The 142,920-nt window shown below is 43.4% G+C and overlaps 1 protein-coding gene and 1 pseudogene across 4 annotated transcripts; both read left to right on the forward strand.

Moving 5' to 3' along the window:
* Nucleotides 1-12,738: 12,738 nt before the first annotated feature.
* Nucleotides 12,739-13,190, forward strand: LOC743543 (coiled-coil-helix-coiled-coil-helix domain-containing protein 2-like; annotated as a pseudogene).
* Nucleotides 13,191-56,095: 42,905 nt separating this feature from the next.
* On the forward strand, nt 56,096-115,881 carry LSM14A (LSM14A mRNA processing body assembly factor). 4 transcript variants are annotated; one of them, XM_003316259.7, is made up of 11 exons: nt 56,096-56,734; nt 82,284-82,447; nt 84,435-84,564; nt 96,759-96,881; nt 102,944-103,120; nt 103,416-103,481; nt 107,187-107,369; nt 107,506-107,677; nt 109,289-109,520; nt 114,183-114,239; nt 115,141-115,881. In XM_003316259.7, exons 1-10 carry the CDS (start codon nt 56,614-56,616, stop codon nt 114,204-114,206), a joined length of 1,392 nt encoding a protein of 463 aa, XP_003316307.1. In that variant the 5' UTR covers nt 56,096-56,613; the 3' UTR covers nt 114,207-114,239; nt 115,141-115,881. The 4 variants fall into 4 exon arrangements, with proteins under 4 accessions (XP_003316307.1, XP_001154782.1, XP_054529251.1 ...); XM_001154782.7 differs by lacking the exon at nt 114,183-114,239; XM_054673276.2 differs by lacking the exon at nt 107,187-107,369.
* The last annotated feature ends 27,039 nt before the right edge of the window (nt 115,882-142,920 follow it).

A 142,920-nucleotide genomic window follows, 5' to 3' on the forward strand; every position in this document is an offset into this window, starting at 1 on the left:
TTTAAAGTCTCTGGAAATTGTCCTCATGGCATGAAGCAAATAAAGAAGCATTTATTCAAGAAAATCTATTAAATCTCAATAAGAACACTCAGAGTCTGTAGCATGTGAGTCACAACTCACTCCTTCCCTAACCCCCAACTCAGCATGATGAAAGTCCTACCCCTGGCCAGGTGCAGTGGCTCACACCTGTAATTCCAGCACTTTGGGAGGCCGAGGCAGATGGATCATCTGAGGTCAGGAGTTCGAGACCAGCCTAGCCAACATGGTGAAACCCCATCTCTGCCAAAAATACAAAAATTAGCCGGGCTTGGTGGCAGGCAACTGTAATCCCAGCTACACAGGAGGCTGAGGCATGAGAATTGCTTGAACCTGGGAGGCAGAGATTGCAGTGAGCCAAGATCATGCCACAGCACTCCAGCCTGGGCAACAGAGTGAGACCCTGTCTCACAAAAAAAAAAAAAAAAAAACTGACTGTGGCAATGGTTGCACATATTTGTCAATATACTAAAAACCACTGAACTGTATACTTTAAATGACTGAATCGTATGATATGTGAACTATATCTCAATAAAGATGGGTTGCTTTTTTTTAATCTAACGAACTTGATATTAAAAGGTTAAATAAGGCCAGGCACGGTGGCTCACACCTGTAATCCCAACACTTTGGGAGGCGAAGGTGAAAGGATCAGCTGAAGCCAGAAGTTTGAGACCAGCTTGGGCAACATAGTGAGGCCCCCATCTCTACAAAATAAAAAATAATAATAAATAGTAATAATAAATAAAAGATTAAATAAGAAAACAGTATCTTAACCTTTTTTTTTTTAAGTACAAAGGTAATTACTAGAACAAAAACATCTACCTTCAGGCTGGCTGCAGTGACTCACACTTGTAATTCTAGCACTTCAAGAGGCAAGGGCAGTTGGATTGTTTGAGGAATGGAGTTTGAGACCAGCCTGGGCAACATAGCAAGACCCCATCTCTACAAAAAATTTCAAAATTAACTAGGAGTGGTGGTGCATGCCTGTAGTCCCAACTACTCAGGAGGCTGAGGTGGGAGGATCACTTAAGCCCAGGAGTTTGAGGCTACCATGAGGTATGATCATACCACTGCACCCCAGCCTGGGTGACACAGTGAGAGCCTGTCTCCAAAAAAACAAACAAACAAACAAAAAATCCATCTTTTAAATATCTTAAATGTCCAAATACATTTAGAAAATAAAAGAACAAAGAAAATATCAAATAGAGAAGGAAATACAGAAACACATATAACATACATATAACACACATAACAATTATATTATAAAATAATATGACACAATTGAGACTGTTAATACATATCAGTGGGCTTAAGTCCACTGAGAGGATTGACTAGTTTATTAAAAGACAAAGATTTGGCCAGGCATAGTGGCTCATGCCTGTAAAGCACTTTTGGAGGTCAAAGTGGGCAGATCACTTGAGGTCAGAAGTTTGAGACTAGCCTGGCCAAAATGGCAAAGCCCCATCTCTACAAGAAATACAAAAATTAGCCAGGCATGGTGGTGTGTGCCTGTAGTCCCAGCTATTTGGGAGGCTGAGACAAGAAAATCACTTGAACTCGGGAGGCAGAGGTTGCAGTGAGCCGAGATTACGCCACTGCACTCCAGCCTGGGCGACAGAGCAAGACTCCATCTCAAAAAAGAAAAGAAGAAAAAAAAAGACAAAGATCAAAGATTTCCAGCTTCACTCACAAAGCAAAACTCAGCTATATGCTGTATACATGACTCGCACATGAATGGAAGTGATTGCGAAAGGCTAAAAATAAAAAGGTGGGCAAAGGCATTTAACAGTCAAATGGAGACCGTAAGAGAACAGCGGAGTGACAACACTCAACTTGCACTTTAAGGAGATGGCTCAGGTTTCTGCGTGGAGGATGGATTGAGGGGGGGTGTTGTTATATAAAATGGTCGAAGATGGTCTCTGTAGATTGGCCATCTTTGTTTATTTCTTCATCGCAGACTGAGACCTATTCGTTCAAAGGCCGACTCAAATTTTTACACATCCAGTTGTTCTAAAAATAGCCCACACAACCGGGCGCGGTGGCTCACGCCTGTAATCCCAGCACTTCAGGAGACCAAGGCGGGTGGATCACCTGAGGTCAGGAGTTCGAGACCAGCCTGACCAACATGGTGAAACTCTGTCTCTACTAAAAATACAAAAATTAGCCAGGCGTGGTGGCGGGCGCCTATAATCCCAGCTACTCGGGAGGCTGAAGCAGGAGAATCACTTGAACCCGGGAGGGGGAGGCTGCAGTGCGCCAAGATGGCACCATTGCACTCCAGCCTGGGCAACAAGAGCAAAACTCCATCTCAATAAATAAATAAAAAAAGCCCACACAAGCAGATTTTCAGCCATTGCTTGTGAAACTCCACCCAGCATCTGCTGGCACGGATCAGATGGAGTCTGTGGTTCTGAGACTTCAAGCTGCTCTCTGACCTAGAGACTCCCCTCAGTGCTGCTGGAGGGCATCACCTAGACATGTCAACCCCCCTCATCAGTCCCCCTCTCTCCTGGGAGTGCCCTTGCTCTTCTCCCCTTCTAAGTAGAGACCCCCAAGCTCTAGCCTCCAGAGAGTTTCTTGCTGAGACGCGCTTCCTCCCCATGGCAATGTCCAAGCATCACACATTAAGCTTGTTGTGCTACTTCTGCTTTATGGTTCTCTCTTTTCCCTTGCTCAAGTCTCATTTCCCCCAAATCCTCTACAGTGGGCAATCACCCCAATGAAAGATGAAAGCAGCCAGACAGGAGAGGACTGGACCAGGCATGGTGGTTCGTGCTTGTAATCCCAGCACTTTGGGAAGCCAAGGCCGGAGGATCACTTGAGCCCAGGAGTTCAAGACCAGCCTGGGCAACATAGGGAGACCTCGTCTACACAAAAAAAAATACAAAAATTAGTCTAGCATGGTGGTGCATGCCTGTAGTCCCAGCTACTCAGGGGGCTGAGTGGGAGGATCACTTGAGCCCTGGAGGTTGAGGCTGCAGTGAGCCAAGATCACACCACTGTTCTCCAGCCTGCAGTCTGGGTGACAGAGCAAGATCCTGTCTCAAAAAAAAAGAAAAAGAAAGAGAGATACACTTTGTATCATGTCCCAATGTATGTATGCATGTATGTGTCACACACATACATATACATCCATGAAACCATACTTGCCTTCACTTTGCCATGTATTTTTATTTGCATTTTCTATGTGTTTCTTTTTTATTTTTAAGAGATGGGGGTCTCACTATGTTGCCCAGGCTAGAGTGCAGTGGCTATTCACAGGTGTTGTCATTGTGCACTACAGCCTGGAATTCCTGGGCTCAGGCAGTCCTCCTGCTTCATCCTCCTAACCTGGAGCTACCGGCGCACCACCATCCTCTTTTTAAATTTTATTTTCATATAGTTGCTAGTCATGAGCCTTTAAATTAACTTCATGATCCACTAACAGGTGACATCCTGCAGTTTGGAAAACCCTGCATTTCACCATGATTGCTTATGTTTCTGCTCCTTAAATATGTCCTTGGATTTATGATGAAAATGGGGGGGAAAAAGTGATTTTTTTTTTCATGAGTTACCTCTCTTTTCTCCATGTTGCCTCTGGTTTTTCTAGGAAGCCCACACTTTGCATTGCTGGTTTTCAATAATAGTGAACTAAAGGAATCCGAGAACTTCTAGCCACAATAGGCCTAAGCCAAAGGAAAAAGAGAGTCCCTGAAGCAAGTGTTTTCTCCTGGCCATAAGAAGTACTCACAGCCAGGCATGGTGGCTCACACCTATAATCCCAGCACTTTGGAAGGCCAGGGCAGGAGGATTGCTTGAGCCCAGGAGTTCGAGAACAGCTGGGCAATATAGGGAAACCACATCTCTATAAAAAAAATACAACAATGAGGTGTGATGGCACATGCCTGCAGTCCCAGTACTTGGAAGACTGAGGCAGGACAATCAATTGAGCCCAGGAGGTCGAGGCTGCAGTGAGCTATGATTGCACCACTGCACTCTGGCCTGGGCAATGAAGTGAGACCCTGTCTCAAAAAAAAGAAGAAGAAGGGGGAGGGGGAGGGGAGAGGAGGAGGAAGAGGAGAAGGACAAGGGGGAGGAGGAGGAAGAGGAGGAGGAAGAGGAGGAGGAGGAATAGGAGGAGAAAGAGGAGAAGGAGGAGGAGGAGAAGGATAAGCAGAAGGAGAAAGAGAAGGAGGAGAAGGAGAAGGAGAAGAAAGAAGACAGAAGAAGCTCACAGCCCTCTGGATACCTGCAGTTAAAGGAGGCAGCCTGTGTACAACTGAGCCCCCAGCCACTTACTTATTACCGTCTGTGTGACTCCTTGCCGAATACATGCACACTCTCTGGGGTGTCTTTGTAAGTGGAATTTAGGAACAAGAGAATTTGCTAAAATGGGAAATTTGAGATACCTTCCTATATTCTTTTGGTGTATAAAGTAGCACAGAAAAGGAAATATACATAAGAACTTCATCAAAGTTCTTTAGTGAATAAAGATGAGAATCTCATTATTTAATTAATTAACATTATTACCAAGAACAGAATAAACAAGAATCCAGATGCTGGAAATGTTCCCTTTCCTTTTATTTAGAATAAAAATATTACATAGAAAAAGAATATTCTGTATATAAATACAATAGAACAAGTGACCTACAGTTTGACTTCTCCACAGCCTAGAGTACCCACAGAGTCATTTTTTTGAACACAATGTATCTTATGAATAAGCCTCTACACTTTTAAAATTGAGTTTTTCTCTTTTTGAAGTACAGCTTCAAGCAACTACAAGTTTCCATCCTGCTAACCCCAGGCAGCAGTTGCTTTTAACTTCTATCTTTTATTTAAAAAACTTAATTGGAAGTTTTTGTAGCCAGAAGGAGCACTTCAAAGAATGAAGAAAAAATTACCAAAAATTAATACTTTATGTCAGAGGTTAGTAGGGAAAGAAACAAAGATTACAGAAAAAGAAGGGTTAATGGTATCTAACAAAGCAGTGAAAGAAGAAAAGAGGCAGAAAACGAACTGAAGGAAGAAGTGAAAAGGGAAACTTGTAACATTAAAAACAGAAAATGTGGAGTAACATTTTCCTTACTCCAAACAGGATGAGACAACACAAGCGTTACAGCAGCATTTATAATTTCCTGCACAGCCAAAAAGCTCTGTGTACAAATCCTCCCGCCCCTGCTCAAGTCTTTTACTCCTGTCTACAATTACACATCAAGGGACCACAGCACTTCCTACACTTTAATTTCCAGACACTCCTGTCACTGTCAATTCTAAATCAACTCTGACAAAACAGTATTAAAACTTCAGGCATGATTTAGTATTCTGCCTTTGAGGCAAGTGCAGAGGAAGAAGGCCCTGGATTGGGAGGGTCAAGAGATGAGGGTCTTTGTCCCAGCTCTGCCATCAGTTTACGTGACACTTTAAGCAGGTCCCTTTCCCTCTCTAGAGTTCAGTGATGTCATTGTACAGGAAGAGGGTTGGAGATTCCTGGGGTTCCTTCCAGCTCTGATAAACTGTGGCACTATGATCCCAGCGTATTAGTGATCTCAGTGAATCTCCCATAACACTCGCCAAAGATACTGCCAACAGGGAAATTAGATGACTATCCAAGACTCGCTCCGGAAGTTCGTAGAGTCAGAGTCAATAATAGATCCTACTATTTCAAATGGGAAAAATTTCCTATGCTTGGCTGATGACAATCAAATTGAAAACAAGTCCCCAATATCGGAATAGCTATGAAATAAGACTAAAGACTTCACTGGTCTCAGACAGGCAAGACTTTTCTTACATAAAAAATCATAACATAGTGTTGATAGATCAGAAGAATGATTATAGTTTACAGTAATCTATTGCATATTTATTTCAAAATAGCTAGACGAGAATAATTTCAATGTTTCTAGTGTAAAGAAAAGGCAAATATTTAAGGTGGTAGATATATCAATTGCACTGATTTGATCTGAGCTATGATTGCACCACTGCACTCCAGCCTGAGTGACAGAGCAAGACCTTGTCTCAAAAATAGATGGGTACATAAATAAATAATCACCTCTACCCCAAAAGTATGTATACATATTACACACCAATAAAAATAAAATATTAAAAAATCATAAGAGCCTGTCTCTACAAAACATTTAAAAATTATCCAGGCTTGGTGGTACGCACCTATAGTCCCAGCTACTCAGGAGGCTGAGGTGGGAGGATTGCTTGAGCCCACGAGGTCAAGACTGCAGTGAGCTATTATTGTGCTACTGAGCTCCAACCTGGGTGACAGAGCGAGACCCTGTCTCATAAAACAAAACAAGGCTGGGCACGGCGGTTCACGTTTGTAATTCCAGCACTTTGGGAGGCCCAGGTGAGCGGATCACTTGAGGCCACAAGTTTGAGACCAGCCTGGCCAACATGCTGAAACACTGTCTCTACTAAAAACACAAAATTAGCCCAGCGTGGTGGCGGGAAGCCTGTAATACCAGCTACTAGGGAGGCTGAGGCAGGAGAATCGCTGAACCCAGGAGGCGGAGGTTGCAGTGAGCCAATATTGCACCACTGCACTCCAGCCTGAGCAACAGAGCAAGATTTTGTCGAAATAAGAAAGAAAGCAAGAAAGAAAGAAAGAAAATTTGAACAATAAACTTGATTTAATGAACCAATAACTAAAAAACAGACTATATACTCTTTTCAGTCACATGGAGCATTTACAAAAACTGGCCATTCAAAAGGTTAAGGCAAATGTTTTTTAAAAAGTTAAAAACAAATGTTAAACATTCCAAAGCATACAGGCCTTAATCTCTATCAACATGTAATTAAGTTAGGATTCAATCATAAAAATACATTTTTTTCAAATCTGTATGTTTGGAAATTTAAAAACATTTCAGAAATACACCGAGGTCAGAGAAAAAAATATCAGGGAAATTAAAAAGTGCTTATAAAGGAAAACATTAAACATAGCATACCAAAACTAGCAGGATAATTCTACTCCCATTTAGAATGTAGGAGGTTGCAAGACAATGTTTCCCCACTCTAACAACAAGAAAAAGATGGTTAACCGCTGATCACGGTCTTTCCAAGTACATCAGAGAGCTGAGAATGCATAAAACCTAATGAAAAAAACCCAAAAACTGACAAGCATGGTTGCCTTCCCTTGGTCGAGCAGCAGAGGGCAGAGGATCTCGCTGCAGATGGGTAAGAAGGGTGAACTTTTAATGAATTTCTAGAGATGAAATGAAGGTTTGAGTGACGGTTTAGAATCCCTAACAGCCCCATACACACAGACTCTGTGCTCATAGCCAACTCTACTCCATGGATCTTTACCAAATGTATGTAAAAAAACTAGAGACAGAACAGGAGAACTGTTGAGAGACCCTCTCTGAGCACATGTGTGGAGCCTCTGGGCCTGCGGAACAATAAAAGAAATGACTAGCGTCTGTGTGACTGGGGTACCAGAGGAAAGAAGAAAGAGAAGGAGTCAAAATAAGTATTAGAAGAAATAATGGCTAAAACTTTTCCAATTTGGCTAATTTTTAGAATTTTTTGTAGAGACAAGGTCTCACTGTATTGCCCAGGCTGGTCTCAAACTCTTGGCCTCAAGAAATCCTTCCAGAGATAAACTCACAGATTCAAGAAACTCAGTGAAGCACAGTAGAATAAACACAAAGAAAAATACCCCTATGTATATCATGGCACTAGTGAAACCAAGAATAATGAGAAAATCTTGAAAATAGAGAAAACGTAGAGCAATAATTAAAATTACCAGTCACTTCTCATCAGAAAGTATGAAGGCAGAAGACAGGGAAATAACATCTTTGAAATGCTAAAAGAAAAAAGAAACGACCAACCAAGAGTTCAGTATACAGAGTAAATATCCTTAAAAAATGAACTCAAAATAAGGGCATTTTCAAATAATATAGGTTGATGATAGAACAAAAGGAAAAGCTATAACTATCAAGTTTCTAGAAGAAACACAGAATGTCTTGGAAAACTTGGGATAGGCAAAGATTATTTTAAAGGAAATTGAAAACACTAAATTTTAAAAGCTTATGACAAACCGGGTATCATTAAAATTAATAACTTGGGCTCTTAAAAAGATACCATTAAAAGAAAGAAAAAGCAAGCCATAGACCAGAAGAAAATATTCAACACACATGTCTTGTATTTAGAACAAAGAACTTATATCAGGAAGTGAAAATAAAAGAACTCTTACAAATCAATAATAATAAACAATCCAACTGAAAAAAAAATGAGCAAAAGACACTGTAAGAAGCTGTATGGATAGCCAACAAGCACATTAAAAGTTGCTCAACTTTAAGGAAACGCAACACAAAACCACTGTGAAATACCACTACTCCCCCATTCGAATGGCTAAAGTAAAAAGCATTGACAAGCCAGGCGCTATGGCTCACGCCTGTAATCCCAGCACTTTGGGAGACCGAGGAGGGCGGATCACCTGAGGCCAGGAGTTCAAGACCAGCCTGGGCAACATGGTGAAACCCCATCTCTACTAAAAATACAAAAGCTAGCTGGGCATGGTGGCGCATGCCTGTAGTCCCAGCTACTCAGGAGGCCAAGGCAGGAGAATCACTTGAACCTGGGGAGTTCAGGTTGCAGTGAGTCGAGATCGTGCCACTGCACTCCCGCCTGGGTGACACAGTGAGACCCTGTCTCAAAAAAATAAATAAGTAAAGTCTGGAAGAGAGAGATGTGATTACCTGGTAAAGAGTTTTCCACTTGACATTTCTCAGCATATAAATGGGTTATGGGTGAGTCAAGATGTGACAGCTGAAGGCTGCGAGAGCCTCTAGACTGGTCACCTCAAGCCCTGGGTGGCCTTACTGACCCCAGTGTGCCAAAACAAGTGGTCATTTTCTGCATGGGCCATGATATGAAAAAGTTTAGGAAGTATTAACATAAGGAACGGGAATATAGAGAAAAGGCTCAAATACAGAGGCCTGGGGTAGCTAGCACGTAGAGGCCAGGAAGATGAGGAATAACCAGCAAAGGAGACTAAGAAAGCATGAGCAGTGATGAAGGTGGTGAGCCATGACAGTGTGTTATCCCAAAGCCAAGGGTTTGCAAAGAGTTTGAAGAAAGGAGTGACCATGTCAAATGCTGTAGACGGGTCAAGAAAGAGAAGGTTTAGGCTGAGCATGGTGGCTCATGGCTGTAATCCCAGCACTTTGGGAGGCCAAGGCGGGCAGATGGCTTGTGCCCAGGAGTTCGATACCAGCCTGGGTAACATGATGAAACCCTGTCTCTACAAAAAATTTAAAAATTAGCCAAGTGTGGTGGCACTCACCTGTAGTCTCAGCTGCTCGGCAGGGCTGTGGTGGGAGTATCACTTGAGCCTGGGAGGTTGTGGCTGCAGTGAGCCAAGATCACACCACTGCACTTTAGTCTGCACAAGAGAGTGAGACCCTGTCTCGAAAAAGAAAAGAAAGAAAGGAAGAAAGAGAGAGAGAGAGAAAAGGAAGGAAGGAAGGGAGGGAGTGAGGGAAGGAGAGAGAGAGAGATGAAAGAAAGAAAGAAAGAAGGAAGGAAGGAAAGAAAGAAAGAGAGAGAAAAGAAAAGAAAAGAAAGAGCGAGAAAGAGAGATGGGGTGCAGTGGCTCACCCTGTAATCCGAGCACTTTGGGAGGCCAAGGCAGGTGGATTACCTGAGGTCGGGAGTTGGAAACCAGCCTGACCAACATGGAGAAACCCTGTCTCTACTAAAAATACAAAATTAGCTGGGCGTGGTGGGGCATGCCTGCAATCTCAGCTACTCAGGAGGCTGAAGCAGGAGAATCGCTTGAACCCAGGAGGTGGAGATTGCAGTGAGCCGAGATCGTGCCATTGCACTCCAGCCTGGGCAACAAGAATGAAACTCCATCTCAAAAAAAAAAAAAAAAGAGAAAAAGAGAGAGAGAGAAAGAAAGAAAAGGTCTGAGAAATGACCACCGAATTTAGCAAATCAGAGTCATTGGTGACCTTGACATAAGTTACTTCAGTAGAGGACAAGGCAGGGTTGAAAACCTGACCACATGCATTCAAGAAAGAATATGATCACTTTTTCAAGGAGTTTTGCTATAAAGTGGAGGAGAGAAATAAAGTCATCCCTAGAGAAGGTTATAGAATAATGAAGTTTTTTGAATCTTAAGATGGGTGACATAGCAAACGTACATCCGACGGGAATGTTCCAGTGGGTGGGGAAAATGTGATGAGACAGAAAAGGGAAAATCTGCTGGAGAGTGTTCTTAAGAAGGCACAAGAAGATAGGATGTAATGCACAAAACAAAAGGTTTGCCTTAGAAGTATACCCGGAATAACAGAAGAGAAGGCAAAGTATATATGGAGAGACACATAGAACATCGTGCAGATGTGATGGAACATATGCAAGTTCTCTTTCATTGTTGAAAGTGAGAGTAAGAGAGAAGATATTTGAAGTTTCAGGAAAAATAAGTTTTTAAGGAGTCATCTAAAATAATCTATTGCTTTTGTTACTAAGTAATCAATGGGCTGGCTGCCCAATGCACATAGAGGCTAATAGCATGGCACTGACTTTTGAAAAAAGAAATTTTTTTGTGTGAATTGACTGGCAAGGAGACAGGAGGAAACACTCAAATCTGTCTCCCTGAGCTGGGATTTGGATCAGGTTTTATAAGCATAGGATAATGAAGTATGATCTGATTGGATCTTGCAATGAGGTGATTGCCAGGAGGCATGATCTAACTGGATCCTGCCAAGAGGTAACATCAGAGCTTGATCTGATTGGATCCTGGATGCCACCACGTGGTGTCTGCTTTTTAATTCAGTCCCCTCTCCTCAGTCCAAGCACTTAGGATCCCCCTACCCTGACTGTTCATCTGGGCATGCTCAAGTTACATGACCTTTGACCTGGGGGTCCATGGCAACTGAAAAACAACTCACAACTTTGTTACATAAAAGTTGAGCCAGATTGATCTGGTGCAATTACACTTTCTTCCCTCAACAATCAATCCAGGGAAACAGCCATTTTAAGAACCTGCTACTCAGTACATATACATCTAATGAAAAGGGTTCTTATGAGCATATGTATTATATTTAAGCTATATATTTAATCTTCACCATGAGAAAACACAAATGATAAACATACCTTATCTCAAGTAATTACACCATATTCCCCACTGCCTCTGCTCTCGAATGCACAGTTTAGTAGTTACTTGCGCTAAAATTATCCTTCTACACATCAAATCCACTAAAGGAGCTAGTCTCTTTTAAAGAAATGAACCTAATAATCTGTATGAATAAAACCATGTCCCAAATTCTCTATAAAGTATATTAAGAGCAGAACTACGATTTAATGCCAAGTAAATTTTAAATATTACACCTTAAAATGCATCATGTTCACATAAACAATTATATAACAGACTGGAAATTCAGGAGCTAATAATGCAGTTTTCAGCAACAAAATCAAAGTTCATTTCCTCCACAGCACCCCTGTCTCTACAGCCCACTCATATACTATGTATGAACAGCTTCCATATATATGATGTTTCTCAGTGGGTTTTCTCCAACCTGGGCAGCAGAGCAAAACCCTGTCTCAAAAAAAAAAAAAAAAAAAAAAAGGAAAGAAAGAAAAATGGCCAGGCACAGTGGCTCACACCTGTAATCCCAGCACTTTGGGAGGCTAAGGCTGGTGGATCACCTGAGGTCAGAGTTCAAGACCAGCCTGGCCAATATGGCGAAATGCTGTCTCTACTAAAAATACAAAAATTAGCCAGGTGTGGTGGTGTGCTCCTGTAATCCCAGCTACTCAGGAGGCTGAGGCATGAAAATCACTTGAACCCAGGAAGCAGAGGTTGCAGTGAGCCAAGATTGCACCAGTGCACTCCAGCCTAAGCAACAAAAGTGAAACTCCATCTCAAGAAAAGAAAAAGAAAAAGAAATGTCATTTTCATTGAGCATTGGATCAATTTAGAAGTTGATATTCATAGAATAATAACCACATCACACTATCCTTCTAAAATTCCAACACAGAATAATAAGACCAATTACTGGGTATGCTCAGCCTGTGGGGGCCAAGAGGGCAGATATTCTCTGCATCTATCCCACTTGGAGAGTCCAGAGAAGCAGAGGATGTTTTCCAGGGAGGCTGCTGAGATGTAGGGCCCACCCAGGAAAGTCTGAGGGCTATCCTGGGAAAAGGATAAGGATAAGGATAACTCATTTTTTCAAAAAAGCAAGTGGGAGAGGCATTAGATTTAAAGTATTTGCCAAATACAAAGCAATTTCAAAGCCTTAAAAAATTCTACAAGATATTCATTCAACAAATATTGATAGGCCAGGTGTGGTGGCTCATGCCTGTAATCCCAGCACTTTGGGAGGCCGAGGCGGGCAGATCACCTGAGGTCAGGAGTTTGAGACCAGCCTGACCAACATGGTGAAACTCATCTCTACTAAAAACACAAAAAAATTATCTGGGCATGGTGGTGCACACCTGTAATCCCAGCTACTTGGGAGGCTGAGACAGAATAATCACTTGAATCCGGGAGGCAGAGGTTGCAGTGAGCTGAGATCGAGCCATTGCACTCCAGCCTGGGCAATAAAAATAAAAATACAGCTAATGGTGGTTCTTTCTCGGTGGCGGAATTCGGGGAGGATTATATATTTTCTAAATTTTATCACTGCAGTTTTCTGCATTGTTTGAGCTCTTTAAAATGAACAAAACGGCTTGTTTTCACACATCCAAATGCCGAGCCGCCACACACCTAGGATGCCCCATGGAAGCTGAAGCCGCATCTCCCACATGGCCCCTCTGGCCAGCCGGGCATCTCAGATGAGAGCTGCATCCAGGTCAGCACCTGCAGCTCAGCCGCCAACAGTGGCATCCACCTCTGCAGTTGGCTCTCCTGCTGCTGCTCCCCAGCAGCCAGGTCTGAGGGCCCAGATGGCAACCACTGCAGCTGACGTGGCTGTGGGCTCTGCTGTGGGGCACACACTGGGCCACGCCGTCACCGGGGGCTTCAGTGGAGGAAGTAATGCTGAGCCTGTAAGGCCTGACATCACTTACCAGTAGCCTCAGGGAATCCAGTCGGCACAGCAGCAGCGGCCTTGCTTCTATGAGACCAGTTTTTGGAGGATGCACAGAACCAGGGTGACAGAAAGCTCTGTGAGGGTTTCAGTGAGGTGCTGAAACAGTGCAGACCTGCAAACAGATTGGCCTAATCAAGAAGGTCAAATTGGAGTAATGAAAAATCAGCTCTCATAACCAAGTTAATTTAGTATAAAAATATAATTGATAGTGAAGGTATAAAGTGTAACCATCAGTTAAACCTCTCCTTGTCATTCATAGCTTCCTTGCTTCAGAATTGAAATGAAAGAAGGTGCTCTTACTGTGCAGAATTTCATTAAGGTCGTGTAGAATTTGGGGCTGAGCAAATGTTTGTGTAGCCTCCTTAAACTAGCTGTGATTTTATTCTCTGTGAGTTAATTAAAATAAAGTGATTTTCTTCCAAAAATAAAAATGAAAATGAAATGAATGAAATGAAAAATGTAATATCATTGTCATCAAACCAACACTGATTTTTCTTTAAAAAAAAAAGATTTAAATTAAATATGCAAAAATGTTCACTGCTGGCTGGGTGAGGTGACTCATGCCAGTAATCCCAGCACTTTGGGTGGCCAAAGGGGTGGATCACCTGAGGTCAGGAGTTCGAGACCAGCCTGGTCAAAACGGAAAAAGCCTGTCTCTACTAAAAATACAAAAAATTAGCCAGGAGTGGTGGCGGGTGCCTGTAATCCCAGCTACTTGAGAGCCTGAGAAAGGAGAATTGCTTAAACCCGGGAGGCGGAGGTTGCAGTTAGGAGAGATCATGCCATTGCACTCCAACCTGAGTGACAGAGAGAGACTCTGTCTCAAAAAAAAAAAAGTTAGCAGTGATTGATTCTCAGTGATAGGAATGTGGATGATTGTTGTATTCTTTTCTTTTCTTTTCTTTTTGAGACAGAGTCTCACTCTGTCACCAGACTAGAGTGCATTGGTGGGATCTCAGCTCACTGCATCCTCCGCCTCCCGGGTTCAAGCAATTTTCCTGCCTCAGCCTCCCAAGTAGCTAGGACTATAGGCAGGTGCCACCAAGCCCGGCTAATTTTTGTATTTTTAGTAAAGACAGGGTTCCACTATGTTGGCCAGGCTGGTCTCAAACTCCTGACCTCACTATCGTCCTGCCTCACCCTCCCAAAGCGCTGGGATTATAGGTGTGAGCCACCACACCCGGCCAAAAAAAATTTTTTTTAACCACAAAAAGGAAAACACTTGAAGTTGGGCTATAAAGGAAAGACTTCAGGGAAGACGGAAGATGAATTTGAATAAGGCCGTGAAAAATGAATAGGATTCATAAAAGCACAAAGAATGAGAAAGTTCGCGAAAGCTCAAGTAAACTAGTTTTGCTGACGAGACTATGGTTTAGTGAATAATTAGAAGGAAGCCTCAATACAGAATGAGGTCAACTCAGGGAGGACCATTAATGCCAGGATGAGAAGTCTGAGATTTATTCTATGGGCAATGAGAGCCACTTAAAGGTTTAATGCAGGTCTTTCACATGATCAGTGTGGTATTTTAGGAAGACCACACTGGCATAGCATAAGCCCAGATGTGGGGAGGCTGTCACTAAACCCCTCAGTCTCCCTCTAGGATGCCTTTTTTAAAAATAAAAAATAATAACATGAGCTTTGGGAACAGAGTTACCCTCCAACAATAGTTGCTGGATGAACATCTCCATGACATTCACTGCTGCACATTCCTTGTTTAATTGGAAGAGACCACAGATGACCAAATCATAGGCTGACACATTCAAGCCCTGCCTTGTGATAAAACTAAACAAGACAGGGCTTACCCAGGGTAACCACAGGACAAGGGGGAGGAACCTTCCACTCTGCTCCCCAAGGGTAACCACTGAACAAGCAGGAGGAAACTTCCACTCTGCTCCCCGTTTCCTACATCCAGACAAAATGTCAGCATCTCTAGTCCACTTCATTTTGTTCTAGTCAAGTCCATTTTCTTTTTTTGAGACGAAGTCTCGTTCTGTTGCCCAGGCTGGAGTGCAGTGGCACGATCTCGGCTCACTGCAAGCTCTGCCTCCCGAGTTCACGCCATTCTCCTGCCTCAGCCTCCCGAGTAGCTGGGACTACAGGCGCCCGCCACCACCCCCGGCTAATTTTTTGTATTTTTAGTAGAGATGGGGTTTCGCTGTGTTAGCCAGGATGGTCTCTATCTCCTGACCTCGTGATCCACCTGCCTCGGCCTCCCAAAGTGCTGGGATTACAGGCTTGAGCCACCGCGCCTGGCCCTTTTTTTTTTTTTTTAAGAGAGAGAGAGACAAGGTCTGACTCTGTTGCCCAGACTGGAGTGCAGTGGTGAGATCTTAGCTCACTGCCAGCCTCTACCTCCTGGGCGCAAGCAGTCCTCCAGCCTCATCCTCCTGAGTAGCTGTCTCCCTAGTAGTGTACCACCATGCCCTGCTAATTTTTTAATTTTCTTATAGAGATATTGCCCAGGCTGGTCTCAAACTCCTGGGTTTAAGCAATCCTCCCACCTCAGTCTCTGTAATCCCAGAGTTCTGGGATTACAGGCATGAGCCACAGCATCCAGCCTAATTTGTTAAATTTTTTATGAGCTCTTCAAGCATAATGTAAAGATCCCAATGCTGGTCCTCATCCTCTCCATGTACCTGCCATTGGTGTTCATGCTATTAGGTCTTAGGAGTTTTGGGCTTCCTACCCTTTTGCTTTGCCTCTCTTTGGCTGTGATAGCAATGGTCATCTCTGCAGATTGGACAAAACCAATTGTATTAGTCCGTTCTCACGCTGCTATGAAGAAATACCCGAGACTAGGTAATTTATAAAGAAACGAGGTTTAATTGTTCTGCATGGCTGAGGAAGCCTCAGGAAACTTACAATCATGGAGGAAGGTGCCTCTTCATAGGGCTGCAGGAGAGAGAATGAGAGCAAGCAGGGGAAATGCCAGTTGCTTATAAAACCATCAGATCGGCTGGGCATGGTGGCTCATGCCTGTAATCCCAGCACTTTGGGAGGCCGAGGTGGGCAGATCATGAGGTCAAGAGATCAAGACCATCCTGGCCAACATGGTGAAACCCCCTCTCTACTAAAAATACAAAAATTAGTTGGGCATGGTGGCACGCGCCTGTAGGTCCAGCTACTTGGGAGGCTGAGGCAGGAGAATTGCTTGGACCCGGGAGGCGGAGGTTGCAGTGAGCCAAGATTGTGCCACTGCACTCCAGCCTGGCGACAGAGCAAGACTCCGTCTCCAAAAAAAAAAAAAAAAAAAAATCAGACCCCGTGAGATTCACTCATTATCACAAGAACAGTATGGGGGAAACCATCCCCATGATCCAATTACCTCCACCTGGTCCCGCCTTTGACATGTGGGTGGGACCTTTACAATTCAGTGTGAGATTTGGGTGGGGACACAGGGCCAAACCATATCACCAGTTATTGGCATCTTGGCCTGTACTCTTTACCTTTTAGGGCTTTTTGTCCTGGAGCAGATGCCACAGAAAGACTACTGAAATGCTTAATTCTACCCCTCAAAACACTATAAACACAGGGGTGAGGCTGTGCAGGCTCTTCTGTTCTCCACGAAAGTGTTCTACACATCATCATCTTGGGAAAGAAGCTTAATTCACACAGGCTCTCATTCTGTGCTTGGCATAAAGTATACCCAGCAGCAGAAAACCAGGAGGTTAACACTCAGTCTCAGACTTCTCTTCGTTTTGTTAAACACTCTAAAAAATGTAACAGGGCATGCTATATCTTCCTGATCAAATATTATCAATATCTCCTAATATCCCAAATAAAATATTTTGGAAGGAAAGAAACTAATATTTGTAAGGGGTATCTTGTGTGCCAGACTTTCTTCTAAGCAGTTTCCATACATTGTTTATTTAATCTCCAAAACAACCCTTTTAGTTGGGTATTTTTGTTTGTTGGTTGGTTTTTGTTTGAGACAGGTTCTCACTCTGTCACCCAGGCTGGAATGTAATGATGCCATCATAGCTCACTGTAGCCTCAACCTCCCAACCTCCCCAGCCCAAGTCATCCTTCCAGCTCAGCCTCCCAAGCAGCTGGAATGACAGGCACCAACCACCACATCAGGCTAATTTTTTAATTTTATGTAGAGATATTGCCCAGAGTGGTCTCAGACTCCTGGGCTCAAGTGATCCTCCCACCTCAGCCTCCCAGAGTGCTAGGATTACAGGCATGGCACTGGCCTCCAATCTGATTATTTCAATAAAAGTAATACTGTGGAAAGCCGACTAGCAGTAGCTGCTAAAATTAAACATATACATACCTTACGACCCAGAAATTTTACTTCTGCCAGGGCCTAGTGGTGCATTCCTGTAATTCTAGCACTTTGGGAGGCTGGGGTGGGAGGATCTCTTGAGCCCAGGAGCCGGAGGCTACATTTTGAGCTATGATCACACCACTGCACTCTAGCCTGGGCAGCAGAGCAAGACTCTGTCTCAAAAAAAAGTTTTTTTAATGTAAAAAGACTGTGAAATCTTTGGGATTTCCTCATGCACTCATGTATTACATTTTATGGGGTTCACACAAACTAAACTGAGTAGTAGTACAATGATTTGATAAGAATATATTTTATTGGCCGGGCACGGTGGCTCGCACCTGTAATCTCAGCACTTTGGGAGGCTGAAGCGGGCAGATCACCTGAGGTCAGGAGTTCGAGACCAGCCTGGCCAACATGATGAAACCCCATCTCTGCTAAAAATACAAAATTATCTGGGAGTGGTGGCGTGCGCCTGTAATCCCAGCTACTTGGGAGGCTGAGGCAGGAGAATCGCTTGAACACGGGAGACGGAGGTTGAGCCGAGATCGCGCCACTGCACTCCAGCCTAGGCAACAAGAGTGAAACTCTGTCTAAAAATATATATTTTTCAAATTTGTTTTGTATCAAGAAAAAAATACGAAAACATAACTTTATTGTAGCAATCTAATGCAGGTGTCTTTTAAAACTATCTTTTATTTCCAGATGGGACTTGGGAATTTCTTTGTTTTATTTTTTAAATACATTATCTTTCACAAACTCGGGGAGGAACAACTGTTTTTTAACCAAAAACTCCTCACCCAGGAACAAGCAAACTGCCTGAGAGCTGCATCTATTTTGCAATAGTGCCCCTGAAGCGCGCACGACGCCGCAGGGTAGGCGTCCCGCTCCCGACTGGACTCGTGGCACGGTCCTAAATTTGCAGAGGGACCCAGGGAGGATCAACCCACTCGACACTGGCAATGTCCCCACCTTCCCTAGCTGCAAACTGAAACCAGCAGCCGAGCCTCCCGCTCTAGAGGCGCGGCGAGGGGCGTGGCCGCGGCTGGGGTGGGGCTAGGGGCCGGGTCGTGCCCCCCGAAACTGGGCCGTGCCCCCCCACCCACCTCACTGCGCCTGCGCCCGAGGGCGCGGGGCAGGCTGGGAAGTCGCGTTAAGGTGGTGGTTGGGTGCTTTGCGGGTCACTTGTTGCGCTGCCCGCACGTTTGTCGCGGCTCCTGGATGCCTCTTTGGCCGCCTCGCCTGTTCCGGCTCTCTTATCTGCCTAGTCTTCCCGGCCCCTGCCCCGGACCCTCCTGCGCGCCCCTCCGGCTGCCTGTGTGCGACCCCAGCAACCGGCCCGGGGTCTCGCCGGCGCCGTCAGGTCATCGTCCAACCGGCTTGTTCTCAGCTTACCGAGAACGCCCCAGCGCCTGCGCTCCTCCTGTCTTACTTGTGTTGAGTCATTTAATCCGCTTTGCAACTGAGACATTGAAACGGAGACGCTCAGGAACGTGCTTCAGGTCACAGATCCAAGATGAGTTAGGGCCTGGAATTGAGTCGGGCTGCCTGCCACCATTCCACCTTGCATGTCACACCTGGACGAAAACCCTGTGCTTCACCTAAATTCGCCTAAATGTTCACTATTTCTTTTTATTTTCTTTTCTTTTTTTTTTTTTTTTTCTTGATACAAGGTCTTGGTAGCCCAGGCTGGAGTATAGTGGCGTGACCAGAGCTAGCTCACTGGAGCTTTGAACTCCTGGGGCTCAAGTGATTCTCCCGCCTCAGACTCCCAAATAGCTGAGGCTACAGGCGCAGGCCATTACACCCGGCTAATTATGACATTTTTGTAGAGGGGGCGGTCTCACTATGTTGCACAGGCTGGTCTCCCACTCCTGGGCTCAAAAGATCTCCCACCTCGGCCTCCAAAAGTGCTGGGATTACCGGCGTGAGCCACCGCATCAGGCCAGTTCACTATTTCTTTTTTCTTGACTTTCTTCTTCTTTTTTTTTTTTTTTTTTTTTGGAGGCAGAGTCTCACTCTTGTCGCCCAAGCTGGAATGCAGCGGCGCAATCTCGGCACACTGCAACCTCTGCCTCCCGGATTCGAGTGATCGCCTCAGCTGGGATTACAGGTGCCTGCCACCACGCCTGGCTAATTTTTGTACTTTTAATAGAAACAGAGTTTTGCCATAATGGCCAGACTGGGCTTGAACTCCCGACCTGAAGTGATTCACCCTCCTCGGCCTCCGTAAGTGCTGGGATTACAGGTGTGAGCCACTGCACCTGGCCTGTTCACTATTTCTTAATCCCTGCCAGGGCGGTATTCTCTTTGCAGCTGAGAGTTCTAAGTGACTTGACAAAGGACACTGGCGCAACTTTAATAGCAAAGCCTGGGCCATTTCCACCACCACATGTGTGGCCTGTGTTCTTTCCCACACCTTTTAAAATTGTAAACAGCCTTATTGAAGTGCTGGTGTAAAGCCTGTACATATTTAAAGCTTACAGTTTGCCTTTTACATATGTGTGTATACATCCCTGAAACCACCACCACAATCAAGAGAATGAACATAAAAGTTTCCTTCTGCTCATTTATAATCCTTCCTCCCAGTCACAGCCTACCGTATCAGTTCCTCAGATAACCGTGAATCTGCTTTTGGTCACCGTGGATTAGTTTGCGTCCTGTAGAATTATATGTTAAGGAATCATATACTATCTGCTTTTTCTCAGGGTAGAGAACAGTTACTGAGGCCAAGGGGTCACTTCATGATGAGCATAGAGGCCAATACTATGGCATGAGGTTTTGAGAAAAGGAAAGCTTTATTGCCAGTTGACCAGCAAGGAGACAGGAGGCCAGATCAAGTCTATCTCCCCATGCTGGCCTTAAGGCAGTACATTTATTAGGAAGGTTTAGGGGATGAGTTAGGGATCAACAGGTAGAAAGAAAGGGGAGGTCTGGAAAGTCCTTGGGCATGCACAGTTGTCTCTTGATGGGTTGCATGTGCAAATCCAGGATGCGAGAGTGAGTATGGAACATGCTGTGGAAGTTCAGACTGTGATGTCAGCAGCCTCTTTCTGCACAGACTCCAGTTGGCCATGTTGATTCCAACTGATTTCAGCCAGCTTCGTTCTCTTATAATTAAAGGGGGTTTCTGCGAAATGTTTCTTGTCTTATATGCCATCATGTAAGCTCAAGAATTCCTGGCCGGGTGTGGTGGCTCACGCCTGTAATCCCAGCACTTTGGGAGGCCGAGGTGGCTGGATCACCTGAGGTCAGGAGTTCGAGACCAGCTGACCAACATGGTGAAATCCCGTCTCTACTAACACCACAAAAATTAGCTGGGCATAGTGGCAGACGCCTATAATCCCAGCTGCTCCGGAGGCTGAGGCAGGAGAATCGCTTGAACCCGGGACAAGGTTGCAGTGAGCTGAGATCACACCACCGCACTCCAGCCTGGGGGACAGAGCAAAATTTTATCTCAAAAAAAAAGAATTCCTGTTAGTCACCTGTTTAACCCTTTGGGGTACGATTTCACTTCTTAGCTCTGTGCTTGCAAAATAATTAGACATCCTGTTATCAAGAAAGTATGGCCAGATAAAACTGGTCTGGAAGTTACACAGTCAAGCTTAACTATTTTGAAATTCATCCATGTTGCTGAATAGATCAGTAGTTCATTTCTTGTCATTGCTGAGTAGAATTCCATTGTATTGATATACTGCAATTTTTAAAATCCATTCCTCCGTTGTTCACTTTTCAGTTTCTGGCTATAACAAACAAAACTTCTATCAACATGGGTGTGCAAGTCTTTGTATGAATGTACGCTTTTATTTGGATTAATAGCAGTGAAATGGTTGTGTCAAACAGTGGGTGTATGTTCAACTTTTTAAGAAACTGCCAAACTGTTTTTCAGATGAGATCAGGTGTGTTTAGGGTGATATGGCCATAGACCCAAACTATTTTTCAAAGTGGTTGTTCCAGACCAGGCATGGTGGCTCATGCCTGTAATCCCAGCACCTTGGGAGGCTGAGGTGGGCGGATCGGATCACCTGAGGTCAGGAGTTCAAGACCAGCCGGGCAAACAGGGCAAAACCCCGTCTCTACTAAAAGTACAAAAATTAGCCAGGAATGATGACGGGTGCCTGTAATCCCAGCTACTCGGGAGACTGAGGCAGGAGAACCAGGAGGAGGAGGTTGCAGTGAGCTGAGAGTACACCACTACACTCCAGCCTGGGTGACAGAGTGAGACTCATCTCAAAAAAAAAAAGAAAAACACAAAGTGGTTATTCCATTTCACATTCCCACCAGAAGTGAATGAGAGTTCTAGATCCATATGTCCAACACTTGTTAGACATTCTAAAAGTATGTAGTGGTATCTTGCTGTAGGTTTAATTTTTATTTATCTAATGACATTAAGCATCCTTGGCTGGGTATGGTGGCACACGCTTGTAATCCCAGTACTTTGGGAGGCCAAGGCGGGAGGATTGCTTGAGTTCAGAAGTTCAAGACCAGCCTGGGCAACATGGCAAAGCCCCTTCTCTATTTTTTTTATTTTTAATATAAAAAAATTTATACCCAGCACTTTGGGATGCCAAAGTGGGCAGACGGTTTGAGCTCAGGAGTTCAAGACCAGCCTGGGCAACATGGCAAAACCCCATCTCTACAAAAAAATACAAAACTTAGCTGGGCATGGTGGCCTGAGCCCATAGTCCCAGCCACTGGGGAGGCTGAAATGGAAGGATTACTTGAGCCCAGGAGGTGGAGGTTGCGGTAAGCCAAGATCGCGCAACTGCACTCCAGTCTGGGCGACAGAGTGAGACGCTGTCTCAAAAAATATATATATATAAAATTTTAAAAAGACATTAAGCATCCTTTCATGAGCTTATTTGCCATTCATATATATATTTTTGGTGACGTGTGAATTCAAATATTTTGCCCATTTTTAAAATTAGTTTATTACTATTCATAAAAATCTGGGTTTCAGATTTTTATGTTTAATTATCTTTTTTTCAGATATGTGTTTAATTATCTTTTTTTCTCGAGGCAGGGTTTTGCTCTGTCACCCAGGCTGGAGTGCAGTGGTGCAATCACAGCCGGCTGCAGTCTCAACCTCCCAGGCTCAATCAGTCCTCCCACTTCAGCCTCCTGAGTAACTGGGAATACAGGTGCAAGCCACCACACCCGGCTAATTTTTGTATTTTTTGTAGAGACAGGGTTTCGTCACATTACCCAAGCTGGTCTCAAACTCCTGGGCTCAAGCAATCTGCCTGCCTCAGCCTCCCAAAATGCTGAGATTACAGGTGTGAACCACTGTGCCCAGCCCTCATAAATATTTCCTTCCCTCATAAATATTTTCTTCCTCATAAATATGGCCTTCATAAATAATGTCCTTTTATTCTCTTAAAAGCATATTTCAAAAGCATTCTTAATTTCAATAAAGTTTAATTTGCCAATTTTTTTTTTTTTGAGATGGAGTCTTGCTCTGTCTCCCAGGCTGGAGTGCAGTGGTGTGATCTGGGCTCACTGCAGCCTTCACCACCTGGGTTCAAGCAATTCTCCTGCCTTAGCCTCCCAAGTAGCAGGGATTACAGGCACACACTGCTGCGCCTAGCTAATTTTTGTATTTTTAGTAGAGACGGGGTGGCCAGGCTAGTCTCGAACTCCCGACCTCAGGTGATGCACCTACCAAGGCTTCCCAAAGTGATCTGTCAATATTTTGATTTGTAGCTTTTGTCTTTAGTGTCCTATCTAACAAATATTTGCGTAACCCAAAGATTTTCTCCTGTATTATATTTCTCTCTTGAACTTTTTGTTTGTTTGTTTTTTAAGGCGGAATCTTGCTCTGTCGCCCAGGCTGGAGTGCAGTGGCACGATCTTGGCTCACTGCAAGCTCCGCTTCCCAGGTTCACGCCATTCTCCTGCCTCAGCCTCCTGAGTAGCTGGGACTACAGGCACCCGCCACCACGCCCAGCTAATTTTGTGTGTGTGTGTGTGTATTTTTAGTGGAGACGGGGTTTCACCATGTTAGCCAGGATAGTCTCGATCTCCTGACCTCGTGATCCACCCGCCTCAGCCTCCCAAAGTGCTGAGATTACAGGCGTGAGCCACCACTCCCGGCCTTCTCTTGAACTTTTCTAGTTCTAAGTTTTAGAATTACATCCATGATCTACTATGTTAATTTTTATATGTAGTGTGAGATAAGGGTCAAAGTTAACTTTTTGCATATAGATATCCAATTATTTCAGCCGTTTGTTGAAAAGATTTTTTTTTTCTGAATTGCCTTTGCCACTTTGTTGAAAATTAATTGATCACATAAATGTGAGTTTTTTATGGAATCTCCATTCTGCTCATTGACCTATTTATATGTCTTGACACTGATAGCACATAGTCTTGATTATCATAGCTTTATAGTAAGTCTTGAAATCAGATAAGTTTTGTTTGTTTGTTTGTTTGTTTGTTTTTGAGATGGAGTTTTGCTCTTGTTGCCCAGGCTGGAGTGCAATGGCGCGACCTCGGCTCACTGCAACCTCCGCCTCCCGGGTTCAAGTGATTCTCCTGCCTCAGCCTTCCAAGTAGCTGGGATTACAGGCACCCACCACCACGCCCAGCTAATTTTTTTGTATTTTTAGTAGAGGCGGGGTTTCACCATGTTGGCCAGGCTGGTCTTGAACTCCTGACCTCAGGTGATCTGCCCGCCTCGGCCTCCCAAAGTGCTGGCATTACAGGCATGAGCCACTGCGCCCAGCCGAGATCAGATAGTTTTAATCTTCCAACTATTTTTTTCTCAAAGTTGTTTTGTCTACTCCATGTCCTTTGCATTTCTAAATGAATCTTAGAATCAGCTTATCCAGATCAACAAAAAAAGCCTAGTGGGATTTGACTGAAATTCCAGGGAATCTGAAGATCAATATAGGGCAAATTAACACCTTAAAAATATGGTCTTTCAAACTCTATGGATATGGTGTATATTTCCATCTACTTAGATATTCTGTAATTTCTCTCAGAAATGTTTTGTGCTTTTCATGAGCAGGCCTTGCACATCTTTGGTCAGATTCATTCCTAAGTGTATCATACTTTTGTGCTCTTTTAAATTGTTTTTGTTTGTGTTTTAGAAACAGGGTCTCACTCTGTCACCTGGCTGGAGTGCAGTGGCAGGATCATAGCTCACTGAAACCTCAAACTCCTGGCCACAAGCAATCCTCCTGCCTCAGCCTCCCAGAGTGATGGGATTACAGGCATGAGCCACTGTGTCCAGACTATTTTTAATTTTTTAATTTAAAACTTATTTAAAAATTTTAATTTAATTAAAATGTATTTTAAATTTTTAGTTTTTTGCTAATATATAGAAACATAATTGATTTTTGTCTATTGATCTTGTATCCTGAAAATTTGCTAAGCTCACTTATTAGAATAGCTTTTTATACATTTGATAGGATTTTCCATGTAGACAATCATGTCAACTGTGAATAAAGACCATTCTCTTCTTCCTTTCCAGTCTGGATGCCTTTTATTTCTTTTTCTTGCCTATTGCACTGGTTTGAACCTACAGTACAATTCAGTGGGGGAATGGGTGGTCTTTTCACTAAATGAGTCTGGGTCAATTAGATACTAATATAAAAAAATGAATCTTATAAACCAAATAGTATCTGAGATAGGTCTCAATCAATTTAGAAGTTTATTTTTCCAAGGTTAAGGACTTGAGAAAGGTCTGTGCATTTCTCCAAAGATGACTTTAAAGGCTTCAATATTTAAAGGGAAAAAGCAGACTGGAGGGAAAACAGGGAGGGAATGGTCACATTACTAAATCCACGTGTTGCAAGAGAAAAAGAGCACATAAGGGTGTGAATAGTCAATTATGTTATTAGTCTCCTGCTCAGTAAATCAGCACTTTACATAAGATAAGGTGAACAAAGCGTAGCTACCTGTGGAGATCTTTAACCTTTTATCCACAGTTCTCTGCTTAGGAACAAAAGGAAAGTTAGTTTCTTGCCTGATTCAGCTTTCAGCTTAATTTTTTCTCCTTTTGGCATTGTGAATTATTTTTTTCTGTGTACTCTCACAGAATGGAATGGCATAGTGAATTGGGGTCCCAAGTTTCTATTTTTCTTTCACAACCTTTACCCCTACCTAACACCAGACACAAAATTTAATTCGAGAAGCATCATTGACCTCAATGTGAAAGGCAAACCAAGAACACTGTTAAAGAAAATATAACAGATCAGGTTAATGTGTAAGCATAGGCAAAGATTCCTTAAACAGGATGCAAATACCAATAACCATGAAAGAGTAATAATTTATAGAATAAGTTTCAGTTGTAAATTAATTAGCAAAATGTGTGTACCTCAAAAAACACCATTAAGAAGGTGAAAAGGTAAGTGACGGGCCAGGAGAACACATTGCAAAACATGTGTCAAAGAGCCCTAGAAATTGATAAGAAAAAGACTGACAACCAATTTTTCTTTTTCTTTTTTTTTTTTTTTTTCTTTTTTGAGACAGCGTCATGCTCTGTCACCCAGGAGTGCGGTGGTGCGATCTTGGCTCACTGCAACCTCTGTCTCCTGGATTCAAGCAATTCTCCTGCCTCAGCCTCCCCAGTAGCTGGGACTACAGGCTCGTGCCACCACGCCCAGCTAATTTTTTGTATTTTTTGTAGAGATAGGGTTTCACCATGTTAGCCAGGATGGTCTCAACCTCCTGAACCTCCTGACCTTGGGATCCACCCACCTCAGCCTCCCAAAGTGTTGGGATTACAGGCGTTAGCCATGCCCAATTGTTTTAGAGGAGGGGAGGGGCAGAGGCGTCCCCTGACCTTCACCAAAGAGGATAGCCACAGGCCAATAAGCAGAAGAAAAGGTGTTTAGCATCATTAGTCCATTTGCAAATTAAAACCAGGACAGAGATACTGTTGCAGGGCATGTGGACCCCAAAATTGGGGCTTAACCCAGGAGGGTTCTTGGCTTTGCCCAGAAGAGAATTCAAGGGCAAGCCGGTGGTGTTAGCAACTTTTCTTGAAGCAGCCGTGAATAACAGCAGCAGAGAGGCTGCTCTTGCAGAGCAGGGCCACCCACAGGCAGTGTGCCCAGAGGAGCAGCTCAGAGGCAGTGCTGCAGTCATGCTTATACACACTTTTAATTATATGCAAATTAAGGGACAGATTATGCAGAGATTTTTAGAAAAAGCATGGTAACTTCTGGGTCATCAGGTCATCGCCATGGAAAGGGATGGTAACTTCTGGGTGGTGCCATGGCAATGGTAAAGTGACAGGCCACACCACTGGGTGTGTCTTATGGAAAGCTGCTTCTGCTCAGACACTGTTTTAGCTAGTCCTCAATTTGGTCCAGTGTCCAAGCTCCACCTGCAGGGTTGAGTCCTGCTCCCTGTCACAATACCACTACAAACCAACCTGCTCAACCCCACCATGGTGCAACCACTTAGGAAAACACACGGCATCTACTAAAGCTGAACATATTCACTCTATGACCTAGCAGCTCCATTCTTAGTATATATCCAACGTGAGTGCTATGTCCACCAAAACACATGTATGATAATGTTCATAGAAGTTTTATTCATAATAGCCAAAAACTGGAAACAACTCAAACGTCCATCAACAATAGAATGAATAAATAGATTGTATCCATACAATGGAATACAGTCGTGTGCCACTTAACGATGGATATACGTTCTGAGGAATGTGTCATTAGGTGATTTCATCGTTGTGCAAACCTCATAGTGCACTTACACAAACCTAAATGGCCTGGCCTTTACCTACCTATGCTATATGGTATCGTCTATTACTCCTAGGCCCCTAAATTAATTGCACAGGATGTTACTGTACTGAACACTGTGGGCAACTGTTACACAGTAGTAAGTATTGGCCAGGTGCAGTGGCTCATGCCTGTAATCCCAGCACTTTGGGGGGACGAGGCAGGTGGATTGCTTGATGTCAGGAGTTCAAGACCAGCCTGACCAACATGGTGAAACGCTGTCTCTACTAAAAATACAAAAATTAGCTGGGCGTGGTGGTGGGCGCCTGTAATCCCAGCTACTCAGGAGGGTGAGGCAGGAAAATCTGAAGCCAGGAGGCAGAGATTGCAGTGAGCCGAGATCTGTGCCACTGCACTCCAGCCTGGGCAACAGAGCAAGACTCCATCTAAAAAAATAAAAAATAAAAAAAATTAAGTGTTTGTGTATCTAAACATATCTAAACATAGAAAATGTATAGTAAAAATACAATATAAAAGATTTTTCAAAAGGTACATCTGTGCATGACACTTACAATGATGGAGCTTGCAGGACTGAAAGTTACTCCGGGTGTGTGAGTGAATGAGAGGTGAGTGAACGTGAAGGCCTAAGACATTACTGTACACTACTCTCAACTTTATAAGCACTGTACACTTAGGCCACACTAAATTTATTTTTTAATGTTTTTATTTGTTCCATAATAAATTAATTTTAGCTTACTGTAACTTTATAAGCTTTTTTAATGTTTGACTTTTGTAGTCTTGTAACACAGCTTAACACATTGTACAGCTGCAAAAAAATGTCTTTCTTTATATCCTTATTCCATGAATCTTTTCTATTTTTATTTTATTTTATTTTATTTTATTTTTAGTTTTTAACATAAACACACACATAAGCCTGGGTCTACACAGGATCAGGATCATCAATATCATTGTCTTCCACCTCAACATCTCGGCCCACTAGAAGGTGTTCAGGGACAATAACACTCATGGAGCTGTCACCTCCTGTGATCATAATAATGCCTTCTGGATACTTCCTGAAGGACCTGCCTCAGGCTGCTTTCCAGTTAACCTTTTTTATATAAGTAGAAACAGTACATTCAAAAATAACAATTAAAACTATTGTTTTAATTGGCACAGTGGCTCACGCCTGTAATCCCAGCACTTGGGGAGGCCGAGGTTGGGCAGATCACCTGAAGTCATGAGTTCAAGACTAGCCTGGCCTACATGGTGAAACCCCGTTTCCACTGAAAATACAAAAATTAGCTGGGCATGGTGGCAGGCACCTGTAATCCCAGCTACTTGGGAAGTTGAGGCAGGAGAACCGCTTGAACCAGGGAGGCAGAGGTTGCAGTGAGCCAAGATTTTGCCATTGCACTCCAGCCTGGGCGACAAAAGCAAAATTCCATCTCAAAAAATAAAATGAGTATGGTATAGCACATACACATACAAAATGCTTATGAAAGAAATCCAAGACTTGAATAAATGAAGAGACATGCCATGTTCATGGACTATAAGACTCAACACAGTAAAGACGACAATCAGCCCGAAAATGATACACAGGTTTAATGCAATTCCAATTGCATTGTTACTGAAGATACCGTTTGCTAGAGGGCATGAAGCTTTTAAGTCGGCGCAGCTCATGCACCTGCTCAATGCAGATCTTGTCTTCTTGTACCTGAGCCCTCTGCTGAGTTAACTGCTACAAAGCTTCCTGCTGGTGGAATGCCTGATTCTGCCTTGCTGGTGTGTGTGGTTCCTGCCGTGAGTCCTTCTGAACAGGCCAGTTGAATTAATGTTTTTTGTTTGTTTTTGTTTTTGAGATAGAGTCTCGCTCCGTCACCCAGGCTGGAGTGCAGTGGCAAGATCTTGGCTAACTGCAACCTCCGCCTCCTGGATTCAAGCGATTCTCCTGCCTCACCCTCCCAAGTAGCTGGGACTACAGGTGCATGCCACCACACCTGGCTAATTTTTGTTTTTTTGGTTTTTTGGTTTTTTTGGTAGAGATGGGATTTCACCATGTTGGCCAGGCTGGTTTCAAACTCCTGACCTCAAGTGATCCACCCACCTCAGCCTCCCACAGTTCTGGAATTACAGGAATAAGCCACCGCACCCAGCCCGTGAATCAATGTTTAGTTGAATATAAGAAGACCCCGGTGAGCATTGCAGAGTGGTGGCGACAGTAAACTAAACTTTCAGTCCCTACACTCCATTTGGCCAGTGAACTATGAGATGACAGGGATAAGGAAGGAAATGTAGACGAGGCTTTGAATGCCTCGGTAGGAGGGTCCATTTGCCCAGCCCCTGGTATGGGAAGCTCTGCAGCCCACGATGGGGAGCAGATGTGGGTTGAAATGAAATCAAATTCATGCTAAGAGGAGAAACTGCTCAGTGTTCATGAAGGCGACGCGGGTAGAAACCCACCTGCGGCCGGGCTGTGGGGACGGATTCATATCTGGCTGGGATGGGTATTGGGGGTGGAAGTCGAAGACAACGGAATGACCCTGCAGACCCCATGCTTGGGATGGGACTGCCACTTGACAAAGCAGGGGAACGGCCAGACTCACTCCAACTCCTCCAAACTCCAATTTATGGGGGAGAAACGTTTGGGAACCCCCAAGACCCTGTAGAGCCAAAGCAGACAGGCAAGGCTACAATGGCAACAGTTTAGTAGGATTTGGTGAAATCCCATTAAAACGTTAAAGAAAGCTCTCCGCGTGTGGGAAGGGGTGACCTAAACAGCATCCCTGAGTCTGAAAAGCTATGGGCTAAGGGTGCACAAGTCAATTGAACCCTGCGTTGGAGTCGGACCAGTGTCCTCTGCCGCCATCTAGTGGAAATACACAGGAATGCGGACATTTTCTAGAGTGACAGGAGATTTTTTAAGCAGTCATAAATAATTGTTTATTTTAAAGGTTTAAGCCATACCTTAAGACTGGATAAAACCCTTCATTTACATATGGCAGATGGAGGGAAAATACACTTTTTATAAAATGCTTAAGCAACTTTCACTGTAGTAAGTTGGTTTGGTTAAAAACTATCATGTGATATCATTTGATGTAAAATATCTAGGCCGGAAAAAATGTATATATATCTAGGCCGGGCACAGTGGCTCATGCCTGTAATCCCAGCACTTTGGGAGGCTGAGACAGGTGGATCACTTGAGGCCAGGAGTCTGAGACCAGCCTGGCCAATATAGAGAAACCCTGTCTCTACTTTAAAAAAAAAAAAAATAGCGGGGTATGGTGGTACACGCTTGTAATCCCAGCTACTCGGGAGGCTGAGACATGAGAATCACTTGAACCCAGGAGGGGGAGGTTGCAGTGAGCTGAGATCGCGCCTCTGCACTCCAGCCTGGGTGACAGAGTGAGACTCCATCAGAAAGGAAGAGAGAAGGAGAGAAAAGAAGAGAGAAGGAGAGAGGAAAGAAAGAAAAAGAGAAAGAAAGAAACAAAAGAAAAGAAAAGAAAGAAAAGAAAAGAAAAAATGTTTAGAATTCACGGAATAAAAGGAGTATTGCATGCATTATAAAAACTAATGGCAAAAACTATTTCAGTTGCCCAGCATATGGGGGGACATCCCACTGGGGAATAGAAATAGAAATACAAATCCTGATGATCACCAAATGTACTAACTTGTTTTTTTGTTTGTTTGGTTTTTGTTTTTCTGAGACAGTCTCACTATGTCACCCAGGCTGAAGTGCAGTGGTGTGATCATAGCTCATTGCAGCCTCAAACTCCTGGGCTCAAGCAGTTCTCCTGCCTCAGCCTCCCCAGTACCTGGGACTACAGGCACACGCCACCATACCTGGCTAATTTTTTTGTAGAGACAGGGTCTCATCATGTTGCCCAGGCTGGTTTTGAACTCTTGGGCTCAGGCAATCCTCCTGCCTCAGCCTCCCAAAGTGCTGGAATTACAGGCATGAACCACCGCACCCAGCCTGAACTTGTCCTTTTTTGTTAAAGGTGTTAACCAAAGTCTTGGAGGTACACCACTGGCAAAAGTTTAACAAAATGCTTCTGCATGAGAATCTAACCTTAGGGTTAGTTCCCTGAAAGCATGTGTCAACTACGTTGCTAGGCAACATTGCTTAGAGTAAAAATGATCATTGGTACCTTGTACCTGGAATCACCAGGTAGTCGTATGTGGTATTTATACCTGTTTTTGCTTTCTGAGTGTGGAATTTTTGTAACTGGGCATGTCCCTTGCAGAGACCCTGGAAGCTATGTTTATGGAATTGTTATGGGATTGTCTCCTGTGAGGCATCGGGCTTTTAAATCAGGAATGCTGGAAGCAGTGGCTCATGCCTATAATCCCAGCACTTTGGGAGGTTGAGGTAGGAGGCTTGTCTGAGCCCAGGAGTTCGAGACTAACATGGGGAACATAGTGAGACTCCATCTGTACAAAAAAAAAAAAAAAATTTAATCAGCCAGGTATGGAGGCATGCACTTGTGGTCCCAGCTACTGGGGAGGCTGAGGCAGGAGGAGCGCTTGAGCCCAGGAGTTAGAAGCTGTGATGAGCCACAGTTGTGTCACTGCACTCCAGCCTGGGCGACAGAGTGAGACCCTGTCTCAAAAAAATTGATGAATCCATCATTTAGGGCAGCTCTCCTAAAGGCCCAGTGTAGATCTCGCCTGTCTCCTTGTATCTACTGAGTGAAATGCATCAAGGACACTAGATTAGAGGAATGACTACCTGAAGGAAGCCGCTTTGATAACAGCTAGGGCCCCTGCACTTCATCCTTCTAAATACTCTGAATGTGACTCCTGGTCATCTCGTGAGTTTGAATAAGCCCAAGAAGACCACTAGTGGGGATTGCATAAGTTACATCAGCCAAAATGATTTTTCTTTTCTTTTCTTTTCTTTTGAGACGGAGTCTCACTCTGTCTTACAGGCTGGAGTGCAGTGGCCCGATCTCTGCTCACTGCAACCTCCACCTCCCGGGTTGAAGTGATTCTCATGCCTCAGCCTCCCAAGTAGCTGGCATTATAGGTGCCTGTCACCACACTCAGCTATTTTTTGTATTTTTAGTAGAGATGGGGTTTAGCAATGTTGGCCAGGCTGGTCTCGAACTCCTGACCTCAAGTGATCTGCTGGCCTCAGCCTCCCAAAGTATTGGGATTACAGGCATGAGCCACCGCGCCGGGCCCTCTTTTGTCTTCTTTAATTTGGAATGCTTCTTTAACTTTTTTTGTTTTTCCTTTCATGACATGGACATTTTGAAGAGTACAAGCCTATTGTTTTAGCAGAATGTCCTTCAATTTCACTTTGTCTGATGTTTCCTCATAGTCAGATTCTGGGCTGGGGCTTCCCCCACTTTAGGGAAGTCCACTCTGATACCCTCCCCAAGCCTTGCTCTCAAGTTCACAGCCAAGGGGTCAAACCCATTGGAGCCTGCCCACTGCCACCTTCTGGAGCACAGGTTGGCAAATTTTTTCTCTGAAGGACCAGAGAGTAAATATTTTAGGATTTGCAGGCCAAATGGTCTGTGTCACAATTTGACTTTGCCATCGTAGCCTGAAAGCAGCTACAGATAACACATAAATGAATTAGCATGGCTATATTCCAATAAAATTTTATTTACAAAAAACAAGTGAAGGGCCAGATTTGGCCCCTGACTCTAACCCATGTCCCAGCCCCCAAAACCTCCAGAGTTCCATGCCCAAACAGCCTCCAGTCTGTTTCCAGGGTAGGCCTCTCTTTCCTGCATGCTGTATCCTGAGGGGCATCATATTGCCATGTGGGTGTATGTTTTCCCTAGACTAAGAGGTGGCTGGGTTTTGTTTTGCTTTGTTTGAGATTGAGTCTGGCGCTGTCGCTCAGGCTGGAGTGCAGTGGCACGATTTCAGCTCACTGCAACCGCCGCCTCCGAGGTTCAAGTGATTCTCATGGCCTTGTCAGCCACTGCACCCGGCCAAGGTGGCTGTTTTGAGGGCAGATGTGGATACGCAAGCTGAGGTGTCTGCAAGAGTGCAGGTGAAGACTCAAGGAATCCTCCCACCGCAGGCTCCCAAGTAGCTAAGACCAAAGGCATGGGTCACCATGCCTAGCTAATTTTTTTAAAAAATTTTAGAGGCTGGGTGCGATGCCTCACGCCTGTAATCTCAGCTCTTTGGGAGGCCAAGGCAGGCAGATCGCTTGAAGTCAGGCGTTCAAGACCAGCCTGGCCAAAATGGTGAAACCCCATCTCTAATAAAAATACAAAAAAAAAAAAAATAGCCTAGCGTGGTGGTGGACACCTGTAGTCCTAGATACTCAGCAGACTGAAGCAGGAAAATCACTTGAACCCAGGAGGCAGAGGTTGTAGGGAGCCAAGATCACGCCACTGCACTCCAGCCTAGGCAACAGAGTGAAACTCCATCTCAAAATAAATAAATAAATAAAATAAAAAATAAAAATAAAAATAAATTGTTTTGGCCAGGCGCAGTGGCACACACCTATAATCTCATCGCTTTGGGAGACTGAGGCAGGCAGATTGCTTGAGCCCAGGAGTTCAAGACCAGCCTGGGCAACATGGTAAAATTTTGTCCCTAAAAAAAAATTTGCTTTACCTAGCTGGCACGGGCCAGGTGTGGTGGCTCACGGCCGTTATCTCAGCACTTTGGGAGGCCGAGATGGGCAGATCACTTGAGGTCAGGAGTTCAAGACCAGCCTGGCCAACATAGTGAAACACTGCCTCTACTAAAAATACAAAAATTAGCTAGGCATGGTGGCCCACACCTGTAATCCCAGCTACTTGGGAGTCTGAGGCAGTAGAATTGCTTGAGCCCAGAAGGCAGAGGTTGCAGTGAGAAAAGATTGTGCCACTGGACTACAGCCTGGGTGACAGAGCGAGACTCCATCTTGAAAAAATTAAAAAAAATTAGCCAACGTGGTGATGCATGCTTTTAGTCCCAGCTATTCGGGAGGCTGAGGTAAGAGGATTGCTTGAGCCTAGGAGTTCAAGGCTGCAGTGAGCCGTGATTGCATCACTGCACTCCACTCTGGGTGACAGAGCAAGACCCTGTCTTGACAAAAAAAATATGTTTTTTAAGTTTTTGTAGAGACAGAGTCTGGCCATGCTGCCCAGGCTGGTCTGGAACTCTTGGGCTTAAGTGGTCCTCCCACCTCAGCCTCCCAAATTGCTGGGATTATATGCGTCAGCCACCAGCCCAGCTACAATTCTAATTTTTCTTTTCTTTTCTTTTCTTTTTTTTTTTTTGAGATGAAGTCTCACTCTGTCACCCAGGCTAGAGTGCAATGGTGTGATCCTGGCTCACTGTAACCTCCACCTCCCGGGTTCAAGTGACTCTCCCACCTCAGTTTCCCAAGTAGCTGGGACTACAGGTGTGCACCACCAGGCCCGGCTAATTTTTATATTTTTAGTAGAGACAGGGTTTCACCATGTTGGCCAGGCCGGTCACAAACTCCTAACCTAAGGTGATCCACCCACCTTGCCCTCCCAAAATACTGGGATTACAGGCATGAACCACCGCACCTGGCCTAGAATTCTAATTTTTAGACATTTAGACACATGGTATGTCATCTCCATTTGCACTTTGCCCCTGCCCATAATGCAAGGGGCAGCCTGTGTGAAAGCACAAACGCTTCTCAGAACAGCCTTAGCCAGGCTGGCCTGGTCCCCACAGATGTTCACCAGGGAAGGGAGTCTGCAGGCTGGCTTCTATCTCCACATCTCCCCTGGGAGAGTCCGGAGCAATTCCTGGGCCATGCCTCCCAGCCTCCCCTTGCCTGCAGCCACTCAGCTCAGCACCAGACCCCAGCCTTGGTGCTCAGCTTCTCAACAACAGAGCAGAGAAGACCCCAAACTGGCCAGTTCCTCAGTCTTCCCACCCTCTACTTCTGGAATCTCTTTTCTCTTTCCTTCTTCCTTTTTTTAATATACATTTAGGGGGTATAAGTGCAGATTCCTTAAATACATATATTTCGTCATAGTGAAGTCTGGGAGTGTAGCGTACCCATCACCCGAATAATGAACAATGTACCCAACAGGTAATTCTTCAACCCTCATCCCCCTCCCACTCTCCCACCTTCTGGAGTCTCCAATGTCTATTATTCCACTCTGTATGTCCATATGCACCCATTGTTTAGCTCCCACTTATAAGAATACACAGTATTTCACTTTCTGCTTCTGAGTTATTTCTGTTAGAACGATGGCCTCCAGGCCAGGCATGGTGGCTCATGCCTGAAATCCTGCACTTTGGGAGGCCGAGGCGGGTGGATCACCTGAGGTCAAGAATTCAAGACCAGCCTGGCCAACATGGTGAAACCCTATCTCTACTAAAAATACAAAAATTAGCCAGGCATGGTGGCCCACACCTGTAATCCCAGCTACTTGGGAGACTGAGGCAGGAGAACCGCGTGAATCTGGGAGACGGAGGTTGCAATGAGCCAAGATCGTGCCACTGCACTCCAGCCTGGGTGACAGAGCAAGACTCCATCTCAAAAAAAAAACCCAAAAAAACAAAAAAAATAACAATGACCTCCAGCTCCATCCCATGTGGCTGCAAAATACATGATTTCATCCTTTTCTAGGGCTGAGTAGCATGTCATGGTGTACATATACCACGTTTTCTTTATCCAGTCCTCCGTTGATGGACACTTAGATTGATCCATGACTTTGCTATTGTGAACAGTGCTGTAAGGAACATACGAGTGCAGGTGTCTTTTTGATATGATTTATTTCCCTTTGGGTATTTACCCACAATTGGTTTGCCGGATGGAATGGTAGTTCTATTGTTAGTTCTTTGAGAAATCTCTATACTGTTTTCCATAAAGGTTGTACTAATTTACATTCCCACTAACAGAGTACAAACATTCCCTTTTCTCTGCATCTTTGCCAACATCTGTTGTTTTTTGTGGAATGTCTTTTCTTTATAGTCGATCTAATTTCCTTTAACCTCTTGATATATGAACAACAAATTCATCCCTTGCGGCAGCATTAAGACTTTTGGAGGTTTCTTGCTCTCCTTCTCTCATTCATTGAACACACACACCACCACCACCACCCCACTACCATGACTACCCCATCTCTGCCATCTGATCAGCACAGGGCCTGAAGGCACATTCCCTGTACCCAGAGCACTATGAAGCAAGAGGATGTTGTAGGAGTTACCATCCTACCAACACTACTGCATGCTCACGTCCAAGATGCTTTGGAATTCCAGCTAACAAAGTAACACCAATACGGTACCCAGGTCGCATAAGCACTCAAGTGTATCCAGAAAGATGAGCAATTCTTTTTTTTATATATATACTTTAAGTTTTAGGGTACATGTGCACAACGCACAGGTTAGTTACACATGTATACATGTGCCATGTTGGTGTGCTGCACCCATTGAGCAATTCTTTAAAATGTGATCCCATGAAATATTTCTAACTTTTCACAGTCTCAAAAAGTAAGTGACAGCTATTGCTCTAAATATCACTTTCAATAATATAGTACTTGTAGCAAGGCATCCTATAATTTTAAGAGCTACATAATGTAAATTATGTAATTTACATAATTATTATAATATAGTAACTGTTCTTTTCATTATTTTGCTCAGTGTTTTTACTTTTATCCTAAAATTGCTTTCCATAAACTCCAAAAGTTGTTTCTTTTAATACTTTCAGTCTCTAGAGAAAAAGCAATTTTATGAAAGTGTTTTGCAATAATATATTGATTAATTACTCTATCATTTTATTTGCCAATAGTTATGCCCATTCCTTAGCATAATTTACTTATTTATCTCTTCATTGACTCGAGCCACCATCAGAACACATAATTATTCACGATAAGAAGTTGGGCAAAGCAGGAATTTTGCACACAAAGAGGTAGAGCCGAATCAGATATTGAGTACATTAATTTCTTTTGTAACTGGGTGCTGTAATAAGAGAGCTGAGGCTTGGACTGTAAAACTTGTGGTACAAATCTTGACCCAGCCGTCAACCACCTCAAGTCAAGACTATCACCTTCCCCAGCCCTTAGTGCCCCCACTATCAAGAGAGGAACTTGGTGATACTGGTTCCTGTACAGTACAGGTAGTATGACGATCAAGTGATAAAATGCTTATAAGAGAGCATTAATACCGGTGACATCAATGTGCTAGTTGTTATCTCATGACATGCAAAGTCTTCTCATTGGATCATGATTCCCAATACTGTCATGGCATTGCTTTCCTTTGACAGACTGTGATGGTTAATTTTTCATGACAACTTGGCTAGGCTAAGGGATGCGCAGATCACTGGTACAACATTATTTCTTGGTGTGTCTGTGCAGATGCTTCTGGAATAGATTAGCATTTGAAATGGGTGACTGAGTAAAGATTACTCTCACCCATGTGGGTGGGCATCATCCAATCTATTGAGACCCTGAATAGAACAAAAAGACAAGAGGCCAGGCATAGTGGTTCACACCTGTAATCCCAGCATTTTGGGAGGCCAAGGCAGGAGGATTGCTTGAGGCCAGGTGTTCAAGACCAGTCTGGGCAACAGAGTGAGATCTTGTCTCTACAAAAAATTTAAAAATTAGTGTGGCGTGGTGGTGAGATGGGATTTGTTCCCTTGACCTTGACCCCCTTCATGGGCGAGAACTGGAGTGGCTCATTTCGCTCAGCCTGCCGCTGGCCACTCCTTGCAAGAGGGAGCGTGTGAGCAAGCGAGTGTGGGAACCAGAGGGAACAAACGCTAGAAGGAAGTTCTGGTGGGAGCAGGCTCTGTATGGGCCTCACAGCAGCATCCAAGCCCCTGCCCTTTACGCACCCAGGTTCTTGTCCGGCATCCAGGAAGGATCAGGTTGCATGAACGGATTGAAGGGTAGCATATGTGGGGTATCTTACTGGGTGATGGAAGTGGCTCTCAGAGGGATGGGAATTGGAAAGGGGATGATGGTGCGGGAAGAAGATGATCTTGCCCTGAAGCCACACCATCTGAAGTTAGCTGTGTCTTGCAGAGATCCGGCCACTGCACTCCAGCCTGGGCAACAGAGCGAGTCTCCGTCTCAAAAAAAAATAAAATAAAATAAATAATTTCAACAGAATTATTAAAGATGTTAAATAGCCAGGTGCAGTGATTCATGCCAGTAATCCCAGCACTTTGGAAGGCTGAGACAGCAGGATTATTTGAGGTCAGGAGTTCAAGACCAACACAGAAAGACCCTGTCTCTACCAAAAAAAAAAAAAAAATTTAGCCAGGCTCGTGTTGGTGTGTACTTGTAGCCCCAGCTACTCTGAAGGCTGAGGCAGGAGGATCACTTGAGATCAGAATTTGAGGCCACAGTGAGTTATGATTGCACTACTGTACTCCAGCTCAGGTGATAGACAGCAAGACCCTGTCATTAAAAAAAAAAAAAAAAAAAAGATGTAAAGTAGAGGGTGGACCCAAAGGACAAATACTGTAGGACCAATACCACTTATATGAGGTTCCCAGAGGGGTCAGATTCACAGCCACAGTAGGCAAGATGGTGGTTGCCAGGGGCTGGGGGAAAGGGGAATGAAGAGTTATTGTTTAAATTGGTACAGAATTTTATTTGTGTGTTTGTGGCTTTGTTTTTTGTTTTTGCTTTGTTTTTGTTTTGTTTTGTTTTGTTTTGAGATAGAGTCTTTGTCACCCAGGCTGGAGTGCGGTGGCATCATCTTGGCTCACTGCAACCTCTGCCTCCCAGATTCAAGTGATTCTTGTGCCTTGGCTGCCCCAGTAGCTGGGATTACAGGTGTGCACCACCGTGCCAGGCTAATTTTTGTATTTTTAGTAGAGACAGCATTTCACCATGTTGCCCAGACTGATCTCGAACTCCTGAGCTCAAGCGATCCACCCGCCTCAGCCTCCCAAAGTGCTGGCCGTGCCTGACTGGGGATAGAATTTTAGTTTGGGGAGATAGAAAAGTTCTGGAGACAGATGGTAGTCATGGTTGCACAATAATGTGAATGTATTTAATGCCACTGAACTGTACACAGAGAAGTGGTTAAAATGGTGATGTTTATGTTATGTGTATTTTATCATACACACACAAAAATAAAGGGTAACAGTAATGGACGAAGTGAAGCAGAGGCTGACAGGGACTGGAATGGCCATGGAGGGGAGGTGGAGAGGGGAATAGCAGCCAAGCAGGGAGGAACCCATACTTTGGGACCACCAAGTGGCTCATGCCCCATAAATTCCCAGTAGAGCAAAGGGTAGAAGTAAGACATGGAGTGGAATCTTCCTACACCCTGACCCTCACCCATCTCACACAGCAGCCATGTAGTAGCTTGACATGCACCCACCCCAGAAAAGTTGCAGGGGTTCTTCTGTTAAAAAAAAAAGAGGCTGGGTGTGGTGGCTCACACCTGTAATCCCAGCACTTTGGGAGGCCGAGGTGGGCAGATCACTTGAGGTCAGGAGTTTGAGACCAGCCTGGCCAACATGGTGAAACGCCGTCTCTACTAAAAATACAAAAATTAGCCAGGCGTGGTGGTGCACACCTGTAATCCCAGCTACTCAGGAGGCTGAGGCAGGAGAACTGCTTGAACCAGAGAGGTGGATGTTGCAGTGAGCCATAATCGCACCACTACACTGCAGCCTGGGCAACACAGCAACACTCTGTCTGAAAAAAAAAAAAGCAAATGTCTTAAAACACCCACAATCTGTCATTTGGAGGTTCACCAATGTCTAGAGAATGGCTTCCTTCCTGATCACCCTAAGTGAAGTCCTCCAGTGAATGAGTCCACTAAAAATACAGAGGCCCTCAACAAATGATTTATGACATCGTTCTCACATACATTCCAATATGGTGACTTTGATGAAAGTCTCCAACATGCAAGACTCACACTAAGATATGCAAGCAAAAAGCAGGACGAGGAGGCAGGGACATCTTCATGCTATGTAACTGTCAGCACAGCCAAACCCACGCATAGTCAGAACCAGTAGCACATGTGCATAACGGGCCCACCCTACCATGCACACAGCCTGGACAGCAGGCCTGCGTGGAGCAAACAAAGATAACTCAGGAATAGAAAAGAACTTTAAAATATCTCTACGTACTTGGCCTGTGAGCTAAATCTGCATTTATCATAGCTGGAAATCAATAGACAATCTCCAAAATGGATGAATCAAGAACTGGTGATAATGGGATACTACTCAGCCATTTAAAAAAAAAGAAATTGTGTCACTTCACATGCAACCCCAGCACTTTGGGAGGCCAAGATGGGAGGATTGCTTGAGGCCAGGAGTTTGAGACCAGCCTGGACAGGAGAGGGAGACCTCTGTCTCTAAAAAAAGAAAAAGACATCATGTCTTTTGCAGCAACATGGATGGAACTGGAGGCCATTATCTTAAATGAAACAACTCAGAAACAGAAAGAAAAATGCTGCATGTTCTCACTTGTAAGTGGGAGCCAAATAATGTGTACACATGGACATAAGTGTGGACTGATAGACACTGGAGACTAGGAAAGGTGGGAGGCTGGGAGGAGAGTGGATGATGAGAAATGAACAGGTACAGGTTGGGGGCAGTGGCTCATGCCTATAATCCCAGCACTTTGAGAGGCCTAGTTGGGTGGCTCTCTTGAGCCCAGGAGTTCAAGACTAGCCTGGGCAATAGGGCAAAACCCTGTTTCCACAAAAAATACAAAAATTAGCTGGGTATGGTGGTGCATGCCTGTAGTCCCAGCTACTTAGGAGGCTGAGGTGGGAGGATTCCTTGAGTCCAGGAATTCCAGGCTACAGTGAGCAGAGATCATGCCACTGCACTCTAGCCTGGGCCACAGAGTGACAGCCTGTCTCAAAAATAATAATAAAAACAAAAAATAACAGGCAAAATGTACTTTATTCAGATGATGGGTACACTAAAAGCCCTGATTTCACCATTATTCAATAGATCCATGTAACAACACTGCACTTGTACCCCTAAAATTAACACAAATTTAAAATAGGACCAGGTGCAGTGGTTCAGGCCTGTTATCCCAGCACTATAGGAGACAGAGGTGGGTGGATCACTTAAGGTCAGGAGTTCAAGACCAGCCTAAGCAACATGGTGAAATCCTATCTCTACTAAAAATACAAAAATTAGCCAGGCAAGGTGGTGCATGCCTGTAATCCCAGCTACTCGGGAGGCTGAGGCACAAGAATTACTTGAACCCAGGAGGTAGAGGTTGCAGTGAGCCTAGATGGGTGACAGCGAGATCCATCTCAAAAAAATAAAATAAAATAACTAGTGATGTAACCCTATTATTTCCATGCAACAATAACCACCAGGAGAAACAGCTGAAGGAACTAAATATGGTTGCCTCCATAGGACCACGGCTGGGGAGAGAGAGGCCGGAATGATCTCCATGCATCATAAATCCTCCTGCATAATTTGATTGTTTAACCTTATGCATGTATTAGTGATACTTTGATTTTTTAAAAAATTGTTCCAAAGAAAATGACTAGAAGGTTTTTTCTCCTACAGCACTGTTTCATTCTGGAATCTTCCAATTAAGCTTTTGGCTAAACACATAAATATGATAATGATAATTATTCAGGAATCAGGAGGTTTGTAAAAACATTGTACCATTAGAGTAATCAAGCTCTGCTCTAACACATCTTGGCTTTTTGGGATAATTAGACCACACTGGAGGCCCAGATGGGGTGAATGAGAAGGCCATGGGTATCTGCCACAGAGTAACAAGAAAACATTACACAAACCTACTCAGCTGGTAGTTTGAAATCTGCATGTTAACTTAGTACACAAGGAGAAAGGAATAAAAATACTTGGATTTAGGGCAAAACATTTCACTTTAAAAACTAAGCGTAGAACATGAGTGCAGTAATTAATGTCCTACATAACTTATTTTAAGCCCTTGTGTTAAAATTGACTCTTTTGGGTGAGGGGAGGGGACAGGTCTCACTCTGTCCCCCAGGTAGGAGAGCAGTGGTGCAATCACAGCTCACTGCAGCCTCGACCTCCCAAGCTCAAATGATCCTCCTGCTTCAGCCCCCCAAGTAGCTGGGACTACATACATGCACCACCATGCCTGGCTAATTTTTGTAGAGACGGGGTTTTGCCATGTTGCCCAGGCTGATCTCCAACTCCCGGGCTCAAGAGATCTGTCCGCCTTAGCCTCCCAAAGTGCTGGGATTACAGGCATGAACCACCAGGCCTGACCTAAAACAAAATCTTTAAAGCTAGAAGTGATTTCTTCTATACATTCCATTTTTTAAAAAATTCACCTCCTACTGTGAGCATAATACAAAAAAAAAAAATTTAACCTATTAATTCATCTAACCAAGATTTATTGTGTTCCTACTCTGAGCCAGGTCAAGTTGGCACTAAGAATGCAACGGTGAGACCAGGCACGGCAGCTCATGTCTGTAATACCAGGACTTTGGGAGGCTGAGGTGGGTGGATCACCTGACGTCAGGAGTTCAAGATCAGCAACTATCTCAGACAGCAGATCTCAGCAGTGAGAAGTCTCCCAAACTGAAAAATATCTAGGCTGAGCTGCAGTGAGAAGGCTTGACAGGGAGAATCTGGGAGAAGTTTCATGTGGTTTCTGGAATACAGGACAAAGGCTTGGAGGGGCGAGGCACAGTGGCTCACGCCTGTAATCCTAGCACTTGGGAAAGCGGAGGCAGGCAGATTGCCTGAGGCCAGAAGTTCAAGACCAACCTGGCCAACATAGTGAGACTCACCTCTCTATTTATATTTAATCATATTATATGATAATGAAATGGTTTGGACCTGTATTCCCACCCAAATCTCATGTCGAGTTGAAATCCCCAATGTTGTAAGGGGGGCCTGGTAGGAGGTGATCAGATCATGGGGGTGGTTTCTAATGGGTTAGCACCATCCCCCTAGTGCTGACCTCATGATAGAGTTCTCAAGAGATCTCCATGGCTGTTTAAAAGTGTGTGAGCGGTGGTTCCTGCCTGTAATCCCAGCACTTTGGTGGGTGGATCACTTGCAGTCAGGAGTTTGAGACTAGCCTTGGTAACAAGATGAAACCCCATCTCTACTAAAAATACCAAAATTAGCTGGGCGTGGTGGTGGGCACCTGTAATCCCAGCTACTTGGCAGGCTGAGGCAGGAGAATCGCTTGAGCCCAGGAGGCAAAGGTTGCAGTGAACCGAGATTGCGCCACTGCACTCCAGCCTGGGCCACAGAGCGAAACTCCATCTCAAAACAAAACAAAAATTGTGTGACACCTCCCCCCACCATTATTTCTGCTCCATCCACATAAGACACGCCTGCTTCCCCTTCCCCTTCCACCACAGCTGTAAGTTCCCTGAGGCCTCCCCAGCTATGCTTCCTGTATAGCCTGCAGAACCATGAGCCAATTAAACCTCTTTTCCTTATAAATTACCCAGCCTCAGGCATTTGTTTCTAGCACTGTGAGAATGGACTAATACCGACAATATAAAAAATATTTTTAGGCCGGGAGTGGTGGCTCAAGCCTGTAATCCCAGCACTTTGAGAGGGTGAGGCAAGCCAATCGCCTGAGGTCGGGAGTTCAAGACCAGCCTGGCCAACATGGTGAAACCCTGTGTCTACTAAAAATACAAAAATTAGCCGGGTGTGGTGGTGCACATCTGTAATCCCAGCTACTTGAGAGGCTGGGGCAGGAGAATCGCTTGAACCTGGGAGGCAGAGGTTGCAGTGAGCCGAGATTGCACCACTGCATTCCAGCCTGGGTGACAAAGCAAGAATCCGTCTCAAAATAAATAAACAAATATTATTAAGTTAAGGCTTGGAGGGAGTAGAGAGACAGAAGTGGGGAAGGTAAACGGGAGAGACAAAAGGCGAGATCAGAGATTTAAGCAAGTGCCAACTCACACAGGATTTTGTAAACAACATAACCCAGGATATTCCAAGAGAAAAGAGCAAGGAGAAGCTATTAAAGCCATTGAAGGCTTTGGGGATGGGGGGAAGTACAACAGACTGAATGTTTATGTTTCCCTAAAATTCATAAATTGAAATCTTAGCCCTCAAGGGGATGGTATTGGGAAGTGGGGCCTTTAGAAGGTGATTAGGTCATGAGGGTCAAGCCCTCATGGATAAAATTAGTGCCTTTAGGGTCGGGCGCTGTGGCTCATGACTGTAATCCCAGCACTTTGGGAGGCCTAGGCAGGCGGATCACCTGAGATCGGGCATTCGAGACCAGCCTGACCAACATGGACAAACCCCATCTCTACTAAAAATACAAAATTAGCCAGGTGTGATGGCGCATGCCTGTAATCCCAGCTATTGAAGAGGCTGAGGCAGGAGACTCGCTTGAACCCGGGAGGCGGAGGTTGCGGTGAGCCAAGATCGTACCATTGCACTCCAGCCTGGGCAACAAGAGTAAAACTCCGTTTCAAAAAAAAAAAAATTTAATGCCTTTATAAAAGAGATTCTGGCCAAGCATGGAGGCTCACAAATGTAATCCCTGCACTTTGGGAGGCCAGACTGGGAGAATCACTTGAGCTAAGGAGTTTGAGACCAACCTGGGCAATATGGTGAAACACTGTCTCTATTACATTTTTTTTTTTTTTTAAATAGCAGGGTGTTGTGGTGAATGCCTGTAGTCCCAGTGACTATGCACGAGGCTAAGACAAGAGGATTGTTTGAGCCCAGAAGTTTGAGGCTGTCGTGAGCCATGATCACACCACTGTACTTCAGCCTGGGTGACACAGCAAGACCCTATCTCAAAAGAGAGAGAGACGGCCAGGCGCGGTGGCTCACACTTGTAATCCCAGCACTTTGGGAGGCTGAGGTGGGAGGATCACTTGAGGTCAGGAGTTCAAGACCAGCCTGGCCAACATGGTAAAACCCTGTCTCTACTAAAAATACAAAAATTAGCTGGGCCTGGTGGTGCACGCCTATAGTCCCAGCTACTCAGGAGGCTGAGACAGGAGAATTGCTTGAACCCAACAGGTAGAGGTTGCAGTGAGCTGAGATGGAGCCACTGCACTCCAGCCTGGGTGACAGAACGAAACTCTGTCTCAAAAAAAAGAGAGAGAGACCCAGAGAGATCCCTTGCCCCTTTTTCCATGGGAGGTTTTAGCAAAAAGACAGCCATCTATGAACCAGGAGACAGTCCTCACCAGAAACTGAATCTGTCAGCCTTAATCTTGGACATCCCAGCCTCCAGAACTATGAGAAATAAATTTCTTTTGCTGATAAGCCACCAGTGTGTGATATTTTGTTACAGCAGCCCAAATGGACTAAGATGTGGGGTGGGCAGGGAGTCTTGAGGGACAGGTCTGGCATCATCAAATTTGCTTTAGAAATATTATTTTCAGGCTGGGCGTAGTGGCTCATGCCTGTAATCCCAGCACTTTAGTAGGCCAAGGCCAGCGGATCACTTGAGGTCAGGAGTTCAAGACCAGCCTGGCCAACATGGCAAAGCCCCATCTCTACTAAAAAATACAAAAATTAGCCGAGTGTGGTGGCACACACCTGTAGTCCCAGCTACTCCGGAGGCTGAGGCAAGAGAATTGCTTGAACCCAGAAGGCAGAGGTTGCAGTGAGCCGAGATCGCAACACTGCACTCCAGCCTGAGCAACAGAGAGAGACTCTGTCTCAAAAAAAAAGGAATTTTTCTTTACTCAGAAAAATTAATTATAGATTAGTTTCCATTATTTTGATTACTTTCCAATCATACATATCTTATCAATTTCTATTGTTCGTTGTTAGGGTAGTTGGACAAATATTTGAGAAACGGTAAGGATAATAAAACTAATTGTAGAATGCTATTAAGTTTACAAAGCACTTAGTCATGCTTTTACTGCATTTACTTAGGAGGCAGATGGTATAGACAGATTTGCACCTGGTGCCACCATTCTTCTGCCCTGTGTCCATGGAAGGCACTGGTAATTGATCACGGTACGAGCTCCCGATGTCTCAGACACAATCTCAGAATCCTTCTCAACACAAATTTCCAGGCAAGCAGTGTCATCTGCTTAAGTTGTCACTTGATGAAAAATTATATTTGCCATCCTAAAATGGTTTAAAGCACCCACATTGTGGAATTATAACAACTTGATTGAAATCCACGACTTCCACCTTAATACTAGATCTAAGTTACTTGACTCCTGCTTTTGAGTTGGGAGGGTGTGTGTGTGTGTGTGTATGTGTATGGTTTTTGTTTCATTTTTTTTTTTTGAGACAGAATCTCACTCTGTTGCCCAGGCTGAAGTGCAATGGCGTGATCTCAGCTCACTGCAACCTCTGCCTCCTGGGTTCAAGCAATTCTCCTGCCTCAGCCTCCTGAGTAGCTGAGATTACAGACATGCATCGCCACGCCCAGCTAATTTTTGTATTTTAGTAGAGACAGGGTTTAACCATGTTGGCCAGGCTGGTCTCGAACTCCTGACTTCAAGTGATCCACCCGCCTCTGCCTCCCAAAGTGCTGGGATTACAGGCATGAGCCACCTTGCCTGGCTGGTTTTCGTTTTTTGTTTTTGGGGGGTTTTTTTGAGACATTCTCACCCTGTTGCCAAGGCTGGAGTGCAGCACCACGATCACAGCTCACTGCAGCCTTGACCTCTTGGTCAAGTGATCTTCCCAGCTCAGCCTCCTGAGTAGCTGGGACTACAGGAATGTGCTACCACGTACAACTAATTTTGTTTTATTTTTGTAGAGCCAGGTTCTCACTATGTTGCCCAGGCTGGTCTCGAACTCCTGGACTCAGGCAATCCTCCTGCTTCAGCCTCCCAAAGTGCTGGGATTACAGTCATGAGCCACCATGCCCAGCTAGTTTTCTCATTTTAAAATTAGACATAAAGACATGTAACAGAGGGCTGCTCTAACTCAATTAAGAAGCAGCAAACTATGAAATTTTACCATCTATGTATTTAACTATACCAATTCAACGATCCTGCCTTGGCAAGAGAGAGTAAGAGAAAGATAGGAATTAGTAACAATTCCATTCAATGTGCATGCACCCCAGAGCACGTATGGGATGGGCGACACCTTCCCTGGCAATGGTTATTAGTCTCAGTTTCAGAGTGTCTCTCACAGAATAAGAGGTTCACCCAATGAGAGTGGGTCTGTTGTTCAAAGGGACATATTTTCCAAAACACATGGCCCCCAAATGCAAGCCAAGAGCATTATATATTGCTTAAATGAAGGACCAGCAGTCTATCTCTAGAGAAAAAAAACTAGCTAGGAGGTCCTCCCTAAGGATATAACAGATATGTTCCTAATGGATTTAAATATGGCCAAAGGCTGGGTGTGGTGGCTCACACCTGTAATCCCAGCACTTTGGGAGGCCAAGGCCGGTGGATCACCTGAGGTCAGAAGTTCAAGACCAGCCTGGCCAACATGGCGAAACCCTGTCTCTACTGAAAATGCAAAAATGAGCCAGGCATGGTGGTGCATGCCTGTAATCCCAGCTACTCGGGAGGCTGAGGCAGGAGAATTGCTTGAACCTGGGAGGCAGAGGTTGCAGTGAGCAGAGATTGTGCCACTGCACTCCAGCCTGGGCAAAAGAGTGAGACTCCATCTCAAAAAAATAAATAAATAAAATAAAAATTAAAAATGAATATGGCCAAAAAAATCTTTCAAATTCCTCTTCCAATTAGGCTGTAAATATCTAAATAAGCCACCGGTTTTGCTGTAAAGATGGGGGAAAACAGATAAAGTAAAATATCATACTGATTTTTCAGATATCTATAAAATAGTCTAAAGGAACTAAATTCTAGAGAAAGAGGACAAGGCTTCATAGGTAGGAAAAATTAGGGATCATTGGGGGCATTTGCCAAGTCTGGGCATGGGCAGGCAGAGGATGGGCCCTGCCACAGAGGATGGGGCTCTCCTTGGCTAAGAAGAAACCACTGATTCTTTAAACATCTCTACGGGCTGGAGCAACAGATGGAAATATCTAAGAACTCAAAACACAGTGCTAGTCTTCCATTTTTGCTAAGTGGGTTACAGTGCAGGAGGCTGGGTCTTCTGTCTTCCTCACTGAAAGACAGACAGAAAACTCCACTAATTCTTCATGCTCAGGTCCAAAATTCCACTAGAAGAAGGGGCCCGCAAGACACGCAGATCACATCTTGCCCTTAAGACATTTAAAATCCAGGTGAACAAAAACTAACTAAATCTGCAATTCATCCAACCCCAATTCAGCTCCACTCTTGATTGGATCTGACTGATCAGCTCCTCATCCTAATTGACTGGCAAGAAGAAAGGGCTTGCCCTCTCCAGGGAAAAAAATATTTACTTCAGTCACTTTGGTTCTTTACAATGTCTAGAATACAGTATCTAGCTAGACACAATATCTGGCATAAAATTTAAAATTATGAGATGCAAAGAAGCAGGAAAATGTGATGCATAATCAAGAGAAAAAACAATCAATACATGCAGATTCTTATATGATTGAGATGCTGGAACTCACAGATAAGGACTTTATGATAATTACTATAAATATGTTAATGAAATTAGAGCATAAAATAGACAAAATGATAAGAAGATGAAGTTTTTTTTTTTTTTTTTTTGGAGACAGAATTTCACTCTTGTCGCCCAGACAGGAGTGCAATGGCATGATCTCGGCTCACTGCAACCTCCACCTCCCGGGTTCAAGCAATTCTCCTGCCTCAGTCTCCCCAGTAGCTAGGATTACAGGTTCCTGCCACCACACCCAGCTAATTTTGGTATTTTTAGTAGAGATGGGGTTTCACTGCGTTGGCCAGGCTGGTCCTGAACTCCTGACTTCAGGTGATCCACCTGTCTTGGCCTCCCAAAGTGCTGGGATTACAAGCACGAGCCACTGTGCCAAGTCAACAAGATGCAGATTTTCAACAGAAAAATACACTCTCTTTAAAAAGATAGCTGGACGTGGTGGGGTGCACCTGTGGTCCCAGCTACTTGGGGGCGCTGAGGTGGGAGGATCCCCTGAGCCCAGGAGGTTGAGGCTACAGTGGGCTGCGCTCGCACCCTATACTCCACCCTGGGTGACAGAGCAAAAGCCTGTCTCAAAAAATTTAAAAAGAGAGAAATCCATTAATCTGGGGATCAAGTGTACTAACACTAAGGTGAGATGCAATCTCAGGATAAGACTTTGGAGTATTGTTTACCATATATACATTTTGTTTGTTTGTTTGTTTGTTTGTTTGAAACGGAGTCTGGCTCTGTCACCCAGGCTGGAGTGCAGTGGCGCCATCTCGGCTCCCTGCAGTTCCCTGCTTCCCAGGTTCAAGTGATTCTCGGGCCTCAGCCTCCTGAGTAACTGGGATAACAGGTGTGTGCCACCATGCCCTGCTAATTTTTTGTATTTTTACAGTATCTCATTGTGTTGGCCAGGCTGGTCTTGAACTCCTGACCTCAAGTGATCTGCCTGCCTCGGCCTCCCAAAGTGCTGGGATTGCAGGCATAGGCCACCACGCCCAGTCACTATATCTAATTTTTACTGGTTTCCAGAAAGAACTAATCGTGCTGTTCCAAGAAGTGAAGTTAGCCAACAGGATCTACTTCCTCTTTCAATCCAAGGCCACGCTCCTCCCAGACAACCCCAGCCAACGACAGAACACAGCAGGGGTACTAGGGCCTAACCATTTCTGTTCCAAAGAGCCATCTTCGCTCCAGGGCTTCCTGTTGGGTTGGCCAAGACGTTGTCAGATCTGCAGTACGGTCTGGGGCTCTCCCTGCTCAATCCTGCTTCTTCTCCGTTTTACCTTTCCCAGGCATTACCTCCAATAAACCTCTTAACTCTGGCTCAGCATCTAATTCTGAGAAGAACCAACAGACACACATGGCTTTAGAACTCAACCTGTGGACTGGCCTCCCAAAGTGCCTGTAATCCCAGCACTTTGGGAGGCCGAGGCATGTGGATCACTTGAGGTCAGGAGCTCCAGACCAGCCTGGCCAACATGGTGAAAACCCGTCTCTACACAAAATACAAAAATTAGGTGGGTGTGGTGGTGCATGCCTGTAATCCCAGCTACTTGGGAGGCTGAGGCACGAGAATCGCTTGAACCCAGGAGGTGTAGGTTGCAATGAGCCGAGATCATGCCACTGCACCCCAGCCTGGGCCATAGAGCGAGACCCTGTCTCAAAAAGAAAAAAATTCAACCTGTGTAAGATGTGTCTCCTCCAATGTGTGTAAGATGACTGACCCAATACCAAGCACAAAGTAGACTTTGTGTACTTTACAAAGTATACAATACCAGTAGATGTTAGGTATCTTTGCCTTTTGCATCATTTAGGATATGTGTTTGCTGGTCAGGAGAGACTCAAAATAACACTGCCACAAATAGTGTCACAAAATTCCTGGACTTCTAGCTGATCCTGTGAAATAGTCAGATAAGTGAGTAAAGCCATCTTGGACCCTCTAGACCAGGCAAGCTGCCCTCAATGATTCCAGTTGAGGCTACACGGAACTGAATTGCTTAGTCAAGCCTGATCCATGAAATTGAGAGGTATAATAAAGTGATAATTGTTTTAAGTCACTGAATTTGGGGGTGGTTCCTATAAACAGAACACATCTCCTAACTAATACAGAGACAAAAACTTACCTTAAAAGTTTATATCTAGGCCGGGCACGGTGGCTCACGCCTGTAATCCCAGCACTTTGGGAGGCCGAGACGGGCGGATCATGACGTCAGGAGATTGAGACCATCCTCGTTAACACGGTGAAATCCCGTCTCTACTAAAAATACAAAAAATTAGCTGGGCATGGTGGCGAGCACCTGTAGTCCCAGCTACTTGGGAGGCTGAGGCAGGAGAATGGCGTGAACCCAGGAGGTGGAGCTTGCAGTGAGCCGAGATCGCGCCACTGCACTCCATCCAGCCTGGGCGACACAGCGAGACTCCATCTCAAAAAACAAACAAACAAACAAAAAATTTTATCTAATACCATGGTACCATAGCATTTGGAAATTACTGCTTTCCTCCTTTATTTTCATATGTTGTTTGTTTTTTTCCTTTTAAGAAAGTCTTTATACTCACACAATTCTGTATTCAGCTTTTTTACTTAGATATTATTTCAAAAGCAAGTGCCTGTTTTTGCTACATAAACTTAGTTTTTAATAGGGCCATTTTACATGGAAAGTTTGCCTTTTTGAGATAGAATTCACATATCATAAAATTCACTTTTTTTTTTTTTTTTTTTTTTTTGCGGTGGAGTCTTGCTCTGTCGCCCAGACTGGAGTGCAGTGGCGCGATCTCAGCTCACTGCAACCTCTGCCTCCCAAGTTCAAGCAATTCTCCTGCCTCAGCCTCCTGAGGAGCTGGGATTACAGACGCCCGCCACCATGCCCAGCTAATTTTTTTTTGTATTTTTAGTACTACGTTGGTCACGTTGGTCTCGAACTCCTGACCTCGTGATCTGCCCACCTCAGCCTCCCAAAGTGCTGGGATCACAGGCTTGAGCCACCGCGCCCGGCCCTAAGTTCACTTTTTAAAGTATACAATTTAGTGGGTTTTCGTATATCCACAAAGCCATGCAACCATTATCATTATATACTTCCAGACATTTTCTTTTTTCTTTCCCTTTTTGAGATGGAGTTTCACTCTTGTTGTCCAGACTGGAGTGTAATGGCACTATCTTGGCTCACAGCAGCCTCCGCCTCCCGGATTCAAGCTATTCTCCTGCCTCAGCCTCCCAAGTAACTGGGATTACAGGCGTGCGCCACCACGCCTGACTAATTTTTTTGTGTTTTTAGTAGAGACGGGGTTTCACCATGTTGGCCAGGCTAGTCTTGACCTCCTGACCTAAGGCGATCCACCAGCCTCGGTCTCCGAAAGTGCTGGGATTACAGGCACAAGCCCCTGTGCCCATCCTACTTCCAGACATTTTTGTCACCCCAGAAAGAAACCCTGCGCCCCTTGGTAGTGACTTCCCATTCCTACTCCTCACCCCCATGTCCCAGCCCCTTGCAGCCACTAATCTACTAATATTTTCTGCCTCTGTGGATTTGCCTGTTCTTGGTGTTTCTTTTTTTTTTTTTTTTTTTGAGACAGAGTCTCGCTCTGTCGCCCAGGCTGCAGTGCCTCTCGAGTAGCTGGAATTACAGGCATGAGCCACTGACAGTGAGCTTATCCTTTTTCCATCTGTAACAATTTCCAAATGTACATCTCCATTTCAGATCTCCTGACTTTTAGGGTCATACCAATTATGAAATAGACGCAATTGCTTGGTGTCCCAACAGGCACTTCCAGCTCAACAAGTGCAAAATTATTTGCATCTATTAGTATTTCCATCCTCCCCCCAAATAAACTTCCTTTTATCCATTCTCCTTATGCTCATCACTAGCCCTAGGACTGACCTAGGTGTTCAGTCCTGGAACTAGGAGTCCTTATCTGGCTACACCCGATCAGTCACCAATCTGTTAGATTCTACTTTATGTTTTGCAACTCATGGTTTCCTGCACCCTAGGGCGGCAGGAACTATGTATAATGCAGCTGATCAGTTGGTAGCCCCTAGTGTAATATGCACATTAATCTCCGTTTCATGTACTAGAAACAAGGTTGAGAACCGTGACACATTTTGTGACCATCGCAGGCTTCCTAAAGATCCAAAATTCATTGTTGCTTCCCTGCTTAAGAGCTCCCGGCAGCCTGCAGAAAAACTAAATTCTTCCCCATTCATGTTTTCAGCAGTAGAAGCTCTAGAATTTCTACACTTGAGGAGCTATGGGGTAAGAAAGAAGATCTGGAGGATTTGCGAGGCTTGTCCAAAGCAATTCCCAGCTAGTACACTGTTTTTTCCTTATATTTGTCTTTACTTTATGAGGCTAGGGGATGGCTGTTGGACAATATGGGAGAAACAAAGCCCTCAACCCTCACCACCTTTGGTGTGGCCACTGCTATCCACTATAACTCCTAATACACTCTGCATTCTTTAGGCTGTGGCCACACTGAATTGCTTACTTTCCAGAATGCATCTCACTCTTCCTCCTGTAATCACTCCATCTCCTGTTTGATCTGAAAGCTTCTTAATCCCACCTCTATTTCAGGCAAGATTTGAAGTCCCCCTCATACCATAGACAAAAATTGGCTCAAAATAAATCAAAGACCTAAATGTAAGAGCTAACACATAAAACTTAGAAGCAAACATTATGGGTAAATATTTGTATCCTGGATTAGGCAATGCTTTATTGCATATGACACCAAAAGAGCAAACAACAACAACAACAAAAATGAATAAACTGGACTTTATAAAAATTAAAAACTTTTGTGCTTCAAAGGACACTATCAAGAAAGTGAAAAGACAACCAATCCACTGAATAAGAGAGACTATTTACAAATTATAGATCTGATTAGGGACTTGTATCTAGAATATATAAAAGAACTCTTGCCACTCAACAATAAAAAGAAAAATTGCCCAATTTAAAAGTGTTTAGCTGGGTGTGGGGCTCAACGCCTGTAATTCCAGCACTCTGGGAAGCCAAGGCGAGAGGATCACTTGAGTCCAGGCATTTGAGACCAACCTGGGCAACATGGCAAGGCCCTGTCTCTACAAAAAAAATACAAAAATTACCTGGGCATGGTGGTGTGCACCTGTGGTCCCAGCTACCTGGGAGGCTGAGGTGGAGGATTGCTTGAGCCCAGGAAGGTTGCAGTGAGCCATGATAGGGCCACTGCATTCCGGCCTGGGTGACAGAGTGGCACCCTGTCTCAAAAAGATACACAAATGGCGGGGTGCGGTGGCTCACGCCTGTAATCCCACCACTTTGGGAGGCCAAGGAGGGCGGATCACCTGAGGTCGGGAGTTTGAGACCAGCCTGACCAACATGGAGAAACCCCCACTCTACTAAAAATACAAAATTAGCCGGGCTTGGTGGTGCATGCCTGTAATCCCAGCTACTAGGGAGGCTGAGGCTGGAGAATCTCTTGAACCCGGGAGGTGGAGGTTGCGGTGAGCCAAGATCGCGCCATTGCACTCCAGCCTGAGCAACAAGAGCGAAACACCGTCTCAAACAAACAAACAAAAAAAGATAGACAATAATAGGTGTTGGTGAGGCTGTGGAGAAAATTGGAGCCCTCATACAATTGCCAGTGGAAATGTAAAATAGTGTAGCTGCTCTGGAAAACAGTTTGACAGTTCCTCAAAAAGTTAAACTCTGAGTTACCATATGGCTGAACTACTTCATTCTTAGGAGGATTGAAAACACATGTTCCCACAAAAACTTGTTCATAGAGGTACTCATGGATATTTATAATAGCAGAAGTGAAAACAACCCAAATGTTCATCAACTGATAAATGGATAAACAAAATACAGTATGTTCATACAAAGGGATATTATTTAGCCTTGAAAGAATTGCCGGGCACGGTGGCTCACGCCTGTAATCCCAGCACTTTGGGAGGCCAAGGCAGGTGATCACTTGAGGCCAGGAGTTCGAGACCAGCCTGGCCAACATGGTGAAACCCATCTCTACTAAAATTACAAAAAATCAGTCAGGCGTGGTGGCATGCGCCTGTAATCCCAGCTACTCGGGAGGCTGAGGCAGGAGAATCGCTTGAACAGAGGAGACGGAGGTTGCAGTGAGCCGAGATGGCACCATTGCACTCCATCCCGAGTGACAGAGTGAGACTGTCTCAAAAAAACGAAAACAAATAATTCAACTTCCTCGCAAGGACCTTGTACTGAAACAGGGATTTCCAAACCTTTCTTTGTAGCCACTGTGCACCAGCCCCATCAGAGCTCTGTCTCTCTCCTGTGTCCCTCTCTTATGATGCCAGGCTTCTCGCCATTTGCTCACTCAGCTCACCGTCCTGCCTGTGCTCTGCCTTCATCCTGCTGTTCATTCATGCAGCAAATATTAACTGAGCAGCTGCCCTGTGCCAGGTGCTGTTACTAAGCCCCTGATGATACGGCAGCGACCAAAACAACATCACTATCTCAAAATGTTTACATTCTAGTGAAGGAGACAGATACATACAAATAATTAAACAGACATACTTGAGAGAGATACATGCTATAAAGAAAATACAAGCTGAGTTAAGGAGATGTAGAGTGATGTGAGTGGTATTATTTTAAACAAGGCTGTCAGGGACGTCATCTCTGGAGGTGATGCTTCAGCAGAGACTGGAATAAAGTACTCAAGTACTGGTCGAATTAGACGCGACTGGAACAGAACGAGAAGCTAAATCCTGTATATCCTTAGACACCAAAGTCTGGTTTTCTCTCTGTGTAACATGGGATCAGTAGAGTGAGTAGAGGAAGGACATGATCTGAGTTAGATTTTTTTTTTTTTTTTTTTTTTTTTTTTGAGACGGAGTCTCGCTCTGTCGCCCAGGCTGGAGTGCAGTGGCATAATCTCGGCTCACCACAACCTCCGCCTCCTGGGTTCAAGCAATTCTCCTGCCTCAGCCTCCCAAGTAGCTGAGACTATAGGCGCGCGCCACCACGCCTGGCTAATTTTTTTGTATTTTTAGTAGAGACGGGGTTTCACCATGTTGGCCAGGCTGGTCTCGAACTCCTGACCGGTGATGCGCCCGCCTCGGGCCCCCAAAGTACTGGGAGTACAGGCGTGAGCCACTGCGCCCAGCCCTGAGTTAGATTTTAAGAAGATCTCTCTGGCTGCTGTATTGAGAATAAAGTACTGGGAGCAAGAGTTGACACAGAGGCAACTTTCAGAAGGCTACTGCAATAATTCAGCCCGAGTAATCGTGGCTTGTGGGAGAAGTGTAGGAATGGAGATGAGGAGAAGTCAGATTTAGGATATATTGTGTATACATAACGGAGAGGTGTAGTCAGAACAGATGTGGAAGCAAGACAGGGCAAGGCTGACTCACGGCTTTTAGTCTGAGCAGCTGAGTAAAAATGGTACCGTTTACATCAATCGGGAACGGTGGTGAAGGAGCAGGTTAGAGGGGAAACAGGGAGCATGGCTTTGGACCCTTAACGTTTGAGATTCGACAGAAACCCTGGTTCACGGAATTGATCCAAGCTACATACTGATAATTGGGATTAGTGAGTTACAATGGCGTTGCAAGCCATGAAACTGGTTCAGACCGGCTGAATGAGCGGGACAGGAAGGGGCTGAAACACTTGAGTCCTTGTGAGAGCCCCAGCTCCAGGGGCAGCCTCGGGGGAAGCTCCCTGGGCGATGACTGCGGTAATGGAGCCGCAGGAGCTCCACGAGGTGCAGGTTCAGCGTCTTAAAAGGATGAGCAGCGGCTCGCCACAGCTCGGAGGCGGGTGGGCAGCGCTCCAGGCCAGGGGCCCCGCGTCGGCAAAGACACAGGACCCACGACAAGGCGGCCACGGCCTGAGTCAAAAGGAGGGCCGCCCGCCTCCTCTCCAGCCCGCAGCAAGCGGGTGCCAGGAGGCACTCAGCCGGTCCCCGAAGTTCCTCTCACGCGGCCCCAAGACCACCACCGTAGTCCAGGCCAAGAAGCGCTGCCGGGACTCCCGAGGCCACGAATGAGCCGGGAGCCACCAGTAGCCGGCCAAGTCTCGCGAGAGCGCGGCCTCGCCCTCCCAGCATGCCCCGCGCCGCCGCCGCTGCCGCCGCCGCCGCCGCCGCGCCGCGGCTTGAGGGCGGGAGGCTGGGGGAGGGTAGCGGAGCCGGCGCCGCCGCCATGTTGGGTCTGAAGCGGCTGCTGTAGGCGCCGACGGAGCGAGCGAGCGGGCGTGCGGAGCGGGCGACAGTGGCGTGGGATCTGCCTCTCTGCGAGCAGCTAGGAGCGGCGGCGGCGGCGCCATGAGCGGGGGCACCCCTTACATCGGCAGCAAGATCAGCCTCATCTCCAAGGCGGAGATCCGCTACGAGGGCATCCTCTACACCATCGACACCGAAAACTCCACCGTAGCCCTTGCCAAAGGTACGCGGGACCGGGCCTCAGGGTGGGGGCCGGGCCGGGCGCCGCTCGGGGCTGCTCCCCGCTCCGGCCCGCAGCCTCCTCGTTCCCTCCCCTCCCTCCGTCGAGCTCCGGGAGGCCTCTCGCTTCCCTTCTCCGGGCCCCGGCGTCGCGGGCCGGACCGCGGCCTCCCCGCGGCTCCCTGGCTTCCGCCCCCCGGAATGTCCGCGCCTGAAGCCCGGGGAACTACGGGACTGAGTGCGCGGCGGGCGGCCCTGAAGTACGCGTCTTCCAACTCCGAAATTCGGGGCTTCTGCCGTCTTAGCACAAAACAAAGCCGGAGTATTCAAAGAATTTTTCCGCCCAGCTTGAGTTCATCGCGGATGCGTTGACTACACAGCACCCATTTTCTCACTTTGTTCATTTCAATTCGTGGCGATCTTCCTCTGGTGAACTCTTGAGTAATGTGCTAAAACTTTGGGTTTGCTCTGCGACGCAGACATTCTCGAAATGCCATCGATGCCGTGGAGCAGATCCCATCTCCCTCGGCTCATCCTCTGTTGGTATTTACCTGTTAAACCGGAATCCTCAAAGCCTGTTGTGCAACCCTCTCATTAGGGCGCGTGGTAAAAATGCTTGCTGCTGCCCTGGCGCCCCTGTTTCTGGAAACGGGTTCAAGCTTGATCCAGGATCCTTCTTGACCAGGCAAGCTTGACCTTTGATCCAGGCTCAGTGGGCGTTGACTGATCCCTCTGGAGGCTCTCTGGGAAAGGGAATTCGGCCGAGAAGGAAGGTGCCCCTACCCACAGTGTTAATATTTGGCATCCCTAGAGTCTGTGTGGGTTTTGTTTCCGTTCACACGTGCAGAGCCTTTGCTCCGCCAGGAAACCAGAAAGAAAATAAACTTTAGCTCCTGAATCTTAAAGGAAATCTCACAACAGTGTAAAATACTTTGAGGGAAGCTAGATAACCTAGGTGATTTTCCCAGCACTTCTGGTAGAGGTGGGAACTGCATAGCATGGTTAGGGACCCTCTGGATAGGTTAGGTCCAAGGATAAAGAAGAAGATTTTCGAAATCTGTAAAATTTTAAAAATCGTTAACTGATAGGGGAGTGGTTTCACGGGATCAAGTATTTAATAATATTTCTTGGATGCTCTGGTAAATCCTTTATTTATTTATTTATTTATTTATTTTTCTAAGATGGAGTTTAGCTCTTTTTGCCCAGGCTGGAGTGCAAAGGCAATGATTTCGGCTCACTGGAACGTCCGCCTCCCGGGTTCAAGTGATTCTCCTGCCTCAGCCTCCCAAGTAGCTGGGATTATAGGCGCCTGCCACCACCCCTGGCTAATTTGGTATTTTTAGTAGAGACGGGGTTTCACCATGTTGGCCAGGCTGGTCTCGAACTCCTGACCTCAGGTGATCCACCCGCCTCGGCCACCCAAAGTGCTGGGATTACAGGCATGAGCCACCACGCCCAGCCTCTGGTAAATCTTTTTAATAGCCCTGGTGTTGGGACAAATCTTATACCTGGGTAGGGAACCTTTTGATGTTATAGAACTGTACACCATAAAGGAGTAGTACGAGATGGTGATAGTTGCACAACTCTGCAAATTTGCTGAAGATCATTGAATTATACACTTTTTAAAATCACCAAGTCTAATTTTAAAAGTAGTATGAAAAACCAGGGAGTACCCCCACATTTCCCTCTTCACCTTGTGAAACATTATGCAGTGACACATTACCTCATTAAAACACCTGTAGACTTAGCGCTTAGAAATCGGCTATAGGATGTATGATGGATGGTATTTGGTGTTTATTAAAGACTTTCCCAGTGATGCTTCTTAAGTAACTTAGTTTTTGCTTGGCCTTATTTTGAATTTATTTTTATATTTTTTATACAATAGTTACTTAGCTGTATAGTGTTTTTCTGGCTTTTTGAAATTATGAAAAAGCCTCTCTTTATGAAATTATGAAAAGTGCTGGGTGAGAGCCAGATATGGGTTGAAAATAATTTCTCATTAAAGTGGTTTAATAAATTTGTTTTAAAGTATTGCTTTACCTAATCTGAATTTAAAAGTGTCTTGCCAGCTTAGTGACTCAATAAGTTGGCTGTGTTACCTTTATTCCTCACAAAGAAAAAAAATACATTTGAAAATTTTAAAGTATTTTTGTTCTTTTTTAAAAACTATGAACATATCCTTTTATGCAGGAACCCCAAAAGTCTACATTTTAACAACCCACATTTTAAAAACTTTTCAGCAGCTTTTAGAGTCAGTATTTCATTAGTCTGTAATGGTTAAATTCATATGACATAATGACATAAAATATAAATTTGTTCTTTGTGTCATGACTTGATAAATATATGAATATAGCAGTGAAAAATTTTTTTAATCATTGAATTTATGTTTGTACTCATGGCTTTGATATTTCATCCCACATCATTATATGCTTTTTCTTTTTCTTTTTGAGATGGCGTCTCACTCTGTTGCCCAGGCCGGAGCGCAGTGGCACAATCCTGGCTCCCTGTAACCTCTGCCTTCCAAGTTCAAGCAATTCTCCTGCCTCAGCCTCCTGAGTAGCTGGGATTACTGGCATGTGCCACCACGCTTGGCTAATTTTTGTATTTTTTAGTTGAGACAGGCTTTCACCATATTGGCCAGGCTGGTCTTGAACTCCTGACCTCAAGTGATCCACCTGCCTCGGCCTCCCAAAATGCCGGGATTACAGGCATGAGCCACCGCACCCGGCTGCTTTTTCTTAAGCAACGTGAGTTAAATGTGTAACCAGTTTGGGGAATTTGATTATGTTCGCAAAAACTGACATTATCAAACCTTTATATATTAGTCTACATGATATTATCTAATCGAAAACTACATTATAACTGTCTAGTCAATACTGGACACATTTCAGATTTCAAGATTAGAAGCAAGGAGTTCAATCTTAAAATTTTAAAATTTACATGACTTGTTGAGTAATTCGATATCAGAAAATTTCACCTTCCATTTCAAAATTTGAACGAAGAATGGTAGTCTAAAAGATTAAAGCCAAAAGTGTTTGTTTTGTTTTGTTTGCGTTTTTTTTGTTGTTGTTGTTTTGAGACAGAGTCTTGCTCTTGCCCAGGCTGGAGTGCAGTGGTGCGATCTTGGCTCGCTGCAGCCTCCACCTCCCGGGTTCAAGCAGTTCTGCCACAGCCTTCCGAGTAGCTGGGGCTACAGGCGCCCACCACAGCTGGCTAATTTTTGTATTTTGAGTAGAGATGGGGTTTCACCGTGTTGGCCAGGCTGGTCTCAAACTCCTGACCTCAGATGATCCACCCACCTTGGCCTCCCAAAGTGCTGGGATTACAGGTGTGAGGCACTGCACCCGGCCTGAAGCCAAAAGTTTATTCATGGAATTTATAATACAGTGTGTATTTGGATGTAGAGATCCCTGTTACTGTTTTTAAACTATGGATTAAGAGTTAATCTCTTTGAGTAACAGTCTTAGCATTCTCTTTTGAACTTTTTTTTTTTTAATTTCTCAGGGAGAGTGTTATTGGGAAACCTAACTACACAGGCTGAAAAGATACATAAGATAAAAATGAAATATTTTTAAACAAACATCTTTGTAACCACCACCCAGGGCAAGACAGACATTGCCAGCATCCCAGAAGCCTCGCACCACCTATATTTTCCCATCACAACTATCACCATCTTAATTTAAGCTAGATATAAATGTTCTTCTGACATTTATAGTTTTACCATGTAAGTTTACATCTCTAAATAATAGAGTTTAATTTTGCCCATTTTTAACTTTATGTAAATAGGATTGTGTTGTATATATTTTATTTTTAGCTTTTATTGTTTCATAATATTCCATCATGAATATAACACAAGTTTATTCCTTCTGCCATTGTTTTGGATATTGCATTTAGATTGTTTGCAGTTTGGGGCTATTATAAACAATGCTTTTATGAACATTTCTGTTTAAGTGCACTGGTGCATGTTTATGTAGTTTTCTTGAGATTATATACTTAGAATTTGAATTGCAAGAACATGGGGAATGTTGGTCTTTATCAGGTAATGCCAGGTAGTTTTTCAAAGTAGTTGTTTAGTGGTTTTTACTTCATTTATTAGTATGTAAGAGTTCTTGTTTCATATCCCTTACCAACAACCATACGTGGTATCATATATTTCAATTCTAGCCAATCCTGGTGGGTATGTAGTTGTATTTAGTTTTAATCATTTCCCTCATTACTAAATGGGGCTGACCAGTTTTTCATATCTGGGTGTTTGGATTTCATTTTTCATAAAATGCCTTTGAAATCTTTTCCTTTTTTAAATTGAAACGCGTCTTTTTCTAGAGTTGTATTCTGAATATATCTCCATTGTTGGATATATATATTGCAAACATTTTTTCCATTTAGTAGTTTCTTTAAATTAACAGAAGTTCTTCATTTTAATGTAAACATGTTCATCAGTTTTTTATGGCTAGTGTTTCTTTTTTTAAAACATCATAGAGATACTTTGATTATCTTTAAACCTTTTTGTGCTTTGCTTTTTCACATTGACGTTTATAATGCATCTGAAATTGATTTTGTGTACAATGTGAGATATTCAGAGCTTTACATTTAGTAAGGGATTCACTTGGTTTATATTGTCCATATTATAATTTAGGGCTTGGATATTATAATTTAAATATATCTGGAACTATAAACTACTCTTGAAATTTTTGACTATTTACATTTGATGTGGTATATAATTAGGGTGACCATATGGCCTAGTTTGCCCTGGTGGAAAGTCCTTGTTTGTGCCTGCTCTGGCATAATTATTAAAAACATCCCGGCTGGGCAGGGTGACTCAGGCCTGTAATCCCAACATTTCCAAAAGGTCAAGGCCGGGGTATTGCTTGAGCCCAGGAGTTCAAAACCAGCCTCGGCAATATAGGGAGACTCCATTTCTACAAAAAATTTTAAAAAGTGCATTAGCCAAGCATGGTGGCATGCATGTCTGTCGTCCCAGCCACTTGGGAGGCTGAGGCAGGGGGATTGCTTGAGCCCAAGAGGAGCTGTGATCATGCCACTGCACTCCAGCCTGAAACATAGAACAAGACCTTGTCTTTAAAAATAACAATGATAGCCTGTAATCCCAGCACTTCAGGAAGCTGAGGCAGGCCGCGAATCACCTGAAGTCAGAAGCTCGAGACCAGTCTGGCCAACATGGCGAAACCCCGTCTCTACTAAAAATACAAAAATTAGCTGGGCGTGCTGGTGCATGTCTGTAATCCCAGCTACTTGAGAGGCTGAGGCAGGAGAATTGCTTGAACCTGAAAGGCGAAGGTTAGAGTGAGCCAAGATCACACCACTGTACTCTAGCCTGGGCAACAGAGCGAGACTCTGTCTCAAAAAAAAAAAACCACAAAATAATAATAATAATAATAATCTGTTTTCTCTTTTGAAAATGTTGCAGTGTGGATAAGTTATCACACCATATAATCAAAAGCCTAATTGCAGAGGTGCTGTGAAATGGTTGATGTGCCTTATTTTCTGCTAGAGATGTCACAGACTAGCTTTAGTTCTAAAAAGTGAAACAGGTAAGTTTGAGGGGCTTTGATCCTCGGAACCTAAGCATGTGTCAAGAAGTCATAAAGGCAACCCAGAAAGGCTTTGATGTCAATCTGCTATGTATGTTTATAGATGATCTGTGTTGCAGTTTGTTTCTGCAGTTTGTTGCAGTTTGTAGTCTGTGTCACAGCTCTTAATTTATTTTCTTCTCAGCACTCATCATGACTTACACGTAATCTTCTTTGCTTATTTGCATATGTGTTTATTGTCTGTCTTCACCTTCCCCCTCACCTCCAGACTCTGAGCTCCTGGTATGAAAGGTTGTTTAGTTAGTGAGTAAATGGAAATGATTTAGCATTTTAGCTTATTGTTCTTGTAGAAGTATCTTGGGTATACCTCCAAATAATGCTTTTCCATGTTCACAATTGCATTTCCCTATAAAATTAAATTATCCTGCCTCACATTAAGAAATCTTGAAGAATTTCAGTGAGTAGGGATGCAAGAGGATGAAATCTAGTGACATAATTAACATTATTGGGGAGGTAAACTCTTTGTGACTCAAGCTCAATTATAATTTTCATTTAAAGTTTAAAGGAAGCCTCCATTCAGGGTGTAGGAAGAAATTACACAGTGGTGACATGTATGAATATTTTATGGAATAGTTCCAGTTGTGTTTGCACCTACGTCTATAAGTGAGTAGGATGCCTAAATAGGCTAAAATGAATGAAATTCTTATAAAAAATAAATTCTTACATTTAGTTAGCTTACCTGGATAATCATTCAAATGGAAACCAGGTTGCTACTGCACTGGGAAAAGAGACTTTGTGAAGAACGATTATATAAGCCACTTGCCTTTAAAATAAGTTGTTCTTAAAATCAAGAGATTGGTGGAAGAATAGAAGAACAAGTAAATTGTTAACAGATTTCTTTAATTATCTGCTAAGTCTGGCTCATTGGCATAATTTATCTATTTCTTGATGTTAGTCACATAGTCATAAACTATTACCTTATTGGAGAGAGTGGAAGAGCTTTGTGTGATGGATAAAATACTTGTGGGGTGCTTTATTTGATTTCTTGCATTACTTGGGGATCTAAATCTAGCAATTCACAAAATTACTATCTAAAATGACAAAGATCTAGTGAAACTTCAAGCCACAGTTTCTTTTTGTTGCCCTATTTAGTGATGTTGCCAGTACTTGGAGCCTTGGAAACAGTTTATTATTGTTACATAGTCCACAGAAATACTTGGTAATTCTGGGAGTCTGAAGTCAGGTGCCAGAAACTGTTCATTTTCTAGTAGGGGTAAGTAAGGTAAGCCATGATTTTCTAAGTCGGAAGTAAAGAAAACAGCATAAAACTGAAGAAAAAAAATAGTAGAAGGAAGGAAGTAGGAAGAAAAAAGAAATCTTATCTGTGCATGATACATAGTAGGAGTTTTGTATTTAACTCAGTGCCACAGTAATAATAGCAGTAACTACAGATAGTTTAACTTGAATTTAATTACTCCGTGCTAGAAGATGCTTGCAAAAAGAAACAGTTTGTCTTTCTCTCATGATGCTATAAAATAATATATTAATTAGCTGTTTTAAAAACTAGGTACCATTGAAGTAAATTTTGTTGTTGTTGTTTTGAGACAAGAGTCTCACTCTGTTGCCCAGGCTGGAGTGCAGTGGCACGATCACAGCCTGGACCTCTCTGGGCTCAGGTAATCCTCCTGCCTCAGCCTCCCAAGTAGCTGGGACCACAGGCACACACCACCACACCCAGCTAATTTTCTGTTTTTTGTAGATACAGGGTTTTGCCATGCTGCCCAGGTCGGTCTCTAACTCCTGGGCTCAAGTGATCTGCCTGCCTTGGCCTCCCAAAGTGCTGGGATTACAGGTGTGAGCCACAGTGTCCGGCTTGAAGTAAGTTTTTTAGTGGACAAAGTGTGAGTTGGTCTGTAAAATAATTTATTCCCAAGGGCCTTATTCTAGTTTTGTAGGGTTTTTTGTTTGTTTGTTTTTTTCTGGAAGAAAATGCGACCCAAAATGCCAGTTGGAATACTTAGCAGCTTTTTGGTCTTGGACAAGTTATTTAACCTTAGCTTTAACTTCTTCATCTTTTCAATAGGGATGGATAATCCCATCTTTCAGAGTCATTCTCATAATTAAATGAGGTGATATAAAAGAAGTAACTAGTTTAATGTTGGTGCTTAATAGAGAATAGCTGTCCCATGTTATTTCCCACCACGATCTCCCTCTCTGTCTAGGTGCTCAGTCTCTCTAGTAGCCCAACTCTGTCAGTCATTCACACCTACTGTAATCTACCGTCATCTTACTGCCTTTCACTGTCCTCTCATTCCCCTCATAACTTTACTTCCTTATCCTGCTTCAACTCCATGAGCAACCACGACAGCCAGTACACATTCCCTCAGCCCCTACCCCATTCCCCTCTTGCTGTCTTATACAAGAAATCACAACCCTGATTATATTAACACAGATGTGCTGACCAGCCTCACTCTAAATTTATGTTGGCTAGCCTCCGCAGTCATGGTCACTTCCTAGCAGTCACACTATACTTCCATAATCCATTTCACTTTTCTACATGGCTATTCCATTCATTTTCCTCAAGCCTCCAACACCTCCCCCATATTCACTTTCAGCCCCTTAACCGTGCCTTCTATAGCAGTTAACTGAGAAAAGAACAGCAAACGAAAGATAATTTTGATAAACTTACCCCTCACATACCCAGTTACCTGCATCTGTTCCCCAGACTTCTATGTTTTTTTCTGATCAATATGGATAAACTGTTCTTATTTCTGTCTAAGACCACCCTTCCACTTGTGCAGCATTTGTCCCCTCTTGGTGATTCAAGAACATTGCTCCAGCAGTTCTCTACTCTCCTCAGTTTTTCCTTCCCTAACGTATCTTTCTGTCTGCTTACAGATAGGCAGTTATTTCTTCTATCTTAAGAACAACCAAAAAACCCCACTGTACTTGAACTGAATTTCCTCTTTTCTAATGATTACCCCATTTCTATCCTTCCCTTTATAGCGAAACCCCTTGAAGAAGTTGTCTACACCACTTGTGTTCATTCATTTTTGAGCCCTGTTTACTAAGGTTTTTATTCCTACATATGAAGTTTTCTTATCAAAATTACCAAAGATTTCCATGTTACCAAATCCAGTAGTTAGTTCTTAGTCTCATTCTACTTCACCAGTCAGCATTACGTGGTACAGTTAGTCTGTTCTCTGTGAAGCATTTTCTTAACTTGATCGTATGCCATTTTTTTCCTCATATCTCACTGGTTACCTCTCAATCTCCTTGGCTGATTGAACTTGTAAGCCGCCAAATGTTGGGAGAGCTCCAGGGCTCAGTTATCTCCCCTTTTCTCTCTGTCTGTTAGCATTTATTTAATCATCTGCATTCTTTTGATGATCTCATCCATCTAGTTCCTGGTTTCAAATACTACCTGTATATCACTGACTCCTATCTCTAGCCTGAATTTCTCCTCTGAACTCCTGACTTGTATATCCATTGCCTCTTTAACATCTCTACTTGTAGGGAAGTCTGCTAGAATCTCAATTCAGCATGCTCCAAACCTGTTCCTCCATCAGCCTTCCCCATCTAATCAAATGACAGTTCTATTCTAGTTGGTAAGACCAAACACCTTGGAGCCATCCTTAATTCCTCTCTCTCTGTCTCACCTCATGTGATCCGAACCTATCAGCTCTGCTTTCAAACTAGATGCAGAATTTGACCTCTGACCACCCCTACTACCCTGGTCCATTATCTCTCACTAGTCCATTCAGAGATACTCAGATTCCTGTTTCTTGTTTCCAATATTGACCTCTCAGTTGATTCTTTCTCCTCCTCCCAATTTTACTTGAGTGAATCTTTGTAATTAAAAAATAAAATACATGGAAAATGTAGGTGACAAATTTTCTTAGTGAACCTATGTTTTCTTGTGCTTGACTGGTTGGTTGGCTATGTATTTCCAAATTAAGAGTCTTTTTTCTGTGGAACTTTGAAGTTACTGCTTTTTGTTCTTCTAATATTCTGGGGTTGCTGATGCCAGTCTGACTCTCAGTCACTTTTCTCTCTGGAAGCTTTTATTTAGAATTCTCTATTCCTGGAATTCACAAATGTGATCACACTGGTTTGTTGTTGTTGTTGTTGTTGTTGTTTGTTTGTTTTTTGGTTTGGTTTGATTTTTCCTCTGAGTGTTTCTCTGTGGACCTTGTGAATCTGAAGAGTCAACTCTCGGCCGGGCGCGGTGGCTTATGCCTGTAATCCTAACACTTTGGGAGGCCAAGGCGGGCAGATCACAAGGTCAGGAGATTGAGACCATCCTGGCTAACATGGTGAAACCCCGTCTCTACTAAAAATACCAAAAAAAAAAAAAAAGCCAAGTGTGGTGGCAGGCACCTGTAGTCCCAGCTCTTAGGGAGGCTGAGGCAGGAGAATGGTGTGAACCCGCTAGGCGGAGCTTGCAGTGAGCCGAGATTATACCAGTGCACTCCAGTCTAAGCGACAGTGAGACTCCATCTCAAAAAAAAAAAAAAAGAGTCAACTCTCTTTAAATCTAAGAAATCCATTCATTCTCTCTACCTCTGACACGCCCTCCCTCCCCTCTCCCCCTCCTCTTTCTAGCTCCATCTCAGATAATTTCTGTCTTGCCTCCTGCTCCCCAGCCTTGTTGTTGTCGTTTTTAATTCCTCATGGATGCGTTTATCCTCCACCCTGCTTTTTCACTCTTATATCATATTTTCATATCTGTCTCTTGGTTTTATCATTTGGAGATTAAAATATAAAAACAGCCATAAGGAAGAATGCTCAACTGAAAGCAGCTTAGAGAGTCAACATTAAATTTAAACCATTGGGTAAAGATAGCAAACTGGACATGCTTTTACTTTTCCTTCCTGTTGATAAATCCTATCAAAACTACGTGAGAGGGACTTTTAAAAAATACATAAACCCGGCCGGGCGCAGTGGCTCACGCCTGTAATCCCAGCACTTTGGGAGGCCGAGGCAGGAGGATTACGAGGTCAGGAGTTCAAGATCAGCCTGACCAACATGGTGAAACCCCGTCTCTACTAAAAATACAAAAATTAGCCAGTTGTGGTGGTGTGCACCTGTAATCCCAGCTACTTGGGAGGCTGGGGCAGGAGAATCGCTTGAACCCAGGAGGCAGAGGTTACAGTGAGCTGAGATCGTGCTATTGCACTCCAGTCTGGGTGACAGAGCGAGTTCGTCTCAAAAAAAAAAAAAAAAAAAACATAAACCCATAAAGGACAAAACAGATTTGGAAATGAGACAACATCAACACAGTTTGGAAGGTTGAAAAGCAAATAGATGAGTTTAAATGACTTAGCAAAGTTGAGAGCCACAACCTAAGTAGTCAGTGGGAAAAGCCAAGATGTACCTTGACTTTCACCCCAAACTCCTAAAAGGCTCAGGAGTTGACATCAACAGGCACAATGGAAACTAGAAGATTGAAGTAATTGGGATGAAGGGTATAAGTTTTGGGGTATAAGTTTAACTTATTAACTTTTAACTTTATTGGGTATAAGTTACATACTATAAAATTCACCCACTGTAAGTGTGCAGTCCAGTGAAAGTTGTGTATCCATCACCACAGTCCAGTTTTCTAACAATTCCATCAACTCAAGAAGCTTCTTTGTCGATGTTTAGTCAGTAGCTGCCTACGACCCCCAGTCCTAGGCAACCTCTGATCTACTTTCTTTTCTAGACTTTCCTTTGCTTTTTTTTTTTTTTTTTTTTTTTGAGACGGAGTTTTACAGTTGTCACCCAGGCTGGAGTGCAATGGCGCAATCTTGGCTCACTGCAGCTTCTGCCTCCCGGGTTCAAGTGATTCTCCTACCTCAGCCTCCTGAGTAGCTGGGATGACAGGCATGCACCACCATGCCAGCTAATTTTTGTATTTTTAAGAGACGGGGTTTCACCATGTTGTCCAGGCTGGTCTCGAACTCCTGACCTCAGGTGATCCACCTGCCTCGGCCTTCCAAAGTGCTGGAATTATAGGCATGAGCCACTGTGCCCAGCCTTTCCTTTGCTTTTAATATGTAAATTATTAAATTGATTTCCTAATATTAAAACATTCTTGCATTTTTAGAAACCTTAAATTTCAAACAACTGTATTTCTCTATATCAATTATCAATTGGAGTAATTAGCCATTATCTATAATAGATTCATTACATGGAGTTCATGGTAGATTTCAGGGAGTCTTGATCCCCTGAAGTTATAAGCAATTTTTATTTACATACAGAAACATTTGGGGAGAGGGTTCATAGATGTCTTTAATTTTCCAAGACCCAGATAAATACAAGCTACCTTTGCTTATGCCTAAGTTAAAAGTTTTAACATCTCTTTTCACTTTTCTCCCTTTGTCCCATTTTCCAGGTTTTATCTAATTTGGGGTTTAGGTTACAGATTGTTATTATTACATTGCTTCTATTTTTAGAATCCCTTAAGAGCAGTTTTATTAGCAATGTTGACTTAGATAAAACTGAGGGGGCTTTTTTGTTTTTTGTTTTTGTTTTTCGTTTTTTGTTTTTTTTGAGACAGAGTCTTGCTCTGTCACCCAGTCTGGAGTGCAGTAGCGTGATCTCAGCTCACTTCAACCTCCGCCTCCCAGGTTCAAGTGATTCTTCTGCCTCAGCCTCCCAAGTAGCTGGGATTACAGGTGTGTGCCACCACACCCAGCTAATTTTTGTGTTTTTTAGTAGAGATGGGGTTTCACTATGTTGGCCAGGCTGGTCTCAAACTGACCTCAAGTGATCCTCCCGCTTCGACTTCCCAAAGTGCTGGGATTACAGGCGTGAGTCACCATGCCTGGCCCTGAGTTCTTATTTTACAGCTCAACACTATTAATTTTGTCTGAAATTTTTTTTTACAACAGAGAAAATTTCTGTGGATTGTTATTCTGAGCTGCATGTCTGCTGATACCTCTTTTGTTCTCTCTGTGTTAATATTTTGCATTACCTGGTATCTTCCACATTGTTCCATTGTCTGCTAGCATTTACTGCTGCATGTGAGACATTAGATACCAGTCCGATTCTGTTTTGTATGTAAAGAATGTAGTTATTGGTGGGCTTTCCCACACAGTTCCCACTGGAACTCTTGTAGGGCTTTTTTCTTCCAACATTCCTGTCTTGTAAGGAATGCATGTTGATCCCAAGAATCAAGCCTTTCTTTAGCTCAGGAAAACTTGTTATTCTTTGATATTGCTTCTCATTGTGGAACTCCTATTGACAGTCCATTTTAAACATTTATGCTCCATGTTGTTTATTTTGTTTTCCAGCTTTTAACGCTTTCTGCTGTAGATTCTGAGAGAGTTCCTCAAACCAGTCTTCTGATTCACCGATTTGGCATTCACTAGTGTCCCTTCTGTTTGATGCTTCTATTGAGTTTTTGTGGGTATGTGTGGTGGAGATGTGTGTTTCTTTAAAATATTTGTGTTTAAGTAGAGAATCATTGCACGTGATAAAAACATTTGAAAAACATACTCAGTGAAAAGTGCAGTTTCTTTCCATACTGTTGTAGAGATACGCAGTGCATATATAAGCATACGTATAAAAACACCAAAGTTGGCTTTTTGTTTTCTATTTACTTCTCTTTTCTTTTACAGCCTGCTCTTGTTAGATTTTAATAAAATTTTCTCTTCTTTCCTGTATTGAATTGATTTGCATGGGCACTGTGAGCTCTGATTGTCAGTCTTGATCTCCTTTCAGTCTGGCTAGTCCTCATGTGGCCCTTTTATTTTTACTGAAATTTGTAAACACAAGTCTAGAATGATTGCTTTCTTTAGCTGGCATATGCTCTTTTTTTGTTTGTTTGTTTTGTTTTGTTATTGAGATGGAGTTTTGCTCTTGTTGCCCAGGCTGGAGCGCAATGGTACAGTCTCAGCTCACTGCAACCTCTGCCTCCCAGGTTCAAACGATTCTCCTGCCTCAGCCTCCCAAGTAGCTGGGATTACAGGCACCCACCACCACGCCCGGGTAATATTTGTGTTTTTAGTAGAGATGGGGTTTCATCATGTTGGCCAGGCTGGTCTTGAACTCCTGACCTCATGAGATCTGCCCACCTCGGCCTCCCAAAGTGCTGGGATTACAGGCATGAGCCGCTGCGCCTGGCCGGGGTGTATGCTCTTTTAACAGTGACGTGGGTCGCTGTCCAATTTCCCGATACATAGTTCCCCAGTGAGAGTGACTAGTATGTGAGGAGTCCTCACTGAACAATTACTTATTGAGTGCACATGGGGGAGATACCCTCTTTTAAAGAGTGAGGAGTTCATTCCTTTAGCTAATTGGTTAGTCAAAATAGAGCACAGTTTAGTCTCCTAATTGACATTATTTGTTAACTTCTGTGTGGTGTGATGCCTTTTAAATTATTTACTTATTAACTCTATGCTAGTTCCATAGAAGGTACTATTTAGAGTCTAGACTCTTGGTAGCTATAGCCACCCTTTGCCATCTTCCTATCCAGCAGATACGTAAATGAATGCCCATGGTTAGGGAAAGTGCATTCAAGCTATGAACTTGGTAGGATTTCTAAGGAGAGTTCGCGTCACACGTTGGAGTGAACAGTGAATGCCCAAACCAGACACCTGAAATTTGTCCCTTTCACTCATACTCTGTATTCATTCATTTCTTTGGATTTTACCTCCCAAATGCTTTTGACTCTATCTGCTACTTGTCTGTATCTTCCCCAGCCCAGGTTTTCGTCACCTCTTAGATGGTCCACCATGGTCCCTCTTTCTACAGTATGGGCCACACTATAGCACAAGTAATCTTTTCAAAACACAAAATCAAGTTGCTTTTTTTTTTTTTTTTTTTTTTTTGAGACGAAGTTTCACTTTTGTTGTCCAGGCTTGAGTGCCATGGTGCTATCTTGGCTCACTGCAACCTCTGCCTCCTGGGTTCAAGTGATTCTCCTGCCTCAGCCTCCTGAGTAGCTGGGATTACAGGCGCCTGCCACCATGCCTAGCTAATTTTTCTATTTTTAGTAGAGACAGGGTTTTACTGTGTTGGCCAGGCTGGTCCCGAACTCCTGAGCTCAGGTGATCCCCCATCTCCACCTCCCAAAGTGCTGGGATTACAGGTGCGAGCCACCGCACCCGGCCTCCAGTTGCTTTCTTAAAACCTTTTAGTGGCTTTCTATTCTTAGAAAAACTGGAATCCTTACCCCACTCTTTGGTGCTTATTCAGCTTTATTTCATAGCACACATCCCCTCTGCCCTTTACTTCTCTTTCCCTTTTTGTTCCTTGAACATACAGGTCATCCTTCTGACTTCACCCTGCTCCTGTCCCATATTCATCGCTAAATCTCAATTCAAATGTTTATGTTGCCAAAGAAGCTTTCTTTGATCTTCACTCTATTGTTATATCTTTTTTTATTCTTTATGAGAATAATAACCACTTGTACTATACAGAATTCCTGTGAGAGTTAACTAAATTAATACATATTATAGTATTTAGCATATAGTAAGTACTCACCAAATGTTAAGTCAGTGTAAAATCTTGTATCCTTTGTGTTTTTTCTTCTTATGTATTCTCAAGTTCTTGTTTCTGACTTGTCCTCATACCCATCCCCTTTCTCAATCTTTATTGTCACCCTCCATGATTTAGGAAATCGTTGCTTCTTGCTTTGAATCTAGCCTCCTCCAATAATTTCTCAATCGTAAAAACTATTTACAGTATTTACATGGCCACTGCTGGTGGTGGTTTTGTTTTTTTTTTTTTCCTGAAACACAGATCTAGCTGATGTCCTTCCTAAAATTTTTTTTTTTTTTTTTTTTTTTTTTTTTTTTAGACAGAGTTTCGCTCTTGTTGCCCAGGCTGGAGTACAATGGCACAATCTTGGCTCACCACAACCTCCGCCTCCCAGGTTCAAGCGATTCTCCTGCCTCAGCCCCCCAAGCAGCTGGGACTACAGGCGTGCACCACCTCACCCAGCTAATTTCTGTATTTTTAGTAGAGACGGGGTTTCACTATCTTGGCAAGGCTCGTCTCGAACTCCTGACCTCGTGATCCACCCGCCTCGGCCTCCCAAAGTGCTGGGATTACAGGCGTGAGCCACTGCGCCCGACCCTAAAAAATTTTTAATGACTACGTTTCTTTCTGGATAAAAATCTAAGTTTAGCAGAGATCTTCCCTCCCTGTCGCCCTGCTTGTCCTAATGCTTTGCAGGGGGCAGGGGGGCACATGTTGTACCTCTTTCTAGAGTGCCCCTCACTGGATTCTTCTTTAATACTCACCCTAAGCACCAAGCACGTAAAAGCTTCTTTTCTGTCCTCTTAAATTTTCTGTACTTACTGTTTAATAAGCTCTTCATTCAAGAGAAATACTCAGCTCCTGCCATGACTATAGGTTAGACACTATGCTGTGTGCTAAGAAACAAAAGAAAACAACAGAGACAAGGTTCTTGAGGACACAACATTTAAGCTGGGGCCTGACAGATGAGTTAGAATTAGCCACATGTAGAGGCTATCTAGGAAGATGTTAAGGCTATCTGTTATGTTCAGTTACATAAGAGAGATCCTTTGTAAATGTGTTTTGCTTTGTAATAAACCTTCTAAGGAGCCAGTATTGTTTTGTTATTACATCACTCTCTAAAATTTCAAATTGCCTTTTTGGTTTTATAAGGACAAGATGGGCTCTTAACAAGATGGCTTTGGGGTTTTTTCAGTCGAAGATGATGTAATCTCTAGAGTTAAGTGCGAAGAAGTTGATTTTGAGAATATATTGCAGAAGGTGCAAGGAACGTCATCTGGGTTATGACCTCTGGAAGTGGAGGTAGTTTTTTGTCATTGGGTCGCCAGTGCTTGGCATGTGATCTGTGAGGTGATCGAGAATATTGCAGACACAAGGGCAGGAGTAATGCCTCTGTTAGGGGTGTTAAGTTCGTAGTGGGTTCAGGAAGAGATGGTGGAGGCTGAGGGACAGATGTTTTCATTCAGTGCAGTAATATTTGCTAACAGGAAGAAAGTAGTGTGGGTAAGGGTGAAGAAGGGGCCAGAGAAGAGAGTGCAGATGTGCAAAAAGTGAGAGTTTGTGGAAGCAGGCCGTGATGTGGTTCCAAGAGCTGGACTGTCGAATCTTATTTTTGTAAAGCTCTGCTCTTAAGTAAAAAACCCAGAGTCACCTTTCTACCATGCTACCTTCGGGGCCTGAGCAAGAGTACTGCGTTATAGAAGAGGTGGTGCTTTTTAGTATTTAAGTAATTAAACCTTCCTTGTTGTATTAAATCCATATATAATACCTTGTTCCAACATATCTCAGATAGTTTCTGTATCTCAGATAGTTTCAGCAAGAGTTTGTGTATGGCACCGAATGGACAAGAGCTGTACATATATATAAATGTCAGAAAGAGAAGAAAAATACTAACTGTAACTTTTTGGTTTCCTGGTTTGCTGCTTTTGCATGTAGACTGTTCTTAAATATGCTGAGGTTGGGTTTGTTTTTCCCACTTTCCCATTCTATCAACATCAGTTGTTATTTACTCTAAACAATCATTCTTTCATTTTATCCTAAGTGAGTTTCTTTTATAATTTAATTCAGTTCCCTTGGTATTAAACACTGTTCAGTACTTTGGAAGTAGCTTACTTAATAGCTTTTTCTGCTGTGTGATTTATTCAAGAAATATTCAAATGTCAGCTATATGTAGAGCACTGTGTTAGATTCTGTGGGAGTTGCAAAGATGATCTAGATACAGATCTTTCTCCAGATCTTTGAATTCTAGAAGGGTAGTATAGACAGAATGATAGAATGCTGTGTGGTTTTCAAAGGAAGAACAGATTACTTCAGCCCAGGTGGAGTTGGGTGATTGCTAATTTTATGTGCCAACTTGACTGGGCCACAGTGCCTAGATATTTGATCAAATATTCTCGATGTTTCTGTTTAAGTATTTTTTGTATGAGATTAACATTTAAGTTGGTAGATTGTGAGTAGCCTCCATCTGTGGGTGGGCCTCATCCAATCAGTGGAAGGCCTTTAATAGAACAAAGACTGACCCCTGAGCAAGGAGTTCTGCCAGCCTGCTCTGCAGATTTTGGATTTACCAGGCCTCCTTAATCCCTTGGGCCAATTCCTTAAGTCTCTTTCTGTGTTTGTATATGCACATCTGATTTATTCTGTTTCTCTATAAAACCTGACCGATACCTGGAATCTTCAAGTTGAAATTTAGGATAGGGGGAGAGATAAAAATAGAGGACAGAAAACCTGATCTGTGAACTGAGAATAATGAGCTTTGTTAGAATTTAAGTTTGAGTATGCTGGGACCAGGTCTTGCAGCTGATACTGGACTGAAGAGTTTTAACTTTACATCATAAATCTTATTCTAAGTTTTCATTTGAACCTGGTTTTAGTTTCTTAACTTTGTAAGCGTCTTTTGGATATTTCAGTGTTTCGTTTGTTGCTCTCAAATTTTGGTATTCAACAGACTCGTTTCTTTTTCTTTTCAGTTAACATTAGAGCCTAATTTACAATTTTTAGTTCATGTCAAAAAAAAGTTCAGGCCGGGTGTGGTGGCTCACACCTGTCATCCCAACTCTTTGGGAGTCCAAGGCGGGCAGATCATAAGGTCAGGAGATCGAGACCATCCTGGCCAACATGGTGAAACCCAATCTCTAATTTAAAAAAAAAAAAATACAAACATTAGCCTGGGCGTAGTGGTGCACACCTGTAGTTCCAGTTACTCAGGAGGCTGAGGCAAGAGAATTACTTGAACCCAGGAAGCGGAGGTTGCGGTGAGACGAGATCGCGCCACTGCACTCCAGCCTAGGCGACAGACCAAGACTCGGTCTCAAAAAAAAAAAAAAAGTTCAGGCTTTGGGAAATTTTTTTTTTTTCTTTTGAGACAGTCTTACTCTGTTGCTGAGGCTGTAGTGTAGTGGTGTGATCATAACTCACTGCAACCTCCGCTTCTGGGGTTCAGGCAATTCTCATGTCTCAGCCTCCCAAGTAGCTGGGATTACAGCCGTGTGCCACCACAACCGGCTAATTTTTGTTTTTGTTTTTTCTTAAATTAGAGACAGAGGTTTCACCATGTTGGCTAGGCTGGGCTCAAACTCCCAACCTCAGGTGATCTGCCCACCTTGCCCTCCCAAAGCGCTGAGACTACAAGTGTGAGCCACCATGCCCAGCCTGGAAAATGTTAATAGTGTCGTTTGGAGGGTACTAGCTTCACTTAACTATGTATTTTAAGTATATAATGTTTATCATGCTTAAATTTAGAACATTTTTGGTATTTTATAATGGAGGTATTGTATTGGGAAGTTTGTCACTACCACTCATTTCTCTGGCCTTGTACTATGATTTTATATACAAGTATTATATACACTAACAACCAGTTTGGCATTAGGATGATGTTTGAGCTTAACTAAATCTGGAGACTGGATTAGATGAGTGATTTTGCCAAATAATTTGACCCTGTTTTGTTGTTGTTGTTGTTGTTTGTTTTTTTAATGCATGGGATGCATTTCTATTAATAAATCTTTGGTGTTATTTCAAGCTAGAAATATAAAATTGATTCTATTTTAAGACTAATAAAACTATTAGCTGGGCATCATGGCTCACACCTGTATGTAATTCCAGCACTTTGGGAGGCTGTGGTGGATGGATCGCTTGAGCCCAGGAGTTGGAGACCAACCTGGGCAACATGGTGAAATCCTATCTCTACAAAAAATACAAAAATTAGCCAGGTGTAGTGTGTGTGCCTGTAGTTCTAGCTACTCAAGAGACTGAGGTGGGAGGATAGCTTGAGCTTGGGAGGTGAAAGTTGCAGTGAGCCGAGATGGCACCACTGCCCTCCAACCTGGACTGGATGACAGAGAAGGGACGCTGTCTCAAAAAAAGAAAGAAAAAATTATTAGGGCAATGTAGCAGCATGATGAAGTTTAAAATGTAGAGGACAACCACCCCTAGTTTCCCCATTTTCCCCAACTACTTTTGTCATTCTCTGTATTCTCTTGTAGGCTGTATTTGTAGGTGTGTGTGCACATGTGTGTTTGAAGTTGAAAATTCACATAACATGCAATTAACCATTATATTGTGTACAATTCAGTGGCACTTAGTGTAGTCACAGTGTTGTGCAACTACCACCTCTCCTTAGTTTCAAAACTTTCCATCATCCTACTAAAATACCCCTAGGCATTAAGTAATCCCTCTTCATTTCCCCCATACCCTGTTGACCACTAACCTGCTTTTTGTCTCCATGGTTTTTCCTATTTCGGATATATTATGTAAAAGGAATCATACACTGTGTGACGTTTTGTGTCTAGCTTCTTTTACTCAGCATAATGCTTTCACGCTTCACTCTTGATGTAACATGTATCAGCATTGTGGTTTTTTTATGGCTGAATAATATTTCATTACATGTATTTTTAAATATATATATCATATATATAAGATATATAGAGATCATAATTTGTCTTTTGTTGATGGGCATTTGGGTTGTTCCTACCATTTGGCTGTTTTGAATAATGCTGATATAAACATTTGTATACAAGTTTCTGTGTGAACATAATATAATCTCTGGTACTTTGTTTTGGCAGCCCTAGCAAACTATATTGTGTGCTTTCTTTCCAGTGTAGTGCTTAGCACACTTGCCGGACTATAACTTCCCTGAGGGTGGGGACATAAATATAATGCCTGCCTAATATTACTTAAATATTCTAAGCCTGCTGAATTACTACATTTTCGTTAATTCATGATAATCCCCAAAATATCCCAGAATCAGATCAGTATCTATTCAGCTACATAATACTACTTAATAGTAGTAGTATGTCTTACTTTGAAGCCTAATGCTGTGTCAGCTTCAGAGATTAAGATGTCAGGAAACCAATAGTAGTACTTATTAGAGGCATTGCAAGTGGTATTGAGTGTTTAGTGGACCTTCAAATCCAATTCAGTGACATCAAATCCAAGTAAGCAAATAGACTGAGCTCCTTGAGAATAGGAACTGGTTTCCCTAGCATCTAGCATAGTACCTGGGACAGGTGGTGCCCAGCAAGTATTTGAAAGAAATGGGATGAAATGCAATGACATACGGCACCTATGTTCAGCTTAAAACTCCAGTCACATTACCTATGGGTATTTACATTGGAATGTGTAGTTGCTGTAGAATCCCAAAATGAATACTAGAATAACAATGTTCTTTCTCAAAGTACTACGTGTTATGAATGAAAAAAAAAAAATGATTAGAACATAGTTCAGATTTTGCCAGCCAGACAAAGGCATTTGTGCTGTAATCTGAGGTATGCCTTCCTGCACTAAGAGGAACAGGGTTTATGGGAAAACTAGGATTAGGAGCAGACCATTTGAAATCTGTGCATCTTTGTAATTTAAGCACTAATGTAAACCTAATAAAAAGATAGTAGTGTGCTTAAAGATAAGTTAAAATTTTTAAACAAATAATTTGGTAAATTTAGAACTTTCCCTTTAAAAACAGTAAAGGTGACCAGAAGTGGTGGCACTACTCAGGGCTAGCTGTATTTAACTGTTGTTACCTGCAAATGCAAAAACTAAATAACATTTTAGGAAAAATTGGAAATGAACCAATGTGATTTCTGAATGTACTGACATAATTCCCTTATTTACTGATTGCATATGAGCTAATGTATGTGTTGTAGTAGAATAGTTCCAGTAGTTCTTTACCTTTTCTGTGCTTATCATGCCTCCTTCCTTTCTACTGTTAATGTTCAAGTTTTAATCTTCCAGACTTCTCATTTGTTCTGTAACAGTATCTTCTAGCCACGTGTGCCCTTTTAATCTCTCTTGTGGAATTTGTTCTTCACAATACTACAAGAATTCTATTGCATTGAAAACCCCAAATCTTATTAAGCCAGCCTCCATCATTAGAGCATGTTTCTCAAACTCTTGGTGTGTGCAAATCATTCTTATTCTGTGATTTCTATTTTCATGCTTTTTCAGTTTGCTTCATTTGCCATATGATAGAGGTTTTCTTCAGACCATATTTTGGAAAGTATGCTCTTAGTTTTAAATTCTACTATGGGTTATTTCCAAGACCCATAGTAGAATTTAACAAATTCTTTCAAATAAAAAATTTTAAAGCCTTCGCTTATTATCAACTAGCCAAAAAAAAAAAAAAAGTGTATCAAGTGACTCCTACTTGACATGATGAGAGATGAAAGTGTAAGTTTAGATACTACTACTGTCTGTTGAGTTTCCTCTCTCTCCATTCATTTTAATCTCCCAATTTTTGTTAAAATGTTGTGATATACTGTTCTTAGTTTGTTATACTTTGTAACTTTGTAGTCTTTTCCAGAACTATTTCTATTCTAGAACCAAAGTAAATTGTCATGTAGACTTCTGTGTTGAAATGAATTTATTGTCCATTTCTTATCTTTAGATAACACTTTTTTTGAGTTATTTTGATATACCAAAGCATAAGTCTCTGTGGCTTGTAGTGGTCTGTTTTTTGTTTGTTTGTTTTGTTTTTTTCTGGAAATACAGTGAAAGCTTTTGATGAAATTTAGGCCTTCATGTTAAGACATTTCTGTTCTGTTATATCTTTAATTATATTTTTCTTATTCTTTTGTCTATCTCAGGGGCAGCAGTTAACTGTTGGATCTTCATAACTATCATCTTCTCTCTAACCTTTTTAATGCTGTAGTACTTTTTCATGACATCTTGTTTACCTTTTCTCAAAATTATTCTCTTCTAGTGATTTGGTTTTGCTGCATTGACTGTTGATGCATTTATTAGTTATGCTGTTTTATTTATCTTGTGTAATTTTCTTTCCTTAATTCTGCATGCTACCCTTTCAATGTTGTTTTGATCATAAAAGTCTATGCTATCTGTTTTTCCTGTGAATGTCGAAGCAGTTGTTTCAGAAAATTTATTCTATTTTCTGTGATAAATACTAATACTGAATGTATTTCATCTACCTTTTGAAGACTGTGTCCTCTCAGGGCAAACTGCTGGTAATGGGAAAATAAATAAATAAATAAATGAAGACCGTGTCCTCTTTGATTCTTCTCTTCTTCTTTACTGCCTTTTTTCTTTATTTTGATACACCTTTTTCTTTCCTTCCATCATTGCCTCCCTCCTTTCCCTCTTTTCTTCCCTTCTTTCCATCTTTCCTGTAAAATTTTTCTTGATTCCCTGATTTTTCTACTCTTTTTTTCTTTAGTAGGTCCTTTCAGTACCTGCTGCTTGCCAAAACGTGAAATGCAGATTCTCTTTTTACTTCACTCTGAATTCACCTGGCTAAGCTCTGTTAGGCCTTAGGAAGCTTAATAGAGCTTCTCTAATTTTGTAGAAGAAGGGCCTTTGACTTTTTCCCTCTCTGCTTCAGGATGATCTCATCTGCTACTTTGGAAGCATGAGACTTTATTTGTTTTGATGGTACTGAGGTTAGGGGTGAGATTGATTTATTTGTAATTAGTCCTTTCTCCTCCTTATCCTTCCTTTTGGATAAAGGTAAAAATATAAAATCCTCCTGCCTGCTAAAGTACTGTTTGGCCATCAGAGAAAGGGAGCTTCAGGTAGGGCATTCCGCAGTCCCTGTTCCCATCTTAGCAAGTTGAAGATGCTAGTCAAAATTTCTCTGGGGGCAGGAGAGGGCAGAGGATACTTACGTATGGATTCTGGGGTTGGTCTTTCAGTTTCAACTAACTCATTCTGTACCTGAATGATACTATTTAATAAAATTTCGTGGTATGAGTTTGAGAACTTGTCATGATTTTAGGGATATTTTAACTTCCTTTTTGTTTCTTTCCTTTAGTTTTAGGGAAGGATCTTCTGCCAAACTACCTGTGCCACTGTCTTTCCTGGAAGTCTCATAAGTACTAGAAAGAACTTTTAGAATAAGAGTATAGGACATTATTTACACTGAAATAACATTCTTTTTGTTGTGTTTTTTTGTTGTTGTTTTTTTTTTTTTTGGAGTCAGATTGTCATTCTGTCACCCAGGCTGGAGTGCAGGAGCGCCATCTTGGCTCACTGCAACTTCTGCCTCTTGAGTTCAGCCAATCCTCCCGCCTCAGCCACCTGAGCAGCTAGGACTACAGGCGCATACCAACATGCCCAGCTAATGATTTTTTGTATTTTTAGTAGAGATGGGGTTTCACCATTTTGTTGAAGCTGGTGTCAAACTCCTGACCTCAAGTGATCTGCCCACCTTGGCCTCCCAAAGTGCTGGGATTGCAGGCATGAGCGCTGCATCAGTTCTGCAAAAAAAAAAAAAAAAAAAGCGTATGCATTAAAAATACTAAGGGGGCCAGGCGCGGTAGCTCACGCCTGTGATGCCAGCACTTTGGGAAGCCGAAGCGGATGGATCACTTGAGGTCAGGAGTTCTAGACCAGTCTGGCCAACATAGTGAAACCCCATCTCCGCTAAAAAAATACAAAAATTAGCTGGGTATGGTGGCACATGCCTGTAATCCCAGCTGCTCAGGAGGCTGAGGCAGGAGAGTCGCTTGAACCCAAGAGGCAGAGGTTACAGTGAGCCAAGATTACGTCACTGCACTCCAGCTGGGGCAACAGAATGAAACTCCATCTCAAAAAAAAGAAAAAAAAATAGAAATGTTAAGGGGTTTACTTCCTTTAGGGTACTCTTTAAATGAAATATGATGTTTCATATTCTCTATTTGGAACTTCTGTATGGATGCAGACATTTTCAGAAATCTCCCAGGACAATGAACCTGAAACTTTTGTATTTATAAGAAACTTGGGGATTTGGTTATTTTATTTACTTATTTTGAAATAGGATCTTGCTGTGTCACCCAGGCTGCAGTGCAGCCACGGTTCAGTACAGCCTCAATCTCCCAGGCTCAAGCGATCCTCATACCTCAGCCTCCTTATAGCTGGGACTACAGGCATGCACTACCACACCTGGCTAATTTTAAAAAATTTTTATTTTTTTTTTGTAGAGACAGAACATCACTGTGTTGCTAGGGCTGGTCTCGAACTCCTGGGCTCAAGCAGTCCTCCCACCTTGGCCTCCCATAGTGCTGGGATTACAGGCATGAGCCACTGTGCCTAGCCAGAAATTGGCTTAAAATGCAGATTTTTGGACCCTGTCCCCAGCAAAAAGATTCGGTAGAAATCTTTATTTGTAGCCAGCTTACTGTGTTGCAGGTGGTCCCCAGTTTAACTTTGAGTAATGCTGTCTTCATTGTTAAAATAATCAGATTTAATTATATGGTAGATATTTTAGGTAACTAGGGTATTTCAAGCTGTCCCATGGGGCTGAGTAGCTGGCAGCTGCTTGACTTGGCTTCTAGAGGACTTACTGCTCAGCAAGGTAAATGTTATTAATACCTTCATTGCTCTCTGTGTCCCAAAGGTCAATACCCAAACTTTGAGATTTTGTAGACTGGAGGAATCTTTGTCTCCCACTCCTTCCCCAAGAAAGACATAGGTTGCTAATTTTTATTTTGTTGAATGAGGACATTAAAAATAAGTTAACCGTGAGCCAGGCACAGTGGCTTAGGCCTTTCATCCCAGCACATTGAGAGGCTAAAGCAGGAAGATCACTTGAGGCCAGGAGTTCAAGACCAGCCTGTGCAAAATAGTAAGACCTCATCTCTACTAAAAAATAAAAAAAGTTAGCTGGGCTTAGTGGCACATGCCTGTGGTCCCAGCTACATGGGAGGTTGAGATAGAAGGATCGCCTGAGCCCGGGAAGCTGAGGCTGCAGGAAGCCATGACCACACCACTGCACTCCAGCCTAGGGGACAGAGACCCAGTCTCATCAATAAATAAATAATGAAAGGACATTTTAACACCCCACTACAACCACTAAAGATACAAATAAATAAAAATATAAGAGGAACACAACCTCATAATACAGATAGTCTTTTATATTGCATATATTTAACTTCGGGCAAAAGCCACTCTATTTTCCTCTTTAAAAAAACTTTTTTAGCTATAGATTAATGAATACTTTCTCAGACATTTCAGAACTACTGCTTAGTACTTGAAATACAACATTTAGAATCTGGGGTGCTACCTGAATGTGATGAGTAGTCACACATCTCATATCCTTTGTTTTCTTGCCAGTTCGATCCTTTGGTACAGAAGACAGACCGACAGATCGTCCAATACCACCTCGAGATGAAGTCTTTGAATACATTATATTCCGTGGGAGTGACATTAAAGACCTTACTGTTTGTGAGCCACCAAAACCACAGTGTTCTTTGCCTCAAGACCCAGCTATTGTTCAGGTAACTGATGGTAAATTTGTCTTGGAGTACAGGTAAACTCCGCACAGGGTTAGCCTTGGCTTTTTTCTCTCTAGTTGAATGTTCATGTAGCTTATCATTTCCAAGTTACTGGGATACCTGAAATTACTGGATAATGTTCTCATCTAGGTTTTTCTCTTTGTATCATAAATTAGAACTAAGGTAAGAAACAGCTGAGGAATTTATTATGAAATATTTTCTAATTTCAACAACAATTACCATAGCTAACATTGAAGGCTACTCTGTAGAAGTGCTGTGCATATAAGACACCCTCTGAGGTTGGTACTATAATTATTCTCACTTTTAACAAGTGAGGAAGTTCAGATGGAGCCACAATTTGAACAGATCCAGGCAGCCTGCTTCAGAATCTAGGATCCGTGCTACCATGCTATTGAGATATGGTTTATATTGCAAACCAAGGCAATAACAGCTACTCTTAGGTAAGATTATTAGGCTTAATGGGAAAAAAAAAAGCAAAATCACATTGTTCTGCATATGTTATAATATGCAGTGTTGGTTTTTGTTTTTTCTTTTTTTTTTTTTTTGACAGAGTCGTTGGAGTACAGTGGCGCGAACTCGGCTCACTGCAACCTCCACCTCCCGGATTCAAGCGATTCTTCTGCCTCAGCCTCCTGAGTAGCTGGGATTACAGGCACGCACCACCACACCCGGCTAATTCTTGTATTTTTAGTAGAGATGGGGTTTCACCATGTTGGCCAGCCTGGTCTCAAACTACTGACCTCAGGTGATCCGCCCACCTCAGCCTCCCAAAGTGCTGGGATTATAGGCATGAGCCACTGTGCCTGGCCTGCAATGTTATATAATAAGAAAACACAAACATCAATGTATTTTAACATATTTAGATCAGCTCTTAAATCTCCCAATTTAAGCTTTTTAATAAGGAATTGTAAATTTTGTTCTTGCAGCATAAGCTGGAGAAATTCTCTACTTTCATCTACCCCTACCCTTGTTAAGTCTTATTTTGGGAAAGGAAGCCTGAAGTGGAAATGTGAATCTCTTTAAATGGAGAAGGAAGAGACACATTCTTAATAGAGATAGCTCCCTACACCAAACACTGGTGTTACCTTACTGTCTCTTTTATATGGCTTTTGATAATTCTCCAGGAAACCAGTTATTTGAGTAATCGGTTTTATGGAAGGAGAAAAACTAAGAGAGCGCATATGAAAATGGTGTTGAATAACTTCTTCCAATAATCATAAACTTCTACTTGATCTCCTTATTCGTTCATTCAGTAGTATTTACAGAGTATCTGGCATGTGCTTAACACTAGTGGTGAACACACAGAAAAGGTCCTGCCATCAGTGAGTGTATGTCCTGGTAGCCTTTAATACACTTCATGTTTATATTATGAAACAGTTTATAGTAAGATAATATATGAAGTATACATGTATTAATATATGTTATATATTTTATATGCTTTAGGTTTAAGTTAAAGTTTTTATAAAATGTTCCTCAGCTTAATGTAACTATAAGTAAAAAAGTAAATGGTTTTATGTGGGATATGTTTGTTTCTACGTCTGTGAATTTAATAGTAGGCCTCAAATGATTGAAAGTAAGAGTAAAATCATACGTGAGATTTATATCAACATCAGACTAAAACTCATTATTACTAAGTGTGATTTTCCTCATATTTTTCTTTAAGCAAAGTTACTTTACTTAAGTAACTTTAATTCTTTCCTCAATCTATAAAACTCTTAATTCAAATGGGGAGTTTATTGTAGAAAGAAATATTTGTAAGTCACATTGAGTATAATTGGCACATTATAGACAGATACTGAAATCAAAAGGTTGTTTGGCTATTTTAATATTAAGTGCATATTGTAATTCATTTTATATCTAGTAGTTATAATTTAATAGTTTTCTTAAAAGTGTAAAAATCTGGATTTTTTTTTTTCATTATATACATGTTGCTTAGAGCTTGGAAACATAACTCATGATTTTCCTTCAGTCCTCACTAGGCTCATCGACTTCTTCATTCCAGTCCATGGGTTCTTATGGACCTTTCGGCAGGATGCCCACATACAGTCAGTTCAGTCCAAGTTCCTTAGTTGGGCAGCAGTTTGGTGCTGTTGGTGTTGGTATGTTTTCTTTTTCTTTTCTTTTTTTGTTTTTGTATTCTTCCTTTCTTTACCACAAAGGTATAGAAACTCAACACAAACTATTAGAAATGTTGTTTGATGTTCCTTTTGTAACTTTGTTTTATGGTATTCAGAACACATTTTGATGATATCTTAAAGCCTTTATTGATATTAGTGGGTTTTTAAAAGTCAGCTTTCACAGAGTAACATTTTTTTTTTACTAGGTAAAAAAAAATGGATATACTAGGTATATCCAGTATCTACCAAATCTACCAAATTGGATATACTAGGTATATCCAATATCTACCAAATCTTATTGGTAATTGGTTTTGTTTTGTTTTTTTTTTTAAAGACAAAGTCTCACTCTGTCACTCAGGCTGGAGTCCAGTGGCACTATCTTGGCTCACTACAACTTCCACCTCGTGGGTTTAAGCAATTCTCGTGCCTCAGCCTCCCAGATAGCTGGGATTACGATATGCATCACCACACCCAGCTAATTTTTGTATTTTCAGTAGAGGTGGAGTTTCACTGTGTTGGCCAGGCAGGTCTTGAACTCCTGACCTCAGGTGATCCACCTGCCTCGGCCTCCCAAAGTGCTAGGATCACAGGTGTGAGCCACTGCGCCTGGCCTGGATTTTAATTAATAAATTTTTCTTCTTAATTTCTTTTTCTTTTTTTTTTTTTTTTTTCTGAGGCAGAGTCTTGCTCTGTTGCCCAGGCTAGAGTGCAGTGGCATGATCTCCGCTCACTGCAACCTCCACCTCCCAGGCTTAAGCCGTGCTCCTGCCTCAGCCTCCTGAGTAGCTGGGATTACAGGTGTGCGCCACCACTCCCGGCCAATTTTTTTGTATTTTTAGTAGAGATGGGGTTTCACCATGTTGGCCAAGCTGGTCTGGAACTCCTGACCTCAAGTGATCCACCCACCTCAGCCTCCCGAAGTGCTGGGATTACAGGCGTGAGCCACCAAGCCCGGCCTAAAACATTTAAAAATGTTTATTTTAAACATACATAAGACATGCACACATAAAGATACGCATAGCATGATTGAGGGCTTGGTGTTTTGTTTCTGTAACACTGGATTTGAAACGAAACTATAATGAGAATGTATAGCAGGGCTGGGCGAATGACAGGCTTGCTTATGACTGGAGGGTCAAGGGCTATTGAGTGCAAAAGCTGGATGTAATCAGATTAGCTCAGTGTTGTTTTGTTTTTATAGCTGTGCATTTTAGCGTTTAAGTACACCTTTATTCCCACGGTAAAGAACAGCTTTTAAAAAAAAATCGCTTCTCAGCCTTTTGGCTAAGCTCAAGTGTAAAAGAAAAAAACAGCTTTAAATCTCAAGCTTTTGCCCCTAATCTTTTAAAATTTCATTGAAATAATTATCAGTTTACTGTTTCACTGCACTACAAATTTAGTTTCAGGTGTATCTTGAAACTCATTGATATGCTAATAAGTTTTATTAAAATTGTTAAATTCCTTCCTATGAATATACTTTTTATACAGATGTGACTTAAGTATTTAAATGTTTTACTTATTCACAAAATAACAAAGAATGGCAAAAAAAAAGCAAACTAAAACTGAATGAGCTGGGTGCGGTGGCTCATGCCTGTAATCCCAGCACTTTGGGAGGCTGAGGTGGGCGGATCACCTGAAGTCAGGAGTTCAAGACCAGCCTGACCAACATGGAGAAACCCCACCTCTACTAAAAATACAAAATTAGCTGGACGTGGTGGTGGTGCATGCCTGTAATCCCAGCTACTAGGGAGGCTGAGGTAGGAGAATCGCTTGAACCCATGAGGCAGAGGTTGCAGTGAGCTGAGATCGTGCCATTGCACTCCAGTCTAGGCCACAACAGCAAAACTCCGTCTAAAAATAAATAAATAAATAAATAAAACTGAATGAATAGAAACCACAGATGCTATTACATATTAAATTGATAATATAACCACACAGAGGGCTGGGTGCGGTGGCTTACGCCTGTAATCCCAGCATTTTGGGAGGCCAAGGCGGGTGGATCACGAGGTCAGGAGATCGAGACCATCCTGGCTAACACGGTGAAACTCCGTCTCTACTAAAAATACAAAAAAATTAGCCGGGCGTGGTGGTGGACGCCTGTAGTTCCAGCTACTCGGGAGGCTGAGGCAGGAGAATGGCGTGAACCCGGGAGGCGGAGCTTGCGGTGAGCCGAGATCGTACCACTGCACTCCAGCCTGGGCGACAGAGTGAGACTCTGTCTCAATAAAACAACAAAAAAAACCACACAGAGGAAAAAATAATTCAGATAACTTTTACACTCTTAGTAGGATATATTCTAACAACAAATAGAACTACTAAGAAAACTTGACTTTGATTTGTATTATTGGTGTTATTATTTATTTATTTATTTATTTATTTATTTTGAGATAAGATCTGGCTCTCACCCAGGCTGGAGTGCAGTGGCACGATCCCGGCTCACTGCAACCTCCGCCTCCCAGGCTCAAGCCATCCTCCCACCTCAACCTCCCGAGTAGCTGGGATTATAGGCATGCACCACCACTCCCGGCTAGATTTTTTTTTGTATTTTTTGTGGAGACAGGGTTTCCCCATATTTTCCAGGCTGGTCTCAAACTTGTGACCTCGAGTGATCCGCCCACCTTGACCTCCAAAAGTGTTGGGATTACAGGTATGAGCCACTGCACCCAGCCAGGTGTTAATTCTTAAACTGTTTTGTATGTATTATAGGAAAGGGCAAATGAATAAAATACTTATGTTGGGAAATAGTGTTTTTACCATGGAGACGGAAGATATAAATATGGAATGGGAAAGGTGAGAAAGAACCCTGTGGTGCTGAATGTAAATAGATGGTATGCGTATGGACTCATTTTTTAAAAACTGGTTATTTCCTAGCTCTGTTCATAGAAAGGACCTAGAAACAATGGAAACCCCGTAGCAAGGGACACATGTAGACTCAGCTCTTAGTTTCTAAATACCACTCCCCACTAAAAGGAACAAGGGCCCATTGAAAAACAAAGGAAAAGACATACTTTTTTCATATAAAAATGCCTGCTAATAAGTAGAAGCAGTGGTAGATAAAGAAAATTGCCATTTTCTAATCTCAGTATAATAATTAGCGAGGATTATCATTAGATGCTGAAGTCATTGGGTGAAAGGTGTTAGGACAGCATATTAAGGTGGTCTTAAAGTATCATCCCACAATTTACAAAGGGGGAAAAATGTACCCTTGTAACACAGACATCTGGTGGTTACCAGCTTCGTCGAGTGCTCAAGTTTAGCATTGCCATGAACAATTATGTGTCTCCTGTTGTGATGATTGGGGTGGGGGGCAAAACATAATATCACCTTTGTGGGATTCTTGCTGAAAATGCAGAATCTAATTTTGAAGAAATGGGCTTATATATCCAGAAGGTGGGTTGTTTTGCGAGACAGTTATCCACACTCTTCAAAAGATTCAATATTACAAAGAATGGAGAGAGGCAGCAGAACTGCTTTAGGCTGGCAAAGACTGAAGAGACATAACATCCAAATGTAATATAGAATCGAATACTGGGCTTTTAAAAAGTTGGCGTGTTTGTTTCCTGCAGGGGAGAAAAAGAAAACTTAAAAAGTTGGTGTGAAGAACATTTTAGGGACTACTAAGGAACTTTTGAGTATGGACTAATTGTTGGATTTTGTTATTACTGTTAATTTTCTGGTTAATCATATGGGAAAGTGTTTTTGTTTGGGGGAGGTGGTTTTGAAGTATTTAAAAGTAAAAGGGCCAAATTGATTTTAGCCTCTCTAAACAAAAGAAAAATGTGCATATTAAGGTATAAAGATGGAGAAACAGAGTGGGTTTGGTTAGATGTTAACAGTTGATGAGTCTAGGTGAGGAATATATTGATATTCTGTATACTCCTTCAATTTTAACATAGGTTTGACATTTTTCATAATTAAAAATTAATTCCTTTTAGACTTACTTTAGGTGAAATAGTGTAACTTTGGTCCATAAATTTCCAAATCCAGTAGTAAGATCAATGTTATTTATTCATGTTAAATCAAGATATACTGTATGTTAACTATAACTTAGAATCCTTTCCTGGGGATTCAAGTAAGGAATGATTGCAAATTGTATTATCCTTTTTGAGGCTCCTTTGACTAAATTACATAGTTAACTGACTTTGAGATCATCATTATACTTCTTGTGTTACCATGAAGTTTATGTAACTAATTATGTTCAGAAATTTGAACAGGATCAAGCACGTAGTATCTGTATAGTAACTATTGCTTCTGCCATTCTTCAAGGTTTACTTTCTAATCAGAGTATTTTGTCGTTGTGAAATGCTTTTATAAATATTTTAATCTAATTTTAATATTATTGTGGGTTGTTGGTTTATTACTTGGGTGTCACAAAAGTAGAAGATTTTACTGGCATTTTCCATGTCAGTAGAGTAATTTTTGCAGGGTCAGATTATTTTTGATTAATTGATTTCCATATTGGTTAGGATAATTTGTGGAGTGGCTAATTAGAAAACTAAGTGTTAGAAGTTACCAAATGAGGAAGAGGAAAGCTGTGGCATTGGTCAGGGTAACAGATGTTTTTCAGAAAAGGAATTAACTTAAATTTAGCTTGTTTTTTGAGATGGCGTCTTGCTCTGTCATCCAGGCTAGAGTGCAGTGGTGCGATCTCAGCTCACTGCAGCCCCCTCCTCCCAGGTTCAAGCGAGTCTCCTGCCTCGGCCTCCTGAGTAGCTGGGGTTACAGGCATGCGCCACCACGCCCAGCTAATTTTTGTATTTTTAGTAGAGACAGGGTTTCACCATGTTGGTCAGGCTGGTCTCAAACTCCTGACCTCTTGATCCGCCCGCCTCAGCCTACCAAAGTGCTGGGATTACAGGCGTGAGCCACCATGCCCAGCCAAATTTAGCTTTTGTTGGCACAAAGTAAACCACATTTTAAGCTAGGCCTCTTTTCATTTTTGATTCCTAGTATTCTGATTTTAAAAGGAAATGTAAATGAATCTGGATCACAGTATTGCTATTTGATGAGAAAATTTTTATATATTTACGTTTTCATGTGTTATTACTATTGCTTTTTATTTTTATTTATTTATTTTTTGAGACAGGGTCTCTTTCTGTCATCCAGGCTGGAGTACAGTGGCACAACCACGGGTCGCTGCAGCCTAGACCTTCTGGGCTCAAGCAGTCCTCTCGTCTCAACCTCCCTAGTAGCTGGGACTACAGGCATATGCCATCATGCCCAGCTAATTTTTGTATTTTTGGTAAACACAGCATCTCAGCATGTTATCCAGGCTGATCTCGAACTCCTGGGTTCAGTCTGCCTGCCTCCACCTCCCAAAGTGTTGGGAACCACCATGCCCACCCTTATTATTGCTTTTTAGTAAGTTTTTTTTTTTTTTTTTTTTTTCCATTTGGTTGGTTGGTTTGGTTTTTGTTTTGCTTTGCTTTGTTTTGTTTTTGAGACTGAGTCCTGCTCTGCTGCCCAGCCTGGAGTACAAAGACCTTAGCACTTTGGGAGGCCATGGCAGGAGGATTGCTTGAGCTCAGGAGTTGGAGACCAGCCTGGGCAACATAGCTAAACCCTGGCTCTACAAAAAAAAAAAAAAATTAGGCAAGCATAGTGGCACACTCCTGTAATCCCAGCTGCTCCAGAGGCTGAGGTGGGGGGATTGCTTGAGCCTGAGAGGTAGAGGTTGCAATGAACCAAGAGCACGCCACTGCACTCCAGCTTGGGAAACAGAGCCAGACTGTGTCTCAAAAAAAAAAAAAAAATCTTGCTTATAGTGAAAAACATGCAAATTAAATCTACACTGAGACACCATTTCTCACTATCAGTTTGGCAAAAACTCAAAAGCTTGATTATATGCATACTCTTGGCAAGTATATGAAGAATATATACTCTCATACATTGAGAAGAATAATATACCAGGTAGAATTAAAGGACTCACTCTGTTGCTGCCCAGGCTGGAGTGCAGTGGCGCATCTCCGCTCACTGCAAGCTCCACCTCCCTGGTTCACGCCATTCTCCTGCCTCAGCCTCCCGAGTAGCTGGGACTACAGATGCCCGCCACCACGCCCGGGTAATTTTTTGTATTTTTTTTTTTAGTAGAAACGGGGTTTCACCGTGTTAGCCAGGATGGTCTCGATCTCCTGACCTCGTGATCCGCCCGCCTCGGCCTCCCAAAGTCCTAGGATTACAGGCGTGAGCCACCGCGCCTGGCGGACTTTTCTTAAAACTGATGCAAAAATAATTCTTATGTGTAAGAGATTAGATCATTACTGGCCTTAATTTCTGAACTCTTGGAAAAATTAAACATCTCACAATAAATGAAGCACCAAAACAGTATTTCCCTGTGTTACCACTGAACAGTAGCAAGAGCTTACTGCTGCAGTGAGAAAAAGGATTCATAGAAACAGTGAAAGGTATAGATTGACCAGCTATTTAAAGTAATTCTATAGCAAGGATTACAGTGAAGAAACATGGAGCAATTAGATATTTTTTCTGTTATATTTACTCCAGTTGATTGTTTAAGTCTTATAATCTTATGTGCCAGATGGAGGAGTATTGGCTGAATAGACCATCAGTGGGTACATTTTAGTTGATTAAATAGCCAAACCATATTGGAGGATGGTTCTCTTAGGTCTCCAGTGTTTTGTAGAGACTAATTTTTAATCACTGAGTGATGAAGCCTTGAAGAGATGCTTACGAACTTTACAGTTAGCATAAAGCCAGGGGGGTGTTTCAACCATTATGGATGTTAAACTAAGGATTGTTAAAGATCAGACCAGGCACAGTGGCTCAGGCCTGTAATCCCAGCACTTTGGGAGGCTGAGACGAGTGAATCATTTGAGGTCAGGAGTTCAGGATCAGCCTGGCCAACACAGTGAAACCCTGTCTCTACTAAAAATACAAAAAAAATGAGCCGGGCTTGGTGGCGTGCGCCTGTAATCCCAGCTACTCAGGAGGCTGAGGCAGGAGAATCCCTGGAACCCAGGAGATGAAGGTTGCAGTGAGTTGAAATCATGCCACTGTACTCCAGCCTGAGCAACAGAGCGAGACCCTGTCTCAAAAAAAAAAAAAAAGAAAGAAAGATTGTTAAAGATCTACTTTGGTAAAATGTGAAGGAATTAAACATTCCAGTTAAAAGGCAGAGAGTGTCAGACTGAATTAAAAAAAAAAGACAAGGCCCAACTATATTATGTTTATAAGAAATGCACTGAAAGTGAAAGAATAGAAAAAGGTATACCATACAAACAGCAATCAGCAATAACAAGAAAAGTGTGTAGCATACATTAATATCAGACAAAGGAGCTTAAAGATCAGGATTTCTTCCAGAGGTAAAGGTTGGGGGGGCGTTCTTCGTAAAGATAAGGATCAGTTCTCAAGAAGATACAACAGTCCTAAATGTGTAACTTTTATAAAACAGTATACCCAACAATTGCAGAATATTGTTTTAAGTAGACATGAACTGCTCAACAATATAGACCAAATGCTGGACCATAAAATAAGTCACACTAAATTCCAAAAGGAATAAAATCATACATGGTATATTATTAAACCACAAAATAAACTTGAAATTAATAAAGTTAACTTGAAAAATCCCCAGATAATTTGGTATCAAGTAAACTTGTTAATCACTAATGGATCAGAGGAGAATTTACAAGGGAAATTAGAGAATATTTTAAATCTAGACCAGATGTGATAGCATACACCTGTAATCCCAGCACTTTGGGTGGTGGCCAAGGTGGGAGGATCACTTGAGGCCAGGAGTTCAAGACCAGCCTGGGGAACATAGGGAGACCTTGTCTCTGCAAAAAAAAAAAAAAAATTTAAGTAGCTGGGTGTGGTTGTACATACCTGTAGTCCTAGCACTCAGGAGGCTGGGGTGGGAGATTTGATTGAGCCCAGGAATTCAAGACTGCAGTGAGCTGTGATTCTGCCGCTGCACTCCAGGAAAGGTGACAGAGCTAGACCTTTTCTCTAAAAAGAAAAAATTAAATTAAAAAAATTTTATTTTCAATTTAATGACCAGAAAGTTTGTGGGTGTAGCTAAAACAGTGTTTAGAAAAATTTTCATAGCTTTAAATACATGTATTAGAAAACAAGAATTTTCGGCTGGGCGCAATGGCTCATGCCTATGATCCCAGCACTTTGAGAGGCTGAGATGGGCAGATCGCTTGAGGTCAGGAGTTCAAGACCAGCCTGGTCAATGTGATAAAAACCCGTCTCTATTAAAAATACAAAAATTACTCAGGCGTCTTGGCATGCGCCTGTAGTCCCAGCTATTTGGGAGGCGGAAGCAGGAGAATCACTTGAGCTGGGGAGGCAGAGGTTGCAGTGAGCCAAGATGACGTCACTACACTCCAGCCTGGGTTACAGGGCAAGACTTTGTCTCAAATAAAAAGGAAAAGAAAATAAGAATTTTTAAAATCAGTGCTTTAAGCTACCAGTTTAAGAAGCTAGGAAAGGGCCAGGTGTGGTGTCTCCCACCTGTAATCCCAGCACTTTGGGAGGTCAAGGCGGGCAGATTACCTGAGGTCAGGAGTTCGAGACCAGCCTGGCCAACATGGTGAAACCCCATCTCTACAAAAATACAAAAATTAGCCAGGTATGATGGCAGGTGCCTGTAATCCCAGCTACTCAGGGGGCTGAGGCAGGAGAAACGCTTGAACCCGGGAGGCGGAGGTTGCAGTGAGCCGAGATCACACCACTGAACTCCAGCCTGGGCGACAGAACAAGACTCCGTCTCACAAAAAAAAAAAAAAAAAAAAAATACTAGGAAAAATGGTTAGCTGGGCATGGTGGTGAATGCCCTTAGTCCTAACTGCTTGGGAGGCTGAAGTGGGAGGATTCCTTGAGCCCAGCAGTTCAAGGTTGCAGTGAACTATGATTGTGCCACTGCCTTCTAGCCTGGGTGACAGAGTGAGACCATGTCTCTAAGAAAAGTTGGTGAGGACGCCAGGGGACAGCTAGGAAAAAAAATGAAAGAAAATTATTCCAAAAGTAGTAGAGGGGGAAGAAAATAAAAAGATAAGAGCAGAAATCAATGAAATAGAAATAGATTATATTATCAGCAAAGTCAAGAGTTTGTTTTGGGTGGGTTTTTTTATTTCTTATTTTTATTTTATAAGATTGATAAGTCCCTAACAAAACTGACTAAGGAAAGAAAGAACAACCAAGCAAGTTGCCAATACCAGGAATGAAAGAGTAGACGTCAGTATAGACCTTAAAAGAATAATATGGGAATATATGAATGTCAACAAATGTGATAGTTTGGATGAAGTGGGCAAATTTCTTGAAAAATAGCAAACCAACACAAGAGGAAATAAAATCTCAATATCTCTATATCTTCTAATGAAACTGAAACAGTAATTTAAAATCACCCAGAAAGAAAATTCTAGACTGTTTACTGTTACATTCTACCAAACATTTAGGGAAGAAATAATTTTTACTAATCTTACACAAACTCTTTCAGATAGCTATGCACCATGATGCATGCCTGTAGTCCCAGTAACTCAGGAGGCTGATGCAGAAAAGGATCTCTTGAGCCCAGGAGTTCAAGGCTGCAGTGAGCCATGATTGTGCCACTGCACTCCAGCCAAGGCAACAGAGCAAAACCCTGTCTCTTAAAAAGTAAAAAAAGACTGGGTACGGTGGCTCAAACCTGTAATCCCAGCACTTTGGGAGGCCGAGGTGGGCAGATCACGAGGTCAGGAGATCGAGACCAGCCCAGCCAACATGGTGAAACCCTGTCTCTACTAAAAATACAAAAAAAAAAAAAAAATTGGGCATGGTGGCGCACGCCTGTAGTCCCAGCTGCTCGGGAGGCTGAGGCAGGAGAATCGCTTGAGCCCAGGAGGCGGAGGTTACAGTTAGCTGAGATCGCGCCACTGCACTACAGCCTGACGACAGAGCAAGACTCCATCTCAAAAAGAAAAAAAGAAAATTCAGAGAATAGAGGAAGAGGAAATATTTGCTGACCCTATAACCAAGGCCAAATAACTGAAATACCAACTGTGACTAGATCGTTACAAGAAAATTATAGATCATTGTCCCCCATGAACATAAACGTAGTAATGTTTATTAGATGTAAAAGCCAGCACTTCAGAAGAAGGATTGTATATGATGACAAAGGTTTATCTCAGGACTGCGAAGCTGCAACATTTGAAAATCAGTTGTAACTTACCACGTTAACAGACCAGGAATAAAGAATAGAGAATCCAGAAATAGACCCACTCAGATACTTAAAACAGAGTACCAAGACAGTTCAATGGAGAGAAAAGACATTGTTTTAACAAGAGGTGTTGCAGCAGCTGGTTATCTGTGGAAAAAATAAAACTTGACCCCTGGCTTAAACTATAAATTAAAAATAATTTGGAATAGATTATAGACATAAATTGGTAGTAGAATTGGAGTAGAGCGAGGGGGGTGTGGCATGATCAGGAACTCACGGAAGAGATTTGCTCTAACCATTGAATGCGTAATCCAGAGGACAAGCAATGGGAGGCCAAGCCAGGTGAGGAAACACAGAGCAGCCTGGAGATGCAAATATACGTCAAAGTGGCTGATGTCTTGGTCATCACCCAGGAATACTAGAAATAACTGGATGGGTTCTACTCCCCACAGAATTCTTGAAAGCGCTAGTCCCCACATTACCGGGATATTGTGGGAAGTTGTGTTAGGCTTCTCCTGAGCTTACTGGAGCTGCAGCCAGACTGGACTGCACCTCCAAGGGAGTCCCAGTGGCTCCCCTTGTCTAAGATACTGTGCTGCTTTCTGAAGCCACATTTTTTTTTTTTTTTTTTTTTTTTTTTGAGACAGAGTCTCACTCTGTCACCCAGGCTGGAGCACAGTGGCCCAATATTGGCTCATTGCAACCTCCACCTCCCAGGTTCAAGCAATTTTCCTACCTCAGCCTCCTGAGTAGCTGGGACTGCAGGCATGCGCCACCACGCCCAGCTAATTTTTGAATTTTTGTAGAGACGAGGTTTCATCATATTGGTCAGGCCAGTCTTGAACTCCTGACCTCGTGATCTGCCCACCTCGGCCTCCCAAAATGCTGGGATTACAGGTGTGAGCCACTGCGCCCGGCCCTAAAGCCACATTTTAAGAGGGATAAGAACAAATAGAATTCATTAAATTAGGAGTCCAAGAAAAGAAGGGGAGAGTGTCCTAAAGACCATGTGAAGTGAGTAATGGTTGAAGGGACTGGAGTTGACTAACCTGAAAATGAGCAAATTGCAAGGGGCATGATTGTAATCTTCATGTGTTTTAGGAGCAGAAGGATAAACTTCTGCTGTGGGCTAGACTGGTGAAAATATAGAAAATGTTGAGAGAAGAGGTAGGTTTTATTAACTGAAGTGAATAGTTTGAACTTTCATCTTGAGGACAGTGGAAGCCATCAGAAGGTCTAAAGCACGATAATGTTATTATATTTATATTTTGTAAAGAATCACTCTGACTACCATCTTTAGGTTGGATTTAGAGGTTGTGGAAGGGGGAGGTACTGTTGAAATACAGTGAAAACCTGCTTAGATGAAATACCAAGGAAAGAGCACAGTATATCAAAAGTGAATGATCCCTAAGTACTGTAGAAACTTAGAGAAGAAATTTGATATAACCTAGTATGGCAGAGAATTGGGCCCTTTCTAGGGACTTTTTTACTCATATTGCCAGAACTTTTTGCAGCTGCTTTAGGCAGAATGCAGCCTCACAGTCCTATCTTAAGGGGAAGCATTGAAACCAGAGTCAATGCATTGTCTATTGCCTTGGAAATGCTAAAAAAGCTCCTCGTAAACCTGTCTGCTGATTTGGCTGTTTGTCCAGATACTTAGTATTAGAATCATTGAACCTTAATGTTGGTGTTGAATGTACCATTTCTGCTACTTCTCTAGTTGGTATGGGTCCTTGCTGTCCCATCTGCATAACTGCCTAGGACAGCACTCCATGTGTTATAAACATTGCTTGCATCCAAGGATAGTGGACAGTATATTGGCTCCCCCTTCCCCTGCCCTCCATATTGCCATAAAATTCCCAAACTATTCAGTACACTTTAATTTCCAAGATTATTAATTTGTACAGATGCTGGGGGGAGAGGTAGACAATTACCATCATTAAAATGCTGCATTACTTTATATCATTGAATAATGTCAAACATTTTTTAAAATTTTTTTATCATTTAAAAACATCTCTTTAAGCTGGAAGCTCTTTGACATCCTTTGGAACAGAAACATCAAACAGTGGTACCTTACCCCAAAGTAGTGCGGTTGGTTCTGCCTTTACACAGGATACAAGATCTCTAAAAACACAGTTATCTCAAGGTAAGCTATCTCATCCCTAAAATATTTCCATTCTAAACTTTTATAGTGGTTTTTGTCTTTCTGAATGTAAGAGCTTTTGCAGCTTGTAAATCACGTGTATAATTTCTGTTTGGCTCTTTTAAAATTTTTCTCCAAATCGCTGTATTGCAATGAATATATTATTGAATGACTCACTATTTAGACTTATTACAGTTCTTAGATCATGAAACTGAAGTGCTGAGCATTCTCTAAGTTGGACTTTTTTTGCAAAGCAATTATATAACTTGTATGTAACACTTAAATATATCAAATTAGGCTCATACTCACCATTAAAGTTGAGCTATCCAAGATGAATTGGAAATATCATCTGAAAAAAACTGTATTATGCTGTTACATTTTCCCTAACATCCTCACAGGATGGAGAGTAGTGGTTCTCAGTGTAGGCTACCCACAACTGAATCATCTGGGGTGCTTCTTAAAAATTTAAATCCTGAGACTTATACATCAGAATGCCTGGAGCCTGAGGATTTATATTTTAATAAGCTTCTTAAAGGATTGTTTTATTTCTTAAGATTCTGCTCTTCAACCAGCCAGTCTCATAATTTTAAATGGTTATCCATACCTTTTATTCTTATCTTTGTTTCTTCCTTTTTTCTTAATCTTTTTCTTTCTTTTATTTACTTATTAGAGATGAGGTCTCCCTGTATTGCCCAGGCTGGTCTCGAACTCCTGGGCTCAAGCGATCCATTTGCCTTGGCCTCCCCAAAGTGTTGGGATGTTGGGATTACAGGCGTGAGCCATTGGGCCTGGCTTTTTTTTTTTTTTTTTTAAAGATAGGTCTCACTGTGCTGCCCAAACTGAAATGCAGTGGCTATTTACAGATGTGATCATAGTGCACTGCAGCCTTGGACACCTGGCCCCAAACAAGCCTCCCACCTTAGCTTCCCCAGTAGCTGGGGCTACAGCCTTGTGCCACCATGCTCGGCTTTTCCTTATCTATTTTTATGCACTTTAGAAATGGGTATTTTTGGCTCATTGCTTTATATGAATGGTTTTTGTTTTGTTTTGTTTTTAAGTAAAACAATGTTAAGTCATTTCAGAAAGACCTATAGTCACAAGACAGTATTTTAAAAAGCTATTAAGGGTAAAAATTCAATGCTAAACATAATCTTATGTATTTCACTTAAGATATTTTGAAATAGTTCTTACTGTTACTCATATTGATTAGCTTAATTTTTTTCTTCTTTTTTTTTCTTTTAAGATGGAGTCTTGCTCTGTCACCCAGACTGGAGTGCAGTGGCACAATCTCAGCTCACTGCAACCTCCACCTCCGAGGTTCAAGTGATTCTCCTGCCTCACCCTCCCAAGTAGCTGGGATTACAGGCACGTGCCACCACGCCCAGCTCATTTTTTTGTATTTTTGGTAGAGATGTGGTTTCCTGATGTTGGCCAGGCTGGTCTCAAACTCCTGACCTCAAGTGATCCACCTGCCTTGGCCTCCGAAAGTGCTGGGATTGTAGATGTGAGCCACTGCGTCCAGCCTACTTGCTTAATTTTTAAACATTCTAAAGATTGTTTGTTTGTTTTTTGAGATAGGGTCCTGCTCTGTCTCCCAGACTGGAATGCAGTGGTGTGATCATGGCTCACTGCAGCCTCTACCTCCTGAGCTCAGGCCATCCTCCCAATTAGCTGAGATCACAAGCAAGCACCACCAGCTAGTTTTGTAGGGATGGGGTTTCGCCATGTTGCCAAGGTTGGTCTGGAACTCCTGGGCTCAAGTGATCCACCCACCTTGGCCTCCCAAAGTGCTGGGATTATAGGCATGAGCCACAGTGCCCGGCCTATTCTGGAATTTTTAGTTAAATCAGGAACACATGAAAAAGAAGCATAAATATTGAAATTAGCATTATTCATGAAGAATGAGAACTAATAAGGAACTTAAATTAGGCACAGGCAAAATGTAAATTAAATATACAAAAGTCAATAGTTCTGGCCAGGCACGATGGCTCATGCCTGTAATCCCAGCACTTTGGGAGGCCAAGGCAGGCGGATCGCCTGAGGTCAGGGGTTCGAGACCAGCCTGGCCAACCAACATGGTGAAACCCCATCTCTACTAAAAATACAAAAATTAGCCGGGCATGGTGGCGTGCACCTGTAATCCCAGCTACTCAGGAGGCTGAGGTGGGAGAACCCGGGAGGCAGAGGTTGCAGTGAGCCGAGATCACGCTACTGCACTCCAGCTTGGGCGACAGAGCGAGACTCCATCTTAAAAAAAAAAAAAATTAATAGTCCTAAAGCCTAATCCATTGATTATGTAATGAGGAGAAAAGATGATTACAGTAATGCAAAATAGAAATTGTATACAAAATATATAATAAGAAATAAGTTGGTCATACTAAGAAATATGACCAACTTCTATGATAAATAATGTAAGACAGGGACATAAAAGTTGCATGTAATGGAAAAAACATATCTTATTCCTAGATAGAAGAACAAGAACAGTACCAGCACTTAGGGAGGCAAAGCCAGGATGATCACTTGAGCCCACAAGTTTGAGACCAGCCTGGGCAACGTAGTGAAACTTCATCTCTACCAAAAAATTTTAAAAATAAGCAGAGTATGATGGTGGACACCTGTGGTCCTAGCTACTCAAGAGGCTGAGACAGGAGGATCACTTGAGCCCAGGAGGCCGAGGCTGTAGTGAGCCCTAACTGCACTACCTCACTCCAGCCTGGGCGACAGAACCAAGACCCTGTCCCCCCTCCAAAAAAAAGATGTTGGGAAGACTTTACTCCTCATAGTTACCAAATTTATTGTAAATTAATTAAAAATCAATGCAAATAGAATAGTAGGAGAACTTAGTAAAACAGATTATCTTTAAAATAAACATGGAAGTGTGGCTGGTCATATTTGAAAAATAAAAGTAATGGGTTTACTGACATGATAATAAAATGTAGCAATGCAGGAAAAAAGAAAGAGATGAATAGAAAGCAATAGGCAGGCAGAAACAGATCCGAGTATAAATAAGAATTTATCCTGGGTGCAGTGGTTCATGCCTGAAACCCTAACATTTTGCGAGTTCAAGATGGAAGCCAGGGATTTGAGACTAGCCTGGGCAACATACCAGGACCCTGTCTCTAAAAAAATTAAAAATTAGCTGGGCGTGATGTGTGCGCCTATCAGCTTGAGAGGCTGAAGCTAGAGGATTGCTTGAGCCCAGGAGGTCAAGGTGGCAGCAAGCTGTGATTGCGGCCCTGCACACTAGCCTAGGCAACAGAGCAAGAATTCATCTTAAAAGAATTTAGTAGATGATAAAGGTATTATTTTAAATTAGTGGAGAGAAGGCTGTCTGTTCCAATTAATAATGTTGCCTGATCATTTGGAGAAAGTCACTCTAGATTCTTTCCCTCATACTGAGCACCAAAAAATATATAAATTTTAAATAGATTAAAATGTTAAAAATTTTGAAGTATGTGTTTATTAAAAGAAAGAGGTGTATTTACATAAAGTTATGACAAATGACAAGTCCTAAGAGTTTGCATTTAAGTTTTATCAACTAAAATTGCTGAATTTCACAAAATTTAAATTCATAGAATTTTCTTTTAAGTGTGATAAGATTGTGAAGATAGCTCAAGGGAGTGTGTCTATAATATGCAGAAATCACTTCTGGATTTATTCCTAATAATGTATCCAGTATCACAGTATCACCTGTATTTCCCTGTTTATAACAAAACTGGCATCATGATGATTAGTAGGCCTTAATAGTGAAAAGGCTTTTTAAGTACACAAAAAATGTTTCTGTACTTGCTCCGATTGCCCCATTGCTTGTACTTCTGTAGTACTTGTGAGCCATAGGATCTTTTCTCAAAAGCCTTGATAAAGAAGTTTTATAAACTTATAAGATGATTTAATGTAGTACCATAAAATTAACTGTAGCAGTAGGCTTTTTCAGGAAGACACATGAAATAAAAAAAATTAGCAAGGTGTGGTAGCACACATCTATAGTCCTAGCTACTCAAGAGGCTGAGGCAGGAAGATCATTGGGTCCCAGGAGTTAGAAGTTGCAGCGAGCTGTGATTGCGCCACTGCACTCCAGCCAGAGCGACAGAACAAGACCCTATCCTGTCCCTAAAAAACAAAAACAAAACAATATGTGTTTTATAAGTGATTATAAAATTTTTTTTCATAGGTCAAAACTTATATAAACCATGATTTCCCATTATAATCCAGTGGAAAAATTGTAATGCTTCTATTAGTGGTAACTTAATTTTGAAATGTTAAGTAGATTGTGCCTGTGTCGGTTTCTGGGTTTTGATAAATGATCATTTATTTGGCTAACTTTGCCATTAATGGCTGAAATGGTATTGCACATTTGTAATTGCATACTTTAGATAATCATAAATTGGGGAAATATTACTAATAAATTATCCCTGAATCATCTAGGTACATAATAATGCATTGTCAGCACTCACCAGTTGTTTGACACCTGCAAATATTCACAGATGGACAGTAACATTTGCAACATATTTGGGGGATTTTTTTTACATGAAATGAGCATTTTTTTTTTAAGCAAAACATTATATTTTGGAATAATTATGAGATGTGAGTGCCTAAGCAGAGATGTACAGCAAACATTATCAGGACAGAAAGCATGATGGGAGCACCCGATGTTACATTCTTCAGTTCATGCTGTGACCAGGCGACCTCATAAAAGGAAAAATATAATGTATAAGTACAAACCCCATTTTTTGTTTTGGCTCTTTTATTTTTGTATTTTTTGAGACAGAGTCTAGCTTTGTCACCCAGGCTGGATGCAGTGGACCGATCTCGGCTCACTACAACCTCTGCCTCCCAGGCTCAAGCAATCCACCCACTTCAGCCCCCTGAGTAGCTGAGGTTACAGGCATGTGCCACCACACCTGGCTAATTTTTGTATTTTTTTTGTAGAGACAGGCTTTCGCCATGTTGTTCAGGCTGGTCTCGAACTCCTGAGCTCAAGTGATCTGCCCACCTCAGCCTCCCAAATTGCTGGGATTATAGGTGTGAGCAACCGCGCCCAGCCAAACCCCATATTAAGCAAAAACTTGCCAAGAGTTCTTTTAAAAGGCAAGGAATGAGTATGGCTACTGTGTAATTATCTGAAGGGTTTTTTTTGTTTGTTTTTTGGTTTTGTTTGTTTGTTTTTTTGCTGGCCTTTTAGTTTTTATGTTTAATTACCCAAGCCCCTAAAGCATTAAAGAACTTCACCTAACTTTGTAGTTCTTTTACTTTACTTTACTTTATTTATTTATTTATTTATGAGACAGGGCCTTGCTCTGTCACCTAGGCTAGAGTGCAGTGGCACAATCTCGGCTCACTGCAGCCTCTGCCTCCCGGGTTCAAGCTATCCCATCTCAGCCTCCTGACTAGCTGGGAACACAGGCACGCGCCACCACGCCTGGCTAATTTTTGTATTTTCAGTAGAGACAGGGTTTCGCCATGTTGCCTAGGCTGGTCTTGAAATCGTGGGCTCAAGCGATCCTCCTGCTTCAGCCTCCCAAAGGACTAGGATTACAGACATATGCCACTGCGCCTGGCCCTTTACTTTCTTATAATAGAAATTTAATGGAGTTAATACCTGTAGATAGATGTAAAGGTATTGTTTTAGTCATCTACAGAAAGTACTAAGAAAGATTAAAACAAGTCACCATAGTCTTATGGTTGTCATTGGCGAAAGCCTGTGTTTGACCTGACTACAACATGACCTTTGATAATTCTAGGGAATCTCGTACCTGGCAGCAATTTTTTTTTTTTGGATGTAAACTCTTCCGCTAAGTAGAAATAACAGATAAAATTGTGAGGGGGAGGGAGTTGTTTTGAAGCTGTTGAAGTTTTTTTTAAATTATTATTATTTTTTATTTTTAACCTAATGACAAGCCCACTAAGGATACCATTCTTAATATCTGGTCTGATAAGTGGATTAATTCAAATTCGTGCTAAGGGTTTGAATTGGTAGAAATAAAACTCTGGACAATTTTTTTTAGGGTCTAGATTATTTTGAAATCCCCAATAGGGTAGTTTCTTATCTTTTGGTTACATTTTAGGTCGCTCAAGCCCTCAGTTAGACCCTTTGAGAAAAAGCCCAACCATGGAACAAGCAGTGCAGACCGCCTCAGCCCACGTACCTGCTCCAGCAGCTGTTGGGAGAAGGAGTCCTGTATCAACCAGGCCTTTGCCATCTGCCAGCCAAAAGGCAGGAGAGAATCAGGAGCACAGGCGAGGTAGAACTTTAGCTGTTTACTGTTCCTTAATTGACTGATCAATGTTTTCCACTCACTTTATTTTCATTAGAAGGATTTACTTCATGTGAATGATCCCAGAAAATTAAACTGAATATGATAGAATGTTTGGTCTTTCAAATTTGACTCAAAGTGGTGGTGGTGTGGGTATAGTTTTTTGGACATTGCACAGGCTTTGTTTTGGGTTTTTTGGTTTGTTTGTTTGCATTTCTAACTATGGAAGTTTTTGATGATGTGCCCTGAGTTGATTTGGCACTTTGCATGTCTTCTTCTGTAGCTGAAGTACACAAAGTTTCAAGGCCAGAAAATGAGCAACTCAGAAATGATAGCAAGAGACAAGTAGGTAAGTTCTTGGATCTAAAAGTCATATTCTATGCTTCTCAACAGGGAGAATATTTTAAATATATGATACATAATTACTATAAAAAAATGAAAGGCGGGGGTTGTGACTGTAAAGGAGGAGCACAGGGGAGTGTCACTGTGGTGACAGAACAGTCCTTTATCTTGATTGTGGTGGTGGTTTTGCAAATCTATATATGGTAGAACATCATAGAACTATGCATAAAGACATACCAAAAAATGAGTACATGTACAAACTGGTGACATCTGAGCAAGGTCTGTAGTTTAGTTAATTAGATTGTGCCTGTGTCGGTTTCTTGGTTTCGATAATGTACCATAATTATATAAGATGTGACTGTTGGAGTTTGGGAAGTTGGGTGATGGGCACAAGGGACGACTCTGAACTAGTTTTTCAATTTTTCTTTTCTATAATTACTTTAAAATAAAAAGATTTTTTAAAATTTTACTTTTCTGGGCCCGGCACGGTGGCTCACGCCTGTAATCCCAGCACTTTGGGAGGCCGGGGCGGGCGGATCACAAGGTCAGGAGCTCGAGACCAGCCTGGCTAACATGGTGAAACCCCGTCTCCACTAAAAATACAAAAAATTAGCCGGGCGCAGTGGCGGGCGCCTGTAGTCCCAGCTACTCAGGAGGCTGAGGCAGGAGAATGGCGTGAACTGGGGAGGTGGAGCTTGCAGTGAGCCGAGATTGCTCCACTGCCCTCCAGCCTAGGCGACAGAGCCAGACTGTCTCAAAAAAAAAAAAATTTTACTTTTCTGGAAAAAAATTCTACTTAGTGGTAGGCCTTTTTTTTTCTGAGATGGAGTTTCACTCTTGTTACCCAGGCTGTAGTGCAGTGGTGTGATCTCAGCTCACGGCAGCTCCGCCTCCCGGGTTCAAGTAATTCTCCTGCCTCAGCCTCCCTAGTAGCTGGGATTACAGCCGCGTGCCACCATACCCAGCTAATTTTTGTATTTTTAGTAGAAACGGCTTTGCCATGTTGGCCAGGCTGGCCTCAAACTCCTGACCTTATTTTCCACCCACCTCAGCCTCCCGAAGTATTGGGATTATAGGCGTGAGCCACCGCACCCAGTCAGGCAGTTATCTTTTAATATGTTCTTGAGTATTTCCTGCTAGAAGGATTTGTTCGTTTATATTTACATTTTCCTATGGCTTCTACTTTTGTGGTTTTTATGTTTTGTGTCAGTTTCAAGTTAGGATTATAAAATTGGTTTTCATTGTTTTCTATGCCTTTGGGAATGGAATTTTCTTCATGTTACAAGTTTGAAACGTTTCCTTATTAAAATTAAGCCCAGAGGCCAGGCACGGTGGCTCACACTTGTAATCTGAGCACTTTGGGACGCCGAGGCGGGCAGGTCACGAGGTCAGGAGTTTGAGACCAGCCTGGCCATACGGTGAAACCCTGTCTCTACTAAAAATAGAAAAATTAGCTGGGTGTGGTGGCACACGCCTGTAGTCCCAGCTGCTCGGGAGGCTGAGGCAGGAGAATCACTTGAACCCGGGAGGCGAGGTTGTAGTGAGCCAAGATCGCACCACTGCACTCCAGCCTGGGCAACAGAGCAAGAGTCTGTCAAAAAAAAAAAAAAAATTAAGCCCAGATCCTGTTTTTGAATCAGTTGTTTAAGAGCTGTAGTTTTCTTTTATGATTATTGATTTAATAAGGTTTTATATTTTCTTTATCTGTTTTGTAATATATAACATTCTAAAATCATTCATTTTATTAATATTTTCAAATTTATTAATGGAAAATAAATTATAATTTTACAACTCTTCTAAATTAAAAAGGGAATGTATAATCTACCTTATTTAGAAAATGATTGAAAAATGATCTTTCGCTTAATTTTATAAACCTAGATATGATATTTTTAGATGTATATGTACTCTTCTCCTCTACATTTATATATATATATATTTTTTTTTTTTTATATCCCCCCCCCCTTTTTTTTTTTTTTTTTTTTGAGACAGAGTCAACCTCTGTCACCCAGGCTGGAGTGCAGTGGCACGATCTCAGCTCACTGCAACCTCCACTGCCTGGGTTCGTGCCATTCTCCTGCCTCACCCTCCTGAGTAGCTGGGACTACATATGCCATGGAATACAGAATTTTGTTTAATTTGACTCATTATATTTTACCCTTTTTATTCAGAAAAAGAGAGAGCTCCCCTCCCAAAATAAAATAACTGCCATACTATCTTTCATTGCCCTTCAAAACTCATCCCACCAAAGAGGTTCCTTAACAGAACAGTGCATATTCTTCCAGATTTTTTTTGTAGATTTTACAGACACAGACATCTATACCCAAAACCTTTTTTTTTTTTTCTGGAGATAGAATCTCGCTGTGTCACCCAGGCTGGAGTGTAGTGGTGCGATCTCTGCTCACTGCTGCCTTTGCCTCCCGGGTTCAAGCCATTCTCCTGCCTCAGCCTCCTGGGTAGGTGGGATTACAGGCATACGCCACCATGCCTGGCTAATGTTTCTGTATTTTTAGTAGAGATGGGGTTTCACCTTGTTGGTCAGGCTGGTCTCGAGCTCCTGACCTCGTGATCCGCCCGCCCCGGCCTCCCAAAGTGCTGGGGTTACAGGCGTGAGCCACCGCGCCTGGCCCCAAAACATTTTTTTTAAGACAGAAGGATCATGGTGTAATTCTGGCTTGTGGCTGAGGCATTTTTAATAGTAGAGGTGAATGTTTCAAACATCCTACTTATCTAGACTTATGTCTGGATATGCTGCTGTGGGGTTTTGTGGTTTGTTTTCTCAAACCCAGGCAGTTTGCCAAACCTCAGCAAACAGCGCAAACCTATCTTGTTACCCTGTAGTCACTTCTCATCCTTGTCAGTATGTGTGGAGCATTTCACGCAATTGTGATCATTAAACTCATACTGGTTTCTGTTCTGCGTTTTTCAGTTAACATCAAATATTCTTCCTCTGTTTTTTTCTTGTTAGTCATTTTTCTTGTGTTGGATATTTGGGTTCCCACGTTTGTCACTATAAATTATGCTGCTTTGTATTGCTTTATCATGTCTCTTATGATTGGCTGAAATTTTACTGTTTTATAGAGGAGAGAGAATGTGTAGATACAGGAAGGCTTGAATAATATAGAGCCATCTGGAGAGACACAGTAAAGATGGAGTAGGAAGTGTTTTGAGTCAGTAAGGATTGGTGCTTGTCTGTTTTTTATCTGTGATGTGGAAATAACACCTATTTTCTTGCAATTTGTGCCGATTAGTGTTTGTTTTTCTTACTATAAATCTTGGTTCCTGTTATTCTTTCCATAAAAGGCTTTCTACATTTTGAGAACCCACTGTGTGTCTGGCACTTCAGTTTGCCGGTGTTGGGGATATAGCAGTAAGGAAAACAAAGCCCCTGCCCTCAAGGAGCATACATTAATTTAGTGCAGAAGCCTCCACACTTGCCTGGCTGTATACTCTGTCAGTAACACATGTGAGTGTGGACTCCATAAATACAAATGTTTAGAAATTTTGTGTGAGCTATTCTCAGTCTACATATTAAATATTAGTGAAACTTAATTTTTTATTTTGTATAAAAAATACAAATACAATAAAATATATAGAGAGACCTGTAAGCATTTCTGTTATTGACTGTTGAATCTAAAGAGCACAATAGCAACATCTGTGCTAAACCAGCTATTACATATTGAATGTCCTTTGTATATATTCTTTATTATCATAGCTCCAGGTGCTCCTTCAGCTCCAAGGAGAGGGCGTGGGGGTCATCGGGGTGGCAGGGGAAGATTTGGTATTCGGCGAGATGGGCCAATGAAATTTGAGAAAGACTTTGACTTTGAAAGTGCAAATGCACAATTCAACAAGGAAGAGATTGACAGAGAGTTTCATAATAAACTTAAATTAAAAGGTAAGCTTTGATTTTTCTTTTCAGAAAATAATCTTATTTGATCTGTGAATTACGGATGTTTCTCAGATTAGGTGTTTTTATGTAATTCAGATTAGCTGTCTTGACTTTTATGATATGTGCTTCTGTTTGTCCTTAGAAGATAAACTTGAGAAACAGGAGAAGCCTGTAAATGGTGAAGATAAAGGAGACTCAGGAGTTGATACCCAAAACAGTGAAGGAAATGCCGATGAAGAAGATCCACTTGGACCTAATTGCTATTATGACAAAACTAAGTCCTTCTTTGATAATATTTCTTGTGATGACAATAGGTACAGTTTTTAAGCTGTTCTTTTGCTCTTATGATATTGATTGAAGTGTAAAATGGTTTCATGTAAATTCACGAGGTTTAATGAATACTACCATAATTGTTTTGTTTTGAGACAGTCTTACTCTGTTACTCAGGCTGGAGAGCAGCAGTGCAGTCACAGCTCACTGTAGTCTCAAGCTCCTGAGCTCAAGCAATCCTCCCATCTCAGCCTCAGTAGAGGGGACTACAGTTGCACACCACCCCACCCGGCTAATTTTTTTCATTTTTTTGTAGAGATGGGGGTCTCGCTATGTTGCCCAGGCTAATCGTGAACTCCTGGCCTCAAGATCAGCCTCCCAAAGTACTAGGATTACAGGCGTGAGCCACCACACCTGGCCATAATTGATTTTTTAATGTTTTATTTGCTAAAAGAAAATATATACTAAAGTTCTAAATTATTCATTCAAAAGAAGAAATAACCATATACTTTTGTTTAAGGATATATTCATATTTGAATATTAGCAATTAAAACAAGCATTTAGGTAATGTCTAAGTAGGACCTTTTTTTCACCCCTCTATGTTACAGTTCAAATGAAGCCAGAACCGAAGTGCTAATCTACTTTGAAGTTTGCTGATACCATAAAACTGCCAGATTGTAGTAAATGTGGGTCCAGAAAATTGGCAAATTATTGAGAGGTTAATTAAAGGACCCAGTGTGAGGAACTAACAGTTCTAGAGGTTCTCCTGCCCAATCCAAATTGTCCTTGTCCTTGTCCTGGCTGAAGTTTGGTGCCCTCTGGTGGCAGTTGTTTGCTTCAATATAAACATGGATGGACATAATTCTGAGTCCCACGATTGGCTGGATGACAGCAGCAATAATTCAGATACTTCTTGGGTTAATTGGTATCGGGTCCATAGATTGGGCCAGGAACATAATGGGGACCTAAGGGCCCACCTTCCATCTCCTAGCTTCCCAAGACAAGGCCTCCCTGTCTGACTTTACCTTCTTTTCCCTTGGGGCTGAGTGGAAAGCGAAGTCAATTACCAATCTCATTATATCTGAATTTCCATGATTTTGGAGCTGTTACTATGTTTATCAGGTGTATTTGCAAGAAACTAATGTCAGTCATGTGTTCACATGAAGTTTAACAGAATATTACAGGAACATATTGAACTCATATGCCATGAACAACTCGTGATAACTTAGATGCTTTTTTTTTTTTTTGAGATGGAGTTTCGCTGTTGTCACCCAGACTGTAGTGCAGTGGCTCGATCTTGACTCACTGCAACCTCCACCTCCCAGGTTCAGGTGATTCTCCTGCCTCAACCCCCCCAAGTAGCTGGGATTACAGGCACCTGCCACCACGCCCAGCTATTTTTTGTATTTTTGGTAGAGAACGAGTTTCACCATTTTGGCCAGGCTGGTCTCGAACTCCTGACTTCAGGCGATCCGCCCCCTCGGCCTCCCAAAGTGCTGGGATTACAGGCGTGAGCCATCACGCCTAGCCAAGATGCTTATTTCTAATTAGCTTTAGTAATTACTTAGGCTTAATTTGGGAGTAGCACTGCATATTTTGGCTGAGGGATATTCTTTTAAACCTGATATGCTGAAGATTATTTGCTTTTATAATAGAGAACGGAGACCAACCTGGGCTGAAGAAAGAAGATTAAATGCTGAAACATTTGGAATCCCACTTCGTCCAAACCGTGGCCGTGGGGGATACAGAGGCAGAGGAGGTCTTGGTTTCCGTGGTGGCAGAGGGCGTGGTGGTGGCAGAGGTGGTACCTTCACTGCCCCTCGAGGATTTCGCGGTGGATTCAGAGGAGGTCGTGGGGGCCGGGAGTTTGCAGATTTTGAATATAGGGTAAGTGTTATTGTTAATAAATTCTTTGGGGTTGACATGCATTTTACAAGACTCAAAACATTTTTACTTGTTTTTGTTTTGGGTGAATTGTTTTGAGGACATTAGAATAACTTCCATTTTGACTTTTCAGTAGAGGATATACGTGATTCAGATGTGTATATAAAGACATTATACAAAAAAAGACAGTATAGTATCACCTTTATTTCATGTTAACAGAATATACTTTTAACACCTAAGGAGTCTATCTAGGAAGCACATACTCCCAGAATGGAAGGGCAAGCTTTAACATTTAATAGCAGTTAACATTTATATAGTATTTACCAAGTACCAGACATTGTTTTAAATATTTTTTTACATATTAACTTATTTAAACTGCACATCAACTCTGTGAGGTAGGTTCTATTATTATCCCCATTTTACAAGTGAGGAAATGGGTATAGAGATATTAAGTAACTTGCGAAAGGTCACATAGCTAGTAAGTGATGGTGCTGGGTGTTGAGCCCAGCAAGTTGTTTCCTGAGTCTCTACTCTTAATTTGGTTTTGTTGAAAATTCACTACATTTTCCCTGGTTTTCTCCTTTCACCATGAAATTGAAAATGTTTCGATATATTGGCCTTCAGGAGCTACTGCTAGAGAATTCTGTAACTCTGTATAGTAGCCTTATGTGTATAATGTAGCTTTTGACAGGTGTCTGTAAATTAAGTCAGCATAGTAACTATCTCAGTTAACAGTAAACTATCTTAGTTTATTGATTTTAGAAGTAGTGGAGAGGAAGGGCTATAACAGAAAGGACCAAAATCTTGTGAAGAGTTCCACTTGTAATAGCAACAGGCAGCTGGAAACAGAAAGACCTGTTAGCAGGAGTTCCATTGCCTAGTACTTAAAACTGGCCATTGTTGAGATCTCTCTGGAAAGAGATCAGTATTAGTGGCTTTTGGACCTGCTCTATTAATTTTAATGCTTTTGATATTGTGCCATCACAGCCAAGACTGCCAAAAATTATACTCAAGTCACCAGCTTATGCCATCCAGCCATTGGTGGCCTTATGTAGTTGCGGGACTTCTGACTTGCAAAATCACCTTCCCAGCTAGGAGAATCTGTCTTAGGAACTCCAGAATAGCCCTCGCTTATCACTGTTACTGCTCTTAAGTTTGCCAGTGACACCTTGCTTACAGAATTCAGCAGTAGTATTTTCACAAATATTTTATTTGCCATTAACTCCTCTGCAATATTTGACACTGACCAACCACCCAATTTGGGGTCTTTCTTCCTAGTCTTTAAAATACTCTTCTAGGTTTTCAATTTATACTCTTCCTAATTTTTTAATACTCTTCATTCTTTTTTTGGGGGGGTGGAGGGTGTCAGGGTCTTGCTGTGTCACCCAGACTGGAGTGCAATGGCATGATCATAAGTCACTGCAGCCTCAACCTCCCAGGCTCAGGCAGTCCTCCCACCTCAGCCTCCTATGTAGCTGGGACTACAGGCATGCACCACCATGCCCAGCTAATTTTTAATTTTTTTTGTAGACACAGGTTCCCACTCTCACTATGTTGTCCAGGCTGGTCTTGAACTCCTGGGCTTAAGCAATCCTCTCACCTCAGCTTCCCAAAGTGCTGGGTTTATAGGTGTGCCATGGTGCTTGTTCCATCCTCCCTTTTGTAAGCCTGTCCTGGACCCTATGTGTTTCTGCACCGCATCTCTATCTGCACTGTTTGCTGTCAGCTTAACCTTCCTCAGACTGATCTCATCATCTTCCTTCTCTCCTGTCATCTCAGCTCTGCCTCCTCCCAGTGTTCCATGTTGGCTCATGGTATACTGCCCAGGCACTAGAGGTATCCATGATTGTGGCCTGTTGCCATTTATTCCTTTGAGATGTCCCTGTCAACTACCATGGTAACCCACCAGTTGGGCTTCAGACCTTCGTCTCTCTTTACCCCACTTTAAGGCAGATCAGCTACATTTTGAACAACCTGTGACAACTCCTTGTTGAAGACCACATTGAGTCAGCTTGGTCTGAGAAAAAGTACATTTAAATTAGACTTGGATCCAGATGAGAATAATAGCAATAGTTACTAGTATGACCTTTCAGACCCTTGGTTTTGACATTTGTGAATAAAGAGTTGCACCATTTATTCTGAAATAACACCTTTTAAAGATCATTAAACTTTCAGAGTTGGAAAACAACTGAGAGGTCTGACCTGGTTAAAACATAAACCTCTTCTGCAGTATCTCTTATAGGGGCTGGGAGCTTACTCTTCCCAAGGGCATCCATCCCACCCCAGGGATGTTCTAACTGTTACAATCTCAGCTGGGCGTGGTGGCTCACACCTATAATCCCAGCACTTTGGGAGGCCGAGGTGGGCGGATCACCTGAGGTCAGGAGTTCGAGACCAGCCTGGCTAACGTGGTGAAACCCCGTCTCTACCAAAAATATAAAAAAAATTAGCCGGGCGTGGTGGCACACGCCTGTAATCCCAGCTACTCGGGAGGCTGAGGCAGGAGAATCGTTGAACCTGGGAGGCAGAGGTTGCAGTGAGCCGAGATCACGCCACTGCACTCCAGCCTGGGCGACAGAGCAAGACTCCGTCTCAAAAAAAGGAAAAAACAAACCTTCCATGCAGTAACTGTGTGTGCTCCATGTGTTTACTAATACAAACATTTTTTTGACACCATGTCACACCGTTTATCATTTTGAGCCTTTTGTAAAACTCCTATCACATATATTGCAGAATTGAAAATGCATTGTCATAGTTACCTCCATGCATCTTTGTCTACGCTCCTGTATCCTTGACAGATAGTCCAGCCTCTGCTTAGGTGTTTCCAGGAGTGATGGACTCAGCGAACCCTCAGGCATGGCCCAGTGTTTAGGAGGCTCAGTTGTGACATTGCAGTCCCTGCTCTTCTTAATTGTGTGAGGATCCCACTTGATATATTTGGCCTCATTCCTCATTACCCTTTAACCTGTCTGATTCAAGCAAGCTGCCTCATGGTTATCTCACATACACATTGTGCTTGATTCCAACTCCATCCCCATTCATTTACCAAATATACAGAATTCTTCAGATATGCCAGGCACTATGTTGAGCATTGGTGCTGACCGATGTAGGCCCAGCCCTTTTGATGTTTACATTTTGGTGGGAGACAGACATAGCTAAAAGTCAGGTCCCCCCTTTCACTTATCCTTTACAGCCTTGCCCAAGTTTTGCTCTGTCTTCTCTTCCTTCCTACACTGATTTCCTCCTCTTCTGACCTGTGGCTATCTGCTTTCTTTGGCACACATTTTAAATACACTCACATTCCCTATTTTTTGTATTTAGTTTTGTTCTGCATCACCAGCTAGATGAGAGCCTCTTGGCTTTAGTGAATATGTATTCTACTTTTCTTTCCACCACAACACTCAGCTCAACATGGAGCCATAGTGGGCTTGAAGTAATTGCTTATCATGTTGATTAGGAATTTGCCACTCCAGCCTTCAGTGAGGCCAAAGGTCTGTCAATGTAGCTAGCCTTTGATTGTTCATTCCAGAGTTGAAAAATCCTTTCATCTGCCACTAGAGCCCCGAACCCAGCAGCCCTACACCTCCTAAATCATAAAATCATTTCACCTGGCACCTTTAAAGGTAGAAAATGGTGAGTGATCACTGTCACATAAAGGAGATTTACCACTGAAGATTAAACTTGTATCTGAAACATCTAACACTTCCTCCCAGAGATGGACATGGATGACATTTCTGCAGCCTTCATGAAATGCATTGGCTTTATTTTTTGTGCTATATTAGCATGAGTCATTGTGGTTTGGGGGTAAGCATAAATGAGCTTGGTTGTTTAATGAAAACATGGGTAAAGATAAAATCATAAAGTTTTAGAATCCTTAAAAGAATCAGCCAAACTAGAATCTCTACGCTACCACACTCACATTAGATGATAAGGAAACTAAGGACCCCAAGAAGTTAATTGTCATGATTGAGGTACAAGCTAACAAATCCAAAACTCACTCTCTTGACTTGTGGCCTGATTTTCCTTAAGGGTAATATTGTAAATATAGGCCAGTGCAATGGTGTACACATGTAATACCAGCATTTTGGGAGGCCAGGGCAGGATTGCTTAAGCCCAGGAATTCAAGGACAGCATGGGCAACATAAGGAGTCCGTATCTCTATAAAAAAGTTTAAAAATTAACTGGAGTGGTGGCACATGCCTGTAGTCCCAGCTACTCAGGAGGCTAAGGCGGGAGGATCACTTGAACCTGGGAGGTCAAGGCTGCAGTGAGCCATGATCGCACCACTGCACTCCAACCTGGGTGACAGAGCGAGGCCTGTCTCAAAAAAAAAAAAAGAAAAGAAAGAAATATAACCTTATGGTAAGTTTGGTTGTATGGTGTTTCCCCCCTCCCACCGCCCATTCTTTTTTGAGGTGAGAATGGAAATCAGGACTAGCAATAATAATGTAACCAGCTCCTGTTTTATATGCTGCTGTCAGGGAGGTTAAGCCACCATGGTGGGTGATAAAAATCACATCTGTGTTTCCTCAGATGGGGTCCAAAGACAACAAGTTGTCTGAATGACTCAGCATAATGCTCTCTCTCCTCTCCCCCTTTCATTTTCTCCTTTCTCCCTCTCCTGTCCCCGTCTCTTTCTCTTTTTTTTTTTTTTTTACCTTTCAGAAAACCACAGCTTTTGGACCCTAAAAGGTCTGGATTGATCGTACTGCTTTCTGAAAGGTAAAAAAAAAACAAATACTTTGGGACGTGTGAAGGTTGGCTTTGTGGGGGACAGCAGGTTCATCTTGTAGCTCATTGCTGTCAACTTATGCCATACCATATGTATTTCAGTTTAATAACGGGGTGCAAATGTTTTGGTGTCGTATACACAGATGAAGTTAAGTCTCACCTAGGAAATGTCTGTTTCTAACAGCTGGGGTGAGAATCAGCAGTGAAAACCAGGTATATGGTAGCAGCTGGTCTAGAGGAAAATAAAAGCCCTTGGCTCCAGCCCTTTGTACAGGCCTTTAGTTTAGGGTCAGTCTTGCTGGAAATCTTGAGATTTTTATTGCTTCCTCACTGGTTACTTTTTAAAAATTCCCCAGTCAGCTTTCCACTTTTCAGAGCTTATTTCAGATTTAAGAGTTATCCTTGTAAAATTGATTTTTAAATCATTGCTTCCTCCTGGCATGAAATTTTGGAGAGAAATGTTATACTGACTGGGTATTTTATTGCTTAGTAAAGACATCAAAGACTTGGGGATTTTATGAAACTTGTTTCAAAGTGTGTTGACAGTTGTATTTGATGAGTTTGACTATTGAGTTGAGGGTTTAAGTCCTATCACTGCTTTTAAAAAATTATTAGGGAGAACAACCAAAGATGAGGAAGTACGCCTGTATTTTGGGGTGGGGTTCACCACTGCATTAACCTCCACTGACTGGAAGATGCAGTCAACAATGAGGTACTACTGAGTATGGAAGTTATAAAAAGAGTTTCGTGGAAATGAGTGAGACAGGTTTTTCTATGAAAGTAAAAGTGGGGGAGTATATTTAAAGATAATTTAAAATAAACTTGAGCAAAGTAAAAAGAAATAATACACCAATAATTTGGAACATGAGCTAAATTTTTTTTTCTTTTTTAGAAAGACAACAAAGTTGCTGCATAGTCTACAAACAAGTCTCTGAAAATAGGTGAATTTCTAGCTCTTCATGGTCCTGAACATTGATTTCAGTCTTTGCAAAGAATGAAGAAGTGAATTCGCTGTACATTTGTCACCAGCACTGGGTTTTTGTTTTTTGTTTGTTTTCCCGCTTAATTTCAAAGATAAAATGCAGTTACTTTTGGGGGTGGAAGGCTCATCTTAAAACATGAGCATTAAATATATTTGGAATAGCAGAAGGTTAAGTAATTTCTTATGTATAGTTAAACTAAAGCAGTACTTCAGTGGAACTTAACAAGTATTTTTTCATCACTGAAAGGTTTTTTTTTTTAATCACTAAATTGTATTTGGCAATTGCAAGTTGCCTGCAGATAGGGCCGTGATACTGTGTTTTGAGCCACAGAAGGTTTGTGTGTGTGTGTGTGTGTGTGTGTGTGTGTGTGTGTGTGTGTGTGTGTGTGTGTATCTTTTTCCTCCTTTCTTTTGGGGAATCCTGTAATATGAGGTAGCTTATTTCGTCAATTAATTAGGGTGCTGGATGGTAGAGAATTTTGTCAGTCAACTATGTACACACAGTAAATACTGTTTCTTAGGCAAAGGTAACTTTTTTATATAGTTGTAAAATTCCATTATATTCCATTGCCAAAGAAACATTAAGAACTTTGTATAGCTGTATAAAAAGCAACTAATTTTTTAAAGAATAAACATTTTAAAGTCAGCAAACATACTGTGTCCTTGCAGAAGTTGATGTGCTGAGCAGCAGCCTTATGGGTGGGTCTTTTTTTCTTAGTTTTCCAGGCTTAACATTTTTGATTTTGTTTTTTAATGTTTGGAACATAAATGAAGATTTGATACATTATTTCATTATCTAAAAAGGATTAATCATGCTCATTGTAAGAACTTCATTTTGTAGCAAATGGCATATCACAGGATCTGTCCAGATAATCGATATTTTCAGTATACAAATGTAAATAATCACAGATGAGAATGTACTTAGCTGTATTTTCAAATAAGTAATCTTCCCCCCCTTTTGTAAGACTTTAAAACTAGGCATCAATGAACCTGTTTTTCCTATTATGCCTGGAATTTAGTCATGATACCTTGACTCATTCCATCATATTTCAAGAGGATTCAGAGTGCTAGAAATTATTTTGGTAGCCTGTAACACACGGCAACACTGGTCCTTGGGCCTATGACCCACAGATGACTCAGTATAGAGTTCATTGCTAATTATAAATCACTAGTGAATCTTTTTGATATTTTAAGCTCTAGTGGGAAAAATCTGGCCACTTTTGTGTTTTTATGAAGGCCGTGGAATAAAAGGATCCAAAGATTTAAATATTTTTATCTAATATTTTGATTGTTTTATTAACTTTCTCCTTAAAACATTCAGTAGTGATAAAGATATAGAAACTGCACTGTAGGAGAATTGGAATATTTAAGGCTGGTTGACATTTTTTATTTTAATTTTATATCTTTTGTATAGCTCTACAAGGCAGTGTTTTGTAATTTGGTTTCATTATGAAGATCCAGTACTTGGCAGCCGTAGTTGAGACAATATTGTTGAGTGCTGTTTGCTTGCATGTTAACCACAAAGCCTTTTAGAGGACCCACAAATCATGATATTGAACACAGTTCTGAGGCGTTCAGAGCATCAGAGCAAGTACCATGGCAACACATGTGTAGACTGTTGGAGATGTCCCGGGCCAATTTCAAGAAAGAAAACTGTAAATACTAGTTCTACTTGCTCTGAAATTATGAGTTTATGCGTTTTCCCAGCCCTCCGTCCGAATCACTGACTGGGGCGTTTTGTGCCCCAGCAATAATTGGCAGCATGGCATACCTGCAGTACACCTTACAATATTAAAGCAAAGTTTTTATTCTAAAACAGAATAAAACTGTTCAATAAAAAATGCTCGTCAAAGTTCTTTCTCTTTAAATAGTAACATTCTGTTTCAGTAGGAACATAATGAAAGGCATCTTTTAAATGGAAGAGCGGAATTATAATGTTTGTATTCCCTGTAATAACTATAAATCAGTTACTTTATTTCTAAGATTGAGTTATTGTTGCAGATGTTTAGGGAAAGCTAAAAGCCCCTTTCTTCCCCTCCTGTGTGTAAATAAAATACTTCTGAGATCAGATCCGTGACATGAGGAGATTAAGCCACCCAGACACAGGCCAAGCTGGAAACAGCAGCCAGAACACACTCCCTGTGGGCAGACGCATGAAGAAGATGCAGAATCTGTCTATTAAAACAGTTCGCTCCAAAAGCTGGGCTTCATGTGATGGTAGGGCAGGAGGTCAGGAACAGTAGTGCAGCACAGTGGCTCTCGGTGGGGTTGACCTGCCATCCTAGGAACACAGTCATCTGTTGCTTAATAATAGCGACATGTTCTTATTTTTAAATAGCAATGAGGTCTCACTTCGTTGCCCAGGCTGGTCTCTAACTCCTGGGCTCAAATGATCCTCCCATCTTGGCCTCCCAAAGTGCTAGATTACAGACATGAGCCACGAGGCCCGGCCATGACACATTCTGAGAAATGTGTTAAGCAATGTCATCATTGTGTGAACATCAGAGAGTGTACTACACAAACGAAGATGGTATGGCCTACTCCACACCTAGGCTATATGGTGTAGCCTGTTGCTCCTCGCTACAAACCTGTACAGCATGTTACTGTACTGAATACTGTAGGCAGTCATAACACAGTGGTATTTCTGTATTTAAAACATATCTAAACAGAAAAAGTATAGTAAAAATACGGTGTCATAATCTTTGGGACCACCATTGTATACCCAGTCCATCGTTGACCAAAACATCATTAAGTGGTGCGTGAGTACTGAGGAATGTGAGGGGATGTGTTTTGGTTGTCACAATCACTGGGGATCACCACTGGTATTTAAAAGTAAGGGCCCGGATGGTAAATGTCCTATGCTGTGCCACACAATCAGTTGTCCAACCCAAAGTGCAGTAGTGCCCCTCTACTCTGAGAAACACTGGCTAAAGTCCCTCCACATGGAAAGACAGTAAGTGGGAAATTATTTCCTGCCAACTTGAAAAAAAAAATTTACTACTTAGGAAATTGTCCGCTTGGGAATATTAATAATAAAGGGAACTTACTTCCTGTAGCACATCAGCATTGTGGAAACATTACCACATAGGAGTTAGGGCTTCATCCTGTTCTCTGTCAGTGCTTCACAAATCTCTGATCAGAATCTACCAAGGAGCATTTTTAAGTACAGATTCCCAGGCCCAGAGAGTGATTCTGAAGTTCCCTAGTACAGCAGAACCCAACCTTTTTGGCACCAGGGACTGGTTTCACCAAAGACAGTTTTTCCACAGATGAGCAGGGGGTATGGTTTTGGGGTGATTCAAGTATATTTATTGTGCACTTTATTTCTATTATTACATTGTAATATATAATGAAATAATTACACAATTCACCATCATGTAGAATCAATGGGAGGCCTGAGCTTGTTTTCCTGCAACTAGATGGTCCCATCTGGGGGTGATGGGAGACAGTGACAGATCATCGGGCATGATCAGTGAGTGCGCAACCGAGGTCCCTTGCATGCAGAGCTCACGATAGGGTTCCCAACCCTATGAGAATCTAATGCTGCTGCTGATGTGACAGGAGGTGGAGCTCGGATGGTAATGCTTACTCGTCAGCCCGCCTCTCACCCGCTGTGCAGGCTGGTTCCTAACAGACCACGGACCACGACCGGTCTGCTGCCCAGCGATCAGGGACCCCTTCTCTAGTAGGTCCTAGGAATCTTACTGATCCCACAGGTAGTTGTGATTAGCTAGGTTTGGGAAGATGACTGTACAACACCAAAGCTGGTTCCTGCTTTGGGGGTGTTGATATATTTTCCACAGTAGGATTATCTTAGCATTTTTCCCATCCTTCCAAACCCAGTATATCCAGATTGTGACTGGGGCATGAAGAGAGGGATGGGACTAAGTGGAAAGGAGGGAACAGTTTTGCAGGATGGAATCAGGGGAAATGGGGAGGTTGAGACTCGAGTTTCCTCCAGAGTTTGGGTGCTTTGAGTACTGAGTTTTATTTCGTTTTTATTCCTGGTATAGGGTTTGTGTTCCTTCTGTCTCTTAATTTTGCATGCCAGTTGTCCCTGCCTCTGTGGGTTCTCTGCCCATCAGAGAAGCCGCTCCTTCTGCAGGGCCCCACTGTCCACAGCATGGCTGAGAAGCAACTTCTTTTCCTGAGAAGGGTTACTTAGGCCATCCAATCACATCTGGATTCAGTGTGTTGCAGGATCCCCCTGCCCTGTTAGTTCAGAGATTAAGCTGTTTTACATAGTAAAGGTGGGGAGAGTGTCATGGTATAAAGTAATCCAGGTGAATGGTCTCTTCCTGTAGGAGTGCAGGTGTCACCAATTTGCTTTAGTTTACCTGTCCCGACTGGTTTTGGGGTTTTTTTGAGATGGAGTCTCACTCTATCACCCAAGCTGGAGTGCAGTGGCACGATCTTAGCTCACTGCAACCTCTGCCTCCCAGGTTCAAGTGATTCTCTCCCCTCAGCCCCCCGAGTAGCTGGGATTACAGGCATGTGCCCCCACACCCAACTAATTTTTGTACTTTTAGTAGAGATGGGATTTCACCATGTTGGCCAGGCTGGTCTCGAACTCCTCACCTCAGGTGATCCACCTGCCTCGGCCTCCTGAAGTGCTGGGATTGCAGGTGTGAGCCACTGTGCCTGGCCTGTTCTGACTCTTTTTAAAAGATAGCAAGTATTAGGCTGGGTGTGGTGACTCACGCCTGTAATCCCAGCACTTTAGGAGGCTGAGGCGGGTGGATCACGAGGTCAAGAGATCGAGACCATCCTGACCAACATGGCGAAACCCCATCTCTACTAAAAATACAAAAAATTAGCCTGGTGTGGTGGCAGGCACCTGTAATCCCAGCTACTTGGGAGGCTGAGGCAGGAGAATTGCTTGAACCTGGGAGGCGGAGGTTGCAGTGAGCTGAGATTGTGCCACTGCACTCCAGCCTGGGCAAAAAGAGCGAAACTCCATCTCAAAAAAAAAAAAAAAAAAACCACATATTATTAGTAAAATTGAAATCAAACTTAGGGAAGTATCATAGTACCATTAATCTGTCAATCTGAAGATGCTAAAAGGAGATTTGCTTAGCAGGCTGCCTTGGCTTCTCCAAGATGGGGAGACAGACAACTTCTTGGAAGCAGTGTCCTCCAAACAGAAATTGGTCAAGGAAGGGAAGTGGGAGAGAGAGCTTTGACTAGCAGAGGCTTGGAAGCCAGCCAGCCAGCAGCCAACAGTGCATGTGTGCATTGGGAAGCTAGTGGTCCAGGGACCAGGCACTGCTCCTGTGGGATCCATCCCAGCCCTCTAAGGAGCGGTGCAAAGGTTCTTATCCTATTTATCGGAGCCAGTGTCCAGAAAAGGAAGCTTGTGGTTTGAGACATTCTGTAAATCTGGTTCCAAGAGTACGAGGTAGGACTCTGAATCCGATGTGGTTTCTGTTCTCGGTGATGGTGCAGAGCTGTGAGCCAGTGGTAGGGTGTCCTTTAAATTCCAGCTCAGTACACTAGTTAATGAACTTGGCTGACTGATAAAAATGTTTTCAGGTTTAGCTCATGAACATATCAACATAGACCTAAATATAATTCCAGTTCGTCATGAATGTTGATTTTTTGAGGAAATGCTTTAAAATGTACTGATGCCCATGTTGTGGTTGTAAGGAAACAAAGCAGCTCTGTGAGGCCAAAGCATATTTCAGATCAATAGTAAGGCTTTCTTAGAAAGAATGACTCATAGTCACTCAGAGTTGAGTCGCACAGAAACAACTGAGAGCAGACAGCAAGGAACAGCAGGGCCCACAAGGTCCAGCCTTTCCCTCCAGGCTGAAGGGTTAGGGAAGATCGCCAACCTTAAAGAGGGTGTGAGAGGCCTGGGCTCAGGTGAGATTGTACTGAATTCCAGTAAACAGTGTACAGTCATTCCAGGACAGAGGACAGGAACATGTTTACTAGGTGTCTGGAGTGCACCTCTATAATCCTCATACACACTAATCCAGATAATCCTGGGATGCTGGCCTCACGCAGGATTGTTGATGAGAATGCAAATCCCAACATTGCAATTCAGGATTTTGCTTGTACTGAAAGCATTTTGTCAATGTTCTCTTTTGGGGTTAGCTGGGTGACAGTTCTCCCTTGCTGGATTCCCAGTACTTAATAGCGTTTCTTTGACTCAGTGGATATGTGGAACATTGCAGACTGCAATTTATAACACAGAACTGGGTATATATTTTCATTATAAAAGTAATACATGTAAAAAGAATGCAGGCCTCTTCTCTGATTGGGTGGTATTTTTAAAAAGAAAGAATGCAGGCAGTGTAGATTATGTTTGTTTTTTAAAGGAAAGAGAAGAAAAAATTCTCTAATCCCACCACCCACAGCTGACCATGTTGACACTATTTGGGTGTATATTCTGTCTGGCATTGTCCTGTACAGGCATATGCTCTTCAGCAAAAATGGATTTGGCCGGGCGCAGTGGCTCAGCCTGTAATCCCAGCACTTTGGGAAGCTGAGGCAGGCAGATCACTTGAGGTCAGGAGTTCCAGACCAGCCTGGCCAACTTGATGAAACCCCATCTCTACTAAATACAAAAATTATTAGCTAGGCATGGTGGCGGGTTCCTGTAATCCCAGCTACTTGGGAGGCTGAGGCAGGAGAATTTCTTGAACCCAGGAGGCGGAGGTTGCAGTGAGCCAAGATCGCACCATTGCACTTCAGCCTGGGTGACAAGAGCAAAACTCCATCTCAAAAAGAAAAAAGAAAAGAAAAGTAGACGGGCACAGTGGCTCATGCCTGTAATCCCAGCACTTTGGGAGGCCAAAGCAGGAGGATTGCTTGAGCCCAGGAGGTTGAAGTTGCAGTAAGCCATGACCACACCACTGCACTACAGCCTGGGTGACAGTCTAAAAAAAAAAAAAAAAAAAAAAAAAAAATTCCACATTTCTAAATGGGAAAATCTGAAGGCCTTGATCTGCTGCCAAGGGTCATTGGCTGTGTCTTTTGAAACATTTTTATTATGAAAGTGTCATGTGGTTATAGGAAATGAGCTGCTTCAGCCCGGCACGGTGGCTCACACCTGTAATCCCAGCACTTTTGGAGGCCGAGGAGGGCAGATCACCTGAGGTCGGGAGTTCGAGACCAGCCTGACCAACATGGAGAAACTCCATCTCTACTAATCATACAAAATTAGCTGGGTGTGGTGGTGCATGCCTGTTATCCCAGCTACTCAGGAGGCTGAGGCAGGAGAATCACTTGAACCTGAGAGGTGGAGGTTGCGGTGAGCCGAGGTCGCTCCATTGCACTCCAGCCTGGGCAACAAGAGTGAAACTCCGTCTCAAAAAAAAAAAAAAAAAAAAGAAATGAGCTGCATCAAACAGGTCCTCACTAAAGACCAATGACTGGCATTGCCTGAGCAACATAGGGAGACCTTGTTTCTACAAGTTATTTATTTATTTATTTATTTATTTATTTATTTATTTATTTGGAGCCAGAGTCTCGCTCTGTCGCCCAGGCTGGAGTGCAGTGGCGTGATCTCGGCTCACTGCAAGCTCCGCCTCCCAGGTTCACGCCATTCTCCTGCCTCAGCCTCCCGGCAGCTGGGACTACAGGTGCCTGCCACCACGCCTGGCTAATTTTTTTTATTTTTAGTGGAGACGGGGTTTCGCAGTGTTAGCCAGGATGGTCTCGATCTCCTGACCTCATGATCCGCCCGCCTCGGCCTCCGAAAGTGGTGGGATTACAGGCGTGAGCCACCGCACTCGGCCTATCCAAGTAATTTTTTAAAAATTAGCTGGGCGTGGTGGCGCGTGCCTGTAGTCCCAACTACTTGGGAGGCTGAAGCGGGAGGATCACTTGAGCCCAGGAGGTTGAGGTTGCAGTAAGCCATGACCACACCACTGTACTCCAACCTGGGCAACAGAGCAAGACCCTGTCTCCAAAAGAAAAAAAAGTACACATCATAATTACCTATGTAACCGGCACCCAGATTATAAATCAGATTATTAACAGTACCCCAGAAACCCACCAAGCTCCCTTCCAGTAGTCCCCATCCCTTCAAAGCTAACTACAGTCCTGACTTCTGACACCATAGATTGCCTTTGGTGTTTTTTCTTTATATAAATGGAATTGCACATATACTCTTGTGTTTGGCCTGTTTACTCAGCATTGTGTTTGGGATTCATCTCTCATGTTGCATTTGGCCATGGACTGTTCATTTTCATTGCAGTATAATATTCCATTGTGTTAATAGACCACAGTTGCTTCTTTCTACCGTTGATGCCGCATTTGGGTGGTTTCTAGCTTCTGGCTATTAAAATAATGCTGGTACTGTTTTTTCCTTCGGGAGAGAAGCCAGAACTAGAGTGGGTGAGAGGAATGCTGACCTAGCCCTCTTGAGGACTTGGAGCGTGGTGAACCATATGGTAGTGCCCTGCTTGTCACTAACCATAAAGTACCATACAACCCTGATGTACAGTAGACATAGATGTAGATAATGGTATATATCAGAGCAGATCCAGAGTCAATCCTCCGTGTGCCTAGCCTCTGTCCCCTAAGGACAGTGCTCCCCCATTGCCCTTACTCACTGGCGGCAGTGGAATATTTCTTGCCCTACAAAACTGTGTTCAGGATGTGGATGCGGTCTCCTTGCTTCCCTGCTGATAAAAACTCCTACCCCAGTGAGGTTATGTGATCCTCTCACTCTCCTGGTGATGACCATTTAATGACCTGATCTCTGCCCATCATATCGTGAGAAGTCTGATACTCATCTTCCTCTTCCTCTCCCCTTCTGTCTTATTCAAAGTGACTTCAGCTGTTGCGTGATCTACCCATCTGTACTGGGGGTCCCCAGGGTAATCGCACGCATGGCTATGATATAGTACAGTGACAGGATACAAAGCAAAATTCACAAAGGGAAAAGATGTGTGGGCAAAGTCTGGAGGAAACCAGGCTCAAACTTGCAACGGGGACTTAGAAAGCGGAGCCTCACGGGATGTGCTTAGCTTCTCCAGCAGGGAGTTGCAACAACATGCGTGGGATATTATCTGCCAGGGAAGCTTCAGACTTAGTTGCCCAGGGTTTTTACTGGGGGCTGATTATGCAGACACCCTCTGCGTGGCACATGCCAAAATTCCAGGCTCCCAGAAGTAAAGCACAAGCAAACCACATTGTTTACAACAGTCTGGATACAGTGCACCACTCTTACCAGTTCTGGGAATGGCGGGAACCCTCCTGCAATCCAGATGTCAGGCGAGAGCCAAACTTACAAGCAGGCCTTGTAAATGACAGCAGTCAAACCTGCTTCGTTAACTCCTCTGCACACTCGCCCACACCCTGGCTTCCGTCCTTGTCCTGTGACATTTTCCTGTTGTCCCCTCCTACCCAAAGCTGTAGACACACCTGGACCTTGTCCATCAACCTCAACTGCAACCACCTCCAAATCACAGACTTAGACACCCCACCCTTTGACCTTCCAGCTGTCTTGCTCAAGAAATAGCTAAAAAAAAAAAAAAAAACATACAAAAATTCAGGCCAGGCGCGGTGGCTCACGCCCATCATCTCAGCAATCTGGGAGGCCAAGGCGGGCAGATCATGAGGTCAGGAGATCGAGACCATCCTGGCCAACATGGTGAAACCTCTGTCTCTACTAAAAATACAAAAATTAGCTGGGCATGGTGGCGTATACCTGTAATCCCAGCTACTCGGGAGGCTGAGGCAGGAGAATCGCTTGAACCCCGGAGGCAGATGTTGCAGTGAGCTGAGATCACGCCACTGCACTCCAGCCTGGCAACAGAGTGAGACTCTCTCTCTCAAAAAAAAAAAAAAAAAAAAAATTAAAAATTAAAAAGCAGTGACCTAACCCATTCCCTTCCTTAGTAACTGTTTTTAGCCTGGTGCAGAACTCCAGGTACAGAATCTTTATACTTTCTCCAGCTTCATTAGTTCCCTCTTGCTTTCTCCACCGCCATCTCCAAGCATCCTAAACTCCATGACTCACTCTTCATTTATCTTGCAAATACCCTAAACTCCTTTGCTTCTCTTTTGAGAAGCTCCTGCCTAGAGAAACTTCAACCCTAAAAGCATCCATTCATCCACATTGTCAATGTCTTCACCCAGGGGGTTGAGTCCTGAGGACAAGAATCACAGTTGAGCAAATCAATGCCACTGTAAATAATGCTGATTACTACCCTCTACCTTGGCCCTCAACTTTGTATATTTATACCTCAACCAGGTATATTTCTTTGTGTATATATACCTCAACCAGGTATATTTCTGTAATCACTGTGCCCTTAACTTTGCATCAAAACCAGTATATTTCTGTAATCATCTCTCTGCAGTCAGCAAGTGGTCTTGCCATCTATTTCAAAGACAGCTGGTGGCTGTTGGATGAAAACAGTTTCAGACGCTTACCACACTCTAAACCAGCCTCATCTGCATCCCAGGCCCTATTAAAAGGAGGTAGGGGCTGGGTGCAGTGGCCCATGCCTGTAATCCCAACACTTCAGGAGGCTGAGGTGGTAGGATTGGATTGCTTGAGGCCAGGAGTTGGAGACCAGCCTGGGCAACATAGCAAGACCTCATCTGTACAAAAAATTTAAAAATTAACTGGGCTTGCTGGCACATACCTGTAGTCCCAGCTTCTTGGGAGGTTGAGGTGGGAGGATCACTTCAACCCCAGAGACTGAGGCTGCAGTGAGCTAGCTATGATTGCCGAGGCAGGTAAATCACTTGAGCCCACGAGTTCGAGATCAGCCGGGGCAACATAGTGAGACCCCGTCTCTAACCAAAAAACAGAAAGGAGATTATTCTGGGGATCCTATACCTCCCACTCCTGTTTAACTGTCAGGATTCCTGAAGTGAAGGGAGACTTCACTTCTCAAGCCACTTGACCTATTCCACTGAAACAGTTCTTGGTAAGATCACCAACAATCTCCAGTGAGCATTTTTGTTTTGAGACAGGGTCTCACTCTGTCACTCAGGCTGGAATGCAGTGGTGCGAACACAGCTCACTTCAGCCTCCTGGGCTCAGGCGATCCTCCCATCTCAGCCTCCAGAGTAGCTGGGACTACAGGTGTGCCACCACAACTGGCTAATTTTTTAATTTTTTGTAGAGACATAGTTTTGCCATGTTGCCCAGGCTAGTCTCGAACTCCTGAGCTCAAGTGATCTGCCTGCCTCAACCTCCCAAAGTGCTGAAATTAGCACCCAGCTGTATGTATTATCTTGGTTTTGTTTTTGTTTGTTTACAATTTTTTCCCCTGGAGTTTCTGATTGGCTCTCGGATGTTCTCTGTTACTTGGAATCTATTCCACTCTCCTTGTACTCACCAACTTTCTAGTTTAATTCAGACCATTTCTTCTTTGGACAGTTATTTTCTGTACAGCTTTTGGGTTTTCCTGGAGTTTCCGAATGTTCGTTCTTGCTGGTATTTGTTGCCTTTATCATATTCTCAAGTTTTTCCAACTCCTCAACCATACTATAATTTAGTCTACAAAATCTCCTTTTTTTCGTACAGACTGTTCTTCCATAACCTTCCACCATTCTGCTAAGATCCAAACAGGCCAGGCGTGGTGGATGATACCAATAATCCCAGTACATTGGGACGCTGAGGCAGGCAGATCGTTTGAGCCCAGGAGTTCGAGACCAGCCTGGGAAACATAGTGAGATCTTGGTGTCTAATAAAAAAGAAAAAAAAATGAAAAAGATAAATAACAAATAAAACCCAAATATATTGCTTCCAGGTGTCAACAAAGTCATGATCCTGAGATTTTGCCATCACTGCTCTCCTGGGCTACAATTAGAGTTGCTGGCACCATGTTTTCCATTCCTTTGTTTACTGGAATTTCTCCTTAGGGAGCTTTCTAGACAGGAAGGTCTCTGTCACATCTTCTTCCTCATTTCTTTTTTTTTTTTTTTGAGACAGAGTCTCACTCTGTCACCCAGGCTGGAGTGCAGCGGTGCCATCTCGGCTCACTGCAGCCTCTGCCTGCCAGCTTCAAGTGATTCTCCTGCCTCAGCCTCCCGAGTAGCTGGGATTACAGGCACCCACCACCACACCTGGCTGATTTTTGTATTTTTAGTAGAGACAGGATTTCACCATGTTGGCCAGGCTGGTCTCGAACTCCTGGCCTCAGGTGATCCGCCTGCCTTGGCCTCACAAAGTGCTGGGATTACAGGCATCAGCCTCTGTGCCCAGCCCCAGCCTTCTTTGCTTATTTAACAACAAAACGTCGAAGCAATTCTTATCTTAGTTGCTGACCCTTGATCTAGCATGCAGTGATGTTAAGTCTAACGCCAATTTGATTTTTTCTTTTCATTGTAGATTACCTGTTTCTTCCTCTGTGGAAACAGCATATTATCCTTTCTGTTAAGAAATGTTATGACTTCTCAAGAGTGTGGGTCTTTTTGTTTCACTCCAGTATTATGCTGGGCAGTTGTTAGGCCCTTTTGATTTAATGGTTTGTGTCTTCCCTTTAGCTTGGGTAATTTTTTTCATACCATCCTCCCTGTACTTTCACTAGAAGTCTCTTTTACTCAGATATAAGAGCTGCCCATTCGGCCGGGCATGGTGGCTGACACCTGTAATCCCAGCACTTTGGGAGGCTGAGGCGGTCGGATCACTCGAGGCCAGGAGTTTGAGACCAGCCAGGCCAACATGGTGAAACCCCATCTCTACTAAACTACAAAAATTACTTGGGCATGGTGGCACATGCCTGTAGTCCCAGCTACTCGGGAGGCTGAGGCAGGAGAATCGTTTGAACGTGGGAGGTGGAGGTTGCAGTGAGCCGAGATCGCACCACTGCACTCCAGCCTGAGCGACAGAGCGAGGCTCCATCTCAAATAAATAAATAAATAAATAAATAAATAAATAAATAAATCCCTGTATCTCTTAGTTTTTTCTGCTATTTTCTTTCCTTTGCTATTGTTCATCTTAGTCTCTTTCCTGTAGTAGGCTTTATTAAAATATCAGCGGATTCTTGGCTGTCTGTCATTAGAAGGAGGCAAACGGGTGCCCTGGAGCTCTCTGTGTGACCAGGATTTGTTAACCAGCAGTGTCTGCTTTAAGGTAGTGATCTTTATTCTTGAGATTTCTGAATTCCAGAGGGCTTTGTTGTAGGATGCCAATCTCTCCAGATCCCACAGATGTCTACAGAGAAGAATCTTCCTTTTTTTTCTTTTAATCCTGATATTTATTTATTTATTTATTTATTTTTGAGACTTGAGTCTCGCTCTAACATCCAGGCTGGAGTGCAGTGGTGCGATCTCAGCTCACTGCAACCTCTGCCTCTGGGTTCAAGCAATTCTCCTGCCTCAGCCTCCTGAGTAGCTGAGATTACAGGCATGCGCCACCACACCCAGTTAGTTTATCCATTTATAGTAGAGACAGGGTTTCACCATGTTGGCCAGGATGGTCTCAAACTCCTGACCTCAAGTGATCCACCTGCCTCAGCCTCCCAAAGTGTGGGGATTACAGGCATAAGCCACCACACCTGGCCTATTTTTATTTTTATTTTTATTTTTTTTGAGATGGAGTCTCGCACTTTCGCCCAGACTGGAGTGCAGTGGCACGATCTCGGCTCACTGCAAGCTCCGCCTCCCAGGTTCACGCCATTCTCCTGCCTCAGCCTCCTGAGTAGCTGGGACTACAGGCGCCTGCCACCACACCCGGCTAATTTTTGTATTTTTAGTAGGGACAGGGTTTCACCATGTTAGCCAGGATGGTCTCGATCTCTTGACCTTGTGATCCGCCCACCTCGGCCTCCCAAAGTGCTGGGATTACAGGCGTGAGCCACCGCGCCCGGCCTATTTTTATTTTTTGAGAGAGAGGGTCTGGCTGTGTCACCCAGGCTGGAGTGCAGTGACACGATCTCGGCTGGCTGCAACCTCTGCCTCCTGGGCTCAAGCCATCCTCCCAACTCAGCCTCCCGAGTAGCTGGGATTACAGGCACACAACACCACGCCCAACTGGTTATTAAATTTTTTTTGTAGAGATGGGGTCTTACCGTGTTGCCTAGGCTGGTCTCATTCTGGTCTCAAGTGATCCACCCACCTCAGCCTCCCAACGTGCTGGGATTACAGGTGTGAGCCACTACGCCTGGCCCTGTGAGGTATTTTTCAGCAGCTTTCTAGACTGACAAGAGCAGCTGGAAGCATGGCAACCCCAGGCAGAGCATAGCGTGCTGCCGCCTCGACTGTGCTCAAGGGGCACTAACGTGCGGGAGGAGCCACCTGCCTGGGCCTCTGGAAGGCTTCTGCCTCTGAGCCAGCAGGTACAACACGGAACAAGAGTGAGAAGGGGACTTGAAAACAGGAAACCTAATTGAAGGTCTGCACAAGTAGTGAACAAACCTGTTTCTCACTGCTGCAGTCGGCATGGCTTATAATTAAGCAGCATACTGTTACAAAAAACAAACAAAAGAAAGAGTCTTGGCTGGGCGCAGGTGGTTTATGTCTGTAATCCTAGCACTTTGGGAGGTTGAGGCGGGTGGATCACTTGAGGCCAAAGAGTTTGGGACCAGCCTGGGCAACACAGGGAGACCCCATCTCTACAAAAAAAAAAAAAAAAAACCTAAAATATTAGCCAGCCATGGTGGCATATGCCTGTGGTCCCAGCTACTCAGGAGGCTGAGGAAGGAGGATTGCTTGTGCACAGAAGGTCGAGGCTGCAGTGAGCTGTGATCATACCATTGCACTATAGCCTGGGCAACACAGTGAGACCCTATCTCAAAAAAATAAGTAAAATTTAAAAAAAAATTAAAAATTATCCGGGCGTAGTGGCATGTGCCTCTGGCTCCAGCTACTCAGGAGGCTGAGGCAGGAGGATCCCTTGAGCCCAGGAGGTTAAGGCTGCGGTGAGCCATGATTGTGTCACTGCACTCCAGCCTGGGCAACAGAGCCAGACTCTGTCTCAAAAAATATATAAAAATAAAAAATTATTTTAGAAAGAAAAATACTTGACAGGCTTATTCCTGCCCAATTCAATTTATAACTGTTTATTCATGTGTTGACATCTTAATGCAGTCTTTTTAAATAAAAGCAACTTCATTAAGAAAGTAAAGGAATAAAAGAATGGCTACTCCATAGGCAAAGCAGCCTTTAAGGCAGTCTTTTTTTTTTTTTTTTTTTTTTGAGACGAAGTTTCCCTCTTGTCGCCCAGGCTGGAGTGCAATGGCGCGATCTCGGCTCACTGCAAACCTCGCCCCCCAGATTCAAGTGATTCTCCTGCCTCAGCCTCCCAAGTTGCTGGGATTACAGGCATGCGCCACCATGCCCAGCTAATTTTTTTTTTTTTTTTTTTTTGAGACGGAGTTTCGCTTTTGTTGTCCAGGCTGGAGTACAATGGCTTGATCTCAGCTCACTGCAACCTCCGCCTCCTGGGTTCAAGTGATTCTGTTGCCTTAGCCTCCTGAGTAGCTGGGATTACAGGCATGCGCCACCACACCTGGCTAATTTTGTATTTTTAGTAGAGACGGGGTTTCTCCATGTTGGTCAGGCTGGTCTTGAACTCCCGACCTCAGATGACCCGCCTGCCTCGGCCTCCCAAAGTGCTGGGATTACAGGCGCGAGCCACCGTACCCAGCCAGGGCAGTCTTAAAGGCAAAGAAGGTGAACATTTGTGCTTAATTTCCCATCTAGAGTGAGCAAATCTCTCTGCCTCTACCCTGGTTCAAAGCCCCTTCACCTCTTGCGTGGACTATGTTAACCTCCTCATTGGTTATCCTCTCTTCATACTGCATTCTTCTGTGCCATATTCTGTGCAGAGGCCAGAATGCACTTTGGGGAACACAAATCTGATTGTCAAATTCTGTCACATGTCTTAGAGAAGGCATCTAATCTGGATGCCTTAAGAGATGGTGGCCAGGCAGGGTGGCTCAAACCTATAATCCCAGCACTTTGGGAGGCCAAGGCGGGTGGATCACTTGAGGTCAGGAATTCGAGACAGTCTGGCCAACATGGCGAAACCTGTCTCTACCAAAAATACAAAAATTAGTTGGGCGTGATGGCGCATGCCTGTAATCCCAGCTACTCAGGAGGCTGAGGCAGGAGAATCACTTGAACCTGGGAGGCGGAGGTTGCAGTGAGCCCAGATTGTGCCACTGCACTCCAGCCTGTGCGACAGAATGAGACTCTGTCTCAAAACAAAAAAGAAAAAAGAAAAGATGGTGTCCTTCTGGAAGTTGTATTGCCGCAACTATGGTCTGATGGGAATGAGCTCATGGTGTCAAACAGACCCATGCTAAGGCAGCCCCCAGGCAGAGACTCCTCTCCCCATGGCCTCAGTACTGGTCTAGAACTCTGAGTCATAGATCTAAAAATAAGTCACAGGGCTGTGAGCTAGCAGGACAGCTGCACACCTCTGGGTCTGTGGCAAGCCAGTGGTCCGCAGTGGGGACACCCTATGTCCAGCACTGCTGCTGCTCCTTCGTCTAGAGGCCTTCCTTGACCGATAAAGCAAGCAATGCTGGGTAGCCCACACCCCCTATAACTTTGGCCTGGAGGTGTCCCTGGATCAGATGCCTGTCTGAGTCTGGCTTCCAGACTGTCAATGGCTTGCTCTGCAGCTTTCACCAACCCAGGTCACGACTTGTGCTTACAACACCTCTTTGGCCGGGCACGGTGGCTCATGCCTGTAATCCCAACACTTGGGAGGCCTAGGCGGGTGGGTCACTTGAGGTCAGGAGTTCAAGACCAGCCTGATCAACCTGGTGAAATCCTGTCTCTACGAAAAATACAAAAATTAGCCATGCGTGATCAGGTGGCACGCACCTGTAATCCCAGCTACTCGTGAGGCTGAGGCAGGAGAATCACTTGAATCCAGGAGGCGGAGGTTGCAGTGAGCCGAGATCGCACCACTGCACTCCAGGCTGGGGGACAGAGCAAGACTCCGTCTCAAAAAACAAACAAACAAAACACCTCGTGTTTGGGCCAGCCTGCTTTCCTCCTCTTTTAGCTGGTACTTGGTTTAAATCTGGAAATCCTGGAGTCTTTGGAACTCCATTGACCTGAGCTGGGTTACTGTCCTGGTGTCTTTCTCTAGCACAGTTGGAAGGTAACTGTTCTTATGAATGGAAAGGAGGTGTTGGTGTCAGATGTGTTTATAGTTGCATTATCTCAACTTGAACTTCGTCTTGTTCTCACCTAACTTGAGGAAGCAAGGAAATTTGGAATTCAAATATTCTAATAATATTTGTTATTAAGTGAGGACATTCAAATCATACATTCAAATATTAGTAATGTCTGTTACAGCAAACTACCAGAAAAGGACAGCAAGCTACAGATGACCTGGCAATGATGAGCCCATAGGGACTGTTGGTGGGAAGGCTGACAGTTCCTGGCACGAGCCCCAGGGTGCCTTCTAGAGCAGGCTAACATCTTCTCACACTTGATCCCGCCCCTGCTCTCCCATGCACAAACGGGGTGTGCAAACAGTCTGTTTAGCTTTTCAAAAATAAAGAGGAGGCCAGGCGCGGTGGCTCATGTCTGTAATTCCAGCACTTTGGGAGGCGCAGGTGGGTGGATCACTTGAGCTCAGGAGTTCAAGACCAGCCTGGCCAATGTGGTGAAAGCCCGTCTCTACTAAAAATACAAAAATTAGCTGGGTGTGGTGGTGTGTGCCTGTAATTAGCTGGGATTACAGGTGCGTGCCATTACTCGGGAGGCTGAGGCAGGAAAATCACTTGAACCCAGGAGGCGGAGATTCCAGTGAGCCGAGATGGCGCCATTGCACTGCAGCCTGGTCAAGAAAGCGAGACTCTCTCAAAAAAAAGAAAGAGGAGCTGGCCAGGCGCAGTGGCTCATACCTGTAATCCCAGCACTTTGGGAGGCTGAGGTGGGTGGATCCCTTGAGATCAGGAGTTCGAGACTAGCCTGGCCAACATGATGAAAACCCATCTCTAAAAATACAAAAATTAGCTGGGCGTGGTGGCATGTGCCTGTAATCCCAGCTACTCAGGAGGCTGAGGCAGCAGAATCTCTTGAACAGGGGAGGCGGAGGTTGCAGTGAGCCAAGATCACACCAGTGCACTCCAGCCTGGGCGACAGAGCAAGACTCCGTCTCAAAAAATAAATAAATAAAATAAAATAAAAATAAAGAGGAGATTAAAATTCTCAGCAAACTAGAAATAGATGGTAACTTTTTTTTTTTTTTTTTTTTTTGAGACGGAGTCTTGTTCTGTCACCCAGGCTGGAGTGTAATGACGAAAACATGGCTCACTGCAGCCTCCAACTCCTACACTTAATCAGTCCTCCCACTTCAGCCTCCCAAGTAGCTGGGACCAGAGCCGTGTGCCACCATGCCTGGCTAATTTTTGTATTTTTTGTAGAGATGGAGTTTTGCCATGTTGCCCAGGCTGTTCTCACACTCCTGGGCTCAATTGACCCTCCCACCTCAGCTTCCCAAAGTGCTGGGATTACAGGCGTGAGCCACCTTGCCTGCCCTACAATTAAGTAAAATATCAAAATACAGGAACATCATTTGTTTCTATCTACAAGCAACAAGTAATTAGACAATGAAAAGTCAAAACATTGCCATTTGTAATAGTACCCCACCAAAACAATAAAATACCTAGCAATCTAATGAAAAATGTGCGAAAAATGTGCAAGACTTCTACACTGACAACTGCAAAACACTGTTGGGAAAAGAGCATATCTTCAAGACCTTGGAGTAAGCAGAGAGGACACAAAAAGTGATCATGTCTTTGAGGCTGAGGTAGGAGGATTGCTTGAGCCCAGGAGTTTGAGGCCAGCTGGGACAAAACAGTGAGACCCCGTCGCTACAAAAAAATTAAAAATTAGCTGGTCATGGTGATGCATGCCTATAGTCTTAACTACTTGGGAGGCTGAGACAGAATCGCTTGAGCCCAGGAGTTCAAGGCTATGTTTGTGCCACTGCACTCTAGCCTGGGCAACCCAGTGAGACCCTGTCTCTAAAAAAAATAAAATACTTTTAAAAAGTGGTAACTTCTGGCCCTGCATAGTGGCTCACACCTGTAATCACAGCACTTTGGGAGGCCAAGGTGGGCAGATCACCTGAGGTCAGGATTTTGAGACCAGCCTGGCCAACATGGTGAAACCCCATCTCTACTAAAAATCCAAAAAGTAGCCAGGCGTGGTGGCACGCTCCTGTAGTCCCAAGAGTACTTATCAATCAAATATACGAAAAAAAATTTGCTTTACACAAAATAAATGAATCTCACAGACATCAAGATGAGTGAAAGAATCCCAAACGGTTGGGATTACCACAGGTGTGAGTCACTGTGCCCAGCCTCTCTCCCTCTCCTTTTTGTTTTTTGTTTGTTTGTTTGTTTGCTTTTTTGAGATGGAGTCTCGTTCTGTCACCCAGGCTGGTGTGCAGTGGCACCATCTTGGCTCACTACAAGCTCCGCCTCCCGGGTTCACACCATTCTCTCACCTCAGCCTCCCGAGTAGCTGGGACTACAGGCGCCCGCCACCATGCTCAGCTAATTTTTCGTATTTTTAGTAGAGATGGGGTTTCACTGTGTTAGCCAGGATGGTCTCGATCTCCTGATCTTGTGTTCCGCCCACCTTGGCCTCCCAAAGTGGTGGGATTACAGGCGTGAGCCACCGTGCCCCACCCTTTTTTTTTTTTTTTGAGACGGAGTTTTGGTCTTGTTGCCCAGGATGGAGTGCAATGGTGAGATCTTGGCTCATTGCAACCTCCGTCTCCTGAGTTCAAGCGATTCTCCTGCCTCAGCCTCCCAAGTAGCTGGGATTACAGGCACCAGCCACCACGCCCGGCTAATTTTTGTATTTTTAGTAGAGATAGGGTTTCACCACATTGCCCAGGCTGGTCTCGAACTCCTGACCTCAGGTGATCTGCCTGCGTCGACCTCCGAAAGCCTCTCTCTATATTTTTAAAGCCACCTGGCTCCCTTTCAATAAACCCAATCCTGGTGATTTTTTTTTTTTTTCTAGAGACAGAGTCTCACTCTGTCACCCAGGTTGGAGTGCAGTGGCGCGGTCATGGCTCACTACAGCCTCCACTCCCTAAGCTCAAGCCATCCTCCTGCGTCAGCCTCCCGAGCTAAGATCACAGGTGCGTGTCACCATGTCTGGCTAATTTACTTTTTAATTTTGTAGAGACACGGTCTCATTATGTTGCCCAGGCTGTCCTTGGCAATTCTTGTAAGTATTGGTTGGTAGGAAGCTCAAAGGTGGCTGCAAGTTTCACCAGCTCCCTGGGGTATCCTGATGGCTATCTCAGAACTGAATGGTGTCACACAGACTCGTTAGTTGCAGCGTACATGATCATGGTTCATTATTTTGCACTTTAACAGCAATGTTTCATGGTAGTGAAATAATTGTAGGTTAAGAGCCAAATTTTAGTTTATAAACTTAGTGTTTCCCTACATATTTTTTGTAACTTGGCTTAAAAATGTTATATGGGGACCAGGCGTAGTGGCTGGGCTAGGCGCGGTGGCTCATGCCTGTAATCGCAGCACTTTGGGAGGCCAAGGTGGGCGGATCACGAGGTCAGGAGATCGAGACCATCCTGGCTAACACGGTGAAACCCCGTCTCTACTAAAAATACAAAAAAATTAGCCAGGCATGGTGGCGGGCGACTATAGTCCTAGCTACTCGTGAGGCTGAGGCAGGAGAATGGCGAGAACCCGGGAGGCGGAGCTTGCAGTGAGCCAAGATCATGCCACTGCACTCCAGCCTGGGCGACAGAGCGAGACTCCATCTCAAAAAAAAAAAAAAAAAGCTGGGTGCAGTGGTAGTCCCAGATACTCGGGAAGCTGAGTCAGGAGAATCGCTTGAACTCAGGAGGCAGAGGTTGCAATGAGCTGATATCATGCCACTACACTCCAGCCTGGGCAACAGAGTGAGACTCCGTCTCAAAAAAAAAAAAAAAAAGAAAGAAAAATAATAAATGTGATATGGTTCTGCTCAGCTTTGCCCCTAAATGGAAGGCATGAGTGCTCGGCAGCTGTGTAGGTGAGGGTTAAGGTGAGACATGGCAGGCAGTGAGAGAAGATTAGGAGTTTGGACCCTGAGCTGATCTCTCCCTGTGGAGTGAATGGGGAAGAGAGACTCCTTTCACTGCACACCACTCACACACTGCTCCCTGACCCGGCCAGGAAGCATGTCCCTGCCTTCCACACGGAGGCAGCCAGCCAGCCATCTCATGAACAGGAGTCTGTTGTGCGTGGTCTTGCCATCCAGCACCTACACTGAACATGAGCTGAGTGGGTGTCCCAGGCCTCCCTGGGAGGGAATGCAGGCTGCAGCCAGTTCCTCAGGTTGCACACGTGGCTGGTCACATTGCCACCAGAAACTCAGCCAGTGGCAGCTTTACAATCTCTGTCTGCTAGTGATTGAAGATTCAGTTGAGGCCATGCACAGTGGCTCACGCCTATAATGCCAGCACTTTGGGAAGCCAAGGCAGGCGGACCACTTGAGGTCAGGGGTTTCAGATCAGCCGGGCGAATATGATGAAACCTCATCTCTACTGAAAATACACAAAAATTAGCCAGACGTGGTGGCACGAGCCTGTAATCCCAGCTACACGGGAGGCTGAGGCAGGAGAATTGCTTGAACCTGGGAGGCAGAGGCAGAGCCGAGATCATGCCACTGCACTCCAGCCTGGGAGACAGAGCAAGACTCTGTCTTAAAAAAAAAAAAAAAAGGAAGAAGAAGATGATGATTCAGGCCAGGTGCTGTGGCTCACGCCTGCAATCCCAACACTTTGGGAGGCCGAGGTGGGCATATCGCCTGAGGTGAGGAGTTCGAGAGCAGCCAGGCCAGCATGGTGAAACTCTGTCTCTACTAAAAATACAGAAAAAAATTTCCAGGCATGGTCGTGGGTGCCTGTAATTCCAGCTACTCAGGAGGCTGAGGCAGGAGAATCGCTTGACCCTGGGAGGTGAAGGTTGCAGTGAGCCAAGACTGCACCACTGCACTCTAGACTGGGTAACAGAGCAAGACTCCATCTCAAAAAAAAAAAAAAAAAAAAAAAGAAGAAGAAGAGGAAGAGGAAGAAGAAGAAGATTCAGTTGAGATGTGCAGACTGGTAGAAGCTATCACATATAAAAAATATCTGCCAGGTGCGGTGGCTCATGCCTCTAATCTCAGCACTTTGGGAGGCCAAGATGGGCAGATCACCTGTGGTGAGGAATTCAAGACCAGCCTGCTGGCCAACATGGTGAAACCCTGTACTAAGTACAAAAATTAGCTGGGTGTGGTGGCGGGTGCCTGTAATCCCAGCTACTCGCAAGGCTGAGGCAGGAGAATCGCTTGAACCTGAAAGGCAGAGGTTGCAATGAGATGAGATCACTGCACTCCAGCCTTGGTGACACAGCAAGACTCCATCTCAAAAAATAAGGATAAAAATAAGTAAATAAATAAAATAAAAACATCTCTGATTGGAACCATGTAGCAACTTCAGAGCTGGCTTGGAGGACTCTGGCACTGTGTGGAAGGAATGAAGACTCAACACGTTAGGTCCTCCTTCCCACTGTGCCTGGAGGGAGCCGATAAGCTGCAGGCTGGTTGGCTGGCTGGCTGTGAGCTCCTTCCAGGCATCAGGATCGCTGCCAAGGACAGCCATTCTGACAGCCACAGTGCCCTTTTTGTTAGGGCTAATAAATTCCCTCTTGTTTTAGTGACAAGGAGTTGGGGTTATTACATTTTGATAACCAAAGGAAAGTCCACTCACATGGGAAAAGGGGACAGAGTTCTAGTTTCTTCAACCAGATGGACCCAAGAAGATTTCTCACGCCCCTTAGCCCTGGCCCCTGATGGGTTTAAGAATCTGAGGGGATGCTCATAAGTTTCACTGTTCAGAACCCCTCCAAAACATGTTCAACCTAGGCCAGGCACAATGGCTCATGCCTATAATCCCAGAACTTGCGGAGGCCGAGGCAGGCAGGTCACTTGAGGTCAGGAGTTCAAGGCCAGCCTGGCCAACATGGTGAAACCCCCGTCTCTACTAAAAATACAAAAAGTAGCCAGGCATGGTGGCGTGCGCCTGTAGTCCCAGCTACTCAGGAGCCTGAGGCACAAGAATTGCTTGAACCTGGGAGTCGGAGGTTGCAGTGAGCCGAGATCACGCCACTGCACTCCAGCCTGGGCGACAGAGCAAGACTCTGTCTCAAAAAAAAAAAAAAAAAATGTGTTCAACCTTTTTTTTTTTTCCTGAGGCAGAGTCTCGCTCTGTCGCCCAGGCTGGAGTGCAGTGGCATGATCTCGGCTCACTGCAACCTCCACCTCCCAGGCTCAAGCGATTCTCCTGCCTCAGCCTCCCAAGTAGCTGGGATAACAGGCGTGCACAACCACGCCTGGCTAATTTTTTTGTATTTTTAGTAGAGACAGAGTTTCACCATGTTGGCCAGGCTGATCTCGAACTCCTGACGTCAAGTGATTCATCCGCCTCAGCCTCCCAAAGTGCTGGGATTATAGGCATGAGCCACCATGCCTGGCTCGACCTCAAATTCTTTACGAGGCCACAGAATTGACTCTACACACTACCCTCTAACAATTCCTGGGAGACACATCTTGTCGGACTAGAGCCTCAATGTGGGCCTTCTGAATGGAGGTGGGGCCTGTGGCCAGGTCCACGTATGGGGATCTGGGAAGGACGGGACCTTTGCTCTGTCAGCTGTGGAATGGACAAGAGCTACCCTTGACTTTCAGTATAGCACTTGAGCCCAGGAGGTCCAGGCTGCAGTAAGCCATGATTGCAGGACTATACTCCAGCATGGGTGACACAGTGAGACCCCGTCTCTAAAAAAATTGACTCCAAGGCCACAGTCCTATGGCTCCACCAACACTAGAACTGTGCCTAGGGTCCCTCCCCAACACACCTGTCCTTCCTTTCCTGGTTATAAGAGCCCTTAGACTCCCTGGGAGTTTGTAGGACCTAGAAAATCTCCCTTCCGCTAGGCACGGCGGCTCACACCTGTAGCCCAGCACAAGGCGGGAGGATCGCTTGAGCCCAGGAGTTTGAGACCACCCTGGGCAACATAGGGAGACCCTGTCTTTACAAAATAAACATAAAAAAATAGCTGGGCATGGTGGTGCATGCCGGTAGTCCCAGCTATGGGAGGCTGAGGTGGGAGGCCATCACTTGAGCCAGGGAGATTGAGGCTGCAGTGAGCTGAGATCAGGCCACTGCACTCCAGCCTGGGCAACAGAGCAATACCCTGTCTCACAAAAAAAGAAAGAAAGAAGGAAAAAGAAAAAGAAAACCTCCCCACCGTGCAGACCGCAGATCTTCACAGCTAGTAACTAGTGGGTGTAGTCTCTAGGTGGCCCCTAGTCCCTTGAGTAGCTCACCCTCCACAAACACACACACACACACGTCTAGATACTGTTGCTTCACCAAGCCCTCGAGAGCCCTCAGGAAGCCCTGCAGCAGCTCCTTCTACCTGTACCTTCGGTTTCTGCGTCTCCACACCACCCCAGCAGCCTGTTACTCAGGACCTTGCAGATGGTAAAATCAACAACGTGGTACCAGACCTCCTGTCCTGGCTGCAGTGGAAGGGGCCTGGACTCCTGGGGTCCAGTCTACCCATCAGAGATCTCCCAGGCTCCTGGCCAGCCCCAGACCACGAGGACAATGCAAGGTGACCATAGCTTACTGCAGCCTCAACCTCCTGGGCTCAACGCACCCCACCGTATAGGTGGTGTGAGATAAAAGCAGATTATTCTGCCTGACAAGGGCCTCTTAGCCACAGCACAGCTGTTTCCAGCCAGTGGGGGCTGGGGCAGAGAGGGCACAACAAGGTCCTCACAGAGTTATGCACAGGGGAGAGAAGGGGAGGGGAACTTCTTCAGGGAAGCATTCTGGAGACTGAGGGGGAGGGGTGCCCTTCCACACTTAACCCATGCTGTCCTCAGCCCTGTTCTTCCTGGGCTATGCCACCTAAGCCACTGGCCTGGCCTCACCCCAGACTCTCTATACCCAGCAGATGCAGCCAGTTGCTCTGTGCCCAAAATGTCTAGCCAGCCCTCTTCAGACCTGGAATGCAGCTACCCTTCCTGGGGCTCACCGCCCATCTCACAGCTTTCACATCCTGCCCGAGGGAGACCAGGAAGGTAAAATAGAAAAGTTACTCTTGGCCAGGTAAGGTGGCTCACATCTGTAATCTTGGCACTTTGGGAGGCTGAGGTGGGAGGATCACCTGAGGCTAGGAGTTGAAGACCAACCTGGGCAACAAAGTGAGACTCCATCTCTACAAAAAGTTTCAAAAATTAGCTAGTCATGGTGGCACCCACTTGTAGTCCCAGTTACTGGGGAGGCTGAGGCAGGAGGATTGCTTGAGCCCAGCAGTTCAAGGCTGCTGTGAGCTATGATTGTGCCACTGCACTCCTACTGGACAACAGAGTGAGACCCTGTCGTTAAAAAAAAAAAAAAAAAAAAGTGACTGTCTGCAAACAACCCCATTACCCCCTCCACCACCAAGAGCACTTGGCTGTGAAAACCCCTTTCCTGAAGGCTTTAAGATATTCCCACTGAAACTAACATGTAAAACCCAGCCTAGAAGCCCTGACTTTTATTTCCATAAAGAATGCACAAGCCAACAGTAATAACTTTGGCTACCTAAGAAAATCAGTTCTGGAATCCCCGAGGGGCCCTGTAAGTGGGATGTTCTGATTCTGCAGCTTTTCTGACAATAGGAATGTGAAGCCCTTAGAAAAGCCAGCCGGAGCAAATCTGCTTTTTTTCTCAGCAGGGAGAGCCAGCTCCTGCTGAGATCAGGGTACATTTTCTTTCTTTTTCCTTTTCTTTTTTTTTTTTGAAACGGAGTCTCACTCTTTCCCCCAGGCTGGAGTGCAATGGCGTGATCTTGACTCACTGCAACCTCCACCTCCCCGGTTCAAGCGATTCTCCTGCTTTAGCCTCCCAAGTAGCTGGGATGACAGGCACCTGCCACCACTCCCACCTAATTTTTGTATTTTTAATAGAGACGGGGTTTCACCATGTTGGCCAGGCTGGTCTCCAACTCCTGACCTCAGGTGATCCGCCCGCCTCAGCTTCCCAAAGTGCTGGGATTACAGGCGTGAGCCACCAGGCCGGGCCTTCTTCTTTTTTTTTTTTTTTTTGAGATGGAATCTCCCTCTGTTGCCCAGGCTGGAGTGCAATGGCGTGATCTCGGCTCACTACAACCTCCACCTACCAGCTTCAACCTCTTCTCCTGCCTTAGCCTCCCAAGTAGCTGCGATTACAGGCATGCGCCACCATGCCTGGCAAATTTTTGTATTTTTAGTAGAGATGGGGTTTTACCATGTTGGTCAGGCTTGTCTTGAACTCCTGACCTCAGGTGATCCGCCTGCCTCGGCCTCCCAAAGTGCTGGGATTACAGGCGTGAGCCACCATGCCCGGCCTAGGGTGCATTTCTTTGGCATCTCTCACAAATATGGGTCTTGTTCATTCCAGCTCTTGGGTCACAGAGGAGCTCCTGAAGCCTCCTTCCACTCATTTGTCATAGGCACCAACCTCAGAGAAGCTCATGTTTTTCACGGGACCCGGCTCTAACTCTGCCTCTATCCAGATGCACAGGGGGCCAGATGCATTCCGGAGTGACCCCTGTTTCCTGGTCTTGACCTTCTTGGCCTCCTAAACAGCAAATTACAGGTATAGGTCTGGTGGTCTCTAAGGCACCATCTCATGCCTGTGTGGATGCTGAGGGTCCAGTTCACAGACCTTTCTGCAGAGCTGGAAGGCCGTAGCTACCATTCCTGAAGACGAGGGCCTGGCCTCCATCTTTAGACCTGTGGGCTCCATCCCTTTTTCTCTTTTCTCTTCCCTTCTCTTCTCTTTTTTCTCTTCATTTCCTTCTTTTCTTTTCTTTCTCTTTCTTTTCTTCTTTCTTTTTTTTTTTTTGAGACAAGGTCTGACTCTATTGCCCAGGCTGTAGTGCGCAGTGGCGCAATCTCAGCTCACTGCAACCTCTCACTCCTGGGCTCAAGCGATCCTCCCACCTCAGCCTCCCAAGTAGCTGGGACTACAGGTACATGCCACCATGCCAGGCTAATTTTTGTTATTTATTATTATTATTTTTTTTTGACACGGAGTCTTGCTCTGTTGCCCAGGCTGGAGTGCAATGGTGCGATCTTGGCTCACTGCAACCTCTGCCTCCTGGGTTCAAGCGATTCTCCTGCCTCAGCCTCCCAAGTAGCTGGGACTACAGGCATGAGCCACCATGCCCAGCTAATTTTTTTGTATTTTTAATACAGACAGGGTTTCACCATGTTGGCCAGGCTGGTCTCAAACTCCTGACATTGTGATCTGTCCACCTCAGCCTCCCAGAGTGCTGGGATTACAGGCATGAGCCACCGCACCTGGCCTAATTTTTGTGTTTTTTGTAGAGACAGGGTTTTACCATGTTGCCCAGGCTGGTCTTGAACTAGTGAGCTCGAACAATCCTCCCACCTTGGCCTCCCAAAGTGCTGGGATTATAGGCGTGAGCCACTGCATCTGGCCTCCATCTTTTTTTCTCAATACTTTGGTGCAAGGAACTTGAAATAAAGAGGTGGCATGACATGATGAGTGCCTCAAACCTGTGTAGTGGGTACATTTTTTTCCCTCCTTCTCCATATGTATGTGTATTTGATGAATTAAAATAAATAATTTGAACCTGCAGGGCATGGGTATAATATCTGCAGATGGACTCACAAAACAGAAGGTGATATGTCCACAATACAAAATGCTCTCAGGTAAGCTTGAGAGGTTCAAGGCCATCTGGT

This window comes from Pan troglodytes, chromosome 20, assembly GCF_028858775.2.
Source record: "Pan troglodytes isolate AG18354 chromosome 20, NHGRI_mPanTro3-v2.0_pri, whole genome shotgun sequence".
Classification (NCBI taxonomy): Eukaryota; Metazoa; Chordata; class Mammalia; order Primates; family Hominidae; genus Pan; species Pan troglodytes.

Coding starts and splice junctions, on each gene's coding strand:
- LSM14A (XM_003316259.7), top strand. CDS start 56,614: ATGAGCGGGGGCACCCCTTACATCGGCAGCAAGATCAGCCTCATCTCC. Junction 82,448..84,434: donor AAGACCCAGCTATTGTTCAG/GTAACTGATGGT, acceptor ATTTTCCTTCAG/TCCTCACTAGGCTCATCGAC. Junction 84,565..96,758: donor GTTTGGTGCTGTTGGTGTTG/GTATGTTTTCTT, acceptor CATCTCTTTAAG/CTGGAAGCTCTTTGACATCC.